Raw genomic sequence first — 140,021 nt, 5'->3', positions numbered from 1 at the left:
TTTTTTTTTTTAGCATGATGTGTGCAGCCCGAGCAGCCCCACGGCTGGGAAGGCAGGGAAGGGCTTGATTCACCCAAACGGCTTTTCTCTCATCATTGCAATTCTCCTCATATATCAGTCTGGTTATTTTCTTTTACATTTGCATAAGGCATCTATGGCATGAGTCACAGTAAGAAACTCATTATAAGAATGTGCCAGATTGCAAAATAGATTTCCTTTCCCCCACTAATGGCAGATTCAAGATTTTAAAATTGCAGTAATTCAGTAGGCTTAAGAGTATGATTTTTGAAGCCCCATACTTCTTTTTTGCTAATGTAAACTGAATTTTTAGACTATAAAAATTAATTCAAATTGTTATTTAATTTATTCTCAAGTTTAAAACATTTGTCCCTATGGAGCTGTACTCTTCAAATTGAAAATGAAATCATAAATATCACACCACAAATAAGTATCACCTGCATAGGCAGCACATGCAACTCTATTGCTGGTGTGTATGTGTGCCGTGTGTATATGCTGAGTGTGTGTTGTGTGTGTGGTTTGTGTGGCATGAGTGACTTGTATATATGTGTATATGTGATGGGTGTGTGGTTTGTGTGTTGAATATATATGTGTTATGTACATGTTTGGTGTATGTGTGCTATTTATGGCATATTTTTTGTGATGAATAAGTGTGTGCTGTGGTGTGAGTGGAGTGTGTGGTATGTATGTGGTGTGTGGTGTGTGCTTATGGTGTGTAAGTGTGTTGTTTGTGTAATATGTGCATTTTGTTTGTGTGATGAGGGGGGAGGGTGTATGTGTGTGTGTCTGTTTGTGGTGGTCTGCAGGGACCCAGAGCTTAAACTTTGAGACCAGGAGCTTAAAATTTTGGCTTAAGGGGTGCCTGGGTGGCTCAGTCATTTGAGTGCCTAACTTCGACTCAGGTCATGATCTCACAGTTTGTGGGTTTGAGCTCCATATCAGGCTTTGTGCTGACAGCATGGACCCTGCTTCGGATTCTCTGTCTTCCTCACTCTCTGTCCCCTCCTCTGCTTGTGTGCTCTCTCTCTCAAATATAAATTTTAAAAAACGTAAAAAAATGTTTTTGGTTTAAGAGTATCTCTGCATTGGGATCAATTGGCAAAGTCTTTACAATTGTTTCATCTCTTCAGAAATCATTTAGAAGGTGTTTTCTTAAGCTTAAGTGTTTGTTTTTTAGGAGGAAATCTCAAATATTATAAACTGGAAGAAAGTGAAAGTGCTACATTACTGTAGATTTAGCTGACAATATAATTTAATTTAGCAAACAAAACCACTTGTATACAGAGTTATTATACTCAGGGCTTCAAGATGACCCATCTCCTCTGCCTCTGACATGTAAATCCACTCTGGTCAGTTGCAGCATTTCTTTCTCTTCAGAGACAGTTGCATGGGATGATGTGCCTCATTTTGGAATTTCTCCTAATGGCCCTATGCCATCCCATGGGAGATGGTATAGCCAAGAGATTGAGAATGGGAACTCTTGAGAGCCAGAACACTTGGATCTAAATGCTGGCTCTACCAACCAGGTGAGGGCTTAACCTTGATCAGTTTCCTCATCTATGAAATGGGGTAATAATGGTATTTACCTTGCAGGGCTGTTGGTATACTTTCATAAGATGGTGCTATAAACATGGTGCTTGGAACATAGTATTACAAGTCATGTATGTGTAGGAAGTATGTAATAAGCACGTGTTGAAGATGAAGGGGATCTTGTATGAATATGTGTGTGCCATATGGGATGGAAGCTGTTAGTGGACCATTTTTTCCAAGATTTATCATGAATATAATCTATTTAGTTTGCCTATACCAATTAGATTTATGGATGACCTCCTAGCTCTTTTTATTAACCCTTGGTAGGGTTAATAATGTGTCTCTCTCTCTCTTTTTTTTAATAATGTGTCTCTTAATGAATGTTTATGAGGGGTTTTAAATGGCATATCAATGGTTTTAGGTCGGGCCCACTGTTAGGGCAAAAGTCATTTGAGCAAAAGTGCTTTCCCTCCCATGTTGAAAAACTGGCCCTACCATCTATCTGTTCCCTGCTCTGGAATAGGTAAATGTCTCAGTGAAGGAGAACTGTACTCTGAGAGCATAAAAAACCCCTACAAAGACCCTAGCATATTATGTAAGTCACTCTGACTAACATGCAGTAATTTGGCACAATTTTCAGAGGAAACTTCACATTTTGTCCTTGCTATTTCTGGGCTCCTATATAGACATTAATGTCTGAGTAAAGTGTCCATTAGAAGGCTCAGGGTGCTGAAACATACTGGATGTGGGATTCGATTGTGCTTGTCCATCTTGTTTAATGAGGAGGATCTCAAGGCCCTCTCTCGGTATGAGGGAGGCAAATTATGGAATCAAGGGGCATGTGGGGATGGGGAAATACCTACAGAAATCCAAAACCTTGCACTTGTGTAGTACTGTAGACACTGCCAAAGAGTTTGTGAAGTATCTAGCCAGCTGGAAAGATGCCACTGGAGACACCCGCTATATCCACCATGCCGACATCCACTCCTGCCACTGGCCTTCACAGTGCTTCCTGGTCCTTAACATTTCTACTGGACTTTAGGCTGAATGTCAAGAATTAACTGAGAAGGGAAGTCTTGCCACGTTTCTATCAGAATTTAGCTCTTTTTCTCTTTTCCCCTATCTTGTGTCTCTAACCTCAGTCTTGGGCCCACAGGCAGATTGAGCATGTCTTTAGCATCCCCACCTCCAGTCCTCAATCAGTGTTAATGACAAAGTCATCTATTGCGCCCANTGTGTGTGTGTGTGTGTGTGTGTGTGTGTGTGTGTGTGTGTGTGTGAAGCCTCACTACTCACATGAACAAATAGCCCAGGTGATGCCTTTGGTGTGGTATCTTCCCTATGGTCCAATGAGATAGATGACTAGGATCCTGAAGGAAGCGCATTACTCCAGGTCTGGGCATTACAGTGTCGCTGATTTTGGCCTTCAGTGGGGCCTTAGTGGACCTGGCTGGACTTCAGTTGGACAACTCTTGAATATTCCTGGAAACTGATTCAAATCATCCTTTATGTCTTACAGCATAGTTTTATAATTTTCTCTCACTGTATATCCTCCATATTAAGTTTATTGATAGTAGTTATTCTTTATATGAAAAGAGATATCCTTTGTTTTTGGAGTTAAATTTTCATTGCATTTTTGGTTTTTTGCTAATACATAGGAAAGGGTAATTTGGATAATTTGTTTCATAAGTAACCCCTTAGTGAATATTCTGATGAGTTCTGATTAGTTGATATCCTGAAGTTTTTAGATAGACTCTCATGTGAGAATTATTTCTCCTTTCTGATAGTTATGTTTTTTTCTTTTTATTGCCTTCTCCCTATCACCATTTGCCAAAATATTCAAGGAACTTTTAAACATATCTGTAATATAGAATATTCCTGTTTTGATCCTAAAACTTATATCTATATTTTAAGGGGCTTGATTTCTCATTTTCCTGTTTTTTCAGGCATATGTATATGTATCTCTATGTATACTTTAAATATTTTTATTTTTAAGTTATCTCTACACCCAACATGGGGCTTGAACCCACAACCCCAAGATCAAGAGTCACAAAGCTCCACTGACTGAGTCAGTCAGGTGCCCTAGGCATGTGTATGTTTTATTAAATGAAGGAAATTGTTCCCTAACTTTAATGCTCTGTAATGGATTATTACAGCATGGAAATTACCTGTACCTTGGAAATGTGTTATTTTCAAATTATGTCAACTGGGATATGGAAGAAAATCACATAAATCCTTCTTTAGAAAGAAAGAAAATTATAAGAACAGAAATATGATTTTTCACTTTAAGAACAGAAGTCAGCTTATCAGTAAAGTACTTGTTAGATAGATTTTGAGGGTTCAAGAAAAGTATCTAAGACAACTGCATTTGCTTTGATTGAACTAACTGTTTTGAAGCTTCTGACACCCAGGGGAGAAGATAAGAACTTTTCTGGTACTAAAAAATCTGTTCCTTTCCTCTAGCACATAATAAACACTTTGTTTAATTTGCTGTCTCTAACACTTATGAAATATTATTTAAACAAATTATATTATTTTAATAGTGGTTTTTATTAAGAAGAATAATTAATGGCTCAAATGTTGTTTGTCATTGTAAATAATTCACAGTAAGCTTCTAGGACCTTCTTTAAAGTTTGGTTGTAAGCAAGATTTATGTAAAAATATGCACCCAAGGGGTGTCTGGGTGGCTCAGTCAGTTAGGTGTACGACTTTGGCTCATGTCATGATCTTTGCAGTTCATGGGTTTGAACCCTGTGTTGTGCTCTGTGCTGACAGCTTGGAGCCTGGAGCCTGCTTTGGGCTCTCTCTCTGCCCTTTCCTCACTTGCGCTGTCTCTCTCTCTCTCTCTCTGAAAAATAAAAAAACAACATTAAAAAAGTAAAAAAAGTATACACCTGATTTCTTCTATGATAATAGACTTAAAAAGGTAGAATTCTTGACAGTTTTGCCCCCTGACACTTAAACACAACGCAGTGAGTAATAGGATGAGATAGTTACGTGGTCATGGATAGCCCCAAAGTGCACTGTAAACCAAAATCACTAGGGAATTAAACATGGGTTTAATAAAATTATTTGGCACATATTATGTCAAGAATTAGGCTCAAGATCCACATATGAGTGAAAACATATGATATCTGTCCTTCTTGGGGAGGGAAGGGGAAAATGGGTGATGGGCATTGAGGAGGGCACTTGGGATGAGCACTGGGTGTTGTACATAAGTGATGAACTACAGGAATCTACCCCAAAAATNTTCCCTTCTCTGAGAGAATACTTTTTTTTTTTAGCATGATGTGTGCAGCCCGAGCAGCCCCACGGCTGGGAAGGCAGGGAAGGGCTTGATTCACCCAAACGGCTTTTCTCTCATCATTGCAATTCTCCTCATATATCAGTCTGGTTATTTTCTTTTACATTTGCATAAGGCATCTATGGCATGAGTCACAGTAAGAAACTCATTATAAGAATGTGCCAGATTGCAAAATAGATTTCCTTTCCCCCACTAATGGCAGATTCAAGATTTTAAAATTGCAGTAATTCAGTAGGCTTAAGAGTATGATTTTTGAAGCCCCATACTTCTTTTTTGCTAATGTAAACTGTATTTTTTGACTATAAAAATTAATTCAAATTGTTATTTAATTTATTCTCAAGTTTAAAACATTTGTCCCTATGGAGCTGTACTCTTCAAATTGAAAATGAAATCATAAATATCACACCACAAATAAGTATCACCTGCATAGGCAGCACATGCAACTCTATTGCTGGTGTGTATGTGTGCCGTGTGTATATGCTGAGTGTGTGTTGTGTGTGTGGTTTGTGTGGCATGAGTGACTTGTATATATGTGTATATGTGATGGGTGTGTGGTTTGTGTGTTGAATATATATGTGTTATGTACATGTTTGGTGTATGTGTGCTATTTATGGCATATTTTTTGTGATGAATAAGTGTGTGCTGTGGTGTGAGTGGAGTGTGTGGTATGTATGTGGTGTGTGGTGTGTGCTTATGGTGTGTAAGTGTGTTGTTTGTGTAATATGTGCATTTTGTTTGTGTGATGAGGGGGGAGGGTGTATGTGTGTGTGTCTGTTTGTGGTGGTCTGCAGGGACCCAGAGCTTAAACTTTGAGACCAGGAGCTTAAAATTTTGGCTTAAGGGGTGCCTGGGTGGCTCAGTCATTTGAGTGCCTAACTTCGACTCAGGTCATGATCTCACAGTTTGTGGGTTTGAGCTCCATATCAGGCTTTGTGCTGACAGCATGGACCCTGCTTCGGATTCTCTGTCTTCCTCACTCTCTGTCCCCTCCTCTGCTTGTGTGCTCTCTCTCTCAAATATAAATTTTAAAAAACGTAAAAAAATGTTTTTGGTTTAAGAGTATCTCTGCATTGGGATCAATTGGCAAAGTCTTTACAATTGTTTCATCTCTTCAGAAATCATTTAGAAGGTGTTTTCTTAAGCTTAAGTGTTTGTTTTTTAGGAGGAAATCTCAAATATTATAAACTGGAAGAAAGTGAAAGTGCTACATTACTGTAGATTTAGCTGACAATATAATTTAATTTAGCAAACAAAACCACTTGTATACAGAGTTATTATACTCAGGGCTTCAAGATGACCCATCTCCTCTGCCTCTGACATGTAAATCCACTCTGGTCAGTTGCAGCATTTCTTTCTCTTCAGAGACAGTTGCATGGGATGATGTGCCTCATTTTGGAATTTCTCCTAATGGCCCTATGCCATCCCATGGGAGATGGTATAGCCAAGAGATTGAGAATGGGAACTCTTGAGAGCCAGAACACTTGGATCTAAATGCTGGCTCTACCAACCAGGTGAGGGCTTAACCTTGATCAGTTTCCTCATCTATGAAATGGGGTAATAATGGTATTTACCTTGCAGGGCTGTTGGTATACTTTCATAAGATGGTGCTATAAACATGGTGCTTGGAACATAGTATTACAAGTCATGTATGTGTAGTAAGTATGTAATAAGCACGTGTTGAAGATGAAGGGGATCTTGTATGAATATGTGTGTGCCATATGGGATGGAAGCTGTTAGTGGACCATTTTTTCCAAGATTTATCATGAATATAATCTATTTAGTTTGCCTATACCAATTAGATTTATGGATGACCTCCTAGCTCTTTTTATTAACCCTTGGTAGGGTTAATAATGTGTCTCTCTCTCTCTTTTTTTTAATAATGTGTCTCTTAATGAATGTTTATGAGGGGTTTTAAATGGCATATCAATGGTTTTAGGTCGGGCCCACTGTTAGGGCAAAAGTCATTTGAGCAAAAGTGCTTTCCCTCCCATGTTGAAAAACTGGCCCTACCATCTATCTGTTCCCTGCTCTGGAATAGGTAAATGTCTCAGTGAAGGAGAACTGTACTCTGAGAGCATAAAAAACCCCTACAAAGACCCTAGCATATTATGTAAGTCACTCTGACTAACATGCAGTAATTTGGCACAATTTTCAGAGGAAACTTCACATTTTGTCCTTGCTATTTCTGGGCTCCTATATAGACATTAATGTCTGAGTAAAGTGTCCATTAGAAGGCTCAGGGTGCTGAAACATACTGGATGTGGGATTCGATTGTGCTTGTCCATCTTGTTTAATGAGGAGGATCTCAAGGCCCTCTCTCGGTATGAGGGAGGCAAATTATGGAATCAAGGGGCATGTGGGGATGGGGAAATACCTACAGAAATCCAAAACCTTGCACTTGTGTAGTACTGTAGACACTGCCAAAGAGTTTGTGAAGTATCTAGCCAGCTGGAAAGATGCCACTGGAGACACCCGCTATATCCACCATGCCGACATCCACTCCTGCCACTGGCCTTCACAGTGCTTCCTGGTCCTTAACATTTCTACTGGACTTTAGGCTGAATGTCAAGAATTAACTGAGAAGGGAAGTCTTGCCACGTTTCTATCAGAATTTAGCTCTTTTTCTCTTTTCCCCTATCTTGTGTCTCTAACCTCAGTCTTGGGCCCACAGGCAGATTGAGCATGTCTTTAGCATCCCCACCTCCAGTCCTCAATCAGTGTTAATGACAAAGTCATCTATTGCGCCCATCCCTTTAATCCCAAGTTTATCCCACCTCCTCTCAACCCCATCCACCTTGCCAAGGGTTCTTCATTATTTCTCCAGCAAGATTTAGATCCATACCTTCACCTTTCTTCAAGGCATCCTTAAATAATTTTTCTTTCTTTTTTTTTTTTTTTAAATTTTTTTTTTTTAATGTTTTATTTATTTCTAGGAGAGAGAGAGAGACAGCATGAGCAGGGGAGGGCCAGAGAGAGAGGGAGTCACAGACTGAAACAGGCTCCAGGCTCCAAGCTGGCAGTCAGCACAGAGCCCGACGCGGGGCTCGAACCCACAAACCGCAAGATCATGACCTAAGCGAAAGTCGGACGCCTAACCGACTAAGCCACCCAGGCGCCCCAAATAATTTTTCTTTCTTAAGTCACTTTATGTTTACCAGTTTTTCCAGGAGAATAGTCTTGGAGAACATTTCACCCCTTCTAGATTTTCTCTCACTAATCTTTATGTCAGGCCTAGCTGAGCCTGTGGATCCTCCCTGTCCAGCTCACCAAGTCAAGTTCTCTTTTTTATGTAGATAACACCTGCTCTCTAACAAATCTTCCACTTTTTGAAAGGGAGATAACAATTTTCTCTATTCCTTAGCTTATTCTCTTGTAACCAAAATGTGGTTTTACTTTTGATCAATCAATAAAGAAATCAGTATGTTAAGAATGTTATTGAGCAAGTATATGTCCTGCCCTTTGATATGTGCTTCAAGACATATAAAGGGCTATTATGTATAGATTTGCTTTCAAGAAGCTTAGTCACGTTAGAGAAACAATATTAACACCCAGGTACCAGTAAATGAGTATGCATGCATTAGTTATTATAGTCTGCCTATACCAAGGAATTAAGGTGGTTCATAATAAGAGAAAGCTCTACAGAATGTTACAGTAATGATAAAAGATCAAGAGCATATACTAGATAATTGAAAAGGAAACCCAACTTAAGGTAAATTTTTGGGCTTGAATACAAAATTTGGAATTGGGCTTCCTAGAAGTTCAGAAAAAAGAGAAACATGATGCATTATATAATTTCCATGTCTCATCATAGGATATATATCAGTTTGCAAACACTGAATTTTTTTTAGGTATTACACACTAGAAGAATCTGTCCATTCATTTACATATTGTGCATATGCTGTGTTCCAGACACCATGGATATGAAGTATATTAAAAAAAAAACAAATTCTCTGTCTTCATGAGGTTTTTAGTGAAGAGAGAAAGAGAGTCAGTAACTCATTAGATAGTGATGAGTGCTCTGAAGGCAAAGTGGATTAATGGGGTAGAGAGTGCTGGGGAGGCAGGGGGAAGGTCTCTCTGGGGAGGTGACATATGGGCAAATACCCTGAATGATAAGAATGAGGCATGCAAAGAGCATTTCAGGTAAGTTCCAAGGCCCAGGGATAGGAAAAAACTTGATATATTTTAGAAGCAACCAGTTATACTGCAGGAAACTCGTACATAGTTGGAGAGGGATATAGCAGTTGTGTGAGTGGCAGGGGACTGGCAGGAGATGAAGCTAGAGAAGGTAGCCATGTTTGGCTTTGTAGAGATTTGGATTGTTTTCCCCAAGTGTGATTGGGGAGCTTTTGGAAATTTTGAAGAGGCAAAGTTTTATTATCTTTTTAAATGTCTGATTCTGTTCCCCACTAGATACTATATGGAGAACAGCCAGCAGAAGGCAAAAGTGGAAGCAGGGAGAACAATTGGGTCTTCTACTGGAGTCCCTATTGGGACTAATGCAAAAGTCTGAGTGAGATAAAGTGCTGGCTTGGTCCAGGATGAAGTTGGTAGAGGTAGTATTAAGTGTTTGTTTTTTTTTTTTAATGTTTTATTTATTTCTAGGAGAGAGAGAGAGAGAGAGACAGCATGAGCAGGGGAGGGTCAGAGAGAGAGGGAGTCACAGACTAAAACAGGCTCCAGGCTCTGGCTGGCAGTCAGCACAGAGCCCGACGCGGGGCTCGAACCCACAAACCGCGAGATCATGACCTAAGCAAAAGTCGGACGCTTAACCGACTAAGCCACCCAGGCGCCCCTGGTATTAAGTGTTTTGATTGAAGCAGAATCAATGACTTGCTGATTAGCTGCATGAAGAAAACAAGAGAGAAGAATTGAGATTGTTCTTGGTTTTTGGCTTGAACACATGAATGAATGATGATCCATCTTTTATTGATTGATTGATTGTCTGATCTATCTTTTTTAAAATTTTCTTATGTTTCATTTATTTATTTTTTTAATTTTCAAGGTTTTTTATTTATTTCTGAGAGAGAGAGAGAGACAGCACGAGCAGGGGAGGGTCAGAGAGAGGGAGACACAGAATCCGAAACAAGCTCCAGGCTCTGAGCTAGCTGTCAGCACAGAGCCTGATGTGGGGATCGAACCCATGAACTGTGAGATCATGACGTGAGCTAAAGTCGAATGCTTAACTGACTGAGCCACCAGGCACCCCTGATGATCTATCTTTAAGATAGTAAAGACTGAGCATAAGCTGGCTTGGAGAGCAAGATCAGGAGTTCTGTTTTGGACATGTTCAAATTGAGTTACTTATGGGATAACTCAATTGAGATGTAAAGTAGATACTTGGATGCATAAGTATGGAACTCAGGGATGTGACATTTGGGCATCAGCAGCACACTGAAGTTGTATGTATCACTATTTCAGTGGAGCACTGAAATTAATAGACAAGGTCTTCAATGGGGGTTAATATAGAAATAGTTTTCAAAAGGCCACTTGGTGTCTATATTGGCCATCATTCTCCAGAGAAACAGAATAGGATAAACAAACAAATAAATAAGATTTATTATAAGGAATTGGGTCATGTGATTACGGAGACTGAGAGATCCCCAAAATCTGTACTTGGCAAGCTGGAGACCCAGGAGAGCCAGTATGTATGTAGTTCCAGTCTGAGTCTAAAGGCCTGAGAACTAGGGAAGCTGATGGTATAAACTCCAATCTGGAATCAGGCAGGCTTGAGACCCAAGAGAACCCTTGTTTTGGTCTGAGTCCAAAGACCAGAAAAGACCAATGTCCTAGCTCAAATAGTCAGGAGTTTCCTCTTATGCAGTCTTCTTGTTCTACTCAGCTTTTAGAAGATTGAGTGAGACCCATCCACCCTGAGGAGGGCAATCTGCTTTACTCAGTCTCCTAATTCAAATGTTAATCTCATCCAGAAACAGTAAGATAACACCAAAAATGATGTTTGTCCAAAGTTCTGGGTACCCCATGGCCCAGTTAAGTTGACATATAAAAGTAATCATTACTGTGACAATAGAGCATACATGAAATTATAATTCTGTGAAGAAGTGTGCACCTAAACCAGGGAGTTTGTGGATGATCTAACTTGTTATAAAGTTAGAACCTATAAATTCCAGAGGCAGGCCTGGCTTGCATGGCAATGGTTGTTTTTCCTGATTGTACAAGAATTTAAGTTTTTTCTTATAGAACCAAAATGAATACTAGATAAATAAGTTAGTTGACCTAGTGAATCAAGTAATTAATTAATCCCTTAGACATTTATGAAGATTTTTTAACTTGCCAGATAATACCATTAGGTCACAGTCTATTTGGGAGACCACCACAGGAACAGGTAAACTGTGTTTCAGTGGGGTAATGCCTGGCCATGATGAAGGTATGAAGAGATAACAAAGGAGGAAGAGACCATAGTGACGGAGAAAGGGGTGGTGGTTAGGGAAGGATTCACTGAAGAAGGTAAACCAGGGTTTTGCTAGGTCAAGAAGAAGGCAGGCTAGTTGTGTATAGAGAAAAGTGTGGAGGTATGGGAGGGCCTGAGGTGTCTAGATAGGAGTGATGTGTAGGGTGCACGGTATTGAGTGGAGGGACCTGAGACCATTTGGGCCCAGAGGGTGAAGTACCTTGTATTTCTGCCTAAGGAGCTTGGGTTCTCTCCTGCAGGCCAGTAGGTCTCCTCTCCCTTTAGTAGGCACAAAATCACCTGGGAGCTTGTTAAAAATGGGGATTCCTAGGCCTTCTCTCTAAGGAGACAGATGCAATAGCTCTGGGGTTCAGGAAGTGACAGCTTAATGAGCTCCCCAGCTGATTCCAGTGCAGTTGGTTCAAAGACCCCACCACCACTATGTGCTGTGAAAGCTGTTCATAAAAGGGAGTGACATGACCTGATTTATTTTTAGGAAGATAATTCTGCCAACTGTGTGGAAAATGGACTGACTTCACTGTCAGGGAAAATGTATCCGAAGTTGCAGCTGCAGGCATCCTGCTGAGAGATGATGATGACTGGAGCTAAAATGTTAGTAGGGATGAAGAAATGGGCTGATAAGAGACCTTTCTATGTTACAATTCACAATTGACCTGAGCAAGAGAAGGGCTGAGAAGAATGAAGGTTGGTTTCCAAATGTCTACCTTAGAAGAGTGAGTCATCAATAACGGCTGGCACTTGGCAACTATTTGTTGAATGAATGTGTGAATAAATATAGGAAAAGTAAGTGAGATGGAGTCAAAAAGGAAAATTCCATTTTAGATGTTATATCTGAAGTTAATACAAGTACTGTTCTAGTATTGGTGAAGAAAAAAGCTCATGCAGGTTTGGAAATAAGGATTTGGGAGTTGTTAGTGTAGAGATCTGAAACCAAATGTGGAATCTGAGCCTATTTATCAAGAAGATATAAACCTTAAAGAGAAAAAAGCCAAGCATGCAAACCTTTTGGTGTATTTGAAGGACAGACAGGAAAATTATTTGGCAGAGAAAGTAGTTGAAAAGAAGTTAGAGGATTCACAGGAGGTATATTTTGAAAAGTTTTGAAAATGAAAGTTTCAGTAAGTACATGTATATGTGTATACATGTGAATGTGTGTGTGCGTGTGTTGGAGGGGCATATTGGGACCATGTTGTCAGACTGAATGCTGAAATATGTTCTGCCCAAACTCTTCTCTAATATGCAGTTGATCCTTGAACAATAGCGTCAACCTTCTATGCAGTCGAAAATCTGCATATAAATTTTGACTCCCCCCAAATTTCACTAATAGCCTACTGTTGATTAGAAGCCTTATTGATAACATGAACAGTCTATTAGCACAGATTTTATATGTTATATGTATTATATACTGTATTCTTACAATAAAATAAGCTAGAGAAAAGAAATTGTAAAGAAAACCGTAGGGAAGAGAAAATACATTAACAGTACTGTATAGTGTTTATTGAAAAAAAATCCATTTATAAATGGACCCATGCAGTTTAAACCTGTGTCGTTCAAGGATTAACTGTAGTTTGCCGGATTTAGCTCTCTCTTAAGGTCATCTCTGAATCATGATAGAAAACCAGGCAGGTCAACAACATAGGGAAGATAGTAGTCTTCCTATTTGCTATCACAGGAGGACAGTACTTATTTCAAGCAAAAGGTATTTTAACTTATTTAGACATGAGGTGGGCTAGGACATATTAACCACCCATCCCCACAGCATTGTTTCTTTATAGCATTTAGATTACAATTAGCCTTGTTATAGAATTTTTTCTCTTATCTGTTAAGTTTCTACAGATTTTGAAGCTATATCGGTCCACCTACCAGTAGACATGACATTACTCATCTTATTTAAAAAAAAAATTAAAAGAGATTGTTAAAAAAAATCTCTGCTAGTATGTTTAGCAAAAACAGGTAACTCATTTTATTTATTTATATTTATATTTTATATTCTATTTTATGAAATATTTATAACAGCCAAATACAAAAGTAGTAAATACATTGGTTCACATAATACCAAAGAAACTTGATTTACATGAAGATGAAAGTGTGAAATGTTACCAACATCCTTATTCTGCAAAACTAAAGTGCTTAAAAGCTGACAGATAAATCAGGGGCTGACATGGAATATATGCATATACATAAACACATGCTATATATACATTTTAAATAATATGATATACCAGCTAAATTTGCCAGAAAGTTGCTATAGTCAGGTTTAATAAAAATGAGTCCTGTGACTTACACTGTGAGGCAGCCCAACTATTGGAACGTTTCATGGAGAGTCTATATTCACGGAAGAGAAATTTGTCATTATTGCTCTTACATCATGAGAGAGGCACATAAGGAGAAGGCTTGTGCTATTCAGTTCCAAGTTCATATAGACATACGGAAGAAATAGAGAAATGCACATGATTTTCCCCTAACCTACACTACATGGAATTGTAAATAATTTGGGTAATGTATTTTACAAATCTTTGATTTACTTCAAAAGTATTTTTTCAGGAATAGAATTTAGTGATTTATCACTTACATGTAACACCCAGTGCTCATCCCAGTAAGTGTCCTTGTTAATAGTCCTCTCCCCATTAGCCCTTCCCCCTACCTAATACTCCACCAGCAACCCTCAGTTTGTTCTCTGTATTTAGGAGTCTCTTCTGGTTTGTCTCCCTCTCTGTTTTTATATTATTTTTGCTTCCCTTACCTTATATTCATCTGTTTTGTATCTTAAATTCCACATAGGTAGGTAACTCATTTTAATTTTAATTTTGATTTTTACCCCAGGCAAACACTTTTGAGATGGTTATTGGAACATGTGTGTTAATATTTTTTTTTCAGTAAATTTTGTTAAGGATTGATGTTCATTTGTATTTTAGATCTTAGAGTTCTTGAATTGATATTTGTATGTTCCTTATATATCAATGGCATTAATAACCCTTTGTTGTTTTTGTCATAATGATTTTTCCAGTCATTGATGCAATGGTGGGAGGGAAATGTTAACTGGTTTTAAAACAGGCTTTCCATCAAATTCGGAGGCTTACCGGCCTGGCTTCTTGGCCTGTGGCCTTTACTCTTTCATCTTCATTTTTGGCAAGTTGTCTACCTGGGCCCCACAAAGGTTTCCTTATAGAATCAGCGCCCCTTTAAAACAAGGGTTCCCCTTGAAAATAAAGTGAAGATGAGCCCGTGTCATCCTAGTTGGATGATTAAACTTCCTTTTTCTCCTCCCCCCAGAGCTCAGGCAGACACATCTGGAACTATTGTGGTACCTGGGATGTTGGGTTTCCTTGCAGCTGAGGGCCTGCAGAGTAGTTCTGAAGGCCTGTGTGAAAGGAAAACATGCATGTATTCATGTTTGTTGGACAAACTAGAGTCCAGCCATTTAAGGTACAGATTTCTTTTATGATTTCCTTCAAAGTGTTAAATTCAGCATCAGATGATTCTGTAAAACTAAATAAATTTAAATGAATGAATGAATGAATAAATAAATAAATAAATAAATAAAGTCTGGGCTCCACTGGGGAAGGAAGAGGTGGGAGTCCCTATTGTGTCATTTTTCAACTCTCATTTTCTAATAGTTTATTTTTGGTATTTTATTTTTCTTGTATATTAACTTTGTTTACTGGTAAATTTGATACATTCACTTACTTATAGATTGTCTTCTCTGAGATAGGTTTTCTTAGTACTGGTGTTTGTTTTTCCTTAAATGGAAGAATTCATCAGTGAAGCCAACTGTATATGGAGGTTTTTTTTGTGGAAAGATTTTTTAAATGATTTATTTAGTGTCTTTAATAGCTACAGATTTATTTGGATTTTTATGTTTCTTTCTGCATCAGTTGTAGTAAGCCTCATTTTTCTAGGGATTTGTCCATTTCATCTAAACTTTCCAATTTATTGGCATAAAGTTGTTCTAGTATTCCATTAGTATCTCTTTGAGGTCTGCAACCTCTGTAATGAGGTCTCTATTTTAGTTTTTGTTATTGGCAATCTGTGCCTTTTTTCCTTTTTCTTGATTAGTCTTGCTATATATAAAGTAGCTTCAGTTTTATTAGTCTTGAAGGGAAAATTCCTGAATGTCAGGCTTTCTCTCCTAGGTCTCCCCACTTCAGGGTCTTGGCTGTTTGAGGCCTGGTTTCTTCTGCAGGCTCCGACTTCTGTGTTTCTTCTCTACCTCCATGAGTACTGGCTTCTCTGCCTCTAATATCTGTTCTTGGCCTGGCTTCTCAGCATTCTCATCCCCTACCCCCTGGACCCACGATAAACCCTACCACGCTAAGAATCATCATTTGCTTAAGGGGAAAAGGCGGGGGGCAGAGAGAGGAGGGAGGGGAACTGAGAAGGGAGGAGGGGGACAGAAAATCTGAAGCCAAAAGGGGCTCCCAGCTCCCAGCAGAGAGTTCTGATGCGGGCTCCAACTTACCAACCCCGAGATCATGACCTGAGCTGAAGTAGGGCTTTCAACTAACTGAGCCACCCAAGTGCCCGTACCTTCTGTATCTATAGATTTGTTTATTGTAGACATTTCATATTAATGCAATCATACAGTATGTAGTCTTCTGTGACCGGCTTCTTTCACTTAGCATAATGTTTCAAGGTATATCCACGTTGTAGCATGTATCCGAATATCATGCCTTGGCAAATGGTCATAATCCTTTCCAAGTTTGAATCAGCTTTCAATATTTTATTCTTTGTGTTTACAGTGTTGTGAAATATCTTTGAGAGTTCCTTTAACTTCAGGGTTTTTTGTTTTTTGTTTTTGCTGGTGTCACTTCCTCTGGTATCTCCTCATGCTTTTCTCACAGCCACTTTCATATGTGAGAGCATCATAACTACCTGTCGTAACTAATCCTTGCAATCTGGGTCCAAATTTCACAGCAGCATCCTTATCTGTGCTAGCCACTTCATCAGATAGTTGAACATCAATCAATTTATGCCAACATCTGAAACAAGGAAAAACAACCTTTACTGGCAGTAAAAGGTTCTTTTTTGGTCTCCCTGTAATTACATTTTTCTTTCAATCTGGCAGCTAACTTTAACACTTGGGCTTGAATGTGAGCGGAACCAATCTGGATTATCTTTTTATTGCAGCCTGCAATCCAAGGTAGATGTGCTCCATGTCAACCATAATTGGCTTTCTGCTTCTACCACCATTTAAACTGAAATGTGTTAGAGCAACTTTATGCTGTTTTTTTTTATATTCATTGAATTTTGTCAGCATAGTTTATATCATAGCTTCATGAAAGCCTAGATCTCACCTTATCCTTGCTTCTCTGTTGTCATTTTTCAGATCTAATCGCATCCAACTTTACTTCTAGCATTATCACTTTTTGTCTCTTTGTTGCACTTTAATCTTTGTTGTAAAATATTGTGTGAATTTATCACAGGGACACAAGGAGGCAACACAACTGTACTCTTTACTGTCTGTGCAAGAAATGAATAACAAATGTGTAGTGGTCAACCACTGACAGACCTTGAAAGAAGTGATGTCACTTGGGAGTTTATCATGATGTCCATTCTGTTATACAGTGATTTGTGGGCTGAAGGTTAGCAGCGAAGTTTGCACTTTATGTGATTACTCACAATTAAATATGGTGTTAACTAAAATTTGAACTGTTTTGTTGAATGACTGATGTTGTTTAAAGCATGGTAGCTGAAATTTGTACATGTTGGAACAGTGCAAACTGAGGGATGCCTATAATCTATTTCAATTAATCACATATCTTTCAGCCTCATCTGCTTAATAAATTGGGTCTCAAACTAACTCTGAATATTTTATTCAAGGCAGAATCTTGAGGCTCTACCATTCTAGCCTTTGAGTTTTAAAAATTATGGAAAAAATTATGGTAGCTGTGAGGCACCTGGGTGGCTGTCAGTTAGGTGTTGTACTTCGGCTCAGGTCATGATCTTACAGTTCATGAGTTCAAGCCTCGCATCAGCACAGATCCTCTGTCCCCCTCTCTCCATTCCTTCCCCCTCTCAAAAATAAATAAACATTAAATAAATTATGGCAGCTGCTCTGATCCCTGTGATTGTCTTCTCAAAATGTGGTGTCCTCTTTGCCTCAAACCTCCACTAATGAAACCTTGAGCAGCTCTGCCTCTAATAACATGCCATTTCCTTTTGTGGACAAAGGATCAAAGCCTTCTCTGTCTCTGATGTCTCCTGTTCCCTCTCTGTTTCTCTATGTTTTTGAGATTTAGAATTGCCTCCAGAAATGCATGGCAGCCCTTACCTGGCTTTATAGCTCTTACCTTGCAGCCAGGATGAAAGTTCTGCCTTGGCACCCACAGTGTCAGCCAGTTAGACCCTGCGTCTCTAATGGCTAACTCATAAACACTGAAAACCCTGTTTTCCCTGAAGAATGCCTCATGGTGGCTGTTACAATCTCTCTTTCAAACCTCAGGCCAAGCTTTTACTTTCCCCTTTAAGAATCTACGTTTCAAAAATTCTTCTTTAGTATTTATCATGAGCTTCAAAGGCTCACAAAGGAATAAAAGGTTCCTGAAGAGGGAAACTTTGAGGCATTTTCAATGTGATAGAATTCATTTTCAGTGGAACTAGATTCCTTGTGGTTCCTTTGTGCCTCTGAGCACTTAGAACATGGCTAGGCACACAGAAAGCATTTAACAAATGTTTGTCACTTTATTAGTTGAAATGACAAGCTACAGGCATACTTTGGTTTACACATAAATTTGTTTCTGAAAATTAGTTTTTTGAGGATGGAGAGGGAGACATGATGCTCGATTGGCAGGAAGAGAAGAAAACTTGCTCTGAGATTGTTAAGGTGGATCTTCCTAGCAGTGACCAATTCAGCATCCTTCTGTTGATGCTTTTGAAAATGAGTGGTTTGCAGGCAAAAATACCTTTCTTTAAGTCCATATTTTAAGTATTTGCTTAGATGTGATAGTTATCATTGTGAAAAACTTTTGCAGTCAAAACAAAGGATTAGTATTTAAAAGGTAAAGCTGTAAGACTTAGGAGAAGGTGTTATAACTTGTTCTCTCAAGGGAAAAAAACATAAAAGCTGATGGGAATTTCTTCTGGAGACATATTTGTGGCCAGGCTTTCAAGTCCTGTTACTTATTGAAAGTTTGGGCTATGTTTCTTATCATTTTTTCTTATCTATGATAACTGAATCCAGTAGACACTTCAGTGTGTGTGTGGTACGGTAGCCTTTTTACTTTTGCTATTATTTCTAAACCATCCTGACAGGCTATTTGAAGGTAGGGACCAAATCCACTGGGTAGTCTTGTCTTTGTGTTCTATAGCTCCTAGCAGAGAAGGGGACTGTGCACACAATGGGTACCTAGAAGTGTTTATGGGGGCACCTGAGTGGCTCAGTTGGTTAAGTGTCTGACTCTTGATTTTGGCTCAGATCATGATCTCACAGTTCATGAAATCAAGCCCCAGGTGGGGGAAAACTTAATATCTTATGCCCCAAGCAAGACCCACAGCCCAGTGACATAGTTACTGAGTCCCAGGTTCTCCTCCCTGATTAGTGCAACAGAGCTGCTTCTCTGTGCCTGCTTTCCTGAGCTCACATTCTCATTCACTGATATATGAAGTGTCCATAAGGATATGAAGTAGACTTCTATTAACTCTTCATGTGAGTCTTCGACATACTCTGATCCTATCTTTATCTTGAATTTCACCAGACTGATCCTGCAAGCTTATCAAGCAAAATACAATAGCTATGAACTAGTTAGATGATTCCCCCAAAAGACAATGGCAATATTTTCAAGCCATTGGGTATCTTGGCATGGCTTAAAATGAGAATAGTGGCCTCTATACAAATACTCTATAGCAGATCCTATTGCCTACAGTAGGACATTCTCTAAGCCTCTACCCAAAAATGAACTTGTCTCTTCACACAGTAATTCAGACAATGGGAATGTGTTCCAAGGGAAAAATGCAAAACAGGAAGAAAAAAAATATGTTCAGATATATCCATTGTCAAAGACATCCATGTTGTTTATAGTTCTTTATTTTTAAAGAATTTGAAATAAACTAAATGTCCAAGAATTGGGAAACTGATAAGCAAACTATTGTGTCAGCTCTATGTTATACTGTATATCATTAAAATGATGTTTAAGAAAGTTCTGCTGCACTATTGACAAAGGCTTATGATACAGTATTAAGTTTATTTTTTAAAGGAATATGGAAGGTTGTGTATACATTAGAATTGCAACTTTTGTTGAAAAGTTCCTATGCATGGAATAAGAAAGTTGAAAGGAGAATCAATCAAATGCTAGCAATTGCCTTAGAATGATGAGACCATGAGTGATTTTTTTTCCTTTTATTTCTTTTCCAAATTTTCTTTTATTGTGATTATATTATGAAATATATGAAAACAAATCTAGACAGCCAAACTACCTAAAACTTATGAAACATATTATACCGTTTTTTAAAATTCCTTTTTTAATGTTTATTTATTTTTGAGAGACAGACAGATAGAGCGTGACCGGGGAAGGGGCATAGAGAGAGGGAGACAGAGAATCCAAAGCAGGCTCCAGGTTCTGAGCTGTCAGCATAGAGCCTGGCACAGGACTGAAACTCATAAGCTCTGAGAGCATGACCTGAGCTGAAGTTGGATGCTTAACTGACTGAGCCACCCAGGTGCGCCTAAACAGGTCTTTAAAATGTTATAGATAATAGACAATTAGACAGTGATAGAGATCATGAGAGGCCTGTGTTCATGGAAGAATCCCAGGGAATCACTTGAAACAAAGAGGAGGGGTAAGGAGACCAACAGCAAGGTAAGAAGTCCTGCAATAGTGGGTGGGGGCAAAAACAGATACATGTGGAGTGTTCTATTATTACAAACTTATTTTTCCCTGAACATTGTTAAGACCAAGGTACAGTGATAGACTGTGTTATTTAAAATCACTGCTTTTAGACAAGACAATAGTAGATACTGATCGTTTCCAAATCTCTCCCCAAAGTAATTTCTCAACATAAACCCCCAGTTAATGGGGGTTTCTCTCCTAAACCCCCAGTGGCATCAAAGTGGCCCAGAAGTCCCTCCTGCCTCCCACCTCCTACCATAGACTTCTGAGGTTGTTGAGAGATCTTCATATGTAAACTAAAAGATAATAAATGTGTGATCTTGTCTGACCATGCCTTTTTCGATTCCCAGTCTTTAAATGCTATACCTGCAACTGAAAGGGGAAAAACCCCCGAAGTCCTGTCCACATGTTGGCGTTTCTGCCTGCCCCACTAAAGCACCTATTTTACATATGGTCTTGAGACTTGACACTATTCAGAGAAATTTAAATAGCTCTTGTATTCATTTTCTAGGAGTGTCAGAACAAATACCACAGACTGGGTGGCTTGAACAACAGAAATGTATTTCTTCACAACCTAGAAGCTAGAAGTTCAAGATCAACATGTCAGCTAGGTTAGTTTTATCCTGAAGCCTCTCTCCTTGGCTTGCAGATGGCCATCTTTTTCTGGTGTTTTCACATGAAACTCCTCTATGCATGTTCATGTCCTAATCTCTTCTTATAAGAACACCAGTCATATTTGGATTAGGGCCCACCCATATGTCTTCATTTTTCCTTAAGTACATCTTTAAAAGGCCCTATATCCAAATACACTTACATTCTGAGGTACTGGGGATTAGGATCTCAACATATGAATTAGGGGATCACAGTTGAGCCTATAACTGCCCTGTACCCTGCTTTCTAGAAACTTTTCATCTAAAACATAAACTAACATAAATGAACAAAAGCCAAATTAAGTAAGCACTGGGGTGGAATTAGCACTGGTGTTATGTGTTTTACCTCATACAGTCTGAATCATGTCATTAACCATGTCACAAAGGAGTTCCTAGAGGCCTGCCTTTCTGTTTCTGAATCCAGCCTCATGATATGGCACCATGAGCTCTCAGATCCTTCTTATTGGCCCTGAACTGATCTTGTAACTGACGTTTGATTCTCTCAGAGTAGATCTTACGAACTGATAAAGAAAGCATGATTTAATCATTCCATGAACACTTTTTTTATGTTTCTTTATTTATTTTGAGAGAGAGAGAAAGAAAGAGAGAGAGAGAGAGCACACAAGAGCAGGGGAGGGTCAGAGAGAGAGGGAGAGAGAGAATTCCAAGCAGGCTCCCCACTGTCAGCACAGAGTGCAGCACGGGGTTCAATCTCAATACTATGAGAACATGACCTGAGACAAAATCAAGAATCAGACACTCAACCTACTGAGCCACCCAGGTTCCCTGAGGATAATCTTCCGATTGTTGTTTGACTTCTTTGTTTTCTTAATACCAGGATGGTGGCAGTGTATCAGGTAACTCACTTGTTTGCTTCTTTATTCCAGCAATGAGGAGGATACTCAAGAAAGAACATAGAGACTCCTTCTCTACTCTGTGGGCTAACTTCACTCCCAATGCCATCTTGCTTTCTTAGTTTTATTTGCTCTTTGCCTTATGTTTTTATTTTCAATTTATATTCTCTTGTAATATGTTTGCATATTTCTAAGTAGCCTAAAATTTGTTTCAGAATAAGTCATGGTTTGAATGAAGAATGAAGGATTGGCTTTCTGGGTTTAGGAATTGGTCTGGTCCATTAGGTATTACCCTGTCACTGAGAGGTCACTTATCTTGGGCCCAGTATCTGGATTTGACTGATCCATACCTCGATCCATAACTAGTGGATCCTGATGATTTGAACTCAGTGCTATCCACAAGATCCTGTCTTTAAAAATTCCAGTCCCCTCTCTAACTTTGTGCCTTTTCACACTGGTGAGCACAGAGTTAGATCATATTTATTCAGGGGTTAAAAGCCCAGTTATGCTTCAGTATAGTTATCCCATTTGTCTTTTCTCACTCCTAATACATTTTGCTTTTGTACTTTAAACGTATAGAAACTTTAGTCTTGATCTAAGGAGAAGAGAGGAGTTAGCTTTTAGCCTGGATTTTTCAGCTGATAAATTATTACAATTTAATAATTTAGAATTTTGGAACTGAGCCCTTTAACGCTTAGTTACTCTTACATTGTTGAATTTCCCAGCATTAAAAAAAAAAAATGAATGTATCTCATAGTCCCTGAGGAAGCTTTTGTAGTAGGAACCTCCTCATCTTTGAAGCCTTCACAAAACTGAGACCAAGTCTTTATACAAAGCCGGGGCTCGGCACGTATCTGCTGAATTGAATACTCTCACCTCCAAATAGTCTTGAGAAGTAAAGATGTCTAGGGACCCTACTCTAAGGAACAGAAAGCAATACTGCTAATAAATACATACATAGGATTGATAACCTTTACCAAAGACTACACTCACTCAGCAATGGCATAGAAAGACCCCCCCACTAGAGACGTCACACCAGGTTCAGGTGTAAATTCCATGTGCAATCAGAGGAGCTTTGTTAAATTTTAAGGCTGAAAGGTATTTGTACGAAGAGTGCATGGATGGAGATTGTGCTTTCTTTTAATTTGGTAAATGTCATGTCTGTTCAGCCATTTGAAATTAAATTTCAGATCTTTATATCAGTGAGAAACATCCAAAATATTGCACATATGGTGAGAATAAGAGCCAAGGCTTGTAGTCATGGCAGGCTAAGAGCTTTTGATTTGAGGTGAAAATATGATTTCTTTGGAAATCCCTTCTAATCCTCTGGTACGTTTTCTTAATTTCCTCCAGTGACTCAAATATTTTGAGAGCATATGTAGGCTGAGCCATTTGAGCATTTAGAAGTAATGACTGTTCCTTGGGTATCCAGTTCATTACTGTGATAGTCCTTGAGAACAAAGACTCAGAAAAGGGATTTTTTTTAAAAGTGCATTTCATTCAGGTGCATTAGATCCTGACTAGGGAGGTAAAATAACCCTTTTTCATGGCTCTTCAGAGTGATTATGCTCTGCATTTTCTGCAGAGTAGCTGTGATCAGGAGAAAGGGGTTAAATAATCCCACCAATGATCATCTTTTTCCTCACTTGCTTTTTCTCTGCACTTTCCTGTCATTATAATTGATGGTTTCTTGCCTGTATCTATTGTTAATAAAACAGCTTCTTTCTTTTGGTTAAGGGGAAAGGTCTGATATGTGGCCTCTGGATTCCTGATCATGAACAAATATTCACACACGCTGTTCACTACTGGCAAAATAGCCCAGTGAAACTGGACATCCAAGGTATGAAGCATCTGTGTTTGAACACACTGCACAGGACATGAAACTGTCAGCCACAGTCACACAGGGAATGAGTTCTTTGATAAAATACAATGTTTCATACCTATGTGTAACCACTAATGGAGCTGTTGCTTTGATTAGAATAAAAAATAATTCTGGGGTGAGACGAGAGTATTAATTCCACATGTGAAATTCATTCTCTGTTATTCATATTCAGTTTGATGTAGGAAATAATTGAAACCAGAAGGGTACAAAGAACCAGAAGAAGTCATTTAAGTGGGTAATTTGATAAAAACAAGGACTTTAATAGTAGAATCATCCCTAACTTTGTAAAAAGAAAGTGCATGGCCATGAAAATCTTTTGCATCACGAGATGTTTTCTGGTCATCTTGTGACAAAAAAAATGGTCCTTTTTAAAGATGTATGACACATTTTGGTTTTTCAATAATGATTCCAAATTCACTAGCCTTTTCTGTGACACTAGCAGCTATTTAAAAAACATTATTTTGCTTCTTCAAGGCAAAGGTGATATTTTATCAACAAGAGAGAAAATATCTGCTTTTCAAAAGACTTCTTGCTATGGAGAAACACCTTGAAATTGGGTGTTTGGAAATGTTTCTATCATTATATGATTTTGTTGTTGATAACAGTGTGACTCAACCACAGAAATCTTGATAGTTCTGTACTTCAAAATCCAGAGTTTTCTAACTGGTATAAAAGTTTCCAGAAGAGAAAGTCATGATCTCACGGTTCGTGGGTTTGAGCCCTGCGTTGATCCTGTGCTGACAGCTCAGAGCCTGGAACCTGCTTCAGATTCTGTGTCTCCCTGTCTCTCTGCCCCTCCCTGGCTCAAACTCTGTCTCTCTCTCTCTCCTTCAAAAATAAACATTAATAGGGCGCCTGGGTGGCTTAGTTGGTAAAGCGTCTGACTTCAGTTCAGGTCATGATCTCACAATTTGTGGGTTCTAGCCCCGCATCAGGCTCTGTGCTGACAGCTCAGAGCCTGGTGCCTGCTTTGGATTCTGTGTCCCCCTTTCTTTCTGCCCCTCCCACGTCCATGTTCTGTCTCTCTGTCTCTCAAATATAAATAAACATTAAAAAAAATTTAAAGAATATAAAGGTTTTAAAATTAGCCATAGATTTAAAATATTAAAATATTTAAACTCAAATAAAATGTTTGAAAGGTTAAAATGTTATGTTCATATAATTTATGAATAAATATAATTGTGAATGTAATTTACAAATAAAACATATTTATGGAAAGTATAGTTAAATATTTTTACTATTAGAGATATACAATCAAAAAAGGTCACAGATCACTGTTCTATACATATAACTAAGTCTCAGTCCCAGATTCCCAGGAAAGAGATGATTGGTTTAGTTGGGTCAGATGTCCATCTCTGATCCAATTATCTGTGGCCCAGGGAGAAAGGTGGCATAATTACATAGGCATCCAGAATGGCTGAGTGTTCAGGAGTCCAGTCATAACAATTACATGATTTCATGGAGAAGCAATATTTATTACCACATGAAATATTGTCAAATTTGTCCCCTTTCATGTATCTATCTTGCTTAATACCAGCCTGACTCTTCTCACCTCACAACTCATTTTGCCAATCATTTTTACCGATGAATATTGTAAACTTTGACAGTGAAAATGCAAACTCAATATAAATAGATTGTGAAGTGAAATTGTCACTCCTGCAAACATTTTAGGATTTCATGAGGTTGAAGAAAATGATGTTGCAATGTTGCTCAGATCACATACAAATGAGGTTTGGGAAAATCAGATAATTTAACAACTGAAGAAAAAAACCAATAAGGGTTATAACATCATAGATCTTCAAAGCAAATGATTTGAATAGCAAAGGTAGGTATTGATATTGGTAAATTAATATGTCCTTAAGTAATCTGAGAAGTTATCCTTTTTATGATCTTACTATAAAAGTTGATCATGAAGTGAAGGAAATTATATAATGCTTTTATACTTTCTTGTTGGAAAAGTTATGTCTCCTAAGATAAATATTTTCATTGTTCAAACTCAAATATTTGAATTCTTCAGACTTAGTACATTGTTGTGCCAATTAGAACCTAATTAAAAAGTAAGATAAAGCAAACTTATTTTCTTAAATTTTAATTTCATTTATTAAAGATAAAGCCCTAATCCAATGTTATTTATTATGGGATTTTGTTTCCTTTTTAAAAAAATTTTTTTAATGTTTACTTATTTTTGAGAGAGAGAGAGAGAGACAGAATGTGAGCAGGGGAGGGGCAGAGAGAGAGGGAGACACAGAATCCAAAGCAGGCTCCAGGCTCTGAGCTGTCAGTACAGAGCCTGACATGGGACTCAAACTCACAGAGTGTGAGATCATGGTCTGAGGCGAAGTCAGACATTCATCCGACTGAGCCACCCAGGCACACCTATGGGATTTTGTTTCTTATTTGAGGATCTGATGCTCAATTTACTGGCTATAGGGCTAACCCTCCCAAGAGCTGTGGGAGGGAAGTAGTGTTTTGTACCTACCCCTTTGCACCTTCTTTAATAGCTAATCATTTGACAATTCATCCCTGATCCATCTTGAACCCTAATCCCTCACAGTCTTTCTGGATATCTGATTTGTTGATGTGAAAAATCATTTTGAACCAAGCTGCTTATAAGGACAACAACGCAAAAATGACTCTTTTCTAAAAATACCTTTGTTCAAATAGTAGCCCTCAGTACCTAAAACCAAGAGGTAAAATAGGGGAGGTTTGGGGATTATAAGCAAGGGTGGGGGGGCTTTTCTGCCACCTATTACTCTTTGCAGAAAGACAATTCTGCTGTCACTTTATCTCTGTACCGTCAACTCTAATACTCTTGTGTGCCCCTGGGTGGGGGGGATCTTTGCACACTCATGCCCAGATTGACATTTTGGCCCTAACCATCCCACAGACTAGAAATGGCAAATAGATTTTCATCTCATGTGCCAGCTCTAATCCACTGGGAGTGATTGCCTGGAGAACTACAATGAACAGTCTTCTGGGACCATGTCTAGTTCAGTAGGAAAGATTGTATCCATTGATTAATGATGTCTGCCCTGGTCACTGGAGGTGGGTAGCACACATACCCATTCCTCCTAACTTTGTTCTAGATTATACTATGGCAGTGAATATTTCTGCACCATATTACAGAAGTCAGTTGTCACCATTTAGCTCTTAAGTGTTACCAAGGCTCAGGGTTTACCATTAAGTTCTCATGACCCCCAGCAGGTCCTAGTGTGCATGTTACGTATATGCCTATGACTATGCATATAAGATTAGTAGCACCATCTTGGTGTACACAGAATGGCCCATTATTTCTACTTATGCTAAATACAGTTGATTTCATTAAAGGGATTCTTCCTTTCATTAGAGAGCATCAGGGTATGAAATTGTCAAGCATCACGCTCTAGATACAAGGAATATTTCAGATTTGATTATTCATCCTTTAAAACATACCCAGAGTAGACATTTCTGTGCAACTCAAGCTTAGGGAAGATGTTATCATTTTTTTTATCCCTGTCACTTCCAACATGATGTACTTTTATACCTTCTGTACTGTCAGAGAAATTTGAGCAGCTTACAGAGTTAGAAGCTTCAGGGACAATTCTGTTAGAAAAAAAAAACAACAACGGGGGAAACAGTAAGAGCAATAGACCCTATTTTAGCCAACACACACAAGAACATCAGGAAATAAATGTTTGCTGTGGTTTTATTGGACTCTAGTTAGCGTCCCCCTTGAGCCCCAAGGTCCCTATGGGAATGAGGTGTGCCTCATCAACATGAAATCTTTTTAAAGCCTGTGCTGTCATGGGACAGTCTCAGAACACTGTTGTGGTTAAAATAATACAGTCCAGCAATTAAAAATAATTTCCAGAGGTCTCAGCTCTTCTCTTTCTTGAACTCTGTAAGGAGAGATAAGGAAACCATAGTAGTATATCTTTGACATCTCCTTTTCTCTTCCATCCATTTCCCTTACTCTGAAGCAGCTCCCTCAACTCCCTCACCTCAGCCTTCCATCAACAGCCCTACACCCACCTCACCAGTTCTTGGCCCCCTGCCACTTGTGATCCTCACCAGCACCTTTCCTCTGCATTACAAGGTTCAAGAGCTTATTTAGCCAATCAGGATCATCCCTGGCTGGGAGATAAGCTGAGAAGGGTCAAGACAGAATTCTCTTAAGCATCAGAGGAAGAGAAAGGCCGAGAACCAACATACATGAACTATTTCCCTTTTATCATGTACTTCATGTACATCCCTTAGAAATTCACTGTCAGGTTGTCAAATCCTGGATGAGGGGAAAGAAGGCTTGGATGACGCCTTTCACACTGAGCACTTTATAGTCTTTCCCATCTCTCACCCAGGTCTGCCTTTGGGATGCCATTGTTCCTGCTATGTTTCTGGGGGTTAAGAGATGTTGCTCTGGGTGCCCACCGATCTGTCCCTAAGATGCACTTGTCATAGCCTCTTTCCCATTGGCATTGGGGGATGTCCCCTCTAGATGGCACCTTTTGAGATGGCTATCTTTCCTTTCTACTCCTCTAAGTCTTCTTCCAAAATGGATCTTGAGTTGCACATTCAGTTGGTAATTTAGCTCCAGAGTCTATTTTACTACACTTTAAGGCAATTTGAGAGTACACAAGGGGGTAAATTACAGCTATAGAACCTTACTAACCAGTCCATCATTTTTACAGCCTCTCCTCTGTTTCATTCCTAGAGCCACCTTTAAGCCCAACTCTGACCTCACTTTACATGCATCCTCTCAGGTGAATTTTAATGTTTTCTCTTCTACTTTCATCTCTAGCTTCTTGATTAGTCTTCCTTTTATTAGTCTTCCCTGGAGAATTTCCCTTTACCTGCTTTTCCTTGATCTCAAACCTTTTCTTTCTTTTTAAAAACAAAACATTTCCTCATTATATATGGAAGTCAAAGATGAATGCTCACCATGGAAATTAGGAAAATACAGAAAAGTGCAAAGATAAACCATCCAAAATCATAGAAATTACCATAAAGTTTGGTGCATTTTCTTTGCTTTTATGTAATTGCAAATAAGCTGAATATTCAAATATGTANTTTTTTGGGTGTGGAGTTTGGTGAGTTCCTTATAGATTTTGGATATTAACCCTTTATCAGATATATTCTTTTTTCTTATCTTTTCTTCTGATTTAGTCTATACTAACCCCTAGCAAAGTCATGATGTTGTTACTACAGTGTTATTTGTGTGTGCATGTGTATGTATGTACATGCCCACATGCAAACACACACACACACACACACATACACGCACACTGTAACTGGTGTCTTTAGGTCAGGTGCTGAACTCTGGGACACTCTACAACCTGACTCACAACATTCTACACTTTGGCCTCCTTTTACTAGACAATTACTTTGTTCTTACCTGTTCTGCCCCCTCTTCTCAACCTTTATAGATATATATGGATTCTGGTTGATTAAAGGAATTATTATATGATGTCCAAAGCCTAACTTGACATTGGCTAACAGGTAATAAGAGGGTGGCCCACTTTTCAATAATTGCCTGTTGATCTACTTCCTGTGGTATTTGGAATCTCAATCTTTACTCTCCTCAGTCTTAGCTCAATTGCTTATTCCTGAGAGCCTGAAGCCTCTATCAATTGCTAGGAAACCAGGTCTGAGCACCCAAGGAGAGTTTCCTGTTATTCTTTTGTAAAATGATGGCAAGGAGATTTGATAAAAGCTGAATGAATTTTTAGTCTAGGATGTTCTGTTCTTAAGCTATAATTGCTGTTTTCCATTTAACTCTAGAAGTGATTCTGCCAAACAAAAGAAACTTTTGTCTTCATCTTTGTATTATTATTATTTCATAAAAATTCTCCTTTAAATGTGTGATTAAAAAAAGACCTCTGCATCATTAAAGGTGATTTTCTTTTGTCTTGGAACTGGTTTTATATGAATGTCAGGGGAAAGATGCACTTTAGTAAGCCATGTGGGATGCCCTTATTCCACAGTGAGATACATTTGAGTGCAGTAAATGTAAAAACCATGAAATAAACAATTAAAAAATAATTTTAGAATTTAAGAATGCTAAATCAAACTTCTGGTTATTAAGATATATCACCTAAATGATGTCCATTTGATCTTCAAAATTTAAAATCACTGAGGTTAGCATAAGAGAGTAAGGATTAAATGGTATTTGGAGGGATTTAAGTTAGACATTAGAAGTTTTGCAGAATTCAGACAAACCTATATCCATTGTCATAGATGAGAGGAGCTTTATCTTGGGATCTGTTGATAAGTGAGTAGTCTGTCTCCTTGTTTTACCCTTCAAGGAACCAAAATTATGATTCAAGAATGTCTCTTTCTAGTCAATTATGTGCCCTGCAGGTGACTATGAGTCTTGGTTTTGAGTATTTTAATCCGGTGAGAGATGTTGTAAGATGACTGGAAAATAAATATGGTTTCATGAGTTACATTTTTCTTGCTGTCATATGTACTTCAATGAGCTAAATTACTTCTACTTATTCCAGTGGAAAGATTAGGTTCAACATGTACTATACCGAATAGCCATGGGGTGTTTATCATCTATCATATTTTCTTTCTTTGCATAAGAGAAGCAACTTGAAGTTACTGATGGATATATGTTGGAGGTACCCATAGATCATGGATACCCCAGGGCAACAATGCATGAACTAGAATGAGAATCAGGTAGAAGGGCTGGAATGAAAGTTGCTTGCACTCATTCCTTGCTTTATTGCCATTCCTGTGGTATTAGTCCATGATGGTATAACCCTCTTTTTTGCCCATATTGGAAAGATGTAAGGTGTTCTCGAACCTAAAACTGTGCTGCCAGAAGTGGGTAAGGAAGCAGAATATCAGCAGGTCAGAAGGTGACTGAGCTCAGTGAGGATAGGGCCTAGGTAGGCCTTATTCTCTGCTGTACCCCGAGTACCTAGCCTAGTTCTCTCATAGCACAGGCACTCAGTAAGTACAGTTGACCCTGGAATAATGTGGGGGTTAGGGGTGCCAACCCTTCACACAGTTGAAATCTGTGTGTAACTTTTGACTCACCGAAAACTTAACTGCTAATAGCCTATTATTGACTGAAAGCCTTATCTGTAACATAAACAGTCAATTAACACATATTTTATATATGTATTATATACTATATTCTTATAGTAAAGTAAGCTAGAGAAGAAAAAAGTTAATAAGAAAATCATAAGAAGAGAAAATACATTTATAATACTGTACAGTATGTATAAAAAGAATCGGTATGTAAGTGGACCTGTGCAGTTCAAACCTATGTTGTTCAAAGGTCAAGTTTACTATTGAATTACTAAATTGATCACTCCATAGCCAAATTGTCCCCTTCCTCGAGAGTCCTTACCGAATCTCTGTGTAGAACCTTTAGAGATCTCTGTATAAAGCATTCAGCCTTTGCCTGGCCAACCAGAGGTGTGGCTCTACAGCGGTGCTTTGGTTCTGGAACCAGAACTGCCTTTGGGAATACAGACAAGGGACATCTGAGGACAGTTTCAGGGGAAGCCAGGGTCAGAACCAAACTGATTTCATTACCTATCTGAAGGGCCTGGGTGGAAAGGAACCTCACGTTGGAGGCACAGAAATGTAGAGCAGTGGACTAAGGCTGACTAGGAGACAGCCCTGGACAGACTGTTAAAGTGGTAGATGGACAGGTGGAATTTCATGAGGCAAATTCATCCTTATCCACCATACCAAGACTCTGAGGACATAGAGTATCTTTGGGTCGAAGCTTTTTACTCAAGACTTTTTGGTGAGTGCATCCCCTGCCCCGCCTCTCTCAAGAATTTGCTTTATTTCCTGCCTCAGGCAACAAGACCCTGGGAGTCCCCCAGGAATCCAAATAAGGTTCAGACTTTTCCTTTCCCAAGCAGAGTAGCAAATTCTAGAATTGGCTATGGCTTCAGCAGGTACCATCAAAATGTTGCTTCAGTAATTCCAGCTCCCCAGGACTCCCAGAAGGCCTGGGATTGAAACCAAGAGTCACAGGCTCAGCCCTCCAGGAAACAGGTTTGTCATTATTACTTGCTCTTGGGATTCACAAGCTGATCCCCACTGCTTTTCCCATTGATGGCTTCTGAGGGCATGGGGGTAAAGACTTCATGCTAGATGGTCTTACCTTAGGCTCCGTGAAGGCAGCACTCACAGAGCCTTTGAGCCTTTAAAGAATTGCCATTTTTGATGCCAAGTGTATCACTTGAATACAAGAAGTTTAACAGAATTAACAGCAGTCTTCTTTGTCTAGATGCAAGATGGTTTTTAACATACGTTTTCAGGATCCTGCCCCAGTGCATCCTCAGGCTCTTTGAGGAAATTAAACCAGGCCCATGGCAATATGCAGACTGCAGTCTCCTTTGCCAGAGTTTGAATTTTTTAAGAGCACTTTCTTATCCTGCCTGGAAGAGATTGGGTGAGGCGAGAGAAAGCTTCCAGTGGGGGTCCTTTTGAATTTTTAGTTATATACTATCTCTGGCTATAGACTATGTTCGCAGTTTTGTGACAGAGCCCAAGTACTCCCCAACAACTTCATTTTCATCCAAACCAGCGAGGTTAAATTCAGTGGGCCAATCCTGTTACTAGAAGAAATGACATAAACTGTTAGGCCACAGGGAGCAATCTTATTAAAAGGTATCTCATTGACCCGTATGGAGAAATTTAGGCAATGGAAGACTCAAGACCTTTTTAAGCTTTCCATAGACTCTTCTAGAGATTTCATTACTTATGCCAAACATATTAAAATGTACCCACATCTCAATTAAATGTAAAAATTTCCATAAAGTATTGAAAGGATTTTTATAATTTTGCTTTTGAAATTATTTGCTTATGAAGGACTTATTAAAGTTTACAGTTGACTGTCTTATCACTCATTGCGCCTACTCAGAAATTCTTGTACAAGAGAATCTAATCCACAACTTATTTGAATACGTAATGAAATTTTCTATGAATAATAAATTTAACAACAAAGTTGACATAATGTTACATTTTGTAGACAGTTAATTAAATGCTTATTAATTTTAGTTTGCTTTTCTGTAGCTTGGAGCCAATTCATTTTAAATTGTTTTTGTTTTTGTTTTTATTTTTTATAGGCCCCCTGAAAGCTGTGGGCTTCCGGCACAGGACCTTTGGGTTCATAGATAAAACAGCCCTGAGGGAATTTTACTGTAATGTTTGGCTCAGGAATAAAGTTTTAAGGGTACAGGATTGTTGTTTCAAAGGTTAGCTCTGTCATGTCAAAGAGGAATAAGACATGGTATATAAAGAGGAATAATTCTGTGGTACTCCATAGGATGGGAGTGAATAAATCTTCACAACAGCATATCAAAGAGGATGTCCTAGGAGATAGGGGACCTGGAAGTGTTCAGTGTGAGCTGGAAGGATCTTTATATAGAGGCTGGGAGGTTGGGGAGGGTCAAGGGGTTAGAGTCAGAGATTAGACTTTAAGTCCCTGTGCCAGTTATTACCTGGTGACTTTGAGCAAGTCACTTAATCTCTTTGTATTTTTGTTTCTTCATCTGTAAAAAGGAATATTTATTTCATCTGTTATTGTCCCTCATCTATAAAGTGGAGATGTATTCCTGCTTCACTTACCACAGAGGTTTGCTAAAGATCAAAATGAGATAATTTACAAACTTTTAGACAAGGCTATAAACTCTATACAAATGTTAAGCTTCACTCAAATGTTAGAATTATGAATCCAATTCTAGGATACTAATGAAACACCTAGTAGGATAGGAGAGAATCTTCAAAATCAGTCATTTAAAATTTATTATTGCTACTGACAATAATCTTAGCATAAAAGTGTAAGAAGGGGTTCATGGGTGGCTTTAGCATCTGACCACTCTTGATTTTGGCTCAGGTAATCTCACAGTTCATGAGATAAGAGCCCTACCTCAGGCTCTGTGCTCTCAGTGCAGAGCAGTGCTTAGGATTCTCTTTTTCTCGCTCTATTCTCCCCTGCTTTCTCTCTCTTTCTCTCTCACTCAAAATAAATAAATAATAACTTTAAAAAAAGTACAAGGAGGGACACCTGGGTGGCTCCTTGGTTAAGCATCCAAATTTGGCTCTGGTCATGATCTTGCAGATCAGGAGTTTGAGCCCTGCATCAGGTATCAGGCTGTGTGCTGACAGCTCAGAACCTGGATCCTGCTTCCAGCTCTCTCTGCCCCTCCACCACTAGTACTATGATAGAAGAAGATAGGATTCATTAGGCAGAGAGGGAAAGATTAGGGCCTAGGGCTCTTGGGTGGGGAAAAACACCAATTTTGGAACAATGCCGGGGGTGTCTGACCACAGCAAAACCACTCAGGTGTAGGATTCCTCTTAATGTAACAGATCTACCTACTCCGCCTCAGGCTTCCCCTCAGGAATTTGACAAAAGACCTAAGTATGGCCAAGACCACCCCTCTTACAATGGAAACCAGCCAATCAGGAATGAACAACTCAGCACCTAGAGTGATCAAGTCAATAAGGGTAGAACCTGAGAAGAAACAAGGGGGAATGGTTGGGGGAGGGCTGATCAGAACCTTATAGTCCTCTGGCATTCAGTTTTGAATATCCCCTCTGTAAAGAGAGCTTTCCTACTATTCTTCCTTTCTAATCTTATATTCTAATAAACTTGCCTGCTGCTCGTTTTGTGTCCACCTCTTCATTCTTTGAAGTGGAGAGAAGATGAATCCCAGGTATTGTGGTAAAAAAAATCCTACAAGAGTACTCTGTCTTTCTTTCCCTCAAAAAAAAAAAAAATTAAAAAAGTATAAGGAAAATTTAAAACAGCCAAGAGAATGAAAGAGGTAAAAGAAAAATGCCAGGAACAGATTGCCAAGAGATGGATGCTGTCTTCTCTGAGAGCTTGTGAGTCTGAGTCCAGTGAAAAATGATATTTTTCTAAGAGTAACAAATAAATAAGATCAGACATCAACAAACAAAACAAAACTTAAAACAGTTTTGGAGAACCCAGTGCTACTTACATACAATTAAGTCAAAGCTCTGTGAAGGCAACCTAATATGGACTTTGAACTTTAGAAATGAAAAGATTAGAATTAACAGGATTAGAGCTAAAACAGATACTGGACATTGAGTCCTGTACTCTTATTTTATGCATAGAAAGACATGTATAAAGTAATTGAGTGACTTGCAAAATGATTTCTACTTATTTAATAACCTGCCTGGTTTCACAAAGAATTTCAAGTGGAGTATAAGAATAGGTACAATGAAACAGGAAAATTTGAAGTACAATCAATGCTGACCAATGCTGTGATTGTGGAAAATAAGATATAAAGTATAATGACCAAGGGAAAGGAAGAGTGGACTTATGGTGGTAATATATAACTCCATAGAGTTGAGTTTTTTGTTTTTTGTTTTTTTACCTGACCAGCACTGGAAGCAACTTCCACAGATTTATTAAAAATAAACAATAAGTTTGGCTGACTTTCCTGGTTAGCCAAAGCAAAACATGAAACCAAGCTAGTGTTGGAACTAGCATGAGAACCCTACCTAAGACCAGTTTGTTTTTTGTTCCATTTAAAAATTGGTTTTTATTGAATTTACTTCTTTAGGTTTTAAAATATTTTTTTGTTTGACATTGTCTTTCTTTCTCTCCATTTGTTCAATCTGTGGGGATGGCCTTTTTTTCTTTTATAGTTTATTGTCAAGTTGATTTCCATGTAACACCCAGTGCTCATCCCAACAAGTGTCCTCCTCCATGCCCATCACCCCCTCTCCTCTCTCCCCCTCCCTCATCAGCCCTCATTTTATTCTCAGTATTCAAGAATCTCTCATGGTTTGCCTTCCTCCCTCTCCCCAACTATTTTTTCCCCTTCTCCTCCCCCATGGTCCTCTGTTAAGTTTCTCCTGTTCCACGAGTGAAAACATACAGTATCTGTCCTTCTCTGTCTGACTTATTTCACTTAGCATAACACCCTTGAGTTCCATCCACAGTGCTACACATGGCCAGATTTCATTCTTTCTCATTGTCACGTAGCATTCCATTGTATAGATAAACCACATCTTGATCCATTCATCAGTTGCTGGACACTTAGGCTCTTTCCATGATTTGGCTATTGTTGAGAGTGCTGCTATGAACATTGGGCTACATGTGCCCCTATGGGGGATGGCCTTTTTGAGGAGAGTGAGAGCTACTTCCTGTGCCCCTCTGACTATGGGAAATGTCCACTTCCTGTAGATCCCTGGGTGATGATTACCCTTCTAATCTGCATGATCTCTACTGCCTCTGCCTTGACCATTCTGATAAGAATCAAGCAACATCTCATGCCAAGTTTTCCTTGGTTATTTGTTCTTTATGTCTATTATTCTCTGCCAGGATCTAATATCTTCTCAGAGTTCCTTTTTGTCAAGAGTCTTTGAAATTATATAATCTGTTCCCATTACTTAAAAATGAGGAAACTGAGATTCAGGTATGTTAAGTGGCTTGCCCAAGGCCACATAGGAGCAAATAACCTTTACTAAACATCTACATATGTCTTATTTCTCACAGCAAACCCTAATAAGTAAATATTATTATCCCTTTTTATAGATGAGGAAAATGAGGCACAAAAAGGTAAAGTGCTTTGCCCAAGGTCATAAGAGTACTTGAAGGAGCTGGGGTTTGAACCCAGTCTGTCTAGTTCCCAAGTTTATTTCTTTGTACAACCTTCCACCCAGGGTTGCCTCTTAAAATGATGACAGAAATTGGATTGAATCCAGTTCTCTGTGAGTCTCATGCTCTTTCTGCCACACTTTATTTATTTATTTATTTTTAAATGTTTTTTTATTTATTTCTAGGAGAGAGAGACAGCGTGAGCAGGGGAGGGTCAGAGAGAGAGGGAGTCACAGACTGAAACAGGCTCCAGGCTCTGAGCTGGCAGTCAGCACAGGGCCCGACGAGGGGCTTGAACCCACAAACCGCGAGATCATGACCTAAGCGAAAGTCGGAAAGTTGGACGCTTAACCGACTAAGCCACCCAGGCGCCCCTCTGCCACACTTTAGAGAAGACAGTATTAGACCTTAAATTCCCCTTAGGCTGGAGAGATATGCAAGACTAGTTTTGGAGTTTGGAGAGGTTTGTACTGAACGTGATTATCACTGCCTGGCCCTGCTTTTCGGGGATTCTTTGGCCAATGAATCAGTCTCTATGGAAATTTGTTTTTCAAAAGGAGTTTTTGGTCCCCTAAAGCAAGTGGTTTATATTTACAGTTCTGGTGTGGGGTAATGAGTTGTGAGGTGTCGGTGATTAGAGAGACTGGTGCACCTAGGGATTGCAGAATTGGCAGCTGGGGCTTTCTTTGACTCTCTCAGAGTCTCTGTGGAGGGAACAGGGCATGCACTACATTCTGCATTGAGGGCATTGTAGCTAAATGGTCCCAGTACTATATCTACCTCAAGCAGTGAACTTTAATGAGTATATCTTGCCACATTGTATAGAGCTCTTGTGCTTTCTATTCTTATTTTACAAAGGGCAGAGTATTCTAATGGGAGGTAGGAGAGCAAGTGATGTTAAAACAACAATAACAACAACAACACACACACACTCATCTATATCAAAGATTGTCAACTAATTTGGTTACTTGAATCTTTGTTGACACTTGATATTATGGAGATAAGGGGATAATCACCTCATGATTCAGTCCAATATGGAATCCACTCAATGAATAACAGACCATAAAATAATGATTATAAACAAACTAAAGCATTCTTGTTATCTTTCCTGAAAATTCAGGGCTTCTTAAAAATTCTATTTTTCCCATTTNAGAAGGGCAGAAATGGTGGGGGAAAGGGAGAGAAGCAAACCATGAGAGACTCTTGAATGCTGACAAAAACTGAGGACTGATGGATGTGGGGGGAGGGGGGGATGGGCATGGAGGAGGACACTTGTGGGGATGAGCACTGAGTGTTATGTGGAAACTAATTTGACAATAAACTATTAAAAAAAAATAAAAAAAATTCTATTTTTCCCATTTCAAAGTATTTCCCCAACACTGTAGCTGCTCCAAAGTCTCTCTTTTCTCCCAGTACAAGCTACTGCCCAAGTCTTTACCCAGCTGAACCTACATAAAGTTGTTTATCTCTTCATTCTTCCTTTTTTGCTCAGCTCTTCATTATGTAGGTCAATGTAGCTTTCTGGGCACTTTAATTTTCCTTCTTCCCCCATCATCGTGGTTCTGTGCAATAAAGGTCTAGGAATGGATCAGGAAGTTAAAGTAACTTTCTCCTTACATGGGGGTGGGGGAGTGGTTTGGGGAAGACACTGGGGCTACTCGTGCATTTTTTTGGTCCCCTGTCAAATCAACTTCATGTGCATCTACTGTAGCAAATTTAAAATCTCAAATTCTTACCAGCTGATGCTGAAATGTGTGGGCTCCTCCTCCTGTCACTTGGTGTGTGACAAAGTGCCTTTAGACATTATTCTAGAAACTATTATTAGGAAGGCTCAGTTTCCCCCCAAAACCCATATAGTATATTCTAATACTAAAAGTCAATGTTTTGGCATTTTCTATTGTTTTGGATTGTGGGTGCTGATATTTTCCTCCCTGGGATAGATAATAGAGCTTGTGGACATGGAGACAAAGTGTGTATAGGGGTGTGTGTGACAGAAATAGTTCTTTGGAGACTTTAATAAGAGAATAGAAAGGAATTCACAAGATTGCAAAAGAATGATTACAGAGAAGTAGGGGCAAAGTAGGGAGGAAGAATAGCAATAGTGTTTGAAGGGCTAGGAAACAATATTTTTCTTTATTTTGAAGCTGAAAAATATAATCTATCAAAATGAAAGATTTTGATAAATCTGAAATAGTCATGTGACATTTAAAAATTGCATTGAATTCTCAATTTTTTGTTCTCATTTATATGTCATTTTTAATTTAAATCCTTATTAAATCCATTGTGATTGGCTATGCTAATAGGTACTGATGTAGTTTTGGAGTGATGGGGGCCTTCAGGGGTACAGAGCCAATGATCAAGAAAGAATTCTTGAAGACATTTTTGGTGCAAAAAAAGGTGATTTTATCAAAGCATGGGGACAGGACCCATGGGCAGGAAGAGCTGAACTGGAAGTGTGGAGGTGGGGGGTGACTTTTTGGAATCTGGAGAGATAAAGTCAAGAGGGAGTTTGCAAAGAGACTTTCACATGCTAAAGATTTACTGGAGGCCTAACTATTGTCAAGCCAAGGTTGTTTTATATTGAGATAGTTAGGGAGTTCCTGGACTTTAGGCTGTTGACTCAATTGCCTTTTTCTGGCAAACTGGTGGAGACTCTTACCAGTTTAATCATTTGTTTTTTGTCCTTTCTTGTTTTTGGGTAGCCTGGAGTGTCCAGGGAATATCACACATATCCCATCTGGGAGGGGGTGGGTGGGTGCTAGCTTGTGTTTTGCCTCAGCCTGCCTAAGGCTCCCTCATCAGGTACCATCATCTTATTAATAGTTTTACTTTGAAACTGATTAATAATTAAGTATTGATTTTATGCTGAATTTTACTGTTTTGATTAAGTTTTACTATAAAACATTTCAATCATACTTCAGTTTTGTTTGTTTTGTTTTGTTTTAGTTGTTTCGGTATCTTTTCTTTAGAAACATGGTTTCAAAAGATGTTTTTGGATAAAAGTTGGATAGTAGATTTCACTCATATCGCACAAAGTTTGTAAGGAGCCAGAATCAGAGCTTTTTCCTCATGTCTCTCATAACCCACATTCACAAATGTGGATCAAAACTGCCTGACATTAATTAGAGTAGTTAGGATCTGGCTGCCTAGATTCATGCCATTTGGTCCTGATAGTCTGGTGCCTCTGGTTCTTAGGCCAAACTCACAGGGGGTGCCTAGAGATTACCATGATTTAATGGTAATTAAATTACCATGATTTGATTTAGACAAAGAGGAGAGTTAGGCCAGTGACTATTTTATTCACCTTCTGAAAAATGCTGACTGGTGGTTAAGATGCGTGAAAGATCACATTTATGTCACACTTCTAACTTTTGCAAGGACATTGTTGAAGGTTATAGATCTTGTTCTCTGTCTTTTTTTTAATAGTAACACACACAAAAAATATAAAAAAAAACAGGAGAAATGGACAAAAGATAATATCTCCCTTTCGAGGCTGATGAAAATTGTCAGATTAGATGGGCTCTTTGGGAATCATTACTTCTTATAATGCTCTGCAAATACCCAGAGAGCACAGGAAATCACATGTCAAGGTCACTCTACTTAGCAGAAAATTTTCTCAATATCACATAATAATGAGCAAAATGAATGCAAATAAGGTTCTGACCACCAGCCCACCTCATTAGGACTCTCTGTGCTCCAGCTCTACTTTTTCTACTTTTTCTGGGAGGTGTGTAGCTTTAGTTCAAAGGGCCCAGCACGTTTGACAATAATGGTTGATGCTTTTCTGATGAAATTTTTGGCTTAAGCAACCAAATTCAGGATTGGTGCCTCCAGGTTACAGCCTCCCCTCTGTCCCTCGTTCTCCTGTCCCTCCAAAGGCAGACCAGATTTCCCCTTGGGATCATGGAAACCTGTTGTACCTAGAAAACCAAGAGTGAGGGCTCTGCAATTTCAGGCACAGATTCTGTCTTGATATTCAGAATGATCATGTCCCCTAGTTATGGTTTGGAAAGATAATCAGGCTCCCAGCTAAGCAGGAAGAAAAATATTGTCCCAGATTCATATGCAAAACTGAGTGATTGGAGTGCCTCTGAAAGATAAACTCAGTGAGGTTTTACCAAGGAAAGTCATTAGTCAGTATTTCCAGGTTATTTTAAAATACTCTATATTAAGGACAGGGAAAGAATGCATATTCAGTAGGTGATTACTTTGTACCAGGTGCTGTCCTAGATGCTTCATGCATGCCTTTTAACCCATAGCACAACCCTATCAGAGTGGTGTCATGGGGTATCATTGTCCCCTTGTAGAAAGAAGAAACTGAGGCTCAGAAGTTGTCACTTGCTCAAGAACTTATAGTTGGACTTGTGGAGTTGAAATTCTAACCACCTCTGACCTTAAAGCCCTATTCACTCTTCTTTCTGGAAAAAAAAAAAAGAAAACAGTAAAAATTGCAAAATATACTATTGGTCACTTTGATGCCGCCCGGTGTCCTTCCAGTGCTGTCTGCTTAGCTGGGAACTAACTCTTTAGGTAACAGTTGGAAAGTGGAGTCCCTTCACTGGGGTTACTGAAAGTGATGTTGGTCTACTCTGTTGTAGAAGATGTTTGTGCATATGATGAGGCAGTGTGTGCTGGTAGTGGTTTATGTATTGCTGATGGGAAATTAAAAACAAAAACAAAAACACAACAACAAAAACCCAACCTTTAACAGTTGTATATTTGTATTAATGCATATTAGAAAAATAATAACCAGAAAGCAGCTTGTGATTTCATAGATATTGTTTAGACATGGTTAAAGAAAGTGAATAAGCTATTTTACAGAAACACGTGAAGTAGATAATAGTGGCCCCAGGTCAAAAATTGTTATGGTAGCATGTGACTGATGATGTTTGGGAATCATCACAATTAGGAATGGCCAAATAAGGTTAATGTTTCTCCCAACCCTGAGGGACAGTGAGCCTGAGTAGTCTATGGTCACTTTGCAATTACCTAGTGATTATGTTCTACAAAATAGAATCCCTAACTAGCTTTGTCTGCTACCCAGCCCATTCTTGGGGCATCAGATTCCACTGCCAGCTCATTTGAAAGCGGGAATTCAAATTACTTTGAGCCCTAGCCTATCCAAAATCTAATTATGCAGAAAAATGTAATACAACAAAAGTGAAAGAAAAGGATTTTTAGATGGCCCAACATTTGGGATTCTGAGGATAATTGTTATTATAAATAACTGTATAAATGACATTTGTTTTCCAAGAAACTGTACCTCTTTTTAATTCATTTTAGGCAGTGGCAGAAAATTATTTGGACTCAGGTTCCAGTCCCAGCTCCATCAACTGGGTGTGTGATCTGGGGATGGTGGTGGGGGGCTTGTTCCTTTTTTTAAAATAATTTTTAAAATGTTTATTCATTCTTGAGAGAGACAGAGCACAAGTGGGTAGGGTCAGAGAGAGAGGGAGACACAGAATCCAAAGCAGGCTCCAGGCTCTGAGCTGTCAGCACAGAACCCGTCATGGGGCTCGAACCCACAAACTGAACCCACAAACCATGAGATCATGTCCTGAGCCGAAGTTGGATGCTCAACTAACTGAGCCACCCAGGCGTCCTGGTGGGGGGCTTGTTCTTAAAGATACTTTCCCTGTCCAGAGCTTTGTGAACAACAAAGCTATGCTTCAATGTGCTTTGATGACTTACTGGTTTTCAGAGATTTCAGAGAAGCCCTTTAATTTGAAAACAAATCAGGGACTCAAAACTACATTTTGGGTAGCATCCAGGTAAGAGGCAGCTAAGGAATACTCGAGTTAGGATTGGGTTAGGCAGTAAAGTTTAAATGATTTTGGAGACAGGAACTTACATTTACTGAACCCTCAGTCTATTCAAGGCACTTTGTAGCCTACCTCGCTGAATCCTCAAAATTGCTTTTATGGGTAAGAAAATTGAGGTTAATACAAATATCGAACCATTTCATTGTATACCTGAAACCAATATAATGTCACATCAGTTATACCTCAATTTAAAAAAAGAAGAAAGAGAGAAGGAAAATTGAGACTAAGTTTAAGAAACTTTCATAAGGTCACCCATGTCCTAAATGGCAGACCCGAGACTGAGTTCAAGTCGGATGGGTGGTAACCACTACGCTTTATTGCCTCTTAAGGTTTTAAATAGGCATGGAGTGCAACCTGCAGAGCTGATTCAGAGTCCTGTAAGTTTAGTGCAGGTGAGGAAAAGCAGCCAGTTGTGGAAGACCTTCTAAGCAGGCCCAACTCAACACGGGCAGGAAGGGTGACTGACAAAGAAGAATAGATGGGTCATGTTTTCCCTGGTAGACCTGCTAGATTTAAGGGTCCCTGGGCTCAGCACAGGCTTTCCCAAGTGCCTGTGCTCAGTCAAACTGGCACAGGTGGCAGCAGGGGCAGGAGAGCCTGGGGATCCAGGTATGATGTAACCAGAGAGCTGAGGTAAAGCCTAGAATGCAGATGGCAAAGTTTTGGGCCCAGAGGCCCCAAGGAGTCCATATCAGTTGGGGGCCTGCCCTGTTAGGTTCTTAGGAGAATTCTATATGTAGGAGTGATTGGGATCTAGGGACCCTGGTTTGGTCTGAATGGCTCTATAACTGATTAGCTCTGGAAGGTAGCTTCATTCTTTCTGTTTCTGTCTCTTGATTAAGAGCTCAGAATCCAAGCCATATGGACCCTGAGTAAATTTTTCACTAGTTGTGTGATCTTAGGCAAGTTACTTACTCTCAGCTTTAGTTCACTTAACTGTAAAATGAGGATAATAATGGTGTCTTTTTATAGGGTTGTTGTGTAGATTAAATGAGGTAATATAGGCAAAGCACAGTGACTGGCTAAATACATGTAATTATTCTCGTTCTTATTAAGTGATAATACTTATGTGGGATTAAGTCCTTCCACTACCCAGTGACTTGGACTTGGTATAGCTAGATATTTCATTTAAATCAACAGTACCATAGCATGATTTGAGTTTAATCATATGTTAATTTGAATCCAAGTTCTTGCTCAGAATTCTCAAAGACTGAGGAAGTTATTATGATTATAATATGGCCAAATCCCCCGATTTTACTAATCCATGTGTTCTCCTCCTCTGGACGATCTCACAGTTCGGGAATGGACAAGGCCTCCATTGCTCTGGGCTGTGTTGCATCTCTTAGAGGACAAAGGCCTCTCTCTCCCTGTGTCCCCACATACAAATTGCCCTGTAGGCTCCTTCTTGTTGCCTGCCTGAATTTCCAAGGAGCGTGGAGGGTTATTCATAGTGGCTCTGACCATGTGCCTGGGGACGTAGATATATTTTTAGTGTCTTCTCCCTAGAGTCTCACTGAAAAGGTCATGCCTATCTTTCTATGCCTAATGTCAACTTCTGAATAAACAGGGTGAACTCATTTCTGTTAATAGGGCCCAAGCAATGTCAGGTTGTTGGTTCCCCCCAATGCACTTGGAATGTGATGTTGCTAATGACATGTAAGGAAAGTGCTTTGTAAACCCCAAAGCAGTTTATAGAAGTCATTGTGAAGGAGGAGAATGAGGGTGTCAAAGAGTGCCCTAGAGAGGAGGGTTTAGGTAAATTGAGGTAGCTACAGAGCGGCTGAACTAGGACCACTGAGAGATAAATATAAGGAGAGGTTTTGGGTACCATGTTTTCTACTTACCAGAGCTGAGCAGGTATGGAATGACACATTGCCAGTGAGGGCGTCACCCTTTCGTGTATTCATTCAAGCAAAGACTGGAAGGCCTTAACCAGGATGTTGGTGACTAGAATCCTATGAGAGCAGGTGACTGGATGAGATGGGCTGAGGGCCCTTCCACTGCTGAGATATAGTGATTCTGGAGGGCTGAGGGAGAGGGCTTTTCTGCATGTTGAGGCTGGACACTGAATAAAGTGGATACTACTACTACTACTACTACTACTACCACTACTACTACTACTGTACAGCAGCCTTGAAAATAAACCTATTTGTGGCCACACTTTCCTATAGCAGTGATTTTGTGTTTCAATTTTCCCCTATTTTTTTAATGGTTATTGGTTTAATTAGGGTTTATAAAAAATTATTTATTTATTTATTTATTTATTTTGAGAGAGAGAGAGAGTGTGAGAGTGCATGTGTGCAAGTGTGGGAGGGACAGAAAAAGAGGGAGAGAGAATCTCAAGCAGGCTCCCCATCGCCAGCATGCAGCCTGACATGGGGCTTGATCTGATAAACTGTGAGATCATGACCTTAGTTGAAATCAAGAGTTGGATGTTCAACTGACTGTGCCACCGAGGCACCCCTGGTTTATTTAGGTTTTAAAAAATTTATTTCCCTAAATCATTTTTTGTAAGTAATATTTTTATGAGTGTCATTTAAAAATGAATTGATATAATGTATATTTCTTATGATTTTTAATATCTGCGTCTTCTGGAGTTATGTCCTCTTTTTCATTGCTGGTATGTTTTTCTTTTATAACTTTTCTTCTATCTGTCATCTATCTATCTATCATCTATCTATCTATCTATCTATCATATAATTGACATGTAACATTATTTTCAAGTGTACAACATAGGGATTTGATATTTCTATATATTACAAAATGGTCACAAGTTTAACATTCATCACCTTGCATAGTTACAAACTTTTTTTCTTATGATGAGATCTTTTAAAATCTACTCTCTTGGGGCGCGTGGGTGGCTCAGTTGTGTGAGCATCCCACTTCGGCTGAGGTCATGATCTCATTGTTCATGGGTTTGAGCCCTGCATCGGGCTCTGTGCTGACAGCTAGCTCAGAGCCTGGAGGCTGTTTCAGATTCTATGTCTCCCTCTCTCTCTGACCCTCCCCTGCTCATGCTGTCTCTCTCTCTGTCTCTCTGTCAGAAATAAATAAAACATTTAAAAAAATCTACTCTCTTAAAAAATATCTATTCTCTTAGCAACTTTCGAATATGCAATACAGTATTATTAACTATAGACACCATGCTGTATATTACATCCCCCTAACTTATTCATTTTATAACTAGAAGTTTGTGCCTTTTGACCCCCTTCACTCCTTTTTTCTACCTCCTATCCACTGTCTCTGGCAACCACAAATCTGAATCTCTGTATCTGTGAGCTTGTGTGATTTTTTTTTTTTATATTCCACATATAAGTGAGATCATACGGTATCCTTCTCTTACTTATTTACTTAGCCTAATGTCCTCAGGGTCCATCCACATTGTCACAATGGTAAGACTTCCTTCTTTCTTATGGCCAAATAAAAAAGTGTGTGTGTGTGTGTGTGTGTGTGTGTGTGTGTAACAAATTTTCTTTATCTGTTCATCCACCAATGGACACTTAGATTGTTTCCATATCTTGGATATTATAAATAATGCTACAATGAACATGGAGGTGCTGATATCTTTTTGAGTTAGTGTTTTTCATTTTCTTTGGATAAATATTGAGAAGCATAATTGCTGGATCATAGGGTAGTTCTTTATTTAATTTTTTGAGGAATATCCAACTGTTTTCCATAGTGGCCATACCAATTTGCATTTGCACTAATTTATATTCCCACCAACAGTGCTCAGGAGTTTCCTTTTCTCCACATTCTTGCCAACACTTATTTCTTGGCTTTTTGATACTAGGTATTCTGACTGGTATGAGGTGGTATCTCACTGTGGTTTTGATTTGTATTTCCCTGATAATTAGTGATGTTGAGCATCTTTTCATGTACCTATTGGACCATCTGTATGCCTTTGGAAAAATATCAGATCTTCTGCTTTAGTTGGATTGTTTGTGGTTTTTATGCTATTGAGTTGTATGAGTTCTTTATATATTTTGGATATGTATATCTTATCAGATATATGATTTGCAAATATTTTCTCCCATCTAGTAGGTTACCTCTTCATTTTCTTGATGGTTTCCTTTGCTGTGTAGACCCATATCTTTTTTTAATCAGGAATTTCATTTGTCTGCTATAATGGTTAAGCAAAATAGGACTAAAATACACTTTTTTTTTAATCCCCCCCCCCCAATTTCAATAATAGATTCACTTCACTGGATCTTAACCTGCCAGATTCCTTTTGACACATTAGAAAACTGATGGGTAGTTAAGTGACTTGTCTACATTTTATAAAGGATGAATAGCAGAGTTCAGACTTAATCCTTCCGGCTCCTGATCTATTGCTCTTTCTGGTAAACCAGATTGCTCCTGCTATGGGCATTGAGAAAGCTGTGAAAACTAAGGTACTGAGCTAAGCTAAAGTAACACACAGCCTAGAAGGCAGCCTTTAGGCATAAGTCCTTCCTCTCTGGTAAGGCACTTGTACACTGTAGATGCTCTGCAGATTTTTCTTGAATTAAACAAAGTAATCCTGTCAGTGCCTGGCACCTAGTTAGTGCTCCATAAATGGTTATTGAATGAAAACAAAACAACTCTCATGGGGTTCATGGAATTGACCATCAATGCTCAAGACACACAAAAACACCCATGGCGTGTTCTCATTATGTTTTCTACTCGTATAATTGTGGGTAGTTTCAACCCTGGGATGGTAGCAAGGCTTCCTGCAAGCTCTGAGGCCTGCTGCCTTAACCTTCATCTGGGCTTGAATGAAGATGAATTTTTCTTTTATTTTTTTATTAAAATTTTTTTAAACATTTTATTTATTTTTGAGAGAGAGAGATAGAGTACGAGTGGGGGAGGGACAGAGAGAGAAGAAGACACAGAATCTGATGCAGGCTCCAGGCTTTGAGCTATCAGCACAGAGCCTGATGTGGGGCTTGAACTCATGAGCCATGAGATTAGACCTGAGCCGAAGTCAGAGGCTGAACCAACTGAGCCACCCAGGAATCCCTTCTTTTCTTTTTTTTAAAAAAGTGTTTATTTATTTGGGGGGAGCAGAGAGAAAAAGAGAGAGTATGAGTGGGGAAGGGGCAGAGAGGGAGAGAGAGAATCTCAGGCAGGCTCCATGCTTGAACCCAACACAGGGCTTCATCTAATGAACCATGAGATCATGACCTGAGCCAAAATCAAGAGTTTGGTGCTTAACTGACTGAGCCACCCAGGTGCCCTGAAGATAAATTTTCCTGAGGGTGCTTCCTACAAACAAGGATATTAAGCCCAACAAGAACTGCTGGTTGTCCAGGTTGAGTCCTTAGTAGACAACAAGCTGGCAACATCCCTGGCATGGAGCCATGCATTCTCCTTTTGTGATTAACTGACTGCAGCTTAGCTGTGATCAGCAGAACTCCCAGTCCAGGGAGTGGCTAGACTCCAAACCCAGCTCCTTGGAAGTTCCTAATTGGGTCCACCTGTCAGGAAGTAATAAAGACTTATTTATATTTTTGAAGTACAACTTTTTGATAAGGTAAATAGCATATCAGAGCTCTCTTATTTTGCAGCCCAGTCTACAACAGGGTTATGAAAGGTATTTATAGCTTTTATAACTATCATCTTACTGCTTCCTTAATGACAAGTAATCCTCCTCTGACTTTGTCTGTGAATCACTCAGGATTTGGAGTCATTGAGATTGGCTCTGAGAGGGGTTTCAGTCATCCTTAAGGTTCCTGGATAGCTTGGGAGACAAATCATAGGACATAAAAGAGCTGTTTTCTTTTATACACATGCGTGCGCGCACACACACACACACACACACACTTCTTGGTTTAGGGACTTGGTTAAAGAAGTGTTAATAGGTGGAATGATATTTAGATTTTTATTCTGTGCCAGGAGTGCTAAGAAAAGATTATTGACGTCAAGTGAGTAGAGTGAGTGGTCACAGCTAGAAGCTGTATCAGCCCTTGAAGATGCAGAGACATTTACATCTCTGCATCTCTCAGTGAGGAAGCAAGATGCCAAGCACAGAACAGGGTTGAGGAGCTCTGATTTTGCAGTTAGGCTAATTCAGCTCAAATTGTGCCTCTGTTGCTCATTAGGTGGATGACATAGACAAAATCCCATAACTTTCGAACTTCAGTTTTCACATTTGTTTTATAGGGCTGATGGTTTAAGTATTTCATTGGATTGTAGTACATTCTAAGTGTATAAGTGGTGGCAACATTGTTATGAATTCTAGTACTAACTGTGCAAATGTAAGCAAGTCACTTAAATTGTTTGGGTCTCAGTTACTGTATTCAAAAGGCATTAGAGTAGATGATTCTTTTTGTCAGTCAGTGTCCAGTCAGGAGATAGAAACCATGCCAGTTATTTTAACAGAGAAATTACTATAAGTAATTTTTAACCAGGTAGTAGAGAACTGGAAAAACAAACAGTGAACACAGAGGTAGCAACTGCAGAAAGCAGCTATCTACCCTTAGTGCTGGGGGAACAGAGGGAAGAAGTTGAGACTTAAAACTTAGAAGATTTGAGAAAGAGACCATGCTTCTCAGTGCCAGTAGGTCCTGGTGGGGAAGGGAGGGGAGGGTGGTACATTGTGGCTGTAAACTGCAAACAGAATCCCTGTGCTATAAGAATAAGCTACTGGGGCCCTGCTGACCTAATGGGAAGCAGGCAGGAAGTCATAGGTCATCTTCGCTTTTTTAGGTCTTTCTCTAGCACACTGTCCCCTCCCAACCTCTGTTGGAAAAGTCACACAGGAAGCAACTGGCAATAAAGAAATGGGGTGTGCAGAGTCTTGTCCCAAGCATCACAAAGCTGAATGTGGAAGGGTAGGCTTAGAGCTGAGAGGCATCAGCTTAGTAACTGGTATAATCTTTAAGGTTCCTTCAAGGCTAGAGTCTGTGAGTCAGGTTCTGAAGCCCATGAAGAACTCTGTGGGCTCTTGGAGCTGGAGCTGACTCCAGCATGGTTGGTAGAATGACATTGAGTTTTGTAGACATACAGATTTGGATTGGAATCCTATTTCTGACTCTTACCAGCTATGGGATATTGGGCAAGTTACTTGGAATTTCTCTGAGCCTTGTTTCCTCCTCTGTAAAATGGTGCTATCAATACCTATCTCACAGGGTTATTGTGATAATTAAATAAGAATAAGTCTGTAAAGTGCCAGATGGGGATATCTGGCACATAAATGGTAGCTATTATTATTACTAAGGATACTTGTTTAATGAGTGCCTGCTGATTGGCTTGTTCCCTTTGTTGATTGCACAAACTGATGTCGCTGTTTTGTTTCTTCCGCTCAGATATGGCTTGCTGGACCATGATGGGGGAGACTGGGCAGTGGGTCACTGGTGGCCAAGGAGTCCCATGGTTCCTGGGGCCCCTGGGACAACATTGTGCACTTGTAGGAAGCAGCACTTCACCCAGACTGGGATCTAGTAAGCTGGTTCCTGAGTGTGTGTCCAGTGCCAGGCAGGGACATGTACCCATTATTGTGTTAAGCTTGAGCTGTAGCCAGTGGGCTCCTTGGATGCTATTCAAGTCAGAGGCAAGAACTTGGTTTCCTAGGCAGTAACTGTAGATTAGGAGAATCATTTATAATTTTTTCTCTACAGTCATCATAGTTGATGTCTTTTTTTTTTTTTTTGATGTTTTATTTATTTCTGAGAGAGAGAGAAAGGGACAGCATGAACAGGGGAAGGTCAGAGAGAGAGGGGATACAGAATCTGAAACAGGCTTCAGGCTCTGAGCTAGCTGTCAGCACAGAGCCTGATGTGGGGCTCGAACCCACCAACCGTGAGATCATGACCTGAGCCGAAGTCGGATGCTTAACTGACTGAGCCACCCAGGCGCCCCAAAGTTGATGTCTTCTTACTTTTTCTAGGTGAACTCTTAGACTAGAAATAATAAGGAAATATAGAATATTCATATATTGATGACATTAATAACTAATATTTATTAAGGACCCACTTTGTGCCAACTATTGTGCAAGGCACTTATGTGCATTACTCCTAACCTTGAATCCTACGAAGTCATTTTTATTTCCCCAATGTTATCTACAAGGAAACTGAGGCACAGACTGGTAAATAAGCTTGCCCAGGACTTTCAAATAGTATAAAGTGGAGCCAAAATTAGAACCTAAGTTTCTTGGGTTCTTTTTTTTTTTTAATGTTTATTTATTTTGAGAAAGAGATAGAGATAGTGGATGTGCAGGGGGAGGGGCAGAGAGGGAGAGAGAGTCCCAAGCAGGCTCCGTGCTGAGCCTGATACAGGGCTCCATCTCAGCAAACCATGAGATCATGACCTGAGCTGAAATCAAGAGTCAGACACTTATCTGACTGAGCCACCCAAACGCCCTGAAGTTTGTTGGATTCTAAGCACATTCCTTTACTATTAAGCCAGACATTTCCCAGTGCTGGTTAAAAGTAGCACAAATTTAACTTAGAAAATATCTGGATTTCTGGGCCACATGGTGGGAGATTACTCAGTAGAGCCCCTAGTACACTTCCTTCCAACTTTCCATTATAATAACAATTATAATGATTTAATGGCATTTGATTAACAGCCCCTGACACATCTTTACCCAGCTTCTCAAGAAAATACCTGATGAAACAAAAGGATGAATATTCAAAACACAAATTCACAGTTTTTGGTATGATTTAAATCTGCTATAGGGACTATTTTATTTGGTCAATGTTCTACCAATTATTAGGAAGAAGTCTATTTAAAAATATTCTCTTACCCTTATACAAGGCAGTCAGGCTTTTATAGTGAAACCACCTAAAAGTTACCTCTCTGACAAATTTTTCCTTAAGATTTCTAAGTAATTTTGGATTGTCCTATAAGTTTCACAGGTACTATGGTTAAGTAGTAGTATTTCTTGGAAAGCCCAGCACTTATCATAACCATCCAACCCATTCTAACAGGTCTCAGATAGGTGCAGCTAGCACAGGGTTAGCTAGATTATGCTTGATGTGAAAAAAGCTTCTGAAAATACATATTTCCAAAAGTTGTAGGAACAGTGAAGATGGGGTGAGAAAAGCCATTCATGGACTACCTTTGCTTCACCTTACGTGAAAGGGCCACACTGCTTGCCTCTGAGAAGGAGTGGAAGATGCCTTGTTGTTCTCCTACTGCCTGGTCCCTACCTCAGAGGCCTCAGGGCCATGCTAACAAAACAATTTTCAGTTTCCTTTGGAAGAAATCAACAGATGAATATCCAGGGACATTAAAAAAAAATAGTAGCAAAGAGGAGTATTTTTGCTCTTGGGCGCCTGGGTGGCTCAGTCGGTTGGGTGTCCAACTTTGGCTTAGGTCATGATCTTATAGTCTGTGAGTTCGAGCCCTGCAGCCTGGAGCCTGCTGTAGATTCTGTGTCTCCCTCTCTCTCTGCCCCTCCCCTGCTCGTGCTCTGTCTCTCTCTCTTTCAAAAATAAATAAACAATAAAAAATTTTAAAAAAGAAAGTCAAATAAATTAAAACATGAACCTAGTATGCTCCAGTGAAAATTGTGATAAAGATAGAATTTGAGTTGGGATCACCAAATGAATAGAGTATATCCTTCTGTCAGTGACTCCAAGTATTTTAAAATTATTCCACTGTGTGGTATATAGAATATTTTAATACATGTTAATCTAATTGGATCTTCCCAGGAGGATCAAATGAGTTAGATAATTTCATCTTTTAATGCAGACAATCTATAAATATTTTCTTTTTCAGTTTATCTATTGTTTTGTAAGTTTACCCCAAGCTCAAACTCCTTTCTAAAAATTTATGTCACTTTGAGTTTTTATGATGGATTATTTAAAGTATCTAGAATTAATTTAGTAAATAGAATGAGGTGAAGATACAATTTAATTTTTCTCATACAACTAGTTTATTATTCCAGTGCAACTTATTAAATAATTCCATCTTCCTTTACTGATAATTGAATGTTACACAGTCATTGTCTGCTGTTAGCAGGTGGCCCGTTTATCTTATGGAATGGATTAGAAGCTTCAGCCTTGGGGAGTGAACCACAATTTTTGAACCTCTGGGTTTTTGGGTTAATGTTTCTCCATAGCTGTGGTTTTTCAGGGCTATAGTTTTGCAGAGCTTTGGTCTTTCTGTATAGGTGCCTCTTCCATTGTCAGAAATTCTTAAGTTGGCAAATCTTCCTTATCCCAAATGCCAGGGGGTCTTCCTGAAGCTTCTACCTGCTGGGCCTTATACTGAATCTAATCCACTCCTCAGCTGCCATGTCACCCAGTGGGTGCTTTCTGTGTGTCATTTCTACTCCTTACCTCCAACTACTTAACCTCATTTGATGAATAGACATTGTTATTCCATTTTGCAGGGGACTGGGATTCAGAGAGGTTTATCAACTTGCTTGAGATCACAGAGCCACTAAGTGGCTCAGTGAGAATTTATGCTTCTTTCTGACTAACTCAAAAGCCTATACTTTTACTACTACATCATGCTCCATGCTATTTTTAAAACATTTTCTTTTATAGTAGTAAAATATACATGGCATAAAATTTGCCATTTTAACCATTTGTAAGTGTAAAGCTCAGCGGTGTTAAGCATATTCAAATTGTTGTGTAATCATCAGCTATCTGTTTTTTAAGCATCTAAAGATAGCAGGGGCATCCACGTCTATTTATAGTGGGCCACAAGATCATTAATTAAGATAATTAATCTAAGGGGCGCCTGGGTGGCTCAGTCGGTTAAACGTCCGACTTCGGCTCAGGTCATGATCTCATGGTTCATGGGTTTGAGTCCACATCAGGCTCTGTGCTGACAGCCAGCTCAGAGACTGGAGTCTGCTTCAGATTCTGTGTCTTCCTCTCTCTCTCTGACCCTCCCCTGCTCATGCTGTGTCTCTCTTTCTCAGAAATAAAAACATTTTTTAAAAGATAATTAACCTAAATATTTGTGGACCAGTGCATTTCTACTTGGCGACGATGGCTTGGTGAATAGTTATTTAGATATGACTCAAATGCTCATCTGAATTTTGGAGCTTTATTTATATTTATTATCTTTTGTCAAGAATCATAGTTTCCCATCTTCAGGAAATTAAACAAGAATATCTCACTATTATGTTGTTAATTACATTCAGCTTTAATTACAATTGCTAAGTGATCCCAGCCTACTAGTTTGACATCTGGGTGCAGCAGGCATGCCACAGTAGTGGTAGACAGGTAAATGCACCAGAGAATTCATGCGAGTTATCTAATTAGAGAAATTAGTGGTGCTAAAGACCTCAGGTGGTCCACTTTGACCACAGCGGCATGCTGGATTTCTGGGAAGGATGGGTATCAGGATTCATCTAAGTTTTCTCTTTACTAGGATGAACATCCTTGTTTTTACTTGTACAACACAGAATCCAAAGCCCTTTACTGAGTATACCACTCCCAACCTATTGACTAACAATTCTTTCCAAGTGTGGCTTCTGGAATGGAACCTATCACTCCTATCCTGATCCTGCCCATGCAAAGCAGAACATACCTGCTTAATTCTGGATGTCAGGCCCCTACCCATGCTACCTCCTCCCTGTTGGTCACTTCATGTTGCCAGAACATGAAGTGTTAACATTATGTTAAGTTTGTAGTCAATTCAAATTCCAAATCTTCTTCATATATATTATTGTGATACTAGACCTCCCTACTTATGTCCTAATGAGTTGGCCTTTTGGACTTAAGGATAAGGCTTTATTTCTATCAAGGGTTCAAGGATGGAAAATATGTGCAATGTCTATGCCTGTGGACCTTGTTTACATCTAATTACATCTAAGGATCTTTTTTTTTTTTTTTTAAGAGAATGTGCTTTTTCCATACTTTGGCTATTGTTGATAGTGCTGCTGTAAACATTGGGGTGCACGTGCCCCTTCAAAACAGCACACCTACATCCTTTGGATAAATATCTAGTAGTGCAATTGTTGGGTCTTAGGGTAGTTCTATTTTTAATTTTTTGAGGAACCTCCATACTGTTTTCCAGAATGGCTGTACCAGTGTGCATTCCTACCAGCAGTTCAAAAGGGTTCTTTATTCTCCGCATCTTCACCAACATCTGTTGTTGTCTGAGTTGTTAATTTTAGCCACTTTGACCAGTGTGAGGTGGTATCGCGTTGTGATTTTGGTTTGTATTTCCCTGATGATGAGTGGTGTTGAGCATTTTTTCATATATCTGTTGGCCATCTGGATGACTTCTTTGGAAAAGTGTCTATTCATGTCTTTTGCCCGTTTCTTCATTGGATTATTTGGTTTTTGGAATAGCTTTTATTATTTAAAAATCCTTCATTATTTTTAATACATCTGTGGCCTTATTTTATTTATTTATTTTTTGACAGAGAGGGAGCGAGTGGGGAAGAGGGGCAGAGAGAGAGAGGGAGAATCTTAAGCAGGCTCCATGTTCAGTGCAGAGCCTGACGTGACTCGATCCCACGATCCTGGGATCACTAGCTGAACTGAATCAAAAGTTGGATGATCAACAGACTGAGCCACCCAGGTGCCTTTAAGGCCTTATCTTGTGAACAGGCTATACCAGAAACTTAGTCAATTTGCAAAAATCATGGTTGCATTTCCCCTCAGTAATATAGCTTCTGCCACTCTTTCCTACTCTGTATAGCTGACCTTAGATTCAGGAGAAGTCAGGGGAATAGTCACATTGCTTTTAGCCTTTTTCTTACTCCCAAGACTCATGGGGCAATAAGTTTGTCTTTATTTCCCTCTTTGAATAAAGAAAGGTAAGGAACACATGGGGAGACACTGGGTTGGGATGACATTTGAAGTTTTGCAGAATAGTCCTGACAGTGAAATTCATCTTTCAGGTACAAAGTAGCCTGCATATCTGGCAGCCACATACTGGTTAAGTCCTAGTTCTTCACCTTTGCAAGGGGCTCTGTGGTTTGTCAGGCTCAGCAAACCAAAGCATACATCTTATATGTATATAAAAAGCATATTGTGGATTTTAAAGCACAGCACAAATGGTCGTTCTTTAAGTACACCATGCTTCTTTAAAAATATCTCATCTTGCAGTCAGGAGGGGTTTCCTTACATGCCCTTGACTTGAGGCCATTCTTATGTTGATAGAGGATATTTTCAGAACTTGGTTTCAGAGAACTCTCAATTGTTAGATATTCAGGTTGCTATTCACCTTTCTCTTTCTGATTCTGACCAGTGGGAACACAATATAAGGAATGAGAGTCAGAGGACAAGTACCACTTGTTTCATAGGTAGACAAGCTCCTGATACCCAAAGTAAACTTTAGTAAAAGCTGGATTGGTGAACCTGACTCTGGTGTGAGTTGAAGTGCATGCTTCTACCACTCAGCCCAAATCTCAGTCATTAGATTGACAGGCTCAGCCACATGACAGAGTGAATCAGTGAGCAAAGGCTTGCAAAGAAGATGTAAAGTCACTTATCTGACCATCCGCATACCAGGATCACAAGCCTGCCACACTCACTCTGTTATAGGTTGAACGAGAAGAATGGCAGGCTTGCCCCACCTACGAAGGACTGCCCAGGTGTGCTTGGCATGTGGAGCAGAAATGGAACAGTGGTCTTTGATACAGTAATGCTGCCCACCAGTAATTGCAGCACACACTGTGTAACCCATCAGATAGTCCACTCACTCAGTGGAAAGTGAATCAGGGGTGGGAAAGACTAGAGCCTTCCATTCAATCCTCCTAAAAGAGGGGACAGGGGACAGAAGTCCCTTCATCTACCAGCTGATACAACAAGCATAAATATTCCTTTCCTTGATAGTATTAGTTTTGAAAAGTAATGCTCTTGTGCTATCTTTTAGACGATGTCTCATTTGTGATCTAATCCAAGGATTAATGATTGAGGAAACAACCTTTAAGCTGAAAAGATGGTGGAATTTTGATTGGACAAAAATGTTATGATTAGAAAACTCCCCATGGATACTCTGTAAGGCAATTCTTGGTTTATGCAAAGCAGCACGTGTGCCTCTGTGCTGATGGTGCAAATGTAGTAATTAACCACACAGAAATGCCAGCTACAATTGGGATCTGGGGAGAACCTTCTTCCTCTCCAGGAGTGGGGGATGGGTGACTCCAACTTAAAGAGAAACAAATGTATGAGAGACAGGTGTGGAAAGACTCTGAAAAGTCTGTGACTACCTGGCTTGAGAAAATTGTCTTTGTTTCCAAAGCAACAACATTTTTGAGAAAAATAAAAACTTTCCTCAATGTGAGAATTTTCTCTTTGTTTTTGTATTTTATATCAGAATACACTGTGACAATGTTAAAAAGCCATGAGTGAATTTTGGAAATTGCAGGATCAGGCTTAGCATCTGGCTCTATTACCTATGGGGGATCTTGGCCAAGTTACTTCACTTCTCTGAGCCTCAGTTTCCTCCTTTACAGTGGAGATAATCATATAGTGGTCAGGGTTGTTGTGCAGATTAGAGATATTAGAGGTACATATAGTACCTGGCACAAAATGAATTGTGATGATGATGGTATATACATATTTTTAAATTCTTAATTTTGCATCACAACAGGTGGATTTGTAAGCTTTATTTGTATACAACACTAAATCCAGGAGGATATTTGTTCTTTTATGTGCTCAGAAAAACTAGGTCAGATTTTAAAGTGGGAATTAGGAGACCATGTTCCAGATAAATCCTTTCTGGTCTGTGTTATTAATTTTCCCAGAGAATTAGATCATCCAAACATTTGCAGATTCATTGAAGTCTGCATTAAAGTGCCAGATGTGGTTATTGTCACAAAATACTGCCCAAAGGGAAGCTTGATGGATGCTCTGCTCAATGATGACATTCCTGTCAACTGGAGTTTCCAGTAAGAGCCAGGCATTTGAGTGGTAGGAAATATAAACTAGTGAAATTCTACAACAAACCCTGTTTCCATCATTGTTCCCAAGGATCTATTGTCATCTAAATGGATTATCTTGAAGGAGGATTTGTGTTACCTCTTGGGGCATGGATGGGAATGGGTGGGTCATTATATCTAGACAGGGAGGCCTAGGAAGGATTTTGAACTAGGCCCCTCCACTGGTGCCAGGGAAGACGTGGCTGGAGATGCTGGTAGAAAATCCTGATTAGTATCTAAAGAGTACATCTATAAGCAAGAGCAAGGAGTCTTTGCAAGTAGTAGGCACAGGCTAGGTCTAATTAATTTACCTAACAGCTACTGTGCTTGACACTTAAGGCTACAAAAATAAATAAGAAATATTCCCTGCCTTCAAGACCCTGTTGGTCTGGTGGGAAAGACAAATAAGCGGAGTTATAGAACAGTTGATAGAAGTCTTAAGAGTGTCATGTGCATGGGAGTGGCATTGGGTCCAGATTGGGTATGGGGAATGGGTCATGTGGAGATGAGGAAGAGTAGAAGTTTGCTAGGAAAAAGGGTCAAAAAAGGTAATTCCAAAGAGAAGGAATAGTGTGTGTAAAATCTAAGAGAGGATGGCCCAATCTGGAATTGTTAGTAGGTTAGTATGGCCAGAGCTTAGAGATGAGGGTGAAGGTGAGTGGTAGGAGTGGTGAGATTTGAGACAAGAAAGATAAGGAGGTAGTCCTGAAATGGGCCAAAGTAAATAAGATAATTTAGAATATGAAAAAGTGGAATTTCAAATAAGTGAAAAAAGGAGTGATTGTTGGAATAAAGGATTCAGGATGACTGTCTAACCATTTGGCAATAATAATATTAGACCCCCAGTACACACCTTTAAGCAAAATTAATTTGCGGATGGCTTTAATTTTCAGCATGAAAACTGAAACTTTAAAAGTACTAGAAGGAGGGGCACATGGGTGGCTCAGTCAGTTAAGCATCTGACTTTGGCCCAGGTTATGATCTCAGGTCATGATCTCTGCTGTCAGCCCAGAACCCATTTTGGATCCTCTGTCCCCCTCTCTCTGCCCCTCTCCAACTTGTACTCTCTTTTTCTCTCTCAAAAAAACAAAAAAACAAAAAAGAAAAGGAAAAAGTACTAGAAGGAAATACTTATATGTGATGAGAACACCACACTGAAAATTAACAGGCATATAAGTAATTGGGAAGAGTATTTCTAACATATCTCTTACTGAGTATAACTAACAAAAGGTTGATATCCATAGACTAGTGGAAAGCAGCAATGTAAATAGCATAACACATAACTGCTTGTTTGTTAATTATAGATAAGTCTATGAACATTTACATGTATTTTAAAATGTGACATGTACATGTGAATCACATTTATTTGGAAGAAATATTCACTTTTTTCTGGATAATTATGACCTCATAGCATTCATAAATATGGGTATAGCTGAGCTTACCTGAAGTATTATCCCCACTGTCCCTGCAAACAGTGGCTCTGCAATCTGTGTGGACTTTTAATTTGCTCTACATGATGGATTTCACATCAAAATGACCTATGTGTCTTTTTGCAGGTATGCCATCAGTTTGATTGCCCCATGAAAGGACCCAGGCTTGGGTAGGATTCTACTGAACATATTTTCAAGTGAACCATCAGGGAATCTGCTTCTTTTTTAAAAATTTTTTTAAACATTTATTCATTTTTGAGAGCCATAACAGAAGTGGGGGAGGGGCAGAGAGAAAGAGAGAGACAGAATCTGAAGCAGGCTCCAGGCTCCAAGCTGTCAGCACAGAGCCTGATGAGGGACTCGAACCAACTGACTGCAAGATCATGACCTGAGCTAAAGTCAGATGCTCAACTGACTGAGCCACCCAGGCACCCTGAATCTGCTTTTTCATTTCTCAGCAATGAACAGTGTATCCTACCCTAGCAGAGAACAATATTGTGTCTGATTTGTTCATATATATAAGAAAGAACAAGATGCATACTGCCTATCATCTATCTATCTATCTATCTATCTATCTATCATCTATCTATCTATCTATCTATCTATCTATCTATCTATCTATCTATCCATCTATGTTTAAATAGCTTATGCTTTTGGAAAAGCACTGAACAAAAATTCCATACTGTAAAGTGTTCTGGATATTAGGGTGAGTTTCCCCATCCAAATCTAGGCATATTGAGTTGAAGGAGAGCAGGACTAAAAATACTCTGGCTGCATCTGGAACACAGGGATCCTTTGGGATTTGCTTCATTTGGCCACATTCCAATTATAATGATGTTGAGTGTGGATTTTGTTCCCCAGGATGTTGAGTCCTTAAATAAATTCTTCTCAGCCTTAGGATTTGTTTATTTATTTTAAGAAATTTCCCTCCAGGTTTATAAATTCCAAAAGATCACACAAATTATACATATTTTCAGCAGAGATTAAAACTGTCACAAAGATGTAATCTATAAGAGAAATAGGAGATGAGTGAGGGTGGAACATGGTTCTTTAAAATTATTTTTCATTTGATAGTTTTAAATGTAAAACCCTTGGGAATTGTATATGCTGACCAATAGTTTCATGTTGTTCTGAATGCCGTTTAACAAATAAATCAAGGGACAAGGGAATTTCAACCAGAATGATCAAACATTATTGACTGTTCTTGGTATGTTTAAATAAACGGAAAAGAGGAGCCAAGGGAAAGATGATAGTATATAATGAGAAAATCTGCCTCAATTCTCAGATCAGAGAAATCATGAAATTTTGATGGTAATAGAGAATTCATTTTACACCAATAACTACACTGTTTGGGTTCATACACTATTCCCATTTCTCCCAATTATCTCATTACTATCCAGCTTTGATATATGTTTAAGTAAATTAATTTTTAACAACAGCCATGCAATTTAAGTATAATCCTACAGAGACTAAAAACAAAACCAAACAATAAACTACTGTTCTTCCTGGGAATTGGCTCATACTAGTCACTAGATGTCATAAATATTTAAAAGTGGACTCTCTTAGACAAGTGCAAATAAGCAAGGTCATTTCTATAATGAGCACTAACCATATATGGAACTTGTCTATGGCAGGAGCTAGGCTGACATCACTCTGTCCTCTGCAGGAGTGAGCCGAGGATGTGTGTGTGGGTAAGAAAGTGTGGGTTGTGCAGGGCAAAAGCGGAATAAAGGGCCTAAGCAGCATTGTTAGAGCTGGTCAGCCCAGAGCCGGTCAGCCCATGTTGGGGAGCACTAAGAATGACTGACTGACTAGGATGGGCCTTTTGGTGGAGATTTTTAAATGCCAAGTTGAGAAAGTCACACTTGATGAGAAAGGAGCATTGTCAGCTCCTAAATGGTGGAAATGACATAATAGAATGAAGAGAGGGACAGGTGTTGGTGGCAAAATTGAATTTTCTTTCCCTCATGATTAATTAAGGCAGTTAGTAAGGGCTCAAGACTAGATCTCATAAGGAATGCCTAATTCACCGTGTAATTCCAAATATTGTTTAACAGATGAATTGGTACACTAGCTAATTTGACCCTTTTAATTTCTCAGATGGAGGCTGAGGGGTTGAATCAACTGTCTCATTTTGTCCCAAACTGGAACTATTAGGTGGAAGTCACCTTATAGATTATTTATTTGTGCCAATTCATTTTTAGAGGAGGCAACTGAGACCCAGAGAGATTGAGAAACCTGTTTAAGGGTCAGGTTTGCTCCCTTATTCCCATATAGTTCTCTGGTAGAAGTACACAGTTATAGTCCTGGGCTTTCTGTTCCTCTCTCTCCAATCCTATTTCCATTATAATTTTGGGTGACCTTAGTATCCATTAGGAAGATGTGTCCTGTCCTGTCAGTTTTTTTTTTTACCCCCATCTTCTCCCATGATTTTATATTCTTCACCTGCCTCAGCTGCCCATTTCTATGTCATTACCTGTAACTGGATCCCTTCTACAATTTCCATGTCAATATCTTACTCTTTGACCTCTACCCCATATATGTATATTATATATTTTTATATATAAATATATATAAATATATATATTTATTATATTATATTATATTTATACATAATATAATAAATATATATATATATATTTTTTTAGTGAATTCCCTTTAGTTTCCCAACTCCACCAATGTACTAAGTGGGACATCCAATCCACTGATCTCACTGTACTTCACTTTCTCTCATACCCCATTTTCCTACTCACCTGGCTTAGATTCCATGGTCCATCACTGATGGAGATTCATTTGCCTAAACTCTTCTGTGTCTTATCACAAACTGACAAATTACATATGTTTGGTGGATTGCTATTTTCTGCCTCTGGATATATGCTCCCTGAGGGAAGAGCTTTTGTCTGCTCTGTTCCCTCCTGTATTTCAAGTGCCTAGAACATGGTTGGTACATGGTAGGTGCTCAGTAAATATTAAAATATTAGTTGAATGAATGAATAAATGAATCAGTGAAAGTGAGGACACTTTTCAGAGGGTTTAAATTACATTTTCCTCTACAGAGTTTGGCACATGCTTCTGTTTTGATTATTTCTAGTGCTAGGTTGTTTTTATTTTTCTTTCCTTCTTTTCTCGCCTCCCATGGAAGGAAGAGCTTTGTTTTGTTAGGCATTCTAGTGTCTCTTGAGGAGCTAATTATAGAGAAGCCTGAGAATTGCTGTCCTTGCCCTTCAGAGGAAAGGGGTGAAGGGGCAAAGGAGACTTGATCATCATCCGAAACCATCACATCACCTAAGCATGAGCCCATGTTATGTCTTGGAAAAAGATATGTCAACAAGAGCAATCTATTGGATCAAGTAACAACTTCTTGGCATTTTTCTGGCTTTTCCCAGTCTTCTTCCAGTTAGAAATGATACAGTAGGCAATTGGAATATGTGTCAGGAACTTGGAACAGAGGCTCAGATGGAGATGGAAATTTGGGGACCACCACTATCTGAGGCTATAATGTAGCCATCAATGGAAAGGAAACCGTCTAGGGAGAAGATGTGGAGAGAGAAGAGAGAAAGAATCCCAAGATGGCAGCTCTACAGTATTTCTGTAGACCTCTGGTGCCATTAAAAACACTATGACAAAGTGATGCATATGATGATGAAAACATGGCAAGCATGTTCATATGCCACATGCCCCATCCACAGGTACAGCTATGGAGCCACAATACCATCACTTTGGGATTTAGACATGCATTTGGGTATGATAATTTGTGTAAATAATTTACTAAAACATAGAATGAGAATTCTGACTTTGTAAGTGCTCATGGGACAGTGGTGGAATAGAAATGTTCTTCCATTGATGTTACAGAGCCCTTTGATCTAGCCACACCCATGGCATTGTTGCCCTCCTGTGCTTGAATCTTCAAGCCTTTGGCATTGTAGCATCTTTGGGCTTTAGTTTCCTTATCTTTAAAAATAAAAAGGGACACTATATCAATGAATCCAAGGGGGTAGACACAGGTTGCGTATCAGAAATGGGATGGTCCCTCTGTAAGAGTTTGATATGTGAAAGTATATTGAAAAAGTATGTTGAAAAAGTATATTGAATTTTATTATCAAATTCATATTTGTAAAATTTACAAAAATCACATGTATTAATTTCGTTGTTCATACTATTGAATGTAAAGCTCAATTAAATCTTCCTGACTGCTCTGGCTAACATTAACAAACACGGGGAAACCTGCGAATAGATGATTCTAAACTGTTCAGTTCTGCAGTTCTGAGTATCAGTGAATCATGGGGTGCGTGGCTGGCTCAGTCAATTGAGCTTCCAACTTCAGCTCAGGTCATGGTTTGTGGGTTCAAGCCCTGCATCGGGCTCTGTGCTGACAGCTCAGAGCCTGGAGCCTGCTTTGGATTCTGTGTCTCCCTCTCTCTGTGCCCCTCCCCCATTTGTGCTCTCTCTCTCTCTCTCTCTCAAAAATAAATAAATAAATAAATAAATAAATATCAGTAAATCAGTGCATGACTCTTACTCTTGATCACTAGAGTTGATTAAGAGGTACAAGAAAAACAATCCATCTCAAAGACCTACCTTTGAACAAGTAAAGAAGCTTTTATATAAGATGAATTTCCCAAAAGAGTCTGATAGAAGTGACAATGTCTTTGGCAAGTTTGGGTGACTTCCCAGTCCTCACTAATTGCACCCTTTTAGGTATGTATTTATCACAGCATTAAGGGCAATCTCACTGGTGTACCCTTTCATAGCTGGTGTGATTACAAGATCCTAAGGGGATGATAATTATAGGTGAAGGACCCCCTGTGGAAATCCTCCTGCCTTCTAGGTACTTTCAAAGTCAGAGATTAATACATAGGGAGCAAAGTATTCCCATGAAATAACTTCTCTTTATGATGGATGCTTAAATGGAGAAGTACAGTGAACATGGAAGTACTTATGACAAAAAGGATCCAAGACCTAATACATGATAAACAAAAAACCCACCACTTGCTCTATAATAAGTAAGTAATGCCTAATTGAAATACAACGTCAGTAATAAAGGCTGATTTGGTTAGCTCATGCATTTCTACTTAACTTGTTTCTCTGGAATGTTCTTTCCTGAGAACTAATTGCTGAAGCCAAGGAAATAACACTCTTACACCTTTGATTTTGAATTCTGTGTTCTGCTTGCATGGATTTTTAGGGATCAGTTTTCATTTGCACTAGGATTTTGGGAACTCTAAGTGCCTTTAACAGAAGTCAATGTGCATTGACGGTAGAAGACAAATCTTTACCTGTAATACCAAGGGAAGGGTTAAATGTCAGCACTGGGTCTTGGGCAGCTATGCATGAATCTTGCAAGGAAGTGTCCAGCCTAGGGGGAAGTGGAGTTTAGAGAGCAGTCTTCCTTGGAAGCTGCAAGGGAGGTACTCAGGCAGGTAGAGGATTCCAACTCCAACAGTGTTGTAGAGCAGTATGAGGTAGACATAGTTCAGAGCTTCAGCTCTGGAGCAAGACAGAGGTGGATTAGTGTCCCAGCTCTGCATTTTTCTAGATTCATGATCCTTGGGCAAGTCACTTTATGAGCCTCAGTTTCTTTGTCCCGTGAAATAGGGATTAAAAACTGTACCAATTTCACAAGAGTATCATATTAAATAAGTTAATGAATATAATGCTCCTAGCAAATGCCTGGTACAATAAAGAGCTCAACAGATATAATGATGGTGGTGATGATGATGTGAATAGACTAGGACCTTTATTTGAAGGAGCTGCCAAACCAAGGAAGCAAATACCTGGCAGAGAAGGTGACCATTAACATCCCCTAGTTTAGGTGCCTAGACAAGGTCCACCATCATCCCAACAGATTGTTCCTATTACCTCAAGACAAAAGTTTTCTGTCCTGTACCGTACTGGTTGGGCTAGGGTTACCCAATATGTGCCAAACATGGAGGTTCTCTATGTGGTTATTTGTGGAAAGCTCAGTTCCCTCTAGCACAGTCCTTATGAATCATGGCTGCATATTATAATCCCCTGGGGCTTTCATAATAAACTAATGCCTGGGCCCCACCTCTTGGACATTCTGTTATAATTATTCAGGGGGAAAATTCAGGCATTAGTATTTTAAAAGCTCACTGGTGGATTCTAATGTGCAGCGCTGCTTGGAAACTACTGACTTAGCAGTATAGCAAGTAAACTAAGCATTGTTTTAATGCAATGGAATCAGTAAACATCTAGCAGCAAGATAATTGCCAAACCCATAATTTTTTAATAACTAATTGGAGTAATTGGTTCTTCCTCTGACCTCTTTCCAGAATTTACACCACTGGTTCCTCCCTTCCTTCTGAAGCTTTTTCCTTACTGGAGTTCCCTACTCCCTCTTTCCTCTTTACGTCTGCTGCCCACCAGGCTCCCTCTCAGTCTTTCAGAAGCTCTGCATCCTTCACACACACACTGAATGTTTGTAGTTTCCTGGGGTCTATCCTTGGCATGCTTTTCCCTTGTTCTAAACCCTTTGTGATGTAGCTCCCAGCTGCCACCATACCTGTATGCCAGTGATTTCTAGTCCTGGAGTTTTAATTCTCCATCTGTCTTGAGATCCAGGGGTGTAAGTTCCAGCCATTGACCTGGATGTCCTGGGCCACCCAAGTTANGCAGAAATACCTTTATTTGACAATCAGCAATTAGTTCTCATCCACATCAATGGTCTGTAGATTTTTGAAAGTGGTGACAGGTACGTAGGTAACCAACGTATAGAGCTTGTTTGGTGAATCTTCATCCTCGTTACGTTTTCTGGACAACCGCACACGGATACGGTATGGAACATTCCTTATTCCTTTGGCCCAGACAGCTTTATTAAGCCTGGTGTCAATGTGCACATCTGGGGTTCCCATCTCCTTCATAGCAAACTTCCAGATCTCTTTGAGTGCCCGAGGGGCATGCTTCTTGAATCCCACTCCATGGATGCGCTTGTGAATGTTGATGGTGTATTCTCGGGTCACTACCTCGTTGATGGCAGAACGGCCCTTCTTCTTCTCGCCACCCTTCTTTGCGGGAGCCATTCTGCCGGGCCTGGGTTGGAAAGGAAGAGGCAATTCTTTCTTTACATTCCATCTTAATTTCATGTGTCCTCACTCCAGGTGGATCACCTTGCTCCACTATACCTCCTCCCCAATTACAGGCTCTAAAAATGTCCCCCCATTTCCAACTATTATTAACCTTATCAATTAAAGGCCCATCTTTACCTTGTTTCTTCTTTTCTCAGAGGAAGGGCTGTGCCTTTTGTTCTTCCAAGGCCAACATCTCCACTTGAGTTCTGGATCCCATCTTGCTGACTCTTTTCATTTAGACATTGAATCAATACTTATTATTTACTATGTGCTAGGCATTGTACTAGGCAGGTAATACAGTGGTGCCTAAGACTGCAGAGTCTCTGCTTGTGTGAAGCTCATAGTCTAGTTGAGGGAGATAGAAAATGTACAAAGTAACACATTGTTATATGATGTATCAGGTGGTGATAAACGCTAGAAGAAAAATAAAGCCATGTGGGGACTGAGAGACTGATGGAGACTGCAGTTTTCTGTGGTGTAGTCAGAACCTGAATTAAGTGATGGGCATCTGGGGATAGAGGGAACAGGAGGCACACAGGCAGGCATGTGCTTGCAGTTGGAGGGACAGCATGGAGATCAGTGGAGTGGGACAGTGAGGCAGAAAAGTAAAAGATAAAATGTAAAAGTAGGGGCAAGCTTATGGCCAAACAACACAAACAGTACCCTTCTCTAGCAGGATTACATGTTACCTATGCGTGGGGACTGACTTTTGTTCATTTTTATGTCCCCAGCACCTAGCACAGTGCCTGGGACATGGTAGGCACTCTATATTGGTTGCCTAACTGCATTTTATATTCCTCAATTAACAATGGATACAAGAAATAACAATATAGCCAAGTTATGCTGCATTTATAAGTATTTAGCATATTATCAGGGTATATTGTGAATATGTATCAAAATTGGACGATTGAGACAGAATTCCTGAGGGAAATACAAAAATATCACCCTATTTCTTTCACTGAAAAAATACAAATTTGATTTCACCACTATTATTAGCCTCCAATAAATATTCATTCTTTATCCCTCCAGGGGGGTCCCAAGCTTTCTGCAAGTGAAATGAGCACTAAATGTGCCCAGTAAATCACTCCGATTATTTCTACCCTGTAGCCAGAATGGAGATTTTAGTTGGTTGTTTCTTCCAACAGCTTAAAGATTCAAATAATGTTAGATTTTTTAATCCCCCAAACTGGAGGAGTCAGGGTAAACTGTCCATATGCTACCAAACTCCTTATGAAGAAGGTAATAGCCTGCTCTTCCTGAACACCCCCATCCCCTATCCCAACAAAGTTCAAAGTCCTAGAGCTCTCTAACAATACTCGCTGCTTATACCAGCTAAATTGCAAATCCCTGCAAGGTAGCAGCTGGGCCTGCTTAGCTCACCTTGCCACGTCCCGGATCCCATTCTAGTGTCTCCAGTCAGTGGAGGCATCAATCTCAATGACCAATTGAGTAAAGCTGAGTGTGAATGAGATTACAGGCAGAACTTCCTTTCCTCCAATGAACTCTCCTGGTTTCTCTGTCCCTGATAGCAGCTATGACTCCATCTCCACACGGGCTCCAGCGGTGTCTGGGTTAGGCAGTGTGACTGGCTTGGTGTAAATCCTTCACAAACAACGCCCTACTCAGCGTATGGAGCACAGAACAAAAGAGGGTGTGATTGGTGACAAATGATGCTACAGACATGAAGACTGGTTCCTGTGTGTCCTTTTCATTGAGGATAATTAACTGCTATAATTTATAGCGGAAAACAGGCATGTTACCAGAACAAGTTGCTGATGACTTACGACAAGGCCAGCCTTGCCAGACTCAGAGTAACCCGAGTGCGTCCATCTTCTTCAGGTAAATTAACATACGTGGAGTTAGGATTTCAACTCAAAAGCAGAGAGATGGAGCAATGTACGGTATTATACAATTTGTGCGTGACTGTTGGTAGGTGGAGAGCAATTCATATCCGCAAAAGAGGAGAATGCAGGCGTTTGAGTAAAGTGGCAGTGGCTTAGCACTAAATCATGCTGTTAATACGGTATATTGCTGTGGTTTGGTTAATTCCCTCCACCCCCACTGCTTTTCTTTTTTTAACTTAAATCAGTTTCTTAGAGCTAAAAGGCATCCAGTTTAGCAAAAACAGCAGGAAATTGCTTTAAAAAGATATACTTCTTCATCTTAGGGAATGTGTTTTAAAATCTGAAGTAATTAGGCCATATAGTTCTTTCCTTCCACAACGAAGGATACAGTGGCCACATCAGCAATGAGGCAGAACTGAGATCATCTTGCCTGGGGTCAAGTATTGAAAGTTCAATGAAAAACCCTTAAGTCAAAGTTGTAAATTTTAAGGTTGAAGCATTCTAAACATTTTGCACAAGAGCAGTTTGCTGCAGGCAGTCACAGCAGTCATTTCCCAACTGGTGGTCAAGGGATCCTCCCCGTTTTACAGATGGAGAAAGTAAGCAGAGATTTTAGAAAGGCTTAGAGTCACTGCTGAAGATGCTCTCCTGGAGTGGGGAGTGGGAGGCAGAGACAGAAAGCCTCTTTCTAGCAAAGAATGTAGTATAAACTCAAAGTAATCTATCTGAAGAAATGAAAACATTCCTGACATCCAAGAAATAAAAGATCTAGCTAGAGTACATATAGGAATCAGGGTAACTGGCAAGCAAATTAACCTTGGCCTGGGACTTCGCTAAATGAGTTTCACACAGCCTTCTCAATCCTTGTTAATCTCTTGTTATGTAAACCCACTCACTTGATCTACAGAAACAGGGAGAATCCAGATGTTAGGGGATGGTGTTCCAATCAAACAAGCTGCCCTAGCTTTGAATATTCCAACACGGTCTGAAGCAAAGTCTAGCAACACACACACACACACAAAAACAAAAGCAAAAATCACCCCCAAACCAAACCAAAACAAAAAACCAACCAGACATATCACAAACAACTAAGAATATTTTCTCAAGAAATTAGCTGCTCCACACTTTCCAGTTTCCCTGGCTTAGAGTTCGGAGAGCTTCACAAAATTGTGCTGAATAAGGAGGTACCACTGCTTAATCAGGTCTTGCCAATTATTTTGCCTGATTTAACTTTTTTCTACCTCATTGCTCCTTTCTGTGGCATGGTGGGCTTCACTCAGCTTTCCAGCAGCAGCCCTCAGTATAAGGGAGTGGACAGGCTCCACTGGACAAGTGGATACACTTGTTCCTGAACAAGCTGCACACTACCTTTGACAAAATTATAGATCATTATGATGTCTATAAAGTGGAGACAGAGTTGTGTGTGACTAGTTATTGATGAGTGAGCAGTCTCTTAGACATAGAATGATATTAAATTGCAGTGGAATAAAGCTAGGAGTTAGTGGAAGTGAATAGTTTATATAAAAATTCTAACTTTCCTAAGTCATAATCTCCTAGAAAGCAAATCTTCTTACTAACCTCCATTGTGCCTTTCACTTTTTAGTTGTGGACACCTAGAAAATGTCCACTGATTTGGTTTGAGAACCATCTTTATTCAATAATAATGGAAACAAACTGGTTTTATACTTTTATTTTGGGGGTCAGACTCTCAGGCACCTAGCCCAGTGACCTCTAATCCCCCATTTGTTCACATTGGTATTTCCCCTTTCCCCTTAGCTAGTGAGAGAAGGAGGAGAATCTTGAAAGAGGGGGTAGCAAACATGGAATAATAATTAAGGTGATAGCAATAATTATTACTATTTCTAATTTCAATTTTATTATATAAATTGAAACAAGAACAATGACATGTTTTATTCACCATCAGGCAAACTGAAAATAGATTAAAATGTTTATAATTAAAAAATATTTACAATTCATCTATTCAGTTCATAATTGTTGAGAATCCAATATATGCCAGGCACGATGTTAAAACTGAAGCTCTGGAGGTTATAAGGCTGAACATGAAGACAGGATTTCCATCCTCAGGGAACTTATAGTCTAGAGACAAATAGAAAGACTGAGATCAGTAACCCCATTGCACAAAGAATGATGTTTCTCCCATTTTACCGTCATTACTTGACCTAACGCTCATGCAGTTCACTGTGTGCTTCATTGTGACTCACACAATTCTTTTTATTTCCACTCATTACTGAAAAAATACTGCATTATGAAGTTAATGTTGATGAAACTATTATGCTCATACAATTGCTTGTGGGTTTTTTTTCATTACTGTTAAACACTGCATTATGGAATTAAAACTTTTCATACAAGGCTATGCCATTAAATCATATTTGCTTTGCATTTAATTTTATCTCTGGTTGGGCTTCTCTTCCCTGTGAATCTAATTCAGAATCAATGAACAAGTGTTTAGACCCAAACATACTCCCAGTGAATGATGAGGATATTTGACAGTTCTATTAATGGGTAAATATGGGGCACTAGATACTTAGTAAGCAGGGATGCCGATTTTCAATAATCTCTATATTTAAAGGATTTTCCTTCATTCACCAAGGGCAAGCTCATTATACAGAAATGTGAGTGAGGTCAAAATACTGTCTCTGATGGGCACTACTCAAGAAAAAAAAGAGAAAGTAGAAATAATCTTTTGGCTGAATTTGAAGTCAGTTTTGCTTGAAGTTGATAAAAAATGGGTTAAGTATTTAGTTCTGCTCTGTTCTGCTTTAGAGAAGTGCTGATTCATCTGTGTGTTGATCAAGGTCTGATGTGATACTGAATCTTCATCCTACAATATTTTCTCTTTGCTTATGTGTCAGTGTGAACTTGTATGCTTATCATATGTATTACTGCAGCACCAGACAGCAGTGAATGCCACACAGTAGAATACAGAATATACATCTACATAAGGGTAGCTTAAAAATATTAGTTTCCCTCATATATTTATTAATAAGGATTGACAAATTAATAAGGATTGACAAATTAATAAGGATTGCCATTTACCCTTGAGTTTGGCCAATGGGATTATTTGGAATGGTGGTATTGGGGCTAACAAATTCTGCATTATCTCACAAAATGTTAGAGCTGGAATACTAACAGTAAAACCATGTATCTAATGCTTAGCCATATGCCAGGCATTATGCTAAGGGCTTCACAGGGATTATTTTATTTTATTATCTTTTAAATTTTATTATTTTTTAAATGTTCATTACTTATTTTTGAGAGAGAGAGAGAGAGAGAGAGAGAAAGACAGTTTGAGCAGGGAAGGGGCAGAGAGAGAGGGAGACTCAGAATTTGAAGCAGGCTCCAGACTCTGAGCTGTCAGCACAGAGCCCGATGTGGGGCTCGAACTCATGAACTGTAAGATCATGACCTGAGCCAGAGTCAGAAGCTTAACTGCCTGAGCCACCCAGGTGCTCCCACATGGATTATTTTATTACAGTAAATATCCTCACAACACCCCTATAACCTATGTATTATAATCCCCATTTCCCAGATGAGAATGCTGAGGCTCAGTTACTTGCCCAAGCTCACATAGCTAGCAAAAGCCAGGACCCAAATCTGCTTCATTCTAGAGCTCATGCTGCTGGCCATTCACTATGCTTCTTCTCATGGCTGGAAGAGATTTTAGGGGCTTACTCCAACTGAAGAAGTGGAGACCTAGGAAAATTAAGTGACTTTAGCCAAGGTCCTCTTCTTAGTAGCGCATTTGGGACCATGACCTAGATCTTTTCATGTCCTTTTGGCTCATGATGAAATAGAAGAATTGGACTGTAGGGGCCTTTCCACTTATCAATGTGCTAAACTCAGAAGTCACCCTGTATTTTTCATTACTTTTTTTCTCTTATATACAGTTGGCCAGCAAATACTATTGATCCTTTTAACAGAATGTCTTACATGAGGGAGAGCTCATTTGATAGAATGGTTATGAGTCAGGCACTGCAGTCAGATTTGAGCTGGTTTTAAATCTCAGCTCTGCAACTTGCCAGCTGGGTGATTTGGGGCAAATTAATTAATCTATCTGTGCATCAGTGTTTTCAACTGAAAAATAGAAATAATATTGTGTCTACCTTACAAGATGGTTTTTAGGATTAAAAGCATATGTAAAGAAGTCAGGCCCTGCCTCAGGGAGCTCAAGAAGCTTGACTCTTGTTCTTAAATCTTTTCCATTGAAAACAAAACATCTTTGTGTGTTCATCAAAGGATTATTCAATAGTTGATTGGTATTGTTTTGTTCTGAAGCCCAGGATATTCTTTCAACCTGTAAACCCTTAGTTTCATGCCCTTCTAATTCTGGATGTTTGGGTATTGTGAGTGTGTTTTAAAGTGTGTGTGACCAAATGAAAATAAAGCAGGGCCCATGAATATTAAGAGAAAAAATGCAGGCACTTGGGTGGCTCAGTCTGTTTAGCATCCATCTTTGATTTCAGCTTGGGTCATGATCTCATGGTCATGAGATCAAGCCCTGTGCTGAGTTTCACACTGGGCATGGAGCCTGCTTAAGATTCGTTTTCTCCCTTCCCCCTGCCCCTCCACCACTTGTGTTCTCTTTCTCAAAACACACACACACACACACACACACACAAAACAAAACAAAAAAAACCACCAAAAAAACCCCAAACGTGTATGGCATACTCATGATGCTTGGTGCAGCATATGCTCTCAATAAGTGTTATTATTCCATTTCCCTTTCTTAGCTTCTTCCCTGGTCCAGACCTTCATCTTCCTACATCTGAACGAGAAAGAGTCCCCTCACTAGTCTCTTTGCCTCTGTCTTCTGCACTACTGTGAGATGAAACTATACTTTGCTTATCATGTTCTCTTGTTCAAGAACTTAATTGCCTACAGCACTGTGTCAAAACTGCAGGCTTGTAGGCAATACCACACATAACTGAATTCTTCAACCTTTGCCCTGAGTTTCACCAACTGTACAGTTTGAGGGCATAATTCCCACAAGACTGTCCTTACTTCAGACATCAGCCACAAGTTTGGTGGTGCAAGGACCACCTGTACCTCAGACTAGCTGGCTACATATTTGAGGGTTCCCATAATAACCCTCAGTTTTGATAATTTGCTAGGATGACTACAGAACTCAGGAATGGTATACTTACTGTTATAGTTTTATTACAGCAAAAAGATACAACTTAAAATCAGCCAAGGAAGAGACACATAGAGTAGAGTCCAAGAGGGGTCCAAAGGCAGAGCTTTCTGCATTCTCTCCCAGCAGCACCTCCTCCAGTAACCATAAGTGATAATATACACAAATTATTGCCAGATAGGGCAGCTCACTTGAACCTTTGGTGTCCAGAGGTTTTATTGGGGCTCTATCACATACTGCTTGTGTGCCTAACCTTCAGTATCCAAGTACTCCTAGAGGTTGGCTAATACTTTTAGTCATCATTTCCAATGGAAGTCATAACATAGTGCATGCCCTGAGGGACCCTATCACAAAGCATATTATTAGACTGTCAGTGGCCAAAGCTCCCAAACAACAAAGACCTACCTATTAGACAAGACATTCCAGAGGCCTAGAGGTCAACTCCTAGTAGCCGAGGGCAAAGGCCAGACCTCTCTTTGGGTAAAATTAGTTCTTCACTACACAGCCTTTCCCATTGCTCTTCTGTAGGACATGGTTGGCCGAACAAGGTAATACCCAAACCATCCCAGGCTTTCCTGCAGGTTTTTTACTTCCTTTACTTCCAATATGATTAAATGTTATACTTTTTATGAGGCTCAGCTCAAATCTTACTTGCCCCCTGAAACTTTGCCCCCAAATCTCCTAATCACCCACTTGTCTAACTAGTTGGTTATTTGTCTTGTGTGGCCTTGTAGTCTGGCTTATATTTATAGACTTCCCTGAGCCCAAGTGTCCACCATAAAGTAATTGCTTGTTAATAATGATAATTTTCCTAGTATCTAAGGCCTTCAATGAAAATTAGGCACCATTATTAGCTGTTTCTCACTGTGATTACTTGGGCTCTAATTTAGGTATGTTGATACCTAAGTGAGTCATTAGATTCTAAGATAATCAAATTCAAACTGAGCTTCAGAATGTTTGCAAGGGAAAAAACAAGTGGTAGACTGACAATTATGGATCTTAATGTTTCCTCCAAAACAAAATGACCAAAAATGTTTCCTGGAAACCAGAACTTTGTGCTAGACTGGTTTGGCAATTATTTTTACTGTGGTTTAGTCCTTATGACTCCTGGTGAGTAAGGACCTAGAAGAGATGGACAATCCTCATTCAGAGAGCCCTTTTGAAAAATAATTGATACCTTAAATGCCAATGCTTTAATTTAAATTAAATTAATTCTAAATTAATTAATTAATTAATCCCCAAATCCTAGGATTAGTACTTAGTTAGGCAGGACCACTGTCTGCTAGGTAGACAGATGGAGAGGGTTTTTTTTTGGCCTTTGATGTTGTTGTTATTGTTGTTGTTGCTGGGTAGACAAACAAATTCTCTCACTCCTATCAAAACAAAAAGGTTTTACCAAAATGTCTGAATTACTGGCTTCATTCAGATATGGTCTCGATGTGGTTTTGTTTAGACCATGCCTCGATTGTCATGACAACCATATGTGTGTATGTATGTGTGTGTCTACTGAGTGGTATCTGGAAACAACACCTTCAACATCCAGGCAGAAATAAAGTGGGTGTGTTGAGCTGAGAGTGTCTCCTTACCCACTCAAACAATAATATTAGACAAGGTTAAAAACATCGTTTAGCATCACCTCTTAAATTAAATTTCTGAACAATCAGCTATTCTCTCCAGCAGAGCAGAACAATAATACATTAAATGTCAATGTCTAAGTTGTCATTCTTTATTATATCAACGCCCATTATGATTCCACCATGTTCTGATCCTACTGACCCTTCTTTATCAACCTTCTCTCCTTCAACTTCTCCATCCTCATCTCTTGGAGGAATCTCTTATCCCCCCAGAATGGGGATCCACTTACAGATTATACTATTTCAAGCTTCTGAGATTTTGTCACATTTCTCTAAAGAAGGTCAGCTTTTTCAAGAGAGGTCATTCATCTTTGATCCAGGAAATCTACTTTATTCACATTGAGCCTAGAACTTGATCTTTATGAATTTTCTATATCTTTGGAAGCTCCAATGACTCTTCCAAGCTACTGGGCTGCTATTGCATAAGTACCCTTCTGATGGTATAAATGGTCTTGTGGAAGTCTAAGAATTAATGTTTGATACATCATTTCATTATTTCTTGTGTCCCTCAGTAGCTCTTGTGCTGAGTTCCTCTTTCTTGGTGTGAAAGGCAGATAGAAGAAATTGACTCAGGGCACCTGGGTGGCTCAGTTGGTTAAGCATCTGGCTTTGGCTCAGGTCATGATCTCACGGTTCATGGGTTCGAGCCCCACATTCGGCTCTGTGCTGACAACTCAGAGCCTGGAGCCTGTTTCAGATTCTGTGTCTCCCTCTTTCTCTGATCCTTCCCTGCTCATGCTCTCTCTCTCTCTCAGAAATAAGTAAAACATAAAAAAAAAAAAAGAAATTGACTCATCCATGGCTGGTTGACCCAAACTGTTTCTCTTGTTTGTTGTGAAACTGAGTATGAGAGGATAAGGCTGTTTCAGAGAGCAAAGAAAGCAATGCTACTTGAACAAAAGAAGCATTGACCAACAGTTGCCAAGAGGCAATCTATTCACATTGTGGACCAGAAATATTTATTGGATCAGTTCATGTCGAGACCACATAAGCTTAGTGACTTTTGCTCTTAAAGACCCATTCCTAGCAGTTTTTCTGGACCTTGTGCCCCACACGAACTTTCCAAGCTACAAGGAAGGTCCAGGTAGAGGTTTGGGATGGCAAGCCTCTACAAGTAGCCTTAGAAACTCAGTCTGCTTTAGTTAACTCAAGTTTGTCATTATTTCATGTGTTTTCAGAGATGGTGGTATCTGTGGTGCCCAAGCCCACTGGGATCCTCCACACTGGGGAAATAGTAAGCATAGCCCTAGATCACGTTGTTATGTGCAAAACCTTTGAGTTTCCACAAAAACCCAATGTCCACTAAAAATGTGTCCTGGGATCCACTCAGGTAAGGAAAGATAGGAGGTTGAAGAGCCTACCCTGTACTTCTTCCCATACCCCATTTTGTAACAGTTTTCAGGAGGAGACAATGACTCATCTATTCAGGGGAAAAAATTAATATTTAAGCTCCATGATTGTAATGTTAACATTCTGCCAAACACTTCCCTTGGAAATAGAAGCAAGGGAAAGAGAAGATAAACATATATTAAGCACCATTTATTATGTACCAGGTATAATGCCAGGCAGTCATACATCTAACCTCATCTGACCCAAGGTTGAAAGATTATTATTATTTGCTTTTTACTTTCTAAAAAATGTTTATTTGTTTATTTTGAGAGAGAGAGTGAGTGAGCAGGGTAGTGAGAGAGAGAGAGAGAGAGAGAGAACCCCAAACAGGCTCCACACTGTCAGCGCAAAGCCCGATGCAGGGCTTGATCTCACAAACCATGAGACCATGACCTGAGCCAAAATCAAGAGTTGGATGATTAACCAACTGAGCCACTCAGGCACCCCATTTTTTGCTTTTTTTTAAATTGAGGTAAACATACATATAGGAAAGTGTACTAATGTTAATTACATAGTTTGATGAATTTTTATTTATGCATACATTCATGGAACCAGCTCCCAGATGAAGAAAGAACAGTTGTAGCACTCTAAGACTTGATCATATTCCTCCCTCACCTCTGCCTCCCTTTTTCTGTTGATACCTCTGACCCCTGCTAGCAGTAACCACTCATCTGACTTTTATCTCCCTAGATTAGTTTTAGCTGTATTTGGATTTATATATTCTATTGTTCCAATGCATGTATTTCCATCCCCTTTGTGTTGTTGCCTGTAGCTCTAAAAGATTATTTTTTCAAAGAAAATCAGACATCCTTAAGGCTACAGTGAAGCATTTTATATCATCCTAGTGATGTGATTGATCTTGTCTGCTGGGGAAATCAACAAGATGTACTGCTTAGAGGAAGCCAAATAGCTCTTGTATATTTATATATATAGTACATTAGAAAGTACAGAAAAAGACAATTGAGTATTGCATGTGGAGAGAAGTTATATAATTCATGGTCATTCAAACTGCAATTATATTCATTTATTCTGGGTTCCAGTTATTCAGAAAGGCAATTCTTCCCAAACCCTAATTTGAAGATGGGAATACATGCATTTGGGACAAAATTTAAAGGATACAAAGGTTTGTCTGCAAGTGTTAACAACAGGGTTATTTCTAATAGCTCCGACTGGAAACAACTCAAATATCCATCAACTGGTGAATGAATAAATAAATTGTGTTATATCCATACTATGAATTATTACTCAGCATTAAAAAGGAATAAAATATTAATACATGCAATAACCTGGGTGAATTAAAAAATACTAAGCATAAAGGTCAAATGCTATGTACTGTTTGGTTTTATTTGTATGACATTCTAGAAAACACAAAACAATCATGACAGCAGATGAGTTGTTGCCTGGGGCCCTGGAAGAAGAGGGGATTGACTATGAAGGAGCAAAAGGAAATTTGTAGGATGCTAGAACTATTGTATATCTTGGTTTAGTAGTTACATGATCACATTATTATATACATCACCCAAATTCATTAAACTATGTACTTGAAAATGGGTGAGTTTTAGTGTATATAAATCATACCTTAATAAAGCTGTAAAAATCTCCAAGCATGCAAAATGGTATAAATAATACCACACCTGTTTTTCAGCATTTTTGTCTCCTAGTCTATGTGTCCCCACCTCCCCAAACCTGTTTGCCCTTTGTAGTGGTTCTTTAGATTTACATAATGGGCTCCTGGGTAATTTGAAAATCAGGCCTAAGAATAACAGAATTCAAATGTCAAATTTTGATTACTGATATCATAAAGAGGTTCCCAATATTATTTGACCATACGCTGAGAAGAGTTCAGTCTGTTTCTTAGAGCCCCTTACTGAATGCTTGCTATGGACAAGCCATTTTTCGCAAGGCTTCTCATTCCATTGTCACCACAACCCTCTGAAATGTGTATCAATATCCTTATTTGATAAATGAGGAAACTGAAGCCTAGACACATATAAGTAAAAATGTTACCAGCTAGTGAATACACAAGGTTACCCAGCCAGTAAGGGGCAGAGCTGGGATTCAAATCCAGATCTGTCCCAGGCAAACACAAAGTTCACGATCCATAATACACTGAGATATGCTCCTGTCTTGATTTGGAAGGGAGAGATGGAGAGAGGATCCACTGGGTCAGCAGAGCAGCCTGTGGGATCTTCTTTCTAAATCCTATAGTTGTTTCAGCCCAAAACTTAGAACAACTTACCTCTCATACCTTTACTACACTCCTCTTCAGAATCTTTGATTAGTACCAGTTCTCAAAACAGGAATATTCTAGTTTAGTCTTATTGTATGAAATTCCTTGGGGCTTCAGCTATTTTCATCTTTGTTTTTTTATTCAATGAAAATTAGTTCTCCTGCAAAAAGTAAAAGTCTAATGTGTGAAATGCTTTTTTCAGTTTACATTAAAACTTTATCAAATTTATTTTCCCCATTCTCTGCAACAGGAATAGGGGAGAGCTCAATAATGAAAAAGCCCTTCTGTTCCAAGGAGCACCTTCTCCTTAAAATAGTATCCTCAAGGGACACAGGCAGGCAGACACGCTTACATTGGCCAAAAGATCAGCTGCAAGAGTTTTAGCGAAACAAATAAATCTTCTGAGTCCTATGGGTCATACCTGTTCTGTTGCTTTAATCTCTCTTCAGTTGAGTCTGGCAACGACAAGGTCAGATATTGGCACAATATTGGAAATGACTTCAGCTTGTAAAGAAAAAGGAAGGAATACAGTGAGACTGCCATTGCCAAAAACATTCCAGTGCTCTTTTACATTCTCTGGTATTACACTAAACTATTCTCCCCTGCCGTCTTCAGTCAATGGTCTGGCCTCAGTCCTAAAGCAGTGCACTGCAATACAATGTCAACTCCAGGAGATTCATGTCAAAATTTCTATAGCTAGTTGAGCATCCGTCCTGAATGTGCTTTTGTTCATCAGTGGGTGTGTGGGATGAGCAGACAGCTGGAATATTTTCTAAATGCAAAGTTAAATCTGTACTGTCAAAGAGTGCCAGCAGCCTCGTATTGTTGAGATTAAGGGTCCGCCAGTCTTCCAGCTCCCATACTCCATGAGCAGGGACAGTGTCGCAGTTGCTATTGTATCCCCAGTGCCTTAGCTCTCCGCCCTGCACATAGAAGGTGCCCCCAGATAAAGCAGAGCTGAAACAGACGACAGAGCCATCTAACCCAACTTGGTGCCAGAGGGGAAGTGTCCTCTATGGGCTGGGCAGGAAAGCAAAGAGGACAGCTGAGACTTGGACAGCCTGAGGAACGTTTGCCCCTTTTCGATGTGGCAGCCACCACTTAGGTCATCTGATGGATGCCATGTGGTCCTAGAATTTCCACATTTCAAGTTTTTAAGAGAATTCAGGAGTCTGGATTTTTATGTGAAATTTCTTGAATTTTGTTACACTATTCAGGCAAAATATTTGTCTGCCAGCTGGATTAGACTTACAGGCTGCCAGCTTGGACTCCTTTTCTAAGTATTTAAAGGATCTAAAGATTTATTTTGGTCAAAAACCAAAAGCTTGTTTCATAGAATAACTTAAAATAAGTTTTAATCACATTTCCTCTAAGTGGTGGTGCTTTGACTAGAACTGAGGCTTGGGACTAGGAACTCATAAATTGCTATGGCCCCACTTGTGGAATTTACACATTTTTCTTAATGCCCCACATCCCTTTCCTTCTCTTCCCTTTCCTCTTCACTGGGATGGTGAACTCTGACATGCTCTGAGACCCTTAGGGTTTAGTTCCTACCCTGGAGATGGGTGGAAGTCTGTGGTCCATTTCAGGCATGGTCTGGCCCACATTATGTCTTTTTTCTTCCTCTCTTGGCCTCCTCTCTCTGATGGCTTCTCCCTACCAGCATTTAAACATGCTCATGTCTCTCTAAACTTAAAACAAAGTAAACAACCCTCCATCAACCCCACTTTCCTATCCAGCTCTGGTCCAAGCTCTTTGGCACCCTTTATCATCAATCTTCTTGAAGGATTGTGTACACTTGCTACCTCCACATCCTTCCTCTATTGGCCCCTGCAATTTGGCATTCATCCCTATCACACCTCTGATATGAATTTTGCCAAGGTCATCAGGGATTGCCACAGATATTTCCCAGGGCTCCTTGTCTTGATCTTTCAGTAGCATCGATTTTGTGGATTAATTCTTCCTTCTTCATTTACCTAGTTTTCCATTGACTTCTCTGATTGCTCATTCTCTGGCTCCTTTGGTATTTCTTCTTCTGGGAGCTTGATATTGATGACTCTCAGAGTTCTAAGCCTCCTTCTCTTCTAACTCTACACACCTCCATGGATGATCTCAACTACTCCCCTGGCTTATGCTGTGACCTATATGCTAGAGCCTCTGACGGTTTAGTCACTAGCTCAGATTTCTCTCCTGAACTCCAGGGGGATTATCACACTCTCTCAGGCACCTGCACCTCAACATGTCCAATACTGAACTCCATAATTTTCTCTTCCAGCACTGTTCTTCTTCCTCTGGTTTTCAGAGAATGGCACCCCTATCTACCTGTGGCTCAAGTCAGAGAAGACCTGAAAATCATTCTTGATTCCTTCTCCTTCATATCCCTCTCCTATCAGTCACCAAGTTCTGTGGCTCTGTCTCCAGCCATCTTTCAGATCTGCCCCCTTTCCCCATCCTGAAAAGACTCTGGGGCAGGTCACCATCATCTCTTGCTGAGATTATAGCAACAGCCTCTGCCTCTGGTTTGTTCATCCTTCCCCAACCTTCCTTTATCCACAGTATAACTAGCCTGACCTTTACCTTTGTTTTCTTCATATATATGTGTGTATATATATGTATGTATATATATGTGTGTATATATATATGTATATATAGATAAATTACATAACTTTTGTATCAGAGAAATCGTAAAGAAAATCAAATCCAACCATCTTGCTCTTCTCCTTAAAACTCTGTGCTGGCTTTCCTAACATGGTTTACAAAGCCCAGGATAGCCTGGTTGGGGTTAGCCTCTCCAGCCCTGCCTCACCGTCCATGCCAGGCCCACCCATACTAACCTCCTCTTAATTTTAGCTTTCTTAGACCTCCAGGCCATTGTGCCTCTTCCTCTATTCAACACATTCCTGGCTCTCACTTTACCTGGCTTCTGCTTATTCTTTAGACTAGGAGAAATCTCTGATGTGAGATGTCTTCCTTGACCCTCCTTGTCATACTGCTTTTCCCACATGGTTCCTCCCTCACAGTGTTGTAATGGCTGTTTAATTATCCATTCCCCTCCCAGACTATAAGCTTCAAGAAAGGAAGAGCTGTGTCTCTGTTCATTTTTAAAAATCCCCTTTCTACAGTAGATGCTTGGCCTATAATAGAGTAGGTGTTTTTTCCCCAAGTTTATTTATTTTGAGAGAGAGAGAGAGTGTGTGTGTGCACAAGTGGGGGAGGGGCAGAGAGAGGGAGAGAGAATCCTCTGTACTGCCAACACAGAGCCTGATGTGGGGTTCAAACCCATGAACCATGAGATCATGACCTGAGCCAAAGTCAAGAGCCAGACTCTTAACTGACTAAGCCACCTAGGTGCCCCTAGAATAGGTGTTTGATGTGTGCATGCGTGTGTGTGTGTGTATGTGTGTGTGTGTGTACTAACAAATGAATTAAGAACTCTTGAATGACATTCTCAGATAAATGTTCAGTGGTGGATAGGAGCCAGCTCATATTGATTCCTGAAAGCCAAATGTGCTTTTGGTGATGCCACATTGGTAGCTTGAAGTTAATCATGGTAGATGTATTTATACCGTGAAAATTGGTAACCGTATAAGGACTCTACTCTCCTCCTCACCCTGTCCCTAATGGGTTTACTGGCATACTGCTGTATATATTGCTTAAGAGATCTATCCAGAGAAGCTAGAACCCCTCAGCAATAGCTTGGAAGTGATTCATTGTCTCAAGTATACAATTTGATAACTTAGTGATAATAATAATAATAATAACAACAACAAATACCATTTATTTTTTATTTTTTTATTTTTAAAATTTATTTATTTTGAGAGAGAGAGAGACAATTTGTGCATGTGTGTGCATACACAACAGGGAGGGGCAGAGAGAGAATCACAAGCAGGCTCTGTGCTGTCAGTGCAAGCCCAACTTGGTGCTGGGTCTTATGAACCATGAATTCATAACCTGAGCCGAAATCAAGAGTCAGACACTTAGCTGACTGAGCCACCTGGTGTTCCTCACAACTACCATTTAATGAGTTGTATGCTACTGTGTACCAAACCCAGTGCTTAATGCTTTCCATACTCAATCTTGTTTAGTCTTTGTAAAAAAGCAGGCAAAGTGGATATAATTAGCCCACTGAACAAAAAAGGACACTGAGAGGGAGATTCATCCACTCGGCTGGCAGGTGGAGATGGAGTTGGATGCCAGAGCTGACCACTGAGCCAATGATCTTAACTCTACTCTGCTCAGCCTTTCACAGCTGGTGCCTGGAGCTTCAGTTCCTACTTCTCACCCTCATTTCTCCAAAGCTGTCCCTGGGTTTCTGGCTGAATCTCACAGCTAACCCTCTAGTTGACTGGAAAAAACAACCACCACCCATGAACACTCATCTTGCATCAGGCTAACTGAGATCTTGACAGGCATTTCATCCAAGATTGAGAAATAACCAGGATTGTAAGAACTGGGTGTCAGCAACAGTGATATTTTGAATTGAGACAGTGATTTTAGTTTCTTGAAGACATAATGAGTGGAAATTGTTCTTAAATAGAACTTTTCCACCTGCTGGGATAATATGGTCAGTAACTGTATTCAGGGTTTAAGTGCTGTAGGGAAGGAGCCAGCCAACCATCAAACATATGACCTGAAGCCATCTCCCCAGCATCTCTTCACAATAATGCTCTAACACTTGGTGGCTGTAGGGTGGTGGCTTTTAATGTGGAATCTAGATAATGTCCTTAAACAAAAGCTTGTCTATTTGCAAGGCTCCTTGAAGAGGGCAATGGGCAAACTGGATGCTGCCAATGCTGCTTTATAATCACAGCCCAGACTTTGTCATTGCTTGAAACTGCTTCTTTTATGAAATCCCATTAGCGTCCACATGGGACAACCCTCTTCTCTCCCCTCACTAAATCTGTTTGTTCTTCAGCTGCATCAAGGCTCCAGTGTAATGGTTCCAGACTAACCGGCTTTCCTGGCTTACTTTCTGACACAGCCTTCGATCCACGGTCAATCTCTAAAATGGTTTCTTATCAAGAATTCTCAACTACCTGGTTTTTCCTCTGCACTCGCTGTACAATTCACATCTCTCTGTTAGTCTAACAGTTCCCACTCTCTTCTGCACAGTGGAGACTCTTACATAACCTAGTCCAATGACAATGGCTGCATGGAAAGAGCTGGATTCCAGCATTTTCTGATTCTCCCAGTGCTACCTTTAAGGTCTTTTATTTTCCCAGGTGCTTTCCTTTCCAAATTCCCATTGTTGCCTGTTTCTGACTTCCCATCTCTCCTTTGAGCCCCATCCCCATGCCCATCAATCACTGCAGGGGCCTAGGTGTTTCCTTTTTCAGAGGCAATAGAAGTCCTTAGATGTGAACTCTCCCTTTCACCTTTAAACTTGTCTATAAATGTATTTCTTTCCTGTTTTAAAAAGGAGCTGCCCTTTCACCCCTATAAAGCTGATTCCTTTCTCTGTCCCATTTAGTTTTCTTAGTTGTTTAAAAATGTAAATGTGATGATGTAATTTCTCTGTCTGACCAGACATCCTGATTTCCTGGTCAACAGTATTTTTTAAAGACCACCCAGGTGAAGCACACTGTACACACTGTATGCTAGCCAATTTGACAATAAATTATATTAAAGAAAAAAAACCCACCCAGGTGATTTGCTTATGTCTTTTATGGCACTTCATTCTGTTCGCCCCCTTGCTCTGCACCTTGACTTCTACCCTCAAATCTTCAGAAGTCTGTGTCTTTTCTAAACTTCAGGTTTCAGTTCAAATATTGCTATCTATGGGAGGTTGTTTTCTGCCCCAGCACCCCATTTGCTTCTTTCATTACACACACTATGGTTTATATTGTTGAGGGTTTCCTTGTTTTTTACCTGTCTTCCTAATGTTAGGCTGGAAGCTTCCTGGGGTGAGAGCACCATCTCTGTAGTTCACCACTGTATCCCTAATACCATGCAGAGTCTGACATCTTTGCATTCACTATGGACGTGAGGAATTAATAATAGATAAGCGATTGCTTCTGATCCTGCCTTCTTATGGGAGCTCATACCCTTGATTTTCCTTTCTAGGATCTTCAGGTTTTCTGCATTAATCCATTTTCTCAGTATAAAAACATATTCAAAACCTTTCCATCCAAAATCAAACACATATAGGAAACTTCTCTTGGCACTCCTCCTTGCTTAACTTTAGTCTTGTCTTTTTTCTTCTACAAAGAGAGGAAATTTAGCCTGAGGATTAGAAAGTTGGGGGTCTGAAATCAAATTGCCTGGATTCAAATCCTGATGTTGCTAACGTCTAGATTTGAGGTCTAGATTTGGGCAAGTTCCTTTACTTCCTTGTGCCTCATTTTCCTTATCCATCAAATAGAGATAGTAATAGTACTTTCCTCCAGGAGTTGCTATCAGGATTAAGTGAGGTACTGTATATAAATGATGCTTGGGTTCTAGTAAGCACTCTGTAAATATTAGCCATTATCATTACAACTCTGGATTCCTTAGAGTCATCATCTCCATGGACTGTTTCTACCATCTCCAACTCTCTGGAACCCCTCAACCCATTTAAACTATTCTTTGCCCAGCAGCATTATCTAGTTCTCACTTCACTTGATCTGGTTGAGGCAGGGGACTCTATTGACCATTGCCACCATCTTTCCCCTTTTTCTGCTTACAACTCGCTTTTCCTTATTCCCACCTTTCTGAATGCTCCTTCCCCAGGTTTCTTCACTCATTCCTTCTCCTCTCTTGACTCCAGGGCTTTGTCCTCAATCTTCCTGTCTTTCACTTTTGCCATTGTCCTTGGGCAGTTTCGTTCATTTCCATGGTTTACAAACAAGTCTTCGCTGATGAAAACTTTTAAATCATTACCTTTACCCTCAATCTCTCTCTTAAGCTATAGACCAGTATTGACAAGTGTCCCTGAGTCACTTCCATTTGGATGTCCTACATGTACATCAGATTCTGTATACCTAAACCAAATACGTTAACTAATCAGCACAGTCTTCTTCAATTTCTATCTCAATACTTCCTTTAAGATGTTTGCTACTAAACCATTAAGCAAATCCTCTGAATGCTAAACAATGGTTGCATTTCTTTTAGNCCACAAAACTTAAGTGTAGTATTTTACAGTGGAAAGAGAACAGACTTTGGAATTAAACAGACACTAGTTTGAATCTTAGCTCTAACCTTTACTAGCTGTGTGATTTAAAATGGGGATGATAGTGCTTACCTCTCAAGGTTGTTAGGATGAGCAAATAAAATGAGAGTCCAAAGCACTTGATGCATAGTAGATATACATCAAGTGGTAGCTTCTTGTTTTCTTACTTTAGACTTAGAACCTGCTTCATACGCTTATGTATTTTGAATTCATAAATTTTCTCTGACCAGGCCAGCAGTTGTTGGAGTTGTTGGGACCAAAATGCCTAGACATTGTCTATTTGGAGACAACTGTGAACATAGCCTCTTGAATGGAGTTAACCAGCCAAGGTGAGATAGCCCCATTGACACATTTTCTAACGGATTAATTAGTGTGTTTTCCTACACATCAAGTTACGTGGTAATTCCTTTGCCTGCTGCCTTGTAAAACAACTCTTTGGAACTCTTTCCTTTTACCTTTTCATGTTAAATCTAAATGGGTCTAATTCAGGACATTGATGTTACAACTGCTCAAATGATAACCAGTGTAGCTCAATGGGGAGGGGTGGGACTCGTGGGGTAGAGAATGTTCACTGGAGTGTACAGAAGGCAATGCAAATTGGATTGAAATTTTGTGAAACGAAGGGTTGTTGTTTTAGTGAGCTGATTGATATCTGTATGTGTTTCATGGTTTTAAAGATAGTAGGGTCCCAAACATGTCCAGGTATGTTGTATTTGAGTTTAGTGCAGAAAGTGTTTGCATATCAACCCAAGTGAACCTCCAATGAGGAGAAAGTCCTAGTGATGGGGTTGGGGTGGGGTAGATGTCTGATCAAGGCTGAATGTAGTGCTTTTTCCTATGTTGGGATGCTTTCATTACAGTCTCTATAACAGCTGGTCACAGCGAAGTGGAAAACATGGGTCTATAATGTATAGTACCTATTATAACCACCAAGCACTCACTTCTGGCTCCTTATCTTATAAGAGAACCTGCAGTCCCTGGGTCATTACAAGTGCAGAGCCATTGCCAATGTAGAAAGGATGGGTTGCCATAGATTATTGTGAATCAAAAGTATCAAAGAAAATTGCACCAGATGGAGTTAGACAGACAAGGAAGACCTTATTCAAACAATTGCAATAGTAGAGAGAGATAGAACTCAACTCTGCTGAAACAAAAGAGGAAGAGGTTTTAGTTCTGGGGTGAGCTAATGTAGGAGTACTGAGGGCGTTAGAAAGGAGGTTGGTTCAATGTGATGGTGTTTGCTAGTTGGTGCTCCAGGAAATTAGACTCCTACTCTCCCACAAAGACTAGAAGATAGGCACATTATCTTTCTGGATGATTACATTTCAAAGGAATGGCTCAGATCCATGAGAAAGACTTTCCTGGGTTGGATAAGTGGCAAGAGGCTGGGAGAAGATGTACATCTTCTCAGAGAAAGAATTTACAGTTGCAAGTTTTCTAAAGTAAATCCTTTAAGAAAAGGGAGGTCAGGAAGAAGCCCATCTAAAGTTTAATCAAGCTGAGGGGAAGTTTAGTGAAGGCCAACTTGGTAAAAATCCGAATCCAAATTGGAAATTTTCCATTTGGAATGTTATGATGCATTACCACCCAGGCTATTTTAGTTTCTTAGAAAGAAGAAAGGAAGAAAGAAAGAAAGAAAGAAAGAAAGAAAGAAAGAAAGAAAGAAAGAAAGAAAGAAAGAAAGAAAGAAAGAAAGAAAAAGAAAGGGAGGGAAGAAGAAGGATACTCAGGGCCTGTGTTCTTTTCCAAACCACTTTCCTTTATTCGTGGAGGCTCTTTCAAAGTAAAAGACTCTGTAGCAAAAGATTAGAATTCTCCTAAAAGCTTTCTTTCCAATCTTCTACTGGGTTAGTAAAAGTTCAAAATAAAGCCTTCCTTTTAGGCAAATGTATTCTCTACTGTTATAGATTGTAGCATTTAAACTACCCCATTTTCTACTTCCCATGACTTATCTTTATGGGGAGAGGTAATTTAGGATTTAGGATGATATTATTGAAGTGTTTAATGCATTGGCTTTTGGATCCTGGCTTTGAAATTTATGAGCTGTGTTCTCTTGGGCATGCTTTTAACATCCTTAGCCTCAGTTATCTAATCTATAAAATGGGGGGAAATCTATTTACCTCTTAGAGATGCTATTAAAATCTTAGCACAAATGCCAAAAAATGATAATAATTATTAATATTTTGCACAGTTGTTATGGGGCTTCAAAAGGAAATTTTAATATAAAAATTAAAAACAATAAGTGCTGTTTCAAGTTTATTATCTGCTTTATGGAAAGTAATACAATTTTCATTATTTTTATTTATTCATGATTGGGTTGTACAATTAACACAATTATTCAGGGACTAATTATTCTGGCTGGCATTATCCAAATTTTGCTTCTCTTCCAGCTTAATGAAACTTAATCAAGTGGGTAGGATAATAGAAACACAAGTTGGGGCCACTCAGTATTATAACTCGTTAACAGGGTTTAGGGTTGACTGTGTCAGAGGAAAACAGTGATGTCTAGATCCTACTGACTGAGAAGAACCACTTCTGGGGCCGGAAGGCTTCTTTGTCCCATAGCTCAAGGCTTACATGAGGTAAAGGCATGGTGAGGCCTCCTTGGATCCTTCCCCCCAGTACAGGATTCTAAGACTGTACGTAAGAGAAGACCCAAAAAGACCACAAATGGGAACAGAATCCTTTTTTATAAAGCCTAGATCAGTCTGGTCTCAGTGTCCTCCTCATGGCTTCTCTAGGTTCTCCTTGTTTTTTTGTTTTTGTTTGTTTGTTTGTTTGTTTATGAAGACCAAGGGTAAATGTGGGTCTTGGGAAGTGGGAGGAGAAGGGAAGGAGGGGAAACAATCTGTGAGAGATCTAGAAAAGGGGTCGCTTCACATCTAGATGTAACTTTTTTGTTTTAACCATCCAAAGTTCCAACCTCTACTGACTGCTGTGGCCCAGTTTGGAGCACTTGAATCAGAGCTCCTCCTTGGTGATATGTGTGTAGAAGGTGGTGTGTGTGTGTGTGTGTGTGTGTGTGTGTGTGTATAGAGGTATAGTGGAGGTCCATAGGCTTTCCTTAGAGCCCCTCATCTCCACCCCATCATTCTACTAGGTGATCTTAGGTGGTCAAAGGACAAGGATTTAAATATCATTAAATCACATCATGAGAAAGTTGTCATGAGAATCTTTCAGTATCTCTTGCAACCATTCTGATTAGGTCAAGGAGAAAGAGGATTCATTTTGGTACTAGGATGCTTTTAACTCTAGAAACCTTACACCTCTTCATTAAAACAATTAAGTGGATCCATTCAAAGAAAAATGTTAACTCAGTAATAGTATAGGTTGTGACAAAAAATATCATGATTTGGAATGCACCTGATAAGGTACACCATTTTGGATGTATGGAATGGTTAGGTGAGAGTACAGGTTTTCAGGGAATTTTATATCTTTGTTCTTGATCTGACCACCTACCACAGGTAGTCAAAAGCTGGTTGCTGGAAGGAGGTATGATGAGATAAAAGGCAGATATTGCTGGATAACTGTCCAAAAAGAGTAGACATCAATTTTTCTCTAGAATAGGCAAGGTTTTCCCAGGTCAGCAGCCCCTGCCACATAAATACTGTGGGAAAAGCTAATCAGGTGTAAGATATTATGTGAAGCACTTCAGGATGTTTGCTGGGATGTGTCCTGAGGCATTTCTTTTTCTTTCTTTCTTTTTTTTTTTTTGCTTTCTTTTCTTTCTTTCTTTCTTTCTTTCTTTCTTTCTTTCTTTCTTTCTTTCTTTCTTTCTTTCTTACAAATAGTTTATTGTCAAATTGGTTTCCACATAACACCCAGTGCTCATCCCCACAACTGCCCCCCTCCATGCCCATCCCCCCTCCCCCCCACATCCATCAGTCATCAGTTTTTGTCAGCATTCAAGAGTCTTTCATGGTTTGCCCTGAGGCATTTCTTTGGTGAGTGATTCTTGGAGTTAATATCCTTACTCAAGCGGTAGAGTTGCTTGATTTTTCAGGGCAAAGCAAAAGCAGGGGATGTTGACTGGGTTAATGTAACTGTGTTCCTTCCTCTTCTGTCCTTTACCTCTGAAAATCTACTGTAGTTCAGGTGCACAGTAACCCCAGGAACAAACTAGAGACTATATGCTAGTGTGCTGAGGGAATTTTCAAGTCAAGATAGCTATCAGCTACTTGTATCTATGGAAGCATGTGGGTCAGGGGAGCACTTCAAGGAAACTAGTCACTAAAACCCTGTCTGTCACTGCTCTCAGTAGACTCATTGGTAGAATTTGCAACATTGTACATGCTGTCCCTGCCATAGGGGAAAAAGTCACAAACTTGGAAATCCTATGACTTTTAATCAAGATATTAGATTTTTTGGATAGTGCATCGATTTAAGAGCCACATATGTTTATTTAGGCTCATATAGTAAATGTTTTCTTCATTCCTGACCCATTATAAGCTGATCAGACCTTTCTTGGGACACTCCTTCTTTGGGTTAAATTGGAGACAGTGAGATATTTTTGGCAGAAACAGCCAAACTATGTATGGTTTTTCCCACATTTCCTTTCTAGCTCCTTTCCCCTGATTTTGGCATCCTTCTCTTTCCCAGCCACTAGACTCAGTCCTCTTCTATTGCTTGGGGTTCCTCTTTATAATAAAAGTCCATGCATGAACTCATTCCCACTGAGATACTCCCAGGATACTCCCCTTCTAAGGAGTGTTATATTTTTGAAATGAATTTATTCCTAGGAAAGGCAATGAAATTAATTGTATTAAAGTTACTGAAATTAGTTTGGCTATGGTTACACCTGGGGAAGAAGGTGGGGCTAGCTTAAGGGGGAGAAAGATTTTCAGTCCCCAAATCCTTAATNTGAAATGAATTTATTCCTAGGAAAGGCAATGAAATTAATTGTATTAAAGTTACTGAAATTAGTTTGGCTATGGTTACACCTGGGGAAGAAGGTGGGGCTAGCCTAGCTTAAGGGGGAGAAAGATTTTCAGTCCCCAAATCCTTAACTCCATCCATGGGGAAGGGGGGGGAGGGATGAGCCTGGGGAAGGGATACCACTGTCTCTACTTCACCAGAGCCAGATTCCTTAACTATTTACATCAGCTCTGATGTGACCTGAGACACTTCACTTTCCTCCAGCTCCCCCGGATGGAAAGTCACAAGAATAATGATTGTGTGACTTAGTAAATCACAAAATTGTCTTCTGCCTGAAGCCAATTTAACACACTATACAATAATGTGAGATGTATGTGCATTATTTGTGGGTGGTTCCCTCCAGACATTGTCCAAATAGTTTCTGTGGCAGTTTTGTATATTTAAACTATGAATATATTCAGAAGGAATGCCATGGTAACCCACATAGAAAAGCCCAAAGAAAAGCAACTCATTCCTGTGGCTTAACTCTGAAATTAATTTTGCACAGAGCATTGCCTACATGGGTGTTTTCTCTATTGAAGTGAATCACGATTAGTTCAGTTGGATTTGATCAGCAAATATAGGCAGATAGTGTTTCTTTTGCAGAGTCTATAAATGTGAATCTTGAATGAAAGCTTCTGAAGACCAGTTTACATGTAAATGAGAAGCTGGGGCTCTGACCCCTGGGTTGGGAAGATATAATTAATTGATCCACAGTTGATGGAAGGGCACTGATTTTTCACATGGGAATACTGTCTGCTTAGTGACTGTCCTAAAAAGAAGATGTCAGTCCTCAGATGACATCTGTCATCATCTTCTTTTAGCTATGCTGGAAGGACCAAGTAGCTGCAGAGCTCAAGTTGTCTCTCTCCTCCTGGGTTGGCAGCACACATGGGATTTGTTAGCCATGGCAGCCTCAGTGAGTATGTGCAGGTGACCATGACTCATTAGTCAGCCAGCATGTCGTGGTGCCCAAAAAGCAGTTCTCTCTGCCCTGAATGCAGGGAGTACTCTCTGCAGCAATGTGGGGAGCCAATTAAAGAAGAGTCTCTTGGGGATGCCAGTCCCCAGGGGCTCCAGGGTTCCCTGAGCTGGCTAAAGATGTGCTCTGTCATGTCCAATGAGTTGGTTAGTCTATCACTGGATGGCTTCTTTTCCAGCTGAGTTGGCTATTTCTTCCCTAGTTAAATGTTTGTGGTTTTCCTCCCCCGGGGAAATGAGGAATGGTTACCTATTGGCTGGAAGGAAAGACATTTGGTGCAGTCCCCAAAGACATGTGTGGCACTGCTGTCCCCATTTAAGGACCAGAATGAAACTCTTTTAATTTAATTCTTGGAATCATTAACAACAGATATCTCTATAAATCAGCTTACAGTAAGTTATCTGTTCTACACATGATTTTTTTACTCTTTCTAGCCATGTAGCCTGTCACAGTCTTTTCATGATACATAGAGGAGCCTTGAGTTTTAAAATTTTAGTGGCATCTTGGGCCAATGGGAAGGGAGACATCTACACACTTCAGATCATCTGAAACCACAGAGAATTAAAACTGAAAATGGTTTATTATTCTCTCTCTCTTTCTTTTTTCTTTTCTTTTTCTTCTTCTTCTTTTTTTTTTTTTTTTTTAGGGGAAATGAGTGTATAGAGGTCCCTGGTAGGGGTATATATACAGCCCAAATCAGGAGGCAGTGAGGACCAAGGTTGTACAGTTTGGGTGGCAGATGTTGGTTTCATTAAGCATGGTCAGGGCTGAGCTTCAAGATTCCGAGATTGGCAAATGTATTCTCTAGGCCCCTTCACTCCTTTTCTACATCTGCTTCCTTTTTTAATGAGGTCTCTGCCCCCACTCCGTCCCCACCATATACTTTTCCTTGTCCCTGACTCATGGCCTCTCTCTCATTCAGAGTTCTAGATCATGTCCCCCTCCATGCTCCATGCTCCCAGTCAAACCCATCTGTCCTGTGGAGATTCATTAATGACTAGTGTATTGTTAATTGAATAAATTATTCTTGTTGAGATATGAAATTTGGATAGGAAAAGTGATCTCTTTGCATTTTAATAGGGATCACCATTGTTTTATCTCTTGGAAGTAACACATAGTGAGAACCTAGGTTTGGGGGCAAGCCCCATAGTAGGGGATTTTTAGCAATCTTCAGCATCTTCCAAAGAGGAAAGTGTCTGTCTGTCCTTATTAAGAATTGTGTGGGGGCACCTGGGTGGCTCAGTCAGTTAAGTGTCCAACTTCGGCTCAGGTCATGATCTCACAATTTGTGGGTTTGAGCCCCGCATCCTGTTCTGTGCTGACAGCTAGCTCAGAGCCTGGAACCTGCTTCAGATTCTGTGTCTCCCTCTCTCTCTGAACCTCCCCTGCTCACACGTACTTTCTCTCTCTCTCCCATAAATAAATAAAACATTAAAAAAAAAAAAGAATTGTGCGTCCTTTTAAACAAGACCATTGGTTTCCTTTCAGTCTCAGTCTTAGTTCAGGATACAGAAGGAAAACTACAAGTTTTTAGAGGTCAGTTTTCCTTGTGACATATCAAGAGTTGCTTTTCAGCTTTTGGTTCAGGCTGGTAGAGTTTCTTGCCATAGGTATTAAATCTTTTTCAACTTCCTCTACATTTTAATTAGGAAATTTGAATGAGGAGGAGGAATCAGAAGGAATGCATCTATTCCCATGCTCTGGGACCCCCTCAGAACCACCACATTTATCTTCAGAGATAGACGTCCCTTTTCTACAGCTCAGAGCCCTGGTCTTGCACTGTGTTTACCCCGCACCCCCACTTCTCCACCTCCATTTTGTTCCATCCCTTATAGCTTGCCAGACTTATAATCTGGCTCTAATCTTGTCATTTCTGACCTCAGAGAAGCTCTCCTAGCTCTTTGTTCTAATTGAGTGCAGATACTTTACTCTGGCATCTCAGACCTTCCATGGTAATAAAGTGCTGCATTTGCTATGTGCCATGTATTGTTCTAAGCACTTACACATATTAATTGATTTGATTCTCACAGTCCTCTGGGCAGGCCACTATTATTGTCCCCGTTTTACAGCTTAAGAAACTGAAGTACAGAGAAATTATACTTAAAGTCACAAACCTAGTAAAAAGCAGAGTGGGGGACTTGAACCCATGCAGTATGGCCCTGGAAGTACATATCTTTTAGTACCATAGTAAGGTGACCCCACATTTCTCTCTACCTTCCTTTCTTACTACTTGCTCCCTGTACATCCAATGGAACGAAATGTCTCATTGTTTCCAGAACATGTGCCCTTGCTTCCTGGGAGTCACACCTTTGCCTTTGCTCTTCACTCACTATACTCTGCCTAGCTCTGCAGGTTCAGTTCCTTAAACACGAGCTCCTCCATGAAACCTGATGAAACCTTTCCTTTCTTTGAACCCAACAAAACCATCATAGTTACTTCTTAGTAAATACTCAGTTTTGGTCACCTTTCCAGAGAGTCAACCACAGGCACTGACTTGAACAACAGTAGGCACTGCAGCCCCAACATAGTAAAAAATCTGAGCATAACTTTTGACTCTCCCAAAACCTAACTATTAATAGCATACTGTTTACTGGAAGCCTTACCTATAACATAAATAGTTGATTAATACATATTTTGTATGGTATATATATTATGTCCTATATTCTTACATTAAGTAAGCTAGAGAAAAGAAAATGTTAAGAAGATCATAAGGAAGAGAAAATATGTTTACAGTACTGTACTGTATTTATTAAAAAACACACATATAGGGGCGCCTGGGTGGCTTAGTCGGTTAAGCGTCCGACTTTCACTTAGGTCATGATCTCGCTGTTTGTGGGTTCGAGCCCCGCGTCGGGCTCTGTGCTGACTGCCAGCTCAGAGCCTGGAGCCTGTTTCAGAGTCTGTGACTCCCTCTCTCTCCGACCCTCCCCTACTCACCCTGTCTCTCTCTCTCTCTCTCCTAGAAATAAATAAAAAATTAAAAAAAAAAACACACACACATATAATTGGACATGTGCTGTGTTCAAGCCGGTGTTGTTCAAGGGTCAACTGTATTTAATCATTCTTTATCTAGGTTGTAGGTACCTGGAGAGTAAGGATTGTGTCTTAATCATCTTGATGTATTCTGTGCCTTGTGTCTTTCAAAGGATAATTTTTGTACTGAATACATATTTAGAAAGACAATTTTGAACTTTGTGACCTGTGACTGGCAACTCATATCCTGGGTGATTATTTTGTCTGTTTGTAAAGTATGTTATTTTTCTCCTGTGCATGACATGTAATTTGTGTTTCCACATTACAGAGCACATCAGCTTACCTTATTTCTTTGTACTAGATAAACTGTACCTAAACTTATGACTAAACAGTCTACTGGTTTGGCTTTCACTTTGGAACAGGCAGAGGTAGATACCCTGAACTCTCACTGTCACCATCCCCTTGGGTCACAGGCTTGGCTATTGTCTTGGGGTTTGGTAGCAGGGCAGATGCCCAGGGAGCTGCAGCCACGAGTGCCGACAGCACTGTCTGGCTGTGCCAGCAGTGCCAGCACTGCTGGTAACACCAGCAACCAAAAGGCAGGCTGTGGAGGCATCAGGACTGCCCAGTGGCTGGCCAGGTAAACAGTGAGCTGGGATGGCTGTGCTTGGTTGTAAAGCTGATATTGAAAACGACCAGCAAATAAAATGGCTGGCAGCAATCCAGACTGGTGATTCTACCTCTTGCTACTACCAAGGACTCTGAAATTTTTTTCTTTAAAACAATTTTTTAATGTTTATTTATTTTTTGAGAAAGAGACAGAGCACAGTTGGCAGTTATGTACTATTTGATTAACAAAAGATTAGGAAACAGATTAAGGACAATTATTAAGTACCGTTTTACAGGAAATTTTTTTTTCAGAAAAAATGTATTTTAGGGGTGCCTGCGTGGCTCAGTTGGTTCAGCATCTGACTTTGGCTCGGGTCATGATCTTGTGGCTCATGAGTTCGAGCTCTGCGTCGGGCTCTGTGCTGACAGCTCAGAGCCTGGAACCTGTTTCAAATTCTGTCTCCCTCTCTCTGCCCCCTCCCACTCATAATCTGTCTCTCTCTCTCTCTCTCAAAAATAAATAAACATTAAGAAAAATTTTTAAAATAGTTTTCAGTTAAACCTCAGATGGGAAAGTCAAGCGGTTTGAGGAGAGACAATGATAGCTGTAACAATATTGATAATTATGAAGATATGCTATACATTTTTATCTGCTCCCTTATTTCTCCTGGGGGAACAAGGTCCAACTGGCTATATAAGAGACTGTAAAATGTCATAATGTTTCTTCTGCTGGGGATGTTTCTAGACTGAGAGTGCCCGTGAAGGGAGAGGAGCTGTTGGGGATAATCAGCTGATTTAGTATGGCAGGTAACCTACAGGTTGGTATCTTATGTGAGGCTGGTGAAGGACCTAGTGACTGCACTGTTTGCTGTCTATATCAGCCACTGGAGAACAGATGAAGGTGTCAGAGGCACGACTCAGAGCTGACTGTCATAACTTGAGATCCTTAAGATTTTGAGAAGGGGATAGTGATTAAACATTAAGTGATTAAGCATGAAAGTTTTGGAATTTTTTTCCCGAGGGAAAGGTGCGTGTATATGAACACACACACACACACACACACACACACACACACTTTTATGGAGTTTGGTCATGGATTCCAACTTGAGAACTCACTATGTACGATGCACTTTCTAAAGTTGTATGGATTCTTATTAGCTTTCAGAGGAGAGAAATGCTTTGTAATAATCTCCATTTAGCTACAAAAAAAAGTAGTTTCTTTTTCCTTTTAAATAGACTTTGTTTTTTAAATATTTTAATTATTTGTTTTTAGACTTTATTTTTTAAAACAGTTTTAGGTTCACAGCAAAATTGAGCAGAAGGTACACAGATTTCCCATTTACCTCCTCCCACAACATAGCCTCCTGCATTATCAACATCCCCCACCAAAGTGGTACATTTGTTACAGTTGATGAACCTATACTGACACGTTATTATTACCCAGAATCCATAGTTTACCTTAGGGTTCACTTTTGCTGTTGTACCTTCTCTGGGTTTGGACAAATGTATAATGACATTGATTTTCATTAAACCATCATACAGAGTGGTTCCACTGTCCTAAAATTCTCTTTGCTTCATCTATTCACCCCTCTCTCCTCTCAACCGCTAGCAAAGACTGATCTTTTTACTGCCTATATCTATAGTTTTGCCTTCTCCAGAATGTTATATAGTTGGAATCATACAGTATGTAGTCTTTTCAGAATGACTTCTTTCACTTAGCGATGTGCATTTAAGATTCTTCCATGTCTTTTCATGGTTTGATAGCTCATTTCTTTTTAACACTGAATAATGTGCCATAGTCTAGATGTACCACAGTTTATTTTTCCATTCACCCACTAAAGGATATCTTGGTTGCTTCCAAGTTTTGACAATTATGAATAAAGTTGCTGCAAATATCTGTGCATAGGTTTTTGGGTCATACATTTTTAACTCTTTTGGGTAAATACCGAGGAGTGCAATATAGTAAGAATATGTTAGTTTTGTAAGAAATCCTCAAACTATTTTCCAAAGTGCTGTCCCCTTTTGAATTTCTACCAGCAGTGAATGAGAGTTTCTATTGCTCCATACCCTTCTCAGCATTTGGTGTGGTCAGTGCTTTAGATTTCTTTTTTTTTTTAATTTTAATTTTATTTATTTTTTTACTTTAGAGAAAGAGAGAAACACAAGTGGGGGAGAGGGAGAGGGGCAGAGAGAGAGAGAGGTTTCATGCTCAGCATGAAGCCGGACTAGGGGCTCAACCCCTGACCCTGGGATCGTGACCTGAGCCAAAACCAAGAGTCAGACACTCAACCCACTGCATCACCCAGTTGCCCCTCTGTACCTTTTAATATGATCATCTGATTTTTCTTCTTTAGCTTGTTGATATGAAGGATTACGTTAATTGCTTTTTGAATGTTGAAGCAACCATGCATACCTGGGATAAATACCACTTGGTTGTGTTGTGCAGTTCTTTTTATATATTGTTGGATTAGACTTACTAATATTTTGTCAAGGACTTTTGCATCTATGTTTATGAGAGATATTGGTTTATAGTTTTCTTTCCTTTTGAAGTCTTTGTCTGGTTTTGGTATTATGGTAATTCTGAATCATAGGATGATTTAGGAAGCATTCCCTGTGCTTCTACCATCAGAAAGAGATTGTAGAGAATTGGTCTAATTCCTTTCCTAAATGTTGGGAAGAACTTATCAGTGAACCCATGTGGGTCTGGTGCTTTTAACTTTTGAAGGTTATTAATCATTGATTCAATTTCTTTAATAGATATTGTCCTGTTCAGATTGTCTATTTCTTCTTATGTGAGTTTTGGCAAATTGTATCTTTCAAGGAATTAGTCCTTTTCATTCAAATTATCAATTTGTGATAGACTTGTTAACTGTATTCCTTTATTATCTTTTAACGCTTATGGGATCTATAGTGATATCCCCCTTTTCACATCTGATATATTCTGCCTGCTGGATCTGCCTCTTTTTGATAGAAAGGTATTGATGTCTCCAGCTATTTCTCCTTGCAGTTCTGTTGGTTTTTAACTCATGTATTTTGCACCTATGTTGTTAGGTGCATCCACATCAAAGGTTGCTATATATTCTTGGTGAATAGATGCCTTTATCATTATGCAATGTTTCTCTGTCTTAGCATGGGCTGCCATAACAAAATACCGTCAACCAGTTGGCTTAAATAATAGACACTTCTTTTCTCCATTTTTATATCAGGCTGGGAGTCTGAGATAACAGTGTCAGCATGGTCAGTTTCTGGTAGGGCTTCTCTTTGTGGCTTATAGGTGGCTGCCATCTCACTGGGGGTGCTCACTTGCTGTCTTCTTGGAGAAAGGGAGAGAACAAGCTCTCTGGTCTCTTTTTTTAGGACACTACTCCTACTATACAATGACCCACCATTATGACTCATTTAGTTTTACTTCCCTCCTTATAAGCCCTATTCCCAAATGTAGTCAAGCTGGTGCATAGGGAGTCAACGTACAAATTTGGGAGGACACAATTCAGTTTATAGCACCTTATTTGTCCCTGAAAATTCTCTTTGCTCTGAAGTCTGTTCTGTGTGAAATTAATATAGTTACTCGAGCTTTCTTTTGAGTAGTCTTATCATGGTATAATTTTCTCCATTCCCCTTCTTTTAATCTACTTTGTATTTACAGTGGAGTTTTTATTGGCAGCATATAGTTGAATCTTATTTTCTGATCCACTTTGACTATCTGTCTTTTAATTGGTGTGTTTAGGCCATTGTTTAAAGTGGTTATTGATATGATGGTTGGATTAATAGCTACCATATTCGTTACTGTTTTCTATTTGTTGCTCTTGTTCTTTATTCCTAATTTTGTCTTCCACTTTTTTTTCCTGCTATTTGTCATTTTATTTATTTATATTTTTCAAAGTTTATTTATTTATTTTGAGAGGAGGTGAGGGGCAGAGAGAGAGAGAGAGAGAGAGAATCCCATGGTGGCTCTGTGCCATTAGCTCGGAGCCTGATGCGGGGCTCAAACTCATGAACCATGAGATCATGACTTTAGCTGAAATCAAGAGTTGGACACTCAACCAACTGAGCCAGTCAGGCCTTCCTGCCATTTGTGGTTTTAACTGAACATTTTCATTTCTCTCCTTTCTCTTAGCATATTGGTTATACTTAAAACAACAACAACAACAACCTTTTTTAGTGGTTGCCCTAGAGTTTGCAACACACATTTATGACTTATCCAAGTCTACTTTCTTATAACGCTCTACCACTTCGCTAGCAGTGCAAGTACCTTATAACAAAATGTTCCTGATTTCTGTCTCTTGGCCCTTGTGTCATTGTTATGCATTTTTCTTAAATACGGGTTATAATAATCAAGTACATTGTTCATATAACTATTTTGAACAAATTGTTATTTGTTAGATCAGTTAAGAGTAAGAAAAAGTTTTTATCTTATCTTCATTATTCCTTCTCTAATGCTCTTCCTTTCTTTATGTAGCTCTAAGTTCCTTTATGTACATCCAAGTTCCTAACTAAGTTCCTAATCATTTTCCTTCTCTCTGAAGAGTTTCTTTTACCACTTCTTGCAAGACAAGATGCTTTTTATTAGGATCATGTCCCAAATCAACTATTTGTACTCAAATACTTGGCTCAGTGTCTGCTTCTAGGGGAACTCAGCTGAAGACAGTTAATTGAAAAAAAATCCTGTTGGATAGAAAGACTTACAAACTGTCTTTAATCGTCTATGGAATGTAGTGAAGTATAAATGAATAAAAATAAACAAATGGTAGTATTGACTTTTATGCAACTCGGTTTTTATAACTTTTACTTTTTAAATAATTTCAAGCATACTGGTAAGTTGTAAGAGCGGTACAAAAAATGCCAACATACTTTCACTCTCTTTCTCATTTCCCTTCAACCAGCTTGCCACATCTGCCTTATTATTCTTCTGAACCTTTTGGGAGTAAGGTGCAGACATGATACTTCTTTCTCCCTAGTACTTCAGTATATAAATCCCTAAGAATGAAACATTCTTTTGTATGACCATAATACAATCATCAAAATCAGAAAATTAACATGGATATAATACTATTATCTCCAAACTTTATTACAATTTTGGTAAGTTTCCCAGTAATATTTAACAGCTGTGACTTCCCTCTGATTTGGTACCCTATCCAGGATCATACATTGCATTTGGTATCATGTCTCTAGTCTCCTTTAATCCAAGACCATTTCTTAGTCTTTGTCTTTTATGACCTTGACATTTTTGAAGAGTACAGGCCAGTTCTTTTGTAGAATGTCCCTTGGTGGATTTTTCTGATGTCTCCTTATTATCAGATAGATGTTATTCATTTTTTGGCAGAAATACCATCAAAGTGTTAATGTATCCTTCTCACTGGAGAGTATCAGGAGGCAGCATTGTTGGTGATATTAACTTTGATCACAAGTTAAGGTTATGTCTACCAGGTTTATCTACTGTATAATTTCTGTTTCTCTTTTTGTAATTAATAAGTGTTTTATGGAAATATCTTGAGATAGAAAGTAGTGTTTAGAACAGGATGGAGACATGTCATGGGGACAGGAGCAAGCTTTAAGGAGTTTCCCCCTGGCCAAATCTGGGACAATTTGAGCTTTAAATAACAATAGTAACAGATTATAACCCATGTATGAAAAAATAATCCATGACATTTTGGTAATTAAAAATTGACAGAAACAGGTTAGAACTCATTGCATAAAGTAATAATCCATTAATCCATATTTGTTTATAAGTAAGTAAGTGAACAAATAAATGGAGAAGGAAAAGTTCTTTCTTAGAGTAGAATTCCAACTGATAAAGAAAGAATGAATGAAGAAAAGTGAATATTTAGCAGCCATGATGGTAATAGTCAATTTAGGCAAGTATTTTCTTTTTTTTTCTTTTTTTTTTTAAATGTTTTATTTATCTCTAGGAGAGAGAGAGAGAGAGAGCGTGAGCAGGGGAGGGTCAGAGAGAGAGGGAGTCACAGACTGAAACAGGCTCCAGGCTCTGAGCTGGCAGTCAGCACAGAGCCCGACGTGGGGCTCGAACCCACAAACCGCGAGATCATGACCTAAGCGAAAGTCGGACGCTTAACCAACTAAGCCACCCAGGCGCCCCTTTAGGCAAGTATTTTCAATGGATGCTAGAACTTTCGTCACTGGGTTATAATCATGTTATATTAATTACACGCTATTATTATAATATATTAATAAATATGTAGCAAATTCCAGACAGAAGATTTATGTCCTCCCTAGACTTTAAATAACCTGAGATCTAGTAGAGAAGGTTTGTGTACACAAATTATTACAGCACAGGGAAGAAATTGATGGTGTATCACATAAAATGAAGAGAAATATGAAACCATCTAAGAAAGAATACTAGACAGGATCCTCACCATGTCTGACCCACTGTGGTCATCTCTTTGTGTTGCCCCCCACATGCAATTCATTCCCCAACATCAGATGTTTTCAATGAGTAAGAAAACAAGCTGCTAGTCCTTTGGACTGATGAGTGAGGAGGTAGAGAGATTTTTGCAGGCAGCTGCTTCTTTGGTTTCCAAGGGAAACAGTGGTAGAGCTGCATCAGAAAAGGAGTGGGAAGGCTGTGGTTTAGCACAGATGGGTCATTCTATCAGGTGTTTATAAGTGGTTACCTGTACTTCCTCAGCAATGCCAGATTGTGGAGAATATTAAAATGTTGGAATAGTGATAACAGATTTTAATTTTTCTTTCTGAATTTCTTGGAAGGAACTTTATTCTTGGAATTTACTTTTCCCATCATCTATCAAAGCCCAACTATATTGCTCTCTCAGGGGCATAGTACAATTTTCTCTTCTACACAGTATCCCTGTGACTACTGAGTCACAGGCAAGGAAGAATGAAGTTAGTCATTGGGGTCTGTGCACTCACAGCATGATTAAAATAGTACAAAAGAAAATAATAAAGTGAACCACTGTTTATTCTGGCTGATGAGGAAGGCTTTCAAGATTTCTGGTGAAGTCTTTATTTCAAAGTTATCCTTGGAACCTGGTTCAGATACCTGCCCCATGTCCCAACATAGCTGTGAAGCTTCAGCCAGCCTCCTGCTGGGGAGCTCAGGAGTGGCCTGGCAGGGAGAGGAATCACCCAGGAATGGTTGGAACAAACTAGATCATGATGGAGTTGGCTTTTACCAGGCAGGCCAGGAGTCTAAGGAGGGCCTGTCTCACTTGCGCTCAATCATATCCCTTGTCACTAGTCAAAAGGTCTGGCTTTTGGGCACATGGTGTTTATAGGGCCTGGAGGCAGGCAGAAAGGGTCATGAGCCCAGTTGAGCAAATTGGGTTAAAGGACTGGGCTCCGGTTTCATCAGGGAAGTAGAGTACACTTTCCAAAAGTAGATCTTAGGGATTAGACAAATAATTATTTATAAATTCAAATTATTTACTGAGTGCCTATTATGCACCAGTGATTAGATCCAAATGCTACTGCATAGCTGGAACCAGGGGACTATACCAGACTTGTGGTTATAAAACCAATTGAAAGCACAAGCAGTGGTGACGAGGCAACCAGGAACTGTCACCATTGGCACCACCTGAGAATTTCACAGTAATGCAAATTCTACTGAATCAGAAACTCTGGGGGAGAGTTCCAACAATCTGTATTTTAACAGGCCCTATAGGGGATTCTGATGTATGCTAGAGTTTGACAACCACTGGACTCCCTTGATGATATTTGCTTAGGTCTTGGGTGAGGTGGAACAATGCTGGTCTTAGGGGACAGGACTAGGGAAGGCAGGGATTCCAATTTCCCATGAGTTGCTGGTTTCATAACCTACTTCTGTATCATAAAGCTTCTTAGAACTCTTATAAACACTCCTCACCAATTTCTGGTATCTAGGACCAATTTAATTTCTGAGTTGAAGGCAGGACCTGGCAACCTTTTTTGAGCAAAACTGGACACTTGGGAAATTAACATCCAGAGGCAAAATATGTCTGGCAGATATATCTTTGTTCTGATCACCCAAGTTCTCCCAGCTGAGGGAAGAGTAGTTTGTTAGAGGACTGTTCTTGGGTGAATGGCAAGGGCCAAGAACATGAGAGTAACTCTGGAGATTATGTAACTTCTTTCTCTTTCCTTTGACTTTTCATTTTGATTTCTGGAAATTTGTCTTCTTTTTCATGATTAGTGCTTCTAGATTTAGAGATTAGGGCAAGACTTCACAATGCTAGTCCTGACGATAGCCTTAATGGAATGCTGCAAACTCAGTTCCCTTCTTATGTATTACAGAGCATGTGAAGAAATAAATGGCCTTATGAAATTCTATATTTATTAATTCAACAAGTACTTATTTAGTGCCTACTCAGTACTAGGTCCTGTTCTGGATGTTGGGGATATAGACTGTAAAAAAATATATGTTTATCTTGGTTTGAATATTAAAATTTTTTATTTGAATATTAAACTTATTTGAATATTAAAATTTTTTACTGTGTAACATATTCACCTATGAAGGGACTAACATACCGTGGAACAGTCTTTGAGAGTGATAGATGTATCAGTGCAAGGATAGATATATCTGTACAAAAGACATGAGTTCCAGGCAGCTGAAGTAAGGGAGAAATTAGGGACATTTTGAAACACAGAAAATGTTGACCATAGAGATATAAATTTCTCAATCATTGTTGGCTACTCCATGATGGAAAAAAGTTTTCCCATATATCAACTTGTCTGTAATAATTATAAGTATCACAGTGATGGTGATTTTAGAAGCTATTTATATCAAATATTTTCACTTAATATCTCTTAATATCACTTAAGAGTTTTAAATTATGTTATTTCATTATTATTTATTTTTTTAAATAATTATCTATTATTTATAATAATAGATAATTATTATTTATCTATTATCTATTATTTATCTATTTATTTTTGAGAAAGAGAGAGAGAGAGCACAAGTAGGTAGGGGGCGGTGGAGGGAGGAGGCACAGAGTTGGAAGCAGGCTCCAGGCTCTGAGTTGTCAGCCCATGAACAGTGACTTAAACCCATAAGCAGTGAGATCATGACCTGAGCCAAAGTTGAATGCTTAACGACTGAACCACCCAGATGGCTCAAGAGCTCTAAATTATTTTATACATAGTCGGAGCCTCCACCACCATTGTGGCCACCTGGAATAGACGGGACCACTGCCTCCGCCTTACTACCCGCTCCATGCCTTTGGAGAAGACCTACCTCCAGGCAGCGCCACACCTTCCAGCAAAGAATAGAAGACATCCAACTTATCCGAGAGCCCAAGTATCCTACGAAAATCCCAGTGATAATAAAACAGTACAAAGGTGAGAAACGACTTCCTGTCGGTGAGAATCGACCAAGTTTTTTTTACCTGATCACATCAACATGAGTGAGCTCATCAAGATCTTTAGGAGGGTTTACAGAGCTAATGGCATTCTTCCTGTTAGTGAATGGCATAGTGCAGTGAGTGTGTCCACGCCGATTTATGAAATATATGAAAGTGAGAAGGATGAAGATAGCTTCCTGTATATGGTATACACTTCTCAGGAGACATTTGGAATCAAAGTGTCTGTGTAAGACTAGAAAAATACATCCGTTTTGGAATGTTTTTAAAAAATTGTTTTAACATTTATTTACTTTTGAGAGACAGAGAGAGACAGAGCATGAGCAGGGATGGGGCAGAAAGAGAGAGAGAGAGAGAGAGAGAAACAGAATCTGAAGCAGGCCCCAGGCTCTGAGCTGTCAGCACAGAGCCCCACAAAAGGCTTGAACCCACAAACTGAGAAATCATGACCTGAGCTGAAGTTGGATACTCAACCACTGAGCCACCACCCAGGAACCCATGTTCTAGAATTTTTTAAAGGCCTTACCAAGGAAAAAAAGGGATATTACCAACTGAGATTGATCTGTTCATCCAGTCACAGATTATCAAAGCAGTAGTGTTCCTGACTAGGAGTTGGAGGAGGTTGTTCTATACTGCAAGCCGAAGAACAGAGCTCCAAATGAGCACGTTCAGCTTTGGAAAAAGTATTATTTAACCTAGGCTGTTTTGTTTTCAAATTTAGAGCTTTAAAGATAAAATACTTTGCATTCTAAGTTGCCAATAAAAAAAAAAAGAGCTCTAAATTATTTTAGTGCATCTAAGAGCAAAACAACTGTTTTAAAGGTGGACTGCTTAAATTGATTAATGACTTGTCCCCAAGTAGAAAGGAACCTTGCCCGTGAAATGCAACCAAATCAAACAGTTGCTTGTTGAATCAATTCTTCTTAAACCTGAATTCCATTAAACCTGCAAACTCCAGTCAAGATGAGTCTAATCTTCCTTCCTTATGGTTGTGCTGGAGACAAGCAGGCTGGCCAGGCCTTCTTCCTCTGTATAGTAAGAGGTCAATAGGATTATTTCTAAGCTTTCTTCCATCTCTGACAGTCTGTACAGGGTCTCTTGGACTAGCAAAGCCTAAATGCGGTGGGGGGAGAGGCTCAAGGCATGACCTGGCCCTTCCCTACCTGGACCCCTCTCCAGCCATCTAATGATGAGCATTTCTCCAAATAAATATGTGTCGTGCTTTCTCTTCCTTCTTTGCCTTCATAAAGAGTGTTTTCTTGGCTTGGAACACTTTCTTCCCTCTTTAGTCAGCTACTTCCTACGCATTCTTCAGGCCTCATATCAGACATTTTCTCCCATGACACTGTGATATTGTGATTCATATTAAGGAACGTGTATTTGGTCTTTGTCCAGTTTTTGGCATAAAGCTCCTAAAACTGTAGAAATTTCCTAGGCTGTGACCACCATGAAGATGTCTCTTGTTATGTCAGTGAAGTGACTTTTGGGAAATTCCTGGGTCACCAGATGGGGGCTGGTTGCCACAGGAATCAACCTCTTGATTAGAGGGTTGGAAATTTCAGTACCACCCACTGATCTCTAGGGAAGGGAGAGAGGCTGGAGATTGAGTCAATCACCAATGGCCAATGATTTGCTCAATCATGCCTATATGGTGAAGCCTCTATAAAAACCCAAAAGGTTGCACCAGAAGACTTTTCAGGTTGATGAACAGGTGGAGATTCAGTAAGAGTGGTGTGATCTGAGAGGGTATGGAAGCTCTGTCCCTTATTAAATTTTAAAAAAAATTTTTAATGTTTATTTTTGAGAGAGAGAGAGAGAGAGAAAGTGCGAGAGAGAGAGAGGCAGAGAAAAAGGGGACAGAGGATCCAAAGCAGACTCTGAGCTGACAGCAAAGAGCCCCACATTGGGCTCAAACTCATAAACTGTGAGATTGTGACCTGAGCTGAAGTTGAACGCTTAGCCAACCGAGCCACCCTGGTACATTGTTTTACTCATCAGCCTCCCCATGCTAGGCTGTGAGCTCCATGAAAACAGCAGCGTGGTCTGTTCGTTGTGACATCTCAGGCCAGCACAGCACCCAGCACATACACACTGCTAAATTAGGACTTGTTGAGTGAAGGAAAGAGAGGATGCAGAGGACAGAGACCAGACAAGGCTGACAAAGGTGTAATTGGTGTAATATTCTCCTGTGTTAGGACCTCCAGGAGGCCCTGATTGCACATTGCCCTTCATCATGTTTGCTGCTGGCCTCTATTATAACACAAGAGGGTGAGCGGTGAGCTTTGGAGGGACTTTAGGCTTGTGGGGGAGCAAAAATTTTGGGCTCTGTGTATTTCCTACCTGAAGGGTGAGAGCCTGTTGGGAGGTGGGAATCTCCAGGGAGGAGAGCTCAACCTAGCCCTGTTCCTTGTCTGGTCTCACCTCTGCCAGGCACACATTGATGGGCTCCCAGTCCTGGTCTCAGTATTGCTGCTCATATCTTAAACTTTTTTCTTTCAGTGGCACATTTTTGTTGAATTTATGCAGCTAAAGTGATTTAATTTGGAATACTTTACCTGATAGTATTTACTTATCCTCCTTGAACTTTCTAGTGTTTATTGTACTTTTTAATCTTTTGAGTAATTTTTTTTTAAAGTAGACTCAAGTCCAACTTGGGACTTGAACTCACCACCTGATCAGGACCTGAGCTCAGATCAAGAGTTGGGTGCTTAAGCAACTGAGCCACCCAGGCACCCCTCTACTGAATAATTTTTAAACCAGTTTGATCTTATTTATTGGATGCTATTTTACATTCTTTTTGACTCTGTCCAGCAGGGTATTTTTAGCTAAATTTTGTCCTTATTGGAAGACACTCTTAAATTGTTTGTATTTCTCTTCTTAGCCATTTAAAAAGCTTATCAAAATTCTCTAGTATTTTTCTTTTTATTCTTTTCAGTTTTAAAATATTTTTCTGTTTGGTTTGTCCTCTCAGTCCATTTCCTAGCATTTGCTGCTAAGTTTGAGATGAGAAGTGGTGATGTCAGGGGAGGAAACCACAACAGTGACTGGCTTAATGAGGGATTGTTGGCTCTTCTCCCTGTGCTGACAGTTCCAGACAGACACATTCTCCTTTTGCTATCCCCTTCCCTCCTTTTGCTGTTGCTAAAGGAGAACCTGATAATCGCCATGGTCAAGAAAAAGACTTACTCAAATTAAATGCCACTTTTACCCAGTCAGATAGTTTGGGAAATTCACAAGACAAGTTATGTGAGTCAGAAGTTTATTAAGACTGGCCTCACTACTACTCAGGGGAATCACTGAACAGTGCCATCATCTTGTTCCAGAACAAGCCAGAGCCTTCTCTAAACCACGAAACCAGTCTCTGAGCATCTCACAGTCTTTGTGGAGAAGAAAAGCTTCATTGAGGGTGGGGAGTGAGGGTCTGCAGCTCAGCCCTTTGAGAGGGGCCTGAGTGAATACCCAGGTGGCCTGGAAAGTCCTGTTAAGGATTATTGAAATGGAAGCATAATAAAAGGACAGTAGCCAGGCTGGAGAATTGTATTTTGTTGACCTACTTACAGAATTAACCTGAGTACATTGATTCACCTTCTTTCTGGAATTGAGAAGCTCGGTTGTCAAGCGCTGCTAGAGCCACTAGTTCTTGTTGCATGTGTAGTATGGTCACTGACTCACGGAGGGGGGCAGGGAGTGGGAGTTAGGTCAGGCATGAAGGGAGGAGAAAATATTCTGGAATGGTTTATTTCTTTCTTCTCCTTGTTATGTAAGATGTGATTTCCCCCCAAAGAAACAATATGCTAAATAAGATTTAGGGTCCCAACCCACAGAAGCCTATTTTAGCCCACATTTTTGCTGACTATATTCAATTTAATTTAGTTCAAATCAAGAAGGTAGATTTTTTTTTTCCCCTGAGGTAAAGGAGAAGAAGGAAGGCTGTGAGGGTGACCCAAGTGGTACAATTTAGAGTTTTCACTGAGCAGGGCAATGTGTGTGGGGGAGGGTGGAGTGGAAAGAAGAATAAAATGTGACCCCTTCCCTCAGAGAGCTCACACTGTAGTTGGAGAGACAGACACACACCCAGCTAATATGTGCAAAGATGATGGTGGAGGTGTTGTCAGACCAGAGAAGTATTAGTTCTGGGTGGGAAAATCTATAAGACTGGAAGATGTGGCCGCTGCCCCGTGAAGGATGTTAGGGCATTAAACAGCAGAGGGGTGAGGAGAGGGTGGACATTTGAGGCAGAGAAAAGGACTGAGCGAAGGCTCAGGATGGTCAGCTGCAGGGCACAATCAGGGCATAGCCAAGAAGCTGCCGCAGAGTATGAGAAGTGGGATGGAAGAGCATAGGGGCAGATGGGCCTTTCTGAGTTGATCTGAAGGTGTATCCATACTTTTCATGCTGAATTATAGGCAGGTGGTGTTTAAAAGCTTCTTTTTTTTTTCTAAACAGATGTGGTCTGGCCTCAGACTGAAGGGTTGTCTCATATAATAATTTAATACCACAGAGAGTAAGGAAGTGATTAATTGCAAAAACATTAGTTATATTTAACTTTCTTGGGATATATTTTTCAAAGAGCAGCACAAGATATGCTTTAATAGCTTTATGCCCTTTTTTGTAACTGGCCCATTCTGAAACACTGTACTTTGTGATGGATAAAGCATGTAAAGTCTTGCACAAGTCTGCAGGCTCCAACATGCAGTCAGGAGGAGGAATAGAGGGAAAAATAAAGAAAGGATCTCTAGGAAGGGTCAGGCCCAGAAATAATTTGCAAAAGATTGTGGAGATCTGATACCAATATCCACCTATTTGTGAGTATCTGGACAGCATCATGTATAAACATCTTTCTTTTGGGTATTCATGCAATAAGGAACCTGTGGTAGATGGTGAGAAATCAAGGTCATGACTCAGTGGTGTTTCCATGATTTACCTAGACAAGACTGAATGGAACTTAGTCCTTTATTGAGATACCTGGTTGAAGCAAACACTTGTCCATATCTGCATCTTCAGTTCAATTTTTCCATTGAGAATTGAAACAGAAAACTCATGAGTAGAGTCTATTGAATTCCTGAAATTCCAGTTCATTTGTAAGTCACTAATAGGTAGCAATATATATACATATTAAATATATTATAAAATTATGGTGAGATACTTTAAGAAAGTGCTTTTGAAATATTATAAAGTAATTATTGTTTACATCTATTTTTCATTTTATTTGTTCAACATTATGCTCTTGAAGATGGACGCCATTGTAATCTGATTTTGAGATATGTGCTAGTGGCATCTTAACTGGGAAAATGTCCCATCTTACCCTTAACAATACAGACTCCAACTCATCTCATTCTTAAAATTACTGGCTCTGGTCCCAATGTGGGGACCTTTTTGTGGAAGTATTATTTTGTCTCTTACCCTATGTCTTGTCTATGAATAAAGAGAAACCCAACAATGTAAAGTGTTTGATCCATGTGCACATTTCTGCCCCCTCACTCTCATATATAAGGAGACAGCTTTTCAACTGCAAATGTTCACTTCTTTGGAAAAATTACAAATAATATAGCTGTGTTACCAAAAATAAGAGAAAAAAATACAAAACCAACCATAAAGCACGCTATCTGGCTAGCAATAAGAAATGGCTTGTTAAATTATGGTACCACTCAAAAATGGCATATTTCACAATTATTAAATGGTAATCAGGGACACTGCATAGAAACATGAAAACATACTTTGGATATAAATAAAATAGAAAAGAAAAACACACAATTATAATATGTAAGGTGCATGTGGGGGAGTCCTAGAGGATAATACGATAAATGGGAATAAGTAGTTTTGTTAAGATAGTGGGGCTGTGGTTTAAAACATTTTTCCCCTTAACATTATAAGGTAATAGTAACAGTGAATTCAGTGCAAAGGGGAGATATTAATAAATAAATAGAGGTTGGGTATTACAAAAGGGCAAAATATTTAAAAGAATGAAACTTCCTTCCCTACATGTGCTAGCTCAGTGGGTTTTAAGACCCACTGAGTATTGGAAACATTTTCAAATGAGCTGGTTAGTAGGGTTTGGAAGAGAGTCTGAACTTGACCTATCTGGATTTTGTTTGCTGTGATTGTAATAGAAACTAAATCTTGAAACAGTTGTCTAAATGTGCTCCAGCTTGGGTATCTTGGCTGAATTCACACTTTAAAATCAAGAAACATTTTGGAAAAAGAACCCATGTGCATAATAGATAAGAAGTGTCAAAAAAGAAAAAGTCAATAGAAAACATTTCAAAAATAAAATGCCAATTTAAAATCAAGTTGAAATGACTATTTGGATTAACAACGAGTAAAAAGATAACTGGTGCATACTTATTTATGTCTGTCTGAAAGCTCCTGAACGGAACAGTCAACCATCCTCATGTCTATTGCCTTAGTATAATATTAAGAGTTTACTAAAACTGTTGACCAGAATGAGCTGCGGTTTCCCTCTAACAAGCTCAGACATTTTTCTTACCTTGTTTTCCTTTTCTTCCAAAAATTTTCAACAGAATGGCTGTTTTCCCTGAATACTACTTAACAAGTGTTGGTTTGGGGCACTAGGCTACCCTGCTGTATATTAGGAAGGGGTTGCTTAATAGAAAGTTTTTATTTTTAAATCACACATACAATCACATATTTTATTCTCTCTGGTCAAAGTTCAGTCACCTAGTCAACATTTGCAAACCATTGTTTTAGTATTGCAGAAAATGCCCTCAGATGCATATTTAGATACCTTACATATCTTAAGTAGGTGGATGGAAGATGAAGACTGAAGGAAGTTACTTCTGAACTAGAGCTTGATAAAATATCTTAGATTCTAAACTAGTAATTGACTTTGGATGTGGATATTGGAATGTGTATGTGGTATCAAGGAGTTTGATTTGATTCCAAAAAATCAAAAAGTAACTTTTCCACTCCTTAAACCATACCTAACACTATAAGCATCTCTTTTCAGACTCTGTGTAGGATTTGCTGAGTCTCTGTGAACATCTCTCTCCAATTTCTTGCTATCTATTCATCTGTAAAGACAAATTAGAAGTTTTTATTGCTAAGAGAGTTAGCTAATAAGTTTTGCTTTCATTGAAACACGATTTCTATCTTTCAAAATGCACTAGAATTATTAGGAGGTATTACGATTTTAGGAAAGTCTTTTCCCTCCATGCCAAATCCAAAGTAATTTACATTTAGTGCAAAGGTATGTATTAGATTATTTGGGACTATACCAATATTGAAAAAATTTTACCCTTAATTAACATCTTCATTTTGTTTCTAGAAATGTCTTTGTTGAATAAATAATATTTGTTAATAAAACGAATCTGCTTTCACACATCTACAAAATTCTTTTAAGTAGTAACGAATTCAGTCCATGTCACATAATTTTTATCATGAATTGCATAACTTTGGCATGAATTTTGCTGTAACTCATTTCCTGGCATTATATAAAGTGTCATTGACATAAATGCCATAGACTATTCAAACTGCGAAGGAGCGATAGACATACTCTCATACTCAGTCCCACTTCTTGATTTCTGAGGAGCAAGAACTGAGGTACAAGATAACAAACTTTGCCCAGAATCACACATCTCATTTTCTGACATTTAAGCCCTTCTAAAAACAATTATATACTTTTGATGCTGAACTTGATTTGGAAATTGTGATTTTTAAGGGCGTGATTCTTAAGACTGAATAATTGCTACACTTAAAGACTTGCAGAATTGGACCTGAAATACACAAAAGGGGTATGACCAGAATTTTTGTCCTCAGTTTCCCCTTTAGCAGAAAGTGGCTAAAACTATCTGCTCATTAAAAATAAATCATCATTCTTTGAAGGATGCAAAATATCATGATTTCTCTAAATAATTTCAACAGGGAATAAATAGTATTCTGTCTGTTTGCCTTCTTGTCTATTACAATTAAGCAAGTGAAATAGAAAATACATGGTAGGCTCCCATTATGATTTTTTTTCCTCAGTAGCAAAAAATCAACTGTGAAATAAAACAGACCTTTGTCATGCAATGTTCACTGATTAGATGAACTTCATAAAAACTGAGCTTTAGTTAAATCTGGTAGATTAACTCTTGTTTCATTGGCATTTATAGTCTTTGGGAATGTTGAATAAATGTACAAATAATGACACTTCCAGTAGTTTAACCATTGCATTTTATGTAAATTCTGCATGAAGTTCAAGACTAATGTATTAACTTCATAGTTTTCAGATTTTAAAAGGCATATAGGAATAGTAATTACCAGTACATATCTCCCAAAAAAGGTTAAAGACACTTTTTATACATCTGTAAAACTCATTTTGACTTGATGAACACAATTCTAATCTATGAAAACATTATGTCAAGTCATTTTGCACCTGATGAGGAAATTATACATGAATGGTAGTAAATGTTAAAAAACACTTAAGATAACCCAGTAAATCAATTTAAATGAAGAGTTTGAAAAGTAACATAGCCATCTAAAAATGTTAGTTGTTTGTTTTTTTTTTTTTTTTACCTGGCTGGTCACACTTACTTTATTTGAAATCTCTGATCTTGTCAGAGGATAATATCATAAAATTCAATTATATAATTCAACTGTCTTTAACTCTCCCTTTTCCAAAAACCATCCTACCTAAGTTGGGATGTAGCTTTTCTATCTTGACTTTTTTTTCCTTCAGCAAATAAATAATAAGTGTGAAGAGCTTTCACCAGATAAAAATAATTTCATGTAATGAAGCAGTAAATTGTTTTGTCTTTCAATTTATTCAGACAGAAAGCAGCTCAGTTTCCCCATGGCAAGCCCATGTATCATTTCATGGCTGATATCTGCAGCCCACTCTAGATTTTTCTTGCTTTTAGCAGGTGCTGGGTAGCCCTTTCTGGGTTATTTTACAAAACATCCAACATGGTTTAATTGTTAAAAAGCAATTGGAATTGCTTCCTCTCCTACCAATGCCTCTTCCAGCGTCCTTAACCCTCATCACCCTTCCCTGAAATGTGTCCCCAACATGCCTATTTACATGGCTCTCAGGCACCCGAGGTTTGCACATCCATCACATACCAAGTCCATTTCTAACAGTGTGAAGGCTGTTGGAACAGGGCAGTTTCCTTCCCCTGGAAGCTGAGTGTAGCCACATTTCTATCAACACAGCGACTCTTATATGCAAAGCTTAGACTATTGTCTCATGGTCCCACCTGCCTTGACTCTGATTGATGTAACAACAGTATCTGTCATAGGGACTGTTCTGCTTGTAGGAGCAAACGATGATACTGTCCTGGGGCACAAAGAAGATGCTGTCCTCAGGCTCAGGGCACTCAGATCTGTCCCAGGCTGAGCACTTGGCATCCAAGGCACTGTAGGCTAGGGAACTGCCTGAGGGACAGTAGCCGTCCAGGTATCTGGATGTCTCCTCCTGATGCCCACTCTGGACCAGGCTCTGGCATTCTCCTTCTTCCGTGGGTGTGGGTGTGCTGATGGAACCGACCACAGGCACCTCTGTCTGCCCCTGGTGGGGAGGCTTCCCTCTGAGGCCTGCCTTCTTAGCCAGCTCATCTGAGCTTCCCTTGCCTGACTCCAGGTCTGAAGGGGTCCTCAGCAGTTCCACCACCTCCTTGTCCTTGGGCTTCCGGAAGCAGGGCAACTTACGGACCCACAGCAGCTCATTTTCTGGCCACTTAGTGCATCCCTCAGTTTTCCTGGCCAGGGCAATGGCCGCAATGCCTGGCAGGCAGATGGCTGGCCCGATGGCCAGGAGGGGTATGTTTCCCAGAGTCTCTCCTTTCATCCCAGAAACGGTGAACATGAAGCCAAAGACCAGAAAGACACTGACCAGGGCCACCACCAGCCCAGTCCTCGGGTTAATGTCATCAGGCCGCATCTTTCATTCCATCCAGGTTGGGGGCTGCTTGCTGGCTAGGGAGCAGCGGACCTCCCTTCTGTTAGAGGCAAAACCACAGTGGGTTAAAAAACAAAAAAACAAAAACCAGAAAAGAAAAAGAAAACCCGTCAATTTCCCACCCACCAACTCTCTATCTCTCATACTCTGTGTCTCTCTCTACTTGTCTGTCAATCGCAGTCTCTGAGTCTCTATTTCTTCCTGTTTCTGTTGCACACTCGCTCGCTCGTTCTCGTTCTCTCAGTCTGTCCAGTCTGTCTGTCTCTTACTATTGTAGCTTCTGTCTCTTTCATATAAACATCCACCCACTGGGGTCACTGAGATACCTGAGGTTTCCTGCCGTCTCCCAGGAGCAGGGAAAGAAGCCAGTCTGAGTCTCCTTAGAAACCTCCACAACAGCTGTCCCCTCGGCTCTCTCCCTTGTTTCTGGAAGGAAAGCCTAGCTTTCCCCACTGTCACTGCATCCAGGAGGTGGGACGTGAGAGTGCGTCTCTCCCATCAGTGGCCGTCGGTCTCCAGAGCTCTGGGAACCGAGTGGCGGCACAGCCCAGCGCCTGGCTCTGAGCGCAGAGCGCCGGGTGCTGGAGGAAGGACTTAGTCTGGGAAAGAGGGAAAGCAGCGTGCGAGTCTGGCCTCGTTACATCATTTTCAGAGCAAGCTCAGAAACAAAGAAGGACGCGCGGGGGCGCGAGGGGTTCAGACCTCGGGGGGAAGCCACGGGGCAGAAGAGGTTGCCCAGGGTCCAGTCGGAGCGCTTGGAGCAGCTGGTGTTCGTTCCGCCGCTGCCCAGGAGGGCTGAGCAGGACGGCTGCAACCGCCTCCGTGCCTGGGGAGGGTCTGGGTGTGCGAGGCTGCCGTGGGGCCGGAGAGCGGAACTCTAGTCGGTTTGCACATGGGGCAGCCTGGACCCTGAGTTCACGGTCCGAGGGCCAGAGGTGCTGGCTGGATATATCCCTCGCGGACCTGGTCCTTTATCGAGTTACAAATCTAGGTGATCCAACCCGACTGATAGCAGCTCCCAGGAGGTTCTCCGACTGCCCGTCTCTCAACCTCGAGTCTCTCAGGGCTCAGCGGGCTGCAATGCTCCAGGGTCCCGCTGCCCGCGCGGTCTGCTCTTGGTCCGCGCGCTGGGCGGCAGCGGCGTGCAAAAGCGCTCCAGCAGCAGCGCGGGCTGCGATGCCGGAGCCCACTGGACCGGCTCCCCCAGGCTGAGACAGTGGCGAGGAGTGGGTGTCAGGTCTTGCTCGAGACTTCTGGGGAGTCACCTGAGACATTCCCCCTGGTCTTCCAGCTCCGGACTCTGGTGGGGGTGGTCTTGGAGCCGGGATCCTACTCCAACGCTGCGGTGGTGCCAGCCAGGCTGTCTGGGTCAAAGAAGAAGGGCTCTCTGACCCCGGATCCCCATCCCCGCGCATCACACCTGACACCTAGCTATCGAGGAGAAGTAGGGGCCTTGACTGGGAAGGTCAGGTCGACCAGTGCGTCCTGCAGCTCCAGCTTGGGGGATTCTCACCTCTCTTGCTGAAGCTGCCTGTCTTATTCCCACCGCAGTGGGAGGATTGATTCTTCTGGCCCCAGAGGCAATACTGATTTGACTGTGATTCTTCAACAAGGATATTCATTTAAGGTAGATGCGAAATAGTAAGGAAGAGAAAGGAGAAGGGTGTACATTCTTTCATGTCAAGGCACTGCAGTGGAAAGAACTTTGAAAGAGCTTTGACATCCAGGCCTTCCCCTGCTTAAACAAGCTGTGTGTTCTTGGGCAAGTGACTTAACCTTTCTGAGAGTCAGTTGACTCATCTGCAAAACGAGAATAGTACTCCCAAATATGAGGGGAAGCATCATGAGGACTAAGAAAATGTAAAGCTCTTAGTGCAACACTTGGTAAGTGGTCCTTAATCACAATGTGGTTGAAATATATATTTACATATTATGTTATAATCCATGTAAGGCACCAGTCAAATAATAAAAGGCCTAATGGTGAGGCTAAGGACCTTCAATTTTATCCACTAGGCAATGAGAACCATGGAAATATTTTTGGCAGGGATCAACACAAAAGTATCCCATTTTTGACACAATGACAGCAGATTAGAGGACAGGTTGTGGGGGGTGGGCGTGGGGGTAAGTGTAGAAACAGGGAGACCTTCTAGGAAGGCAGTGCAGTCAGCAGGGCAAGGCATGCTAGGGGGCTGAACAATGTGGGACTAGGGGTGGTTTGAAGAAAGTGAATTTGAAGGATAGTTAAGGGGAGAGTCAAGTGTCTTGGATCAGAGGAAGAAGGATGGCGTAGGAGTCAGGGCTGACTCCCATGTTTCTCACTTGTTCAGCTGAGTAGATCAGGAATCAGACTCCTAATTTTCCATATCATTTACTGTGTGTGTCTTTTGTACTCATGTGCATTTGATAGCTGCTGTCTCTGTGGATATAGAATCATAATTTGGGGAAAGGAAGGGGAAAGGCAAAGGGTAGACGTGAGATGCCAGCTGTTTGACCATTTGTATCACTTGTTCTTGACAGCCTCACCAAGTACATGGATAGACATCGACTTATATCTGTTGGCCACAGGGATGTCATATGGGCCACCTGTAGATGTAAAGGAGCTTGGGAGATCACAGTTTAATTTTGACCAGGTTTATTGGCACTCTGAAAAGAATAAGAATTTCGGTAGCAAGGAAAAAGAGGAGAATGAATATTAATTAAGGAGGCAGCTCCCAGTGTGTGCCACGGTTATAGAACACATTTGCCTTCTTGAAACCCTCTCTTGTCCTGCCTTTATTGATACCGTTCTAACCCAATTTTCCTCCTATCCTCTTGGCCCCTCATTTGTAAGCCTCTTAGTAATGTCTTCTTTATTTTATTTATTTTTATTTTTAACGGAGCCCTTACATATTGATCTTCTGCTGGCTATGTCCCTGTTGCTCCCTTTTCCTGACTTCTTTTCCCACTTTATAGTAGTTTTCAACACCAAGTGGATAGGATGCAACTCCTAAATTTGTCTCATTAACTTTGTCCCATTTCTTCAGTTTCAGATTTGTAGTATCTACCTGTCTGCTTGATATCTGTCTATATGGTACACGGAACCCCCATATTCAACATGATCCCAGCTGAGCTCATCAAATTTCCTTCAGGCTTGCTCTTTCTCATTTGACCCCAACTGAGAAGTTTGCTGTTGTCCTCTGTTCCTTTATCTCCCTAACAACCTGCACCCTGTAAGTCACCCAAGTCATCATAGTCTTACTTCCTAAATCCCTTGATCTTCTCCTCTTCTACCCGTGGCCTGACGCAAATCACTTTACATCCCTGGGTTTTAATTTCCTGTGAAAACAAAGGCTTTGGATGAGGGGCTAGCTGAGCTTCATTTCAGTTCCACCAATCCATGCTTCTCTGACAGTCACTTCTGCAGGGTAGGACTGATGTCTTTGTTGTGTAGGTGCTTTGACAATAGTGCTGGAAACCAGTTGGATTTTACTTTTTTTAATTTTAACATTTATTTATTTTTGAGAGACAGAGCACAAGCAGGGGACACACACACACACACAATCCTAAGCAAGCTCTAGGCTCTGAGCTGTCAGCACAGAACCCAACATGGGGCTCAAACCCACGAACCATGAGATCATGACCTGAGCTGAAAGTCAAATGCTCAACCAACTGAGCCACCCAGGTGCCCCCCAAGTTGGATTTTAAATAAGCAACATTACTGAACAGAGACCTCTGTTCACTTGTACGAGCATATAATTCCATTCTGATTTTTAAGCCATGCAGTTTATCTACTTAAGCATTAGATAAAAGCCATGCATAAAGCCACAGGAAACTTCAATTACTGTTTAATTATAAGCCTGATTCTCAAAACAGTTCCTTCTTAGAGGTAATTTCAGATGGTCTTTGAACAGCAGGTATACTTGCCCAAGCCCAGCAGCAAAAGTGGGTGTATATGGGGTGGGGGTGGGGGTGGAGGAGACATCACTCAGGGCCACAATATTCAGAGCCAGAAGCAGCATTACTAGTATTTAATTCCTTGCCTGTACAGGCTGATTGGACTAGGATTTTAAAACCTTAAGCAGTTCTTGTAGTGCTGTAACCATATACAGCTATGTACAAAAGCTTTTCATCAGAAGAGAAAGGAAATTCATGTTGGAAAGAGGCTTTGGCATGTGGGTGTTTGAGAAGGAAATGCAGAACCTTTTATTTCTGAAATTATAGAAATTATGGGATGCTAGAATTTGAAGATACTTTATAAAATATCTACTCTAACCCCCTTTATTGTACAGATGAAATCCAGAAAGGTTGCGTCCATGCAGTATTACTTGAGTATTTATTATGTGCCTGGCACTGTGCTCCCAGTCAATCTGGAAACAGGTCTGCCTTTATAGAACTCACGTTCACAGAGCAAGGTGGGTGTATTAGCAGGACAGGATAGATTATGCTGTGGCAACAAGAGACTTCCAGACCTCCAGGGTTGTATGCTCATACTGCATGTTTATGCAGGGTCAGCCTCAGCCTTGCTCCATGTTGTCTTCACTCTGGGATCCAGGCTGATAAGGCAGCCTCCATTTGGGACATTCCCCATTCATTGAATCCAGGCAACTCAACTAGAGGCCCTGCACTGGGCCTTCACTTTAGTGGATTCTCTCTTGGCTCCTCCAGCTCTGCCCCTCCTTACAGACTGAAGTGATATGCCCCTACCTGCTCACCTTCCTGCCCTTTCTGGACCATGTAATAGGTTGAGATAGGTACCCAGAAACCTAGAATTCCCTGCCCAAACAGTCCATACCTGCTTCCAGGGCTTGTGCACAGCTCTTTGCTAAGTCAGTCCTCCCAAGGGTTGGGAGGGTGTGCACACCTTGGCCTGTGGGATAGCTAAGGGACCACTGTATTTTTGAGTATGGATAAAGCTCTGGGATGCAAGACGGGATGTCTACACTCTGCCTTTCAGCCCTTCCATGGTTTAGAATAGAACCAGGGATGGGAAGAGAAAGGCAGCATTCACTTTATTTTTGCCTGGAGACTCACACATGTTAGCCTTCTTGGAGGGTTTGAGGAAAGGATGAAGAAGTCCCAGCTATTTAACAGGTTCCTAGCTGTGCATAGAAAATAGACTTGAGGCACGTAACAGAGGAAAGGTTATTATGTACAGTACGGTGCATCCTTTGGAGGAAATTTTGTACATTCAGTTGAGGGAGTATTATTCATCTGTAAAATTATATTTAAAAATTTTTTAGCGACCCATGAAAATGGTCTCAATATAAGGCTAATGATAAAAACTACTAATATAAGTTTTGTTAAAGTAACTTGAAAAAATTCTGTTTAATAGGATCATGATTGCTAAAGAAATCAGAATAGAAAAAAAACGAAAAGGAAATACTCTCAAAATATGAATAGTGGCCATTTCTAAGTGGTGGAATATTATATGATTGTTATTATTTTCTTTATATTTATGAATTTTTCAAAATTTCTAATCTTATTTTATAATAAGTAATTTTAAAAATAAAAGAATAGTCTCCTACACATATTAAGCACTCAATAAATGGTTGTTGAATAAAAGACTCATGAAGACTTGAAAGATTAAATGAACAAATTCAAATTTTCTTAACTTTATGTTTTCCCTAAATTCATCCCCCTCTTCTTCATTCTAGCACTTCTTCACAGGAGGGGAAAGGATATGGAGTAAATTGGGAACAGATGAAAATTGAAAGAACACAAATAGATTTTCGTGTTGAATTGGGGTTGAACTTTGAGATTTCTTTCAAATTTATACTAATCACTTTTGAGATTTCTTATAACCTTGTTTTCAACCCAGAAAATAATAAATATACTGTTTATCCCCCTTTTGACTTAAACATGATTGTTTTGATGCCCCTGGTTAGAGGCTTGATTTCCCCCCACCCCCTACTTCTTGGCTGTAATTCTGACTGATTTATTTAACAAATATTTATTGAGAGCCGCCTCTGACTTATCTGGTTGTGTTCACATTTCCTCTGTCCCTCCTCTCATCTTTTCTACCTCTTGGGAGGTAACTAAGATCTTTATTAAAGGCTACATTTATACCTCTAACTTCTTTATTTCACTTGGGACTTTCAGAGATGTAAAGTAGCTTCAATTGTTTTTCCATTGCTGAATTAACAGAGTTTTAAAAACTCTGGCAGCTCATTAGAGTTCATTAAACTGTGCAGAACACAGTTCAAAGTACAAAGAGAGCCTAGAATTTTCACAAGTCTTTTCTTATGTTAAAAAATAAAGCTGGTGTAAATGAAAGTGTTAGATTAATGGTTCCGAAGATGAAAACCTTTTAGGTATCTGAGTGCTTCCAACCAAACATCCATTTGCTCTGCAGGACTGAGCTTATTCAACAGCTTAGATCTTTCTCCATGTTGTCCTTCTTTTGATTCTATACAGGATCTTTGGTAAGGGAATAAAGAAAGGATTAGAACATGAATTGTTAGCAATCATGAAGAGCTGAGAGGAGAGAATTCTGATTTGGCTTGATCCCCAACTAAAAATTGATCTGATTTTCTTATTCTCTTGTCCTCAGATTAAACATAGTATACTGACATGTCCAAATTTTTGATAATATGTATGTTTCTAAAAACCCAGAGATCACCAACTCATTTTTGAAACATACATTAGATAGGTTTTTAAAGAAGTGATCAGAGTCATGTGCTGAGATTTATATAAAAGGATGTTGATTACAATGTTAATTTTAATATGGGAAAATATGAAATGGTTCTATAAATTATGTTACATCAATACACTGGGATGTTACACAATCATGATAAATTAAGTTGCAAATTGGATCAACATGGCACACCAAACACACATACCTCTCTTTCTTCAGGCCTCCAAAGTCTAGTAATGAGTTTAGAAATTTGTGTGAATTAATGTGAGATTAATTCTACCACAGTCCTGGAAAATAGGAAGAAAGCTAGGCAAGACAAAGACAGAAAAGTGATGAGATCTAACTGATGAAGAAATGCATATAATCTACTTAGACTTGCCAAGAATCCCTGATAATGCTTCACCTCAATATGGTGCAAGAGATACATAGGCCTGAGAGTGATGGTTCTCCAAAACTTAAGAAATATGATTACCCTTTGAGTGGTAAAGAATTCATACCCAGTGAGAAAGTATTCAGCTATGGGATAATATTAAGAGCTAGTCTGAATATTTGTGACTGAGAGTTTTGAAAACACTAAAATTCATAAGTAGGGCAGTTTAGAGGTGCCTGGGTGGCTCAGTCAGTTGAGTATCCTACTCTTGTTTTTGGTTCAGGTCATGTTCTTGTGGTTCATGGGTTTGAGCCCGACATTGGGCTCTGTGCTGGGGGTGCAGAGCCTGCTTAGGATTCTTTCTCTCTTTCTTTCTCTCTGCCTCTGTCTCTCAAAATAAATAAATAAATAAATGTAAAAAAATAATTTGAGCAGTTTGGATATATTTTTAGAGAAAAAAATACTAGCAGCTCCTATCATATTTCATTGTTATACAGAGAGTAACTAGAGAGCGACATTCACCATCAACCAAAAAAAAAAAAAAGAGAGATAATCAGTGGGTCAGACATTTGCTATGTTTATCCAGCACTATTCAGAGGAAAGCTGGGGTCTACAGAGAAGGAGTGGTTTATAAGGTTTCACAGGATCTCTTGCATCTAAAATTTTCTCAAGAGCTTCTACCTTTCTCTCACATAGCAACATTCTGATGATTTTGGCTTCTCAGACATTCTGGTACTGTGAAGACTATGACCATCATGGCTGATAAAAATCTTTCCTTCCTTCCTTCCTTCCTTCCTTTTTAAAAATAACTTTATTGAGATATAATTCATACTCCATATAGTTCACCCATATAAAGCATACAATTCAAAGAAATTTTATTATATTTATAGACTTGTACAGTCTTCACCACAATCTGATTTTAGAACGTTCCCAACATCCTAAAAAGAAACCTGGTGCTCATTTACAGTCACTCCTTATTCCCACCCCCAGTTCGAGGCAACAACTAACCTACTTTCTGTCTCTATAGATTTGACTTTTCTGAATATTTTGTACAGATGGAATTATACCATATGTGTTCTTTTGTGTCTGGCTTCTTCCACTAAGCATAATGTTTTTGAGGTTCATCCATGTTCTAGCAGGTATTAGTACTTTGTTCCTTTTTATTGCCAAATAATATTCCACCATATGGTTATACCACATTTTTGTTTATCTATTTGTCAGTTCATGGACATTTGAGTTATTTCAACTTTTTGGCCATTATGAACAATGCTGCTATGAATATTTATGTATATGTTTTTATGTGCACATATACTTTGATTTTTAGAGGTAGATACTTTAGAGTAGAATTACGGAGTCATATGGTAACTCTAACTTTGTAAGAAGTTGCCAAGCTATTTTCCAAAATGGTTGCCTCCTTTAAGTTTTGTACTTTATTTTTCATCCTGAATTATTTTAAAGCAAATTATAAGTCTTAAGATATACCACTTTGCCAAAGAAGCATTATCCCACCTAAAAATTGTCAATAATTTCTTATTATCACTAATTCAAATTTCCACTATGATCTTTCTTTAGATATGAATATTTGCATGAGTGGAAAGTGACATCTCCATTTGTAAGTCAGCAAAGTGACTTTCTGGTTACAGATAGCCTCCTGTGAGTCTTGTTGGTATGAGTGGGTTTTCCTGATTTGGTTGCTGAATATGTTGACAAGTTACTGGCTTGAATCTTGGGCAGCCTGGCTTTAAAAGATGAGTCAAGGGGCACCTGGGTGGCTCAGTTGGTTAAGCATCTGACTCTTGATTTTGGCTCAGGTCATGATCTCATGGTTCATGGGTTTGAGCCCAACATTGGGCTCTGCCCTGACGGTGCAGAGACTGCTTGGGATTCTTTCTCTTTCTCCCTTTCTCTCTCTGCCCCTCCCCTACTTGCTCTCTCTTTCTCCCAAAAATAAATAAATAAACTTTAAAAAATGATGAGTTAAACCAGACCAGAGGAGGAGAAGGGGCGGGGGTGATCAGGAGCCCAAGGCAATTTGGATAAGGAAAAAAGAGTCATAAGATGTGACCTTTGGTAAGCCCCCCCCACCTCCCCTCCGAAGAACTGAGTCCACACTGAGGGAGTCAAGGAGAGAGTAGAGGGGGGTTGATAACTCTTATAAAGTTTAAGGTGGGGGCCACAGGAGTAGATGGACTCAAAACAGGAACGGAGACCAGGTACATGGAGGTGATAAAGACAAAAAAGAAATTTCTAAAAAAAAAAAAAAAAAATCAATGGGCTGAGCCACTCTGATCTTCTCCTGTAGGTTTGGAGTGGGCACACTGAGAGGGTAAGTGTGTCGCCTTTGGAGAACTGAATAGTGAACTTAGGGAGTAAGGCCACCATATCAGGCTGTGAGTAAGAGACTAAGAAGAAGAGCCAGAGGAACATGAAGGGACTGAAGCAGATGCATTGAAAGAAGTTGAGATGAGATAACACCAGACCTTGAGAGAAGGGAATAACCTCAGTCTTTCATGGTTTTCTATTTCCCAATCATAAGTTAGAGAGGAAGGGTTTTTTTCCCCTACTCTTAGTTTCCATACTGAGGCAATTTTCCTAATATGACCTTGGCCTCTCACCACACCCAGGAGGTGAGTTACTTATCTACATGATAAGTTTGGGAAGAATAACTGGGCCTGCTTGGCTTGTTCTTCTTCTTGGAAGCAAGCTGCCCATAGGAATAAGGATTCAGCTCTGGCCTTTCTCATGTGAAGTATGTTCTGTTGGTTTGGCAAGCTTGGAATGGAGTGGTGGTATAGACTGAATGTGTATGTCCCTGTCTCTCTCCCCAAGTTCAAATGTTGAAACTTAAATGCACTGTTTCCATTTTATAAGGACACTGGGTACCTACTATGTACTGGGCATTCTGATAGGTGTGAGGTCTTCTTATCTCCTAGAGACCATTGGGTGGAGTGAAAGAAATTCATGCCTTGCAGTCAGAAAATGTGGATTCTTGTCCTGGTTCTGCAGTTCACAGGCCAGATTGCTTTGGATCAGTCACTTGGTTGTTGTTGTTGTTGTTGTTGTTTTACCCTGTTTTATGTCAGTGCCTTATTTGGGTGCTTGGCTCTAATGATGGAGAGGGACATTTGTCCTCCAGACAGAGGTCTTCTGTGCTTTTAATACTTTATTTCTAAAAACCAATTTTCCTTAAAAGCTCCTATGTGTCAGGCACAAATACTTATAGTTCTGGCATAGCACTTACCATAGTGTATGTTAATTTGTCTCTTTACATGTCTGTACACAATGTGCATTCATTTGTGAGCTCCAACGCCTGACATGCTGTTTGACCCAGAGTAAGCAAGCAGTCAGAACATGATTGGCGAAAGAATAAATGGGTCTCACTGGTAAATGGGATCATAGAAGACACTGCTAGTACCCTGGTCAATGTTCTCGGCATCCATCTGCCCTTTTAGGCTGCTTTCTGGAAACACCTGTGATTCTGAGGTTTCCTTCTGGCCTTAGGAGAACACCAGCCTCAAGGGCAGGGAAAGCTGGAAGTGCCAGGGAGTTAATGCCTCTAGAATTGCCCTCAATCAAGGCTGCATGGAGGAGTTGGGTAAACCCCAGCTTCTTCAGCCCCTGGTTGGATAATTGAGGTCTCTATACTATCTCTTAGAGTCTTCCAAGGGATGGAGCTCCAGTTTTCCACAGTGGTAACTGGCTTGATTCTATACCTTTTGTTGGCTACCTTCTCTTCCCTTACTTCTCCACTCTTTTCCTGTGCTTCTAGGATCACGTCTCAAATAAAAAATAAACCACATGCACTTAACTCCCTGCCTCAGTGTTTGCTTCTGTGAGAACACAAATTTTGCCCAACTTGAAATATTTTTGTGATAATCAAATGAAAAACACATTTTATTTATTTATTTATTTTAAATGTTTTATTTATTTCTGAGAGAGAGAGAGACAGCATGAGCAGGGAATGGTCTGAGAGAGAGGGAGGTACAGAATCTGAAACAGGCTCTAGGCTCTGAGCTACCTGTCAGCACAGAGCCCGACATGGGGCTCGAACCCACAAACCATGAGATCATGACCTGAGCCGAAGTTGGATGCTTAACCGACTGAGTCACCCAGGCGCCCGAAAAACACATTTTAAAGGTTTTGTGGTCTCAAAATATACGTGGTGTCACTATTGGAATGAGTTGTGCTTAAGAGGAATGTGATAGGTTAAATAATGGCCTCCAAAGATATCCAGGTCCTAGTGTCTGAACCTGTGAATGTTACCTTATATGGCAGGAGGGCTTTGCAAATGTGATTGATTAATGTGTATTTGAGATGAGGAGATTATCATGGATTATCCTGATAAACTCCAAATGTAACCACAAAAGTTATAAGAAGGAGACAGAAGGAGCTGTGATAGAATAGGGCAATGTAGCCACCAGGACAGATGTTTTGCTGCTGGCTTTAAAGATGGAGGAAGGGGCCAGGAACCAAGGAGCTCAAGGGATCCAGCTTTAGAAGCTAGAAAAGACAAGAAAGTAGATTCTTCCCTAAGAATGCTGCCTCGCCAAAACCTAGATTTTTTTTCTTCTGACCATAACTGTAAGGGAATAAATGTGTACTGCTTTAAAAAAAAAAGTATGCTGTTTTAAGTCACCAAATTCATGGCAATCTGTCATAGCAGCCATAAGAAACTACTTTAAGGAGGGTTCTGCTGGTTGCCCTAACCCATTCCAGCAGGTGGCAGTGTGGGGTGAAGGAGTAGCAGTGATTCCCACTGGTCTCCAAAGAATCCTGCTCACTCTTCAACCTCCTCCCTCAAATAAAGTTAAGACGAATTTATGCTGTCTTCACGCTCTTGGAGGCCGGTCCTTACCCATGGACCTGTGAGGAATTTCTACTGTTTCACGGACAACAGAAAGAAAGAGTCAGGGTTTTAGGGGCTAATGGAAGTAAATCAACAAACTCTAAAATGAAATCATAAATATGCATTGAGAAAGCTGAGTAGAGAAACTCTGAAGGCTAGCTCCAGTTTCCTGCTGTTATTAAAATTAACTTTAATAATCAACTGTGTTCTTTCTCATGGCACAATTCATATCCCAAAACCAGCAATAGGATCTTTATTGTAGTTATGGGCTGGATATTTTCCTCTCATTTTTAGCCCAAACCATGTAGGGTGTTCCTATAAAATGTACTTGTATGACTACCCTTTTCTTTTGGTTTTGGTGTAATATGCAGAGAAGCACTGCTTCATCCTTCTTAGTCAATGTCCAAAGCCAGACATTTTTAAGAATTAAAATGACATTTTTGAGAAAATGGGGAAATGTGAATATGGATTGATTCCAAAGAATTGTCGTTAACCTACTTAGGTGTGATGGGCATTATGACTATGTAAGAAAATATCCATATTTTAAAAAATCATATAAAGAACGGAATGATCTAATAGAAAGGAAGAAAGGAAAAAGAGAGAGAAGGAGAAATGGAGAGAGGGAGACAAGAAGAGAGGAAGAAAGGAAAGAGGGAAATAAGGATCAAGTATGGCAAAATCTTGATCATTATTAAATTTGGGTGGCAAGTATATGAATGTTCATTGTATTATTGTATGTGTTTGAAAACGTTTTATAAGATTTGCTGGACAATATTAAATGGCTAAAAAGAGTCTTTAAAAGTGTTTCAGTGTGGTGGGGGTTGCCTTGGTGGCACAGTTGGTTAAGCACCTGACTCCTGATCTTGACTCAGGTCATGATCTCATGATTCAGGAGTTTGAGCCCCACATCAGGCTCTGTGCTGATGTTGTGGAGCCTGCTTGGGATTCTGTCTCTTCTTCTCTCTGCCCCTCCTCTGCTTGTGTGCACTCTTTCTCTCTTCCTCTCACAAATAAATAAATAGCTCTTTGAACTGTGAACTGGATCCTATAAGGATCAATCTAAGCTGGAAGGCAGATACACTGCCTTGAGCCCACTGGGAATGGCAGCCTCATCTATGAAAGAAAGACAGGCTTGCTGGGGAGCCCTGGATGAGTACTGAAAGTGTTTAAATGAGAACACAGAGGATGCTTCTCAGTGCAAGAAGTTAAGAAGCTCTTTTGAATCAAGTTGTCCCCAACAGTGGATAAAATATTTTGATAAAAGAAGAGACTACTTAAAGTTCAAAGAAAAATTTGAAGCAGGATAACTCCAGCCTTCAAAACCAACTGCAAAGTCCTAGGCTATTCCTGAACTTTTCAGAAGAGTCGAAACTGTTCTTTCTGAACTTGCAAAAGTGCTCCACTGACCGTGGGAACAATGGGACGATAGTGGTATGAGTCATGGTAAACATTACTACTTATTCCACATACAAATGATCAAGTAACAGATTCCATCATTCAGACTATGAAGAGTTGAAATGGTATGAAATATGCTTAGTTTTAATGTAGTAAGAAATCTATATTTTAAGAAAAATTAAAGCCTATTACAAAAACTTCCCCCCAAATAAATAAACTTTAAAAAATTTATTTTAAAAAAGTGTTTCAATGAGAAGCAGCTTCAAAAAATGATTACAAGCACAGGCTCTGGAGTCAACTGGATTCCAATCTGGACTTCTATCTATACTTTCTAGCTGTGTGAACTTGGGCATCTTATTCGACCTCTCTATTTTGAGTTTCCTTATAGGTAAATTGGATATATTAATAGTATCCATTTCAAGGGATTGTTGAAAATAATTAACATGATAGTACTCCTGTAGCACTGGGAATAGCATCTGGCACAGAGCACTATATATGTTTATTATTATTTTTGGTATTGTCTATTACATGAGTGCAATAGTTCTCAACTGGGGGAAATTTTGACTCCCAGGAGATTGATGGAAATATCTAGAGGCATTTTTGGTTGTCACAACCAGGGGGTGCAATTGGCATTTAGTGAGTAGAGGCCAGGGAAGCTTCAAAATGTCCCATGCCACGTAGGACAGCCCTCCATAACAAAGAACTATCTGGCCTAAATGTCAAGAGTGCCAAAGTTGAGAAATGTGGACTAATATTATGAGGGCATTGTAAAAATATTAGAAAACATAGATAAGGAAAATAAATAATAATAATATCTCATAATTTCACCATGCAGAAATAATCAGTATCCCAAGCTGGAAATTTACAGAAAGAAAATGACATCTTTATCAAAATTAAGATGCATAATAAAGAGAAAGCTCCTTGGGGCACTGGGTGGCTCAGATGGTTGAGCTTCTGACTCTTGATTTTGGCTCAGGTCATAATTCCAGGGTCTTGGAATCAAACTCTGTTGGGCTCTGTGCGGAACATGGAACCTGCTTAAGATTCTCCCTTTCTCTTGCCCTTTGCCTTTTTCCCTCTTTCATGTGCTCTCTCTCTCAAAAAAAAGAAGGAAGGAAGGAAGGAAGGGAGGGAGGGAGGGAGGAAGGAAAGAAGGACAGAAAGAAAGAAAGAAAGAAAGAAAGAAAGAAAGAAAGAAAGAAAGAAAGAAAGAAAGAAGGAAGGAAGGAAGGAAGGAAGGAAGGAAAGAAGGAAGGAAGGAAGGAAGGAAGGAAAGAAGGAAGGAAGGAAGGAAAGAAAAGAAGTAAGAAAAAGCCCCTTTATCTCAATGCTTCTAGGGATGACCTGTTCTCATTTCTTCAAAACTATCACCATTTACAGAATTTGTTCAACCTTTTCAGACTTCTAGTAAATGAACCATTTGACACTTGACTTGGCTATTAGCTTCTATTGGAATGCAGCTGAATGAAAAGCAAGAAAACTATTTGAAATTATTAATGATCACCTCAGAAATCTTGTGGGAACCTATTCTGACACCACTTTTTTTGGAAAAAATTTGGCAGATTGAAAAATGTTTTAAAAGTCCATATTCTTTCACTTAGCAATTCCATTTATAAAAATTTGTCCTAAAGAAATAAACAGGCAAGTGTGCAAAGGTGTTTGTATAATTGGTCACTGCTGTATTGCTTCTAATTGTGAAAAATTAGAAGGACCTAAATCAGAAACAACAGAGAAAGGTTGACTGATGATATCCTGGTGTACCTCTGCAGGAAAATACCATGCAGTCATTAGAAAAGACAATGCTTATCTCTGTGTACTTACATGTAAAGATAGTCATTATGTATTTGGTGAAAAATAACCACAGGGAAGGCCTAGAAGGGTTAATGTGTTAATGGGTATCACGTGAAGGATGTGGGTGAATGCCAGCAGAAATTGCTGGAAGGGCTGGGGCTCTCCAGAAGAAGGGTTGGAAGACACACTGGTCTCTCAGTTCTCTGGCATCCTATGGAGAAGTGTACTTGGGCCAAGGTGCAGCTAGATGCCCTTGTGGACTGTGCTATAGCAGAGGGACCTCACCTTACCTCCTCTTGCTCTCCTTTTTAATGGACTAAAGAGAGTGGCTTTGTCACTGGGTGGCAAAGACTTTGCATCAGGGTGCAGAATAGTGTGTGATTTGGGCAGCTCTTTACAGATATCTGTGAAACACCTGGAGTCTTTGAGGCCTGTGGCCCTGGGGGAAGTTGGTTTGGGCACAGCTCCCCCCCACCCTCCAACACACACACACACACACACACACACACACACACACACACACAGTATCAGTCAAAGGTCCTGGGTAGTTCATTGCCTGAATCAGGAAAGGGTCCTGAGGATCAGCAGGTCTGCTTTCCGTTCTCATCTAAGTGGCTGGCTCTTTATCAGTCGTACAGTGCGGTATTGTGCTAGATCTCCAAGGACCCTTTGAGCTCTGAGTATTTTAGGGTCCTAGTATTTTAATCACTGTCAGTGGTAATTTCTGTTGTTACAAATGACTTGTAATTTTCCCTGGGGTTTCATTGGCTATGCTGGTGAGGTTTACTTGCTATAATATTATCAGTCCACCAGGGAGGCTCATCTCAGTATCAGACAAGACTTTCCCATTCTTCCCATCTCCTTTTCTTCCTAGGTTTTTCTCTCTGCCTCTCAGGAGGTTTATATGGCTTAATTAATTCAGATCAGCCAAGTGCTTCTGAGACTCTGAGAGTAAAGTTAATGTCTCACTATGAGTAATAGCCCAATGGGAACTCAAATCACTCACACGATTATTAGCAGAAGATGTTAGTCTTGCTGCTCATGTAACCTGAAGCCTATTAATTCTATTGCACAGCATCTGCTCCTTGGGGGAAAAGGCAGCCCAGGAGACCCAGCTGAACTCTGAAGTCTTTTGCATAAAGACCCCAGGGATTTGGGGATGTGCTTGAGGCTGGATGAGGGCAGGGGTGAAATGACTTTCCTTACAAGTATAAAATGAAGTGTTTTGAAGGATTCATACTCTAGTTGGAGTGACTTGGGGGGGGGGACAGACTTTCTGTGAGCCTTGGGGAAAATGTCTTTCTCCAATTTCTCTTTCCAGTCTCTCACCAGTTGGCGAGGTAAGTCACTTAAGCCCCTTAGGGTGAGGCAATTCAACCATCATCAGCTCCAACCATCCCCAAAGCACACCCACCAAGAAGGGCTTTGAGGAAGCTTAAAGTCATAGGTTTGGGAACAATCACCTCTGATCTTCAGGAACTCTGTGGCTTTGGACAGGTTGCAGACTTCAGACTCATCCCCCCACCCCTGCCATCTGTAAATGGGGATAATAATACCTAATTCCCAGGTATCATGAGGATTAAGTGTGATATTAAACAGTCACTGTATGTGAAGCTCATAGGAGAGTGCTGGCCCATAGCAGCATCTGCTTTGGCACATGTGAATGCCTCATGCAGATAGCAGTAGAGATAGCTGTTGTTCACTGAGTGCTTTTGATGAACCAGGCTCTGTGCTTAAGCACTTTACATATATTACTTCATTTAATCCTCATAACAACCCTGTGAGGTAGCACTATTATATCCCCATTTTAGAGATGAGGAAACTGAGGCATGGAGAGATTAAGTAACTTATACAAGGTCATACAGTGAAAAAATGTGAAACCAGAGCCCAAGCTCTTAATCTATTAGGTTATACAGTACTTTGCTTTTCCCTCCTCCTCTATATCTTCCCATGGGTCTTAGTATTAACTTCCTCCAATTATAAATCAGAGGAGGAGGACCATTTGTAGATGACTTGAAGAAAAGGTCCACACTGCCAAATTCTTAGTATCTTGTGATTCAAAGTAGAGAGGCTGCAAGACACCTCAATTCATCACTCTCTGTCCCCTCTGCCCCTTTTCCTCTCTGACTGACAGTTCCCATTTGAGCACCAAAATCGAGGGCTTGGCAATACTATTCATGTCTGAGAACTAATTCAAGTGGTTCTGATTTAATTTTTGTCAGAGTCTTCTGAAAAGCCTGGGATACCTTGTGCTCCAGAAATTAACTTCTGGTAGCTATGATGAAGAGAACAGGAATGATAAAGTGAAGCCAGTCAAGGGAAGTGCAAGGATTACTGGAATTCCTCATTTTGTAGGAAGTGTCATTCTTATTTTTACCTCCATAGAGTTTGAATGATTTCATAAGCATTGAAAAATATGATAAGAAAATGTACATCGATCATGGTTCTGCTACTATTCTGAGAAATCACTGAGGTATGGAGATTTATTTATTTCCAGCTCTTTCAACATCTCTGATACACAGTTGAGATCTTTATAATAAACATATGTATTCCCCTGTTTTTAATTGAATAATATAACACAAACATTGCATTATAAATTATTTGCAAGTATGCAAATGAAAACTTTTTAAAAAATGTTTTAGTATCCATTTTTGAGAGAGAGGGAGACACAGAGTTTGAAGCAGGCTCCAGCCTCCGAGCTGTCAGCACAGAGCCCAACGTGGGGCTTGAACCCACAAACTGAGATTGTGACCTAAGCCCAAATTGGACATTTCGCAAAATGAGCCACCCAGGTGCCCTGCAAATGTAAATTTTAATGCCAGCATAATTTGGTTTCACGTGGACTTTATATTTTGAAGAAGAATAAAGTAAGCCCTATGTTAACTACTAGTCAATTTAGAAATAGAACATTGCGGGGTGCCTGGATGGCTCAGTCGTTTAAGCATCCGACTTCAAGCTCAGGTCATGATCTCACGACTCGTGGGTTCGAGCCCCGTGTCGGGCTCTGTGCTCACAGCTAGCTCAGAGCCTGGAGCCTGTTTTGGAGTCTGTGTCTCCCTCTCTCTCTGACCCTCCCCTGCTCACACTGTCTCTCTCTCTGTCTCTCTCTCAGAAATAAATAAAAAACATTAAAAGATTAAAAAAAAAAAAAAGAAATAGAACATTGCCAGTATTTTAGATGCTCCCTAATTGGATTCCTCATTCGTCCTGAAAGGTAACCACTGTTTTTGAGAGAATTCTTCTCTAACTTCACCAGCTGTGGTGGACCATTGCATCAGTAGCCCCCCAGTCAGCCATGGCTCCCTTTATTCTGACCTTGTGTAGTTCTCTCCCACATTGATCCCTGGGTCTGTCCATATGACTTGGTTGGGCTAATGGGACAGTAATAAGCATTATGCAAACATTGGGATAGGTTCTTTTGGAATATTCCTTCTTGGAACTTTGAGACCACCATGCTGTGAGGAAACCCAAGCCAACCAGGCACTATACTTACATGCCCCCTCCACCCCCGCTCCCCAGTGATCACGCTGTCCCAGCCAGCCCCAGGCAGGGCTCCAGAAATGTATAGCAGATGTGAGCCATTCCTGGAGTGTTCTGTGTGAATGCCTGATCCATAGAATTATGAGCACATAGAATCATTGATGTTTTAACCCACTAAGTTTTTGCATGGTTTTTTATCGCAGCAATAAATAACTGAAACACAACCTGTATGTGTCTTCCTAAACAACATATTATATTTGTATAATGTATTTATATTTTTGAATTCTATGTAAATAGTAAAATACCAGCTAGTTTCTTGGGTGACTTGTTTCTTTTGTTAAACATGCTGTTTGAGAGACAACTTCATGTTGTTTGTGTGGTTGAGGTTCACTCATTTTCTTTGATGAGGAATGCTTAACAATTATTCATTCTACTGATTATTTGGGCTGTTTTGTATTTGGGGTTATTAGAAACCAAGTTACTGAGGACATTCTTGTACATGTCTCCTGGAGTCCATGTGAAAGAGTTTCCTTAGGGTATATCGTAGGGGTAGAAACTTCTGAGTTGAAGGATATGTGCCTAGTCAACTTTATTAGGTATTGTCAAACTGTGTCCCAGAGTGGTCTTTTACATCTCCTATGGCAGCATGAGAGAGTTCTCACTCTTCCTCATCCTTGTCAATACTTGGCATTGTAAGACCTACAAATATTTTTTATCTGATAGGTGTGTTTTGATATCACATTGTGGTTTTAGTGAATTTTCCTAATGATTAATGAGCCCCTTTTTATATTTATTGGACATTTGATATCCTCTTTTCTACAGTGCCAGCTTAAGTATTTTGCTCATTTTTCTATTTAGTTGCTTTTCTTTTCCTTATAAACTGTTCTTTATAGATTTTGAATACAGGTTGTTTGTTTAATGGTTATGTGTTACAAACATTTCCTGCTATTTTCACTGTCTTATATTACATCTTTTAAAATAAGAAACTTAATTTTAGTTTTTATTTTATTTTCATTTTTAGAAAATGTTTGTTTTGAGAGAGAGAGAGGGAGAGAGAGAAAGAGAGAACGTGAGTGGGGGAGGAGGAGAGAGAGATGGAGAGAGAGAATCCTAAGTAGGCTCTGAGCTGTCAGCACAGAGCCAGACACAGCGCTAGATCTCATGAATTGTGAGATCATGACCTGAGCCAAAATCAAGAGTCAGATACTTAACGGACTGAGCCACCAAGACATGGAGCACTTAATTTTAATGTCACCAGATCTGTCAGTATTTTATTTTATGGTTAGTGCTTTTATTTTTTTTTTTTTTTTTTTTTTGAGAGAGAGCGGGTGGGGAAGAGGGCAGAGGAAGAGAGAGAGAATCTTAAGCAGGCTCCATGCTCAGTGGGGAGCCTGCAGCAGGGCTCAATCCCGAGACTCTGGGATCATTAGTGAGCCAAGATGAAGAGTCTGATGCTCAACCAGCTGAGCCCCTCACGTACCCTATAGTTAGTGCTTTCAAATAAGAAATTCTTTTCTACCACAAAGTCATGAGATAGTCCTATATTTCCTTTTCAAATTATTCTTTTAAGTGACTTTGATATTTACAGTCTTAATATACCTGGAGGGTTTTTTTATATGGTAAGAGATAGGAATTCAATTTCACATTTTTTCCCCATGGATACTAAGTTATCCCAGCATCACTTATTATAAAGCTTATCCTTTCTCCATCACAATACTAGTTTTATCATATATCAAATATCCATATATAAGAGGGCCTGCTTCCAGGCAATTTGTTAATTCCCTGGTGACATTGTCTATTCTTGCTTGATATCTTGATATTTGGTGGAGCAAATTCTTTCACCTTAATCTTCAAGAGTGTTTTGTCTCATTTCTACATGAATTGAGCATCAGCTTATCAAGTCATACAAAATACATAGAGATTTTAATCAGAATTTGCATTAAATCTATTGATCAACTTGAGGAACATATACATTTACAATATACAGTCTTTTAATCCATGAACATTCTATATCTCTCCATTTATTTAGATATTCTTAATATATTTTAATTAAGTTTGTGTAGTTTTCTCTATTAAAATCTGACACATTTTTACAAAGTACTTTAAAATCCCATTGTAAATTATTTTTTTTCTGTTTCTTTGAATGTATCAAAACACAACTGATTTCTATGAATTGATTTTGTATCCAAAGTTTGCTAACATCCCTATTAGTTAAAAAGATTTATAGAATTGTTTGAATTTCTATGACACAATTATATTATCTGTGAATAATGATGATTTTGTTTTTCTTTGCCCAATATTTGTAATTTTGATAACAAAATTACAGTGCTTTTCTGCACTGGCTAGAACCTTTGGTATAATGTTGAATAGATGCTGTAATTGCTGGCATTTTTGTCTTCTTGTTCCCATTTCGAAAGGAATGCATTCAATAGTTCACATGTAGAAAAATATTTGCCATCGTTATTTTTTGCAAATAAACTTTTCAGATGAATACAGTATCCTTCTATTCTTGTTTTGCAAAGAGTATTTTTTTATCATAAAATGACATTGAATTTTCTCAAATGCTTTTTGTGCAACTATTAAAATGATCATATGAGTTTTTTCCACTCTGTTAATGTGATATTATTTTAAATGATTGTCTACTGACAACTCAATCTCATATTCCTGGATTAATATAACCTGCTGGATTTAGTTTGCTAATATTCATTTAAAAATTTTTTAATGCTCTTTATTTATTTCTGGGGGAGGGAGAGAGAGAGAGAGGCAGCGTGAGAAGGGGAGGGTCAGAGAGAGAGGGAGACTCGGAAGCAGGCTCCAGGCTCTGAGCTAGCTGTCAGCACAGAGCCTGATGCAGGGCTCAAACCCACAAGCTGTGAGATCATGACCTGAGCCGAAGTCGGAGGCTCAACCGACGGAGCCACCCAGGTGCCCCGCTAATATTTCATTTAAATAGTTTGCATATGCCCATGAATGATATTAACCAGAAAGCTTTTTCTCACATTATTCTTCTCTGGTTTCAGAATCATGGTTATATAAGCCTTATACACTCTGAAAAATTTTGGGTATAATGGTATTATTGGCTTTACCAAAAGTTCAGTAAAACTTGCCAGTAAAGTTAATAGATATGGGATTTGAAAATGAGAAATTTTTGACTTCTGATTTAATTTCTTAAAGGTTATAGGGCATGTTCTATTTCTTCCTTTTTAAAAAATGTACATTTTAAAATGTTTATTTATTATTATTATTTTTAAATATAATTTATTGCCAAGTTGGCTAACATACAGTGTATACAGTGTGCTCTTTGTTTTGTGGGTAGATTCCTGTGATTCATTGCTTACACACAACCCCCCGTGCTCATCCCAACGAATGCCCTTCTCAACGCCCATCACCCATTTCCTCCTCTCCCCCTGCCATTAACCCTCAGTTTGTTTTCTGTATTTAAGAGTCTCTTATGGTTTGCCTCCCTCCCTCTCTGTTTGTAACTATTTATTTTTGAGAAAGAGAGAAAGAGCACAAGTGAGAAAGGGACAGAGAGAGAGGGAGACTCAGAATCCGAAGCAGGCTTCAGGCTCTGAGCTGTCAGCCCAGAGTCTGAGTCTAAGTTGGATGCTTCACCAAAGGAGCCATGCAAGTCCCTCCCCCCATCTCTTCTTGAATTAGTTTGGTAAGTCATATTTTTCCTTTTTTTCTTTGTTTTAAACATTTATTCATTTTTGAGAGATGGAGAGAGACAGAGCATGAGTGGAGGAGAGGCAGGGAGAGAGGGAGACACAGAATACAAGTAGGCTCCAGGCTCAGAGCCCGATGTGGGGCTCGAACTCATGAACCATGAGATCATGACCTGAGCCAAAGTCATGCCCAACCGACTGAGCCACCCAGGCGTCCCCGTCATATTTTTCAAGAAGTTGTCTATTTCATTTAAGGTTTCAAATTTACTGGTATGATATAGTTAAAAATATACTCCTATTACCTTTTCAAGGTCCACAACATCATAATTATGACCCACTTTTCATTACTGATTATTTATTGTTTGTTGGGTTTTTCATCCTAATCATCATTTTTCATCCTAATCATCTTATCAAAATTTACCAATATTATTCATCTTTTCTAAGAACCACCATTTTCTTGGCTCATCTTTTCCAGTACATTTTTTTCCTATCTCATTAATTTCTGCTATTATCTCTCTGTTTTTCTTTTTTCTACCTTCTTAATTTTAGGTAGCATCTGGGTTCTAACTACTTAGATTCCTTAGTGCCTCAAAGAAGGCAGTTATGAACATTTTTCTCAGATTTTTTTTTTTCAAGTTTTGGCCTGATTCTTCCCTTCTATTTAGAAGGGCTTAGAGTTTGGGCCCCTCTGCACCTAGCTGAGAAAAGAATTTGCATCTGGAGTCTCTTTCTGTATTTTCTGGCCACTGGCCAATACTCTGATGCTACATGTAACGGTCTATCCCTCCATCTTCTGTGTACATAACTATCTCATTTTCAGCTTGTCATTCACATTTCAGCAATCGATCATAGAATACTTTGATCAGAGTAATACTAACTGGACTACTCTAACCTTGACTCCAGTGCCTGGTAGACTAGAGAAGTAAGCTTTATGTGCGCATATTGGATGTGATCTACAAAAGGAAAGATTGAGCAGCTCTCTCTTCATTTCTGGGTAACACCCATCCACAGGATCCTGCAAACCATCTACATCAAACATCTTTCCTCCATCTTCTCACAGAACCACACAATAATTATGGAGTCTTTCTCACCTTCACGTGAAACTTCCAGCCCTGTGACCAAAAATTAATCTTAGGAACTTAAAGATTAATCTTAGGAACTTAAAGCGTTTTGAAATATTACTCTTGAGAATACATGTGTGCGGCTTGTGCCTCCAGCTTATGGGTGGGGCCTGGATTACATGATGGCACTGTCTCATTTCTCTCAACTGAAGTTCCCAGCCAGAAACCGGGGAGAAGTCATTGTACTGGAAGTCTGCATCCCATTTACAAATTTCCTCAATCTGATGCTGTGGAAAAGGGTTTAGGAAAAGAAGGCCCCTGTCATCAGTCGATGTGAATAGAACTGTGACAAGCAGAGCTCTTTCCACAGAATCCCATTGTCCCTCAACCTCTCAGGGAGGTTCCTCTGGAGCACTGGGTCTTGTGGGAACTGTTTGTGGAGCAGGGCCTTCTTGTTCCAGAATCTGAAAGAACTTGGCACAAAAACTTTCTCACATGTGCTATCCCCAGTCCCTCCAATATTCTGTGACTCTGGAAACAAGTGAGGGTAATTTAATAAGAGACATTTTGAAATAAGAAACAGAAAGTTGCCCTGCAGAAACGTTCAGAAGATTCAGATCAGAACCATGAGGTTAGAGACTTAATCACTTGTGTTAAAATTATAAGCTTCAGTCAAGAAGTTTGACATATTCCGGGGCGCCTGGGTGGCTTAGTCGGTTAAGCGTCCGACTTTCGCTTAGGTCATGATCTTGCGGTTCGTGGGTTTGAGCCCCACATCGAGCTCTGTGCTGACTGCCAGCTCAGAGCCTGGAGCCTGTTTCAGAGTCTGTGACTCCCTCTCTCTCTGACCCTCCCCTGCTCACGCTGTCTCTCTCTCTCTCCTAGAAATAAATAAAACACTAAAAAAAAAAGAAAGAAAAAGAAGTTTGACATATTCCTTCACTGGCCTCAGCTTCACAGACACATGAATAGTATGATTTTCCCCATTCATCTCATGTGGTGCTCTGGGAAAAGAGCTGTGTTCCAGGACCCACGGGTCCCAGGAACACCCAGCAGCATCAGCAGATGCCACCTATACCAGCCATATGGCACTTGTTTTTCAAAATCATTGCCTCAAATTGAAACTCGACAAATATTTCTTAGGGATGTACATTGTGCTTGGTTTTGTCGCTGTGGAAGTGAGCAGGACGTGGTTCCTGCCCATAGGAAAACCACACTATCATAGGGAGATAGAAATGTCAACAGATAATTACCACTGAATATAGAAAGTGCTAGAAAGAGGTTAAGTACAGAGTCCTGTGAGAGCTCGTAAGAGGGTAACTGAGGGGGGGTCTCTCCTGTGTGCTTCTACAGGTCCACTTTTGGCCCTTCTTTACCCTACTCTTTGTGCTGGGAGGCTGACCTGCATGAGCTATTTCAATAGACTCTCTTGTCTTCCAGCTGGTTGCATTGGTCCATTACAGGCAGCAGTAGATGACAAGGCTGGAGAAGGAGAATGAGTGGGGTATTTATTCCCCTGGCTTCCTCCCTGCGGTGTGGCTTTGAGCCAGCTGCATCCCTCCAACAAGACTTACAGCTCCACTCAAGGCCACCCTCTCTTTAGGACTCTCTCACACCAGTTCCAACAACCACTCCTTCCTTAGCCTGTCACACCTCTGGTGGTAACAGTCTTGCTCTTAATACCCTGGGTACTGCACTAGCCCGTGTATTTTCCCTATAAATTGCTCATTCCTGGTAAATAATCCTTTATCAAGTCTTTGTCAAATCATCTTTATTTGAGTGGGTCATTATTTCTTACCAGGTCCCTGGCTGATATTATATCTAATCTTGTTGAGATGGGGCAGTATGTGGTGACCCAGCCAGGAGACTTCATAAAGGAGGTGCTATTAAGGTTAGGATTTAAAAGCTAAATGGAATTTTGTCTAATGTTAAGTTAGCTTTAATTTTTTACAATCAAAAAGCAGTAGTTAATACATTCCCAGGCACAATCTTCCATACTGTAAGTTTTACTCCTCATCAATGATTCTCTACTTTCGAGAAGGACTCTTGTAAACAAGAAAACAAGATTACCCAAGAATAATGGTAGCTATTCTTTTGGTGTTTATTATTTGAAACAGTTTTATGATGAGTAACACTTACCTTTAAAATGAATTGGCATTTAATTGATCCCAGAAGGACCTATGTAAGGTTAAAAATAGTACACATATGTGTGAAATGCTTTTTACTCAGTCAACAGATGATGCTTGGCTAATATATAGATTTGAGAACCACTTGAAAAAATCCTGTGCCTTCTTTATGAGGGGTCCATGGCCAACCTCAAGAACCATAGCTCTAGGCAGTCTCCATATCCCTCCTTTTTGCTACCCCAGTCCTTCCTGTGCACAGGCATCCAAATCATCAAATGTTAGAACTGGAAGAAGAATATACAATTTACTGAATCCAATCACTATTTTACAGGCAAGGAAATGAGGGTGAAATTATAGTCTCAAGATTTCACATAGCTCGTTAGTGACTGAGACAACAGTAAAACGTGGGTCCCTTGCCTCCCAGTCTAGAGCTTTTTCTGTTACTAAAAATTAAAAGCTGTCATTTTCCTAAGGTAACATTTCGTGCCAAAATTTTGATCTCCCAGTGTCCTCCAGATTGAGCAGATGGGAAACATTTCCTTTCTCTCCTCACCCTCCCACTCCCTGCTCATTCTAAGGCAGCAAGTCCTGAAATGGCATGGCATCTGCTCCCAGCCAGGACCAAGTCCTACACCATGGGAACAGTGGGCATGACTAGGCTTAGCCCACTTTAGATTAAGGGCAAGAGTGGCCATCTACTCCCTACCCCTAACCCCAAAGACCACAGGGATTTAAGTCAGCTATGGGCATAACAGGTAAGTGTGGGGCCTAAAAATAGAGGGAGCTCCTGGGTATGAGGCCAACTGGCTAGCCTGTAAACGTCTAGAAAAGACCACAGGTAGACTTCTGTTAACAGCCATCCTATGTCTGCATGGCATTTGACAACTCAAGTGTGCATGCTCATCCCATGATCCTACCTGTGTTCTGTGAAACACAAGTACTTCTTGAGAAGGCCAGAGCTCAGAGCCGCTATCTCCTTGTCATTCACAGGTTGTCACTGCACCAGAGCCCATGGGACACCTCAGGGCCTTGAAGATGGAAATTTGCCCACCAGAGATAAGATCATTTCCTTTACATTTTCATTCCTAAGACCAGAAAACTGAGATTTGACCAGTCAGTGGTTAACATCCTAGACCAGGAGGGTTCTAGACAGATAGTGAATAAGTTTAAAGAATGGAGGAGTCTTCACAGTGAAAAGATCCAGACTTTTCTCTGCAATCAGAGGCATCTACATTTGAAAAATGTCATAGCCCATTGAAAAATAAACAGCACTAGAATTCTAGGAAATGCCCCCACTATAGAATGATCTAAGTGTGAAAGGAACTTGGTCCTATGGAAGTAGTAATGGATGTTTGTT

At 39.8% G+C, this 140,021-nt stretch overlaps 1 protein-coding gene, 1 long non-coding RNA gene and 3 pseudogenes across 3 annotated transcripts; 3 read left to right on the top strand and 2 right to left on the bottom strand.

Moving 5' to 3' along the window:
• Positions 1-21,240: 21,240 nt before the first annotated feature.
• On the top strand, positions 21,241-84,946 carry LOC144229777 (uncharacterized). 2 transcript variants are annotated; one of them, XR_013334601.1, is made up of 3 exons: positions 21,241-21,617; positions 23,352-23,454; positions 84,861-84,946. It is a non-coding gene; the product is annotated as an uncharacterized LOC144229777 (long non-coding RNA). The 2 variants fall into 2 exon arrangements; XR_013334600.1 differs by lacking the exon at positions 84,861-84,946 and having other exon boundaries at positions 23,352-23,557.
• LOC144229756 (large ribosomal subunit protein eL31 pseudogene) lies at positions 64,783-65,209 on the bottom strand (annotated as a pseudogene).
• Positions 84,947-94,008: 9,062 nt separating the features above from the next.
• Positions 94,009-103,652, top strand: LOC144229809 (uncharacterized; annotated as a pseudogene).
• Positions 103,653-112,162: 8,510 nt separating this feature from the next.
• On the bottom strand, positions 112,163-113,774 carry TMEM215 (transmembrane protein 215). The gene is made up of 2 exons (XM_077761830.1): positions 113,641-113,774; positions 112,163-113,354 (listed from the first exon to the last, which is right to left on the bottom strand). The coding sequence occupies exon 2, from the start codon at positions 113,294-113,296 to the stop codon at positions 112,589-112,591; it is 708 nt and encodes a 235-aa protein (XP_077617956.1). The 5' UTR covers positions 113,297-113,354; positions 113,641-113,774; the 3' UTR covers positions 112,163-112,588.
• A 12,469-nt stretch (positions 113,775-126,243) lies between these two features.
• Positions 126,244-126,483, top strand: LOC144229754 (cytochrome c oxidase assembly factor 6 homolog pseudogene; annotated as a pseudogene).
• Positions 126,484-140,021: the final 13,538 nt, after the last annotated feature.

The sequence above is a fragment of the Crocuta crocuta genome, unplaced genomic scaffold (genome assembly GCF_008692635.1).
Source record: "Crocuta crocuta isolate KB4526 unplaced genomic scaffold, BGI_CrCroc_1.0 scaffold204, whole genome shotgun sequence".
Classification (NCBI taxonomy): domain Eukaryota; kingdom Metazoa; phylum Chordata; class Mammalia; order Carnivora; family Hyaenidae; genus Crocuta; species Crocuta crocuta.
Note: the sequence above shows the minus strand (reverse complement) of the source record. Positions and strands in the feature narration are given on the sequence as shown.

Bases quoted from the DNA above. Each gene is read 5' to 3' on its own strand.
- TMEM215 (XM_077761830.1), bottom strand. From the start codon at position 113,296: ATGCGGCCTGATGACATTAACCCGAGGACTGGGCTGGTGGTGGCCCTG.